Source organism: Lemur catta, chromosome 19 (genome assembly GCF_020740605.2).
Source record: "Lemur catta isolate mLemCat1 chromosome 19, mLemCat1.pri, whole genome shotgun sequence".
Taxonomy (NCBI): Eukaryota; Metazoa; Chordata; class Mammalia; order Primates; family Lemuridae; genus Lemur; species Lemur catta.
The window spans coordinates 32131294-32268573 of NC_059146.1; the positions used below are offsets into that span (position 1 = coordinate 32131294).

General features: G+C 53.2%; 9 protein-coding genes and 3 long non-coding RNA genes across 16 annotated transcripts; 5 read left to right on the forward strand and 7 right to left on the reverse strand.

Moving 5' to 3' along the window:
• The first annotated feature begins 390 nt into the window (after nt 1-390).
• ATP4A (ATPase H+/K+ transporting subunit alpha) lies at nt 391-12733 on the forward strand. Its single transcript, XM_045532321.1, has 22 exons — nt 391-412; nt 498-638; nt 761-820; nt 1139-1342; nt 2484-2597; nt 2793-3045; nt 3335-3603; nt 4220-4418; nt 4591-4700; nt 4781-4915; nt 5224-5416; nt 6121-6296; nt 7386-7522; nt 7609-7759; nt 7855-8023; nt 8114-8268; nt 9417-9540; nt 9920-10065; nt 11352-11485; nt 11861-11962; nt 12056-12147; nt 12317-12733. The coding sequence occupies exons 1-22, from the start codon at nt 401-403 to the stop codon at nt 12343-12345; spliced, it is 3105 nt and encodes a 1034-aa protein (XP_045388277.1). The 5' UTR covers nt 391-400; the 3' UTR covers nt 12346-12733.
• Nucleotides 6066-10531, reverse strand: LOC123624473. The gene is made up of 3 exons (XR_006730133.1): nt 10465-10531; nt 10124-10254; nt 6066-6548 (listed from the first exon to the last, which is right to left on the reverse strand). It is a non-coding gene; the product is annotated as an uncharacterized LOC123624473 (long non-coding RNA).
• A 2809-nt stretch (nt 12734-15542) lies between the features above and the next one.
• Nucleotides 15543-17435, reverse strand: TMEM147 (transmembrane protein 147). The gene is made up of 7 exons (XM_045532322.1): nt 17222-17435; nt 17080-17149; nt 16479-16538; nt 16257-16393; nt 16036-16120; nt 15824-15945; nt 15543-15740 (listed from the first exon to the last, which is right to left on the reverse strand). The coding sequence occupies exons 1-7, from the start codon at nt 17296-17298 to the stop codon at nt 15617-15619; spliced, it is 675 nt and encodes a 224-aa protein (XP_045388278.1). The 5' UTR covers nt 17299-17435; the 3' UTR covers nt 15543-15616.
• Nucleotides 17436-17495: 60 nt separating this feature from the next.
• LOC123624475 lies at nt 17496-21417 on the forward strand. Its single transcript, XR_006730134.1, has 3 exons — nt 17496-17716; nt 18016-18130; nt 18351-21417. It is a non-coding gene; the product is annotated as an uncharacterized LOC123624475 (long non-coding RNA).
• On the reverse strand, nt 17718-27660 carry GAPDHS (glyceraldehyde-3-phosphate dehydrogenase, spermatogenic). Its single transcript, XM_045532323.1, has 11 exons — nt 27493-27660; nt 24786-24933; nt 23864-23960; nt 23583-23689; nt 20629-20719; nt 20431-20549; nt 19936-20017; nt 19480-19631; nt 19188-19350; nt 18013-18110; nt 17718-17920 (listed from the first exon to the last, which is right to left on the reverse strand). Exons 1-11 carry the CDS (start codon nt 27557-27559, stop codon nt 17848-17850), a joined length of 1197 nt encoding a protein of 398 aa, XP_045388279.1. The 5' UTR covers nt 27560-27660; the 3' UTR covers nt 17718-17847.
• Nucleotides 27661-31817: 4157 nt separating this feature from the next.
• SBSN (suprabasin) lies at nt 31818-36369 on the forward strand. The gene is made up of 5 exons (XM_045532325.1): nt 31818-32624; nt 32949-33788; nt 35192-35257; nt 35376-35420; nt 36257-36369. Exons 1-5 carry the CDS (start codon nt 31827-31829, stop codon nt 36278-36280), a joined length of 1773 nt encoding a protein of 590 aa, XP_045388281.1. The 5' UTR covers nt 31818-31826; the 3' UTR covers nt 36281-36369.
• Nucleotides 36370-42486: 6117 nt separating this feature from the next.
• Nucleotides 42487-56203, forward strand: DMKN (dermokine). The gene is given in 21 exon segments (XM_045532326.1): nt 42487-42712; nt 42714-43010; nt 43226-43390; nt 43503-43559; nt 43846-43896; nt 44024-44173; nt 45257-45313; nt 45547-45597; nt 46983-47030; nt 47704-47757; nt 48577-48636; nt 48778-48825; nt 49012-49059; nt 51187-51243; nt 51547-51594; nt 53346-53396; nt 53521-53556; nt 54047-54118; nt 55138-55161; nt 55270-55317; nt 55883-56203. Coding segments are annotated over 20 exon segments (1503 nt in total). The 5' UTR covers nt 42487-42631; the 3' UTR covers nt 55883-56203.
• A 5407-nt stretch (nt 56204-61610) lies between these two features.
• LOC123624478 lies at nt 61611-63008 on the forward strand. Its single transcript, XR_006730135.1, has 3 exons — nt 61611-61698; nt 62862-62900; nt 62999-63008. It is a non-coding gene; the product is annotated as an uncharacterized LOC123624478 (long non-coding RNA).
• A 20524-nt stretch (nt 63009-83532) lies between these two features.
• Nucleotides 83533-86283, reverse strand: FFAR2 (free fatty acid receptor 2). 3 transcript variants are annotated; one of them, XM_045532327.1, is made up of 2 exons: nt 86068-86283; nt 83533-85275 (listed from the first exon to the last, which is right to left on the reverse strand). In XM_045532327.1, coding segments are annotated over exons 1-2 (996 nt in total). In that variant the 5' UTR covers nt 86070-86283; the 3' UTR covers nt 83533-84281. The 3 variants fall into 3 exon arrangements, with proteins under 3 accessions (XP_045388283.1, XP_045388285.1, XP_045388284.1); XM_045532329.1 differs by having other exon boundaries at nt 83533-85428; XM_045532328.1 differs by having other exon boundaries at nt 83533-85454.
• Nucleotides 86284-113773: 27490 nt separating this feature from the next.
• FFAR3 (free fatty acid receptor 3) lies at nt 113774-115799 on the reverse strand. The gene is made up of 2 exons (XM_045532330.1): nt 115571-115799; nt 113774-115331 (listed from the first exon to the last, which is right to left on the reverse strand). Exon 2 carries the CDS (start codon nt 115318-115320, stop codon nt 114346-114348), a length of 975 nt encoding a protein of 324 aa, XP_045388286.1. The 5' UTR covers nt 115321-115331; nt 115571-115799; the 3' UTR covers nt 113774-114345.
• A 4697-nt stretch (nt 115800-120496) lies between these two features.
• FFAR1 (free fatty acid receptor 1) lies at nt 120497-121426 on the reverse strand. Its single transcript, XM_045532331.1, has one exon. It carries the CDS (start codon nt 121424-121426, stop codon nt 120545-120547), a length of 882 nt encoding a protein of 293 aa, XP_045388287.1. The 3' UTR covers nt 120497-120544.
• Nucleotides 121427-125078: 3652 nt separating this feature from the next.
• CD22 (CD22 molecule) lies at nt 125079-135929 on the reverse strand. 3 transcript variants are annotated; one of them, XM_045532333.1, is made up of 14 exons: nt 135901-135929; nt 133772-133832; nt 133129-133503; nt 131900-132193; nt 130625-130891; nt 130226-130489; nt 129516-129773; nt 129046-129309; nt 128699-128962; nt 127495-127591; nt 127271-127346; nt 126983-127101; nt 126158-126242; nt 125079-125868 (listed from the first exon to the last, which is right to left on the reverse strand). In XM_045532333.1, exons 2-14 carry the CDS (start codon nt 133803-133805, stop codon nt 125737-125739), a joined length of 2529 nt encoding a protein of 842 aa, XP_045388289.1. In that variant the 5' UTR covers nt 133806-133832; nt 135901-135929; the 3' UTR covers nt 125079-125736. The 3 variants fall into 3 exon arrangements, with proteins under 3 accessions (XP_045388289.1, XP_045388290.1, XP_045388288.1); XM_045532334.1 differs by lacking the exon at nt 135901-135929 and having other exon boundaries at nt 133772-133897; XM_045532332.1 differs by lacking the exon at nt 135901-135929 and having other exon boundaries at nt 133129-133509; nt 133772-133805.
• Nucleotides 135930-137280: the final 1351 nt, after the last annotated feature.

A 137280-nucleotide genomic window follows, 5' to 3' on the forward strand; every position in this document is an offset into this window, starting at 1 on the left:
ACCATGGGCAAGTGACGTAATCCCTCCGTGCCTTGGTTTCCCATCTATAAAGGGAGTCCTTTCCTCAAAGCGTTGTTGTAAGGTTAAATAAGTTAATACTTGAAAGCTCTTAGCACCATTCCTGGCTCAGAATGAGCACCGTATGTTTTCTCTTCTGGTTGTTGCTGTGGCTATTGCCCGTGATCCCCTGATCAGGGGCAGGTTGAGATGGCATCTGGGCAGGTTGGGACAGCCCATTAGGGAATGCCCGAGCTGTCCAGGCCTGGAGGTCACCCCAAGGAGCCCGTAATCAGCTGTAATCGGGCCTGTTCTGCTCCACCCCCACCCTCCCTGAGTATATCAGGGCTGGTCCAGACCCCAGGCTCTGTCGGGGCAAAGGCGGGCAGTGCGACCAGGCACCATGGGGAAGGCAGTGAGTGGGGCACAGGGGTCGGGGATTGGAAGGTGGGGTCACGGATCCCAGTGGGATCTGAGGCCTCCCTCCACACCATCCCCAGGAGAATTACGAGCTCTACTCAGTGGAGCTGGGACCTGGTCCTGGTGGGGATATGGCAGCCAAGATGAAAAAGAAGAAGGAGGGCGGTGGGGGAGGCAAGAGGAAGGAGAAGCTGGAGAACATGAAGAAGGAGATGGAGATCGTGAGTGGGGGGCCGGGCCGGCTGGGGCTGGGCCAGGGTCAGGGCTGGGGCCGGGCACTAAGCAGCGGGCGGGGGTGGGGCCCGTGAGAGCCAGAGCAAGTGCCCTGCCCCCCACCACGCAGAATGACCACCAGCTGTCTGTGGCGGAGCTGGAACAGAAATACCAGACCAATGCCACCAAGGTGAGCTGGGGCAAGGGGGGTGGGTGCAGAGAGGGGAGGGAGGGGAGGGAGAAGGAGGCAGAGGGAGAGAAGCAGATGAAAAGAGGCAGAGAGACAGAGAGAGAGAGGCAGATAAGGGAGAGGGAAACAGGGCAGAGAAAGGTGAAGGAAGAGGAGAGAGATCAAGGGAGGACGAAGGAGGGAGGGAGGGGCCAGAACCACGAGACAAAGACAGACACGAAGCGGAGCAGACGGGAAAGAGAGACAGGGACAAGGAGCTATCCCTGGTGAGAGAAATGCCCTCCAGCCCTGCCCTGATGCCACCCCCTCGGTCCCCAGGGCCTGTCTGCGAGCCTGGCCGCTGACCTGCTGCTGCGGGATGGGCCCAATGCGCTGCGGCCTCCGCGGGGTACCCCCGAGTATGTCAAGTTTGCGCGGCAGCTGGCAGGAGGTCTGCAGTGCCTCATGTGGGTGGCTGCTGCCATCTGCCTCATCGCTTTTGCCATCCAGGCCAGTGAGGGTGATCTCACCACCGATGACAATGTGAGTGGTAGACATGGGACATTGGGAACTGGGGGACAGAGCATGTGACTCAGGACAAAAAGGACATAGGATGGGGATACAAAGACATAGAAATGCAGTCCCAAGATATGGGTCATGGGGGATGGAGGACATTTGGATATGGGACAGACCCAAGGACATGGGTCACAGGGAACACAGGGACATTGAGGATGCATCTCAGATATGGGGGACATAGGTGGGGATGTAGAGACATGGAAATGCAGTATGTAAGATATGGGATTTGGGAAACAGAGGACAGGAGGACACAGGACAAACCAAGGACACAAGGGACATTGGGACTCAGACATGGGACACTAGGGCATGGGACATGGGGACACAAGGCTCAGGACACAGCACATGGACAGAAATTAGACATTAGACATAGAAACACAGAAAGATGAAATGGAGATGAGGACAAGGGACATTGGAAATATGACACGGTCAGAACAAGGGACATGGGGACTTAGGGACATATGACATTGGACAGGTGCTTGAAGAGTCAGGACATGTGATCCAGGATGGGGACTCAGAGGTACATGGACATGGGGACACATGGACACAGGGACTGGGAATTTGGAACATGGGGACACTGGTCATGGAGGACACAGAATATGAAGCATGAGGTCTGCAGTCCACAAACAGGGAAATGGGGACATGAGGACACAGGAACTAGTGGGCACAGGGGACACAGAGGGTGGCACACAGGTTATGGAAAACACAGAATATGAAATGTGGGACGCAGGGAATACAGGCCATGGGAACATGAGGAGATTAGGACAGAGGACATGGGGAGCACAAGACTTGGGGGACCCCGGAAAAAGGAGCACATAAAACCAAGGTACATCGTGACAAGGGGCACAAATCACAGGAGACTGAGGAGTCAGGAGCCAGAGGATATGGGACATATACAGGGACTCAAGACACTGAGAATACAGGACAGGTGAATGTGGGCTATGAAGAACATAGGGACAGGGGACACAGGACATAGTGCACAAGGCTTCCTGGTAGGTGGGGAAGCCATGGAGGTGACCCCAACACCACCAGGGCACCAGGGAGCAGGCAGGTGGCCTCAGACAGGGAGCTTCCAGCCCCTTCACATAACCCCAGTCCCCCCTTCCCCAAGCTGTACCTGGCACTGGCCCTCATTGCCGTGGTTGTGGTCACCGGCTGCTTCGGCTACTACCAGGAGTTTAAGAGCACCAACATCATCGCCAGCTTCAAGAACCTCGTCCCCCAGGTGGGTTCCCCAGCCCCCAGCCACTTCAGATTCCAGAGACCCAAACCTGCTCAGGCAGGCTCCTCCCATCAGGTCCCTCCTGGCCCTCATCTGTGGCCTCCATCTCTCCCCAAAGGTCCCCGACTCTCCCCGCCTGTCGCCTCCACACATCCCCATTACACTCAGCACTTCAACTTTGGTGCCCCTGCCCCACAGCAAGCAACTGTGATCCGAGATGGGGACAAGTTCCAGATCAACGCAGATCAGCTTGTGGTGGGCGACCTGGTGGAGATGAAAGGCGGGGACCGCGTGCCAGCTGACATCCGCATCCTGGCGGCCCAGGGCTGCAAGGTGGACAACTCCTCGCTGACTGGAGAGTCCGAGCCCCAGACCCGGTCACCCGAGTGTACACACGAGAGCCCCCTGGAGACCCGCAACATTGCTTTCTTCTCCACCATGTGCCTCGAGGGTCTGTGAAGCCCCTGCCTGCCCGCCCCATAGCCACACTGCCTCCCCACTTCCTGGGACCACCTCCACTGGCCCCCCTTCTGCTACGTTCTGGGCCACACTGCCTCCCCCAATATGACTCCCACCTCTCGAGGGCACACTGCCTCTCTATCCCCCACTATTGCTGCCCTCTTCCCAGGTCACACTGTCTCCACTGCCTGCCGTGACTGCCCCTCCTCGAGTTCACAGCGCTGTGCACACCCCTACTCCTGCCCACCCAGCCCTGAGTCACCCTCTCGGCCCCACTGCAGGCACAGCGCAGGGCCTGGTGGTGAACACGGGCGATCGCACCATCATCGGGCGCATCGCATCACTGGCTTCAGGAGTGGAGAATGAGAAGACGCCCATCGCGATCGAGATTGAACATTTTGTGGACATCATTGCAGGCCTTGCCATCCTCTTTGGTGCCACATTTTTTGTGGTGGCCATGTGCATTGGCTACACCTTCCTGCGGGCCATGGTCTTCTTCATGGCCATTGTGGTGGCCTATGTGCCGGAGGGGCTGCTGGCCACTGTCACAGTGAGTGGGGTAGACAGGGTGCAGGGAGCTGAGAGCCTGTCCACCCATCTGCTCATTCACCCAGGCTTCCACCATTATCTCCCGACCTGTGCGTCTACCCACTCCTCTCCCCAGCCACCACCTACCTTCCCATCCATCCATTCAGCAAACATTCACCATGGCTACTCTGGGCCATGTCCTGTGCCATCGAGGGCTCAGAGATGAAGAGGCAGCGTCCTTGACGGGAGGAGACTGAGGCCTAGGGGGGCAGCCAGCTTGTAAGTCAGCACCCCACCCAAGGCCAGCTCCGGAGGAGGCTCAGGGATGCTCATTTTCTCATTTTGACTATGCTAAGAGAACTTACGGAACCTCAGCTGGGACAGTGCAGAGAGGGGCCTGGCTGCATGTATCTGGGCAGATAGGAGAAGGTGTCCCAAGTAGAAAGCACAGGCTGAACACAAGCTTGGAGGCAAGAAAAAACCTTTTTTTTTTTTGTTATTGTTTGTTTTTTTGCAGAAGAATGTTGCATATGCAGCACTGTGGCTGGGGTAAAGGATTCCCCAGTGCTGTGAGAGGAGGGATGTGGGGCAGGAAGCAAGGATTGGTCCCCAGCCTGCATTTCTCACCCTTCCCCCAGGTCTGCCTGTCCCTGACAGCCAAACGGCTCGCCAGTAAGAACTGTGTAGTCAAGAACCTGGAAGCAGTGGAGACATTGGGCTCCACCTCGGTGATCTGCTCTGACAAGACGGGGACCCTCACTCAGAACCGCATGACTGTGTCCCATCTGTGGTTTGACAACCACATCCATTCGGCTGACACTACGGAAGACCAGTCAGGTGTGGGGATGGGCGGGGATAGGCCGGGTCTGGTAGACGGTGGAGACCCGATGGGAGCCTAGAGAAGGCTTTTCATTAGTGGGGAGGGGGCGGTGTCCTGAGTTCCGGGAGGAGCTCAGCTTCAGGTCTGCCGAGCTCCCTCGCGGCCCCAGCCTGGACTCCTGGTCTCCAGGGCAGACGTTCGACCAGTCCTCGGAGACGTGGCGAGCGCTGTGCCGTGTGCTCACCCTGTGCAACCGTGCCGCCTTCAAGTCCGGCCAGGACGCAGTGCCGGTCCCCAAGGTGAGAGCCGGGGGAACTCCAGGCGATCCCGGGAGCTTCGCGCAGCCGGGTTCGCCCCTGACACCGGCCCCCGCTCCCAGCGCATCGTGATCGGAGACGCATCCGAGACGGCCCTGCTCAAGTTCTCGGAGCTGACGCTGGGCAACGCCATGGGCTATCGCGAGCGCTTCCCTAAAGTGTGCGAGATCCCCTTCAACTCCACCAACAAGTTCCAGGTGCGCACCGGCCCCGCCCACAGAAGGGCCTCGCCCACTGAGGCCCCGCCCACATCGGGGTCCGGGTACGGTAGCGCATGGTTCTGTCTTCGGCTCTCGGTAGCCAAACCCGTACCCGATGTCCGTCTGCCACAGCCCCTGCCCACCTAGGGCCAGGCCCGCCCACAGCCGTCCGCTGGGGGCTCTCCGCGCGCTCCGGTCATCTGGCCCCGGGTGGGAGGAAGCTCGCTAAACAAGTCCCGCCCCTCCCAAGCCCCGCCCCTGCCCTCCCTGGCCGCGCCCACAGCCCCGCCCCGCCCCGCCCCCAGCTGTCCATCCACACGCTGGAGGACCCACGGGACCCGCGGCACCTGCTGGTGATGAAGGGCGCCCCCGAGCGCGTGCTGGAGCGCTGCAGCTCCATCCTCATCAAGGGCCAGGAGCTGCCGCTGGACGAGCAGTGGCGCGAAGCCTTCCAGACTGCCTACCTGAGCCTGGGAGGCCTGGGCGAGCGCGTGCTCGGTAAGGCCGGCAGGGGTTGGGAGATAAACTGGAGTGAGGAGGAGGACACAGACCGTGCCCAGCCTCCCCCGCCCGCCGGCCGCTTCTCAGCCCTGGCTGACAGTTGACCCAGCCCAGTCCACACATTGACTTTCCCCGTCTTGGTCCTGACTCCTGACTCTCCTCAACTCCTACTTTGACCCCAGTCCCTTCCCACTTGTCCTCGCCTGGTCCTTTCCCGTCCTGACCTGACTGTGGCGATTTGACTTGTCCCAGCGCTTGCCCCAACTGATGACCTGCCCTTGCTGGGACCTCCACCTTTCAGTGTCCTCCCGTAGACCCTTTGACCTTTCCCAGTCTCTGCAAGACTTTCCCCAATCCTTATCCTGACCTCCCCAATTTTTGTCTTGACTCCTTAAACTTCCTTAACTTCCCTGGAAAGCAGATCTGCGGTCCAATTCTGGATCTTTCACCTTACTTTGCTGTGTGACCTCTGGCGAGAAATATCCCCTTTCTGTAAGCCTCAGTTTCCTCATCTGCAAGACAGGTTTGAGTCTCAAGCGTGGTTGTGAGGATGGATTCAGATAATGCGGATGCAGTTTTAGCACAGGATCAGGCATGCATCTGTGCCTGGTGCAACAGACCTGGTTATTTTCCTCATTTCCTGGCCCTGCTAGGGCAGGGTCTGCCCAGGACTCCTCTCTGACTTCCCTGTTTCTGGTCAGGCTTCTGCCAGCTCTATCTGAGTGAGAAGGACTACCCGCCTGGCTATGCCTTCGACGTGGAGGCCATGAACTTTCCATCTAGTGGCCTCTGCTTTGCCGGACTTGTATCCATGATCGACCCACCCCGGGCCACCGTCCCTGATGCTGTGCTCAAGTGCCGCACAGCAGGCATCCGGGTATGCCACTGGGGAGAGGAACAGGCAGGGGGTGATGGCAGAGGAAAGAAGGATTTGGGGTTGAGGAACCCTTTGACAGAAACTCACCTGAAACTGGTTTGAACCGGAATAGATTGGTTCATGATACTGAAAAATTCTGGGGAATGGAGCTTCATCGGATTCAGGAGCTCAGTGTCATTAGGAATCTGCCTTTCTCCGTGTCTCAATTCTGCTTTTCTCTCTACTGGCTTTATTCTCAAGCAGTCCCTCCATCTGGGTGGGCAAAGATGACACACCGCTGCCTCAGCAGCTCTTACAGCTCCCACCTGTCTAGCCGCCCCACAGAAAGAGAGTGCCTCCTTGCAGTAGCGCAAGACTGGGTCATGTGTTCATCCCTGCACCAGTCACTGTGGCTGGGGATGGGACACCTTCATGGGCCAGGTCGGGGCTTACTTGCCCAATCTTGGCCAGGGACTTCCCTTCAACATAGGGGATATGGGTGGTTTCCCAAAGACAAAAGGGGAGCCCATGCTGAGCAAGTGATGCCCAAGCCCTTCCCACAAGCCCTTCCCACGGTCTCTAAGGCCCTGTACATCTGGGCCTTGTTACCTCTGTACGCTCATTCCTTAGCCCACTACCCCTTGTTCATGCCTCTTTAGTCATGCGGTCCTCCCTGCTGCTCCTCCAACAGCCCAGGCATGTTCTCACCTCAGAGCCTTTGCGCTGGCTGTTCCCTCTGCCAGGAACACCCTTCCCCCAGATTTCCATGTGGCCAACTCCCTCTGCTCAAAAGTCACCTTCTCAATGAGGCCTTCCCTGGGCACACTTAAAATCAAGCCTCCACTTCCTCAACCAAGTTTAATTTTTTCCCCTCCTCTTAATGTGCTATGGAATCCATTTCTTTATTTCGTTTATGTTCTGTCTCCCTCACTAGAATGTCAGCTCCACAAAGACAGGGATCTTTGCTTTGTCCCTGCTCTGTCCCAGGCACACAGCAGGTGGTCACACTTGGTTGACTAAATGAACAAGTGTATCAGCAGACAGCTACCAGGGAGGACAAGTGGATTAGGCTGATCTGAAGGGGTCATGGGTCTGCTGGTCCCCCCACAGGTGATCATGGTGACGGGTGACCACCCCATCACAGCCAAGGCCATTGCAGCCAGTGTGGGGATCATCTCAGAAGGCAGCGAAACAGTGGAGGACATTGCTGCTCGCCTGCGTGTGCCCGTGGAGCAGGTTAATCGGAAGTAAGCCCCCCCAGCCCTCCCCAGGGTTCTCCCCACACCCCTCACAGACGGAGGCCCTAGTGAGGTCCCCCCACGTCCCTCCTCAGGGAGGCCCATGCCTGCGTGATCAATGGCATGCAGCTGAAGGACATGGACCCATCAGAGCTGGTCGAAGTGCTGCGCACCCACCCTGAGATGGTGTTTGCTCGCACCAGTCCCCAGCAGAAGTTGGTGATCGTAGAGAGCTGCCAGCGACTGGTAAGGCCCTGCCGATGAGGGTGGACGGATGGCCTGGGCTGGCCCTGAGCTGGCCTCTTGCTGACTGCCCACCCACCTGCACCCCCTGCCTGCAGGGCGCAATTGTGGCTGTCACAGGGGATGGTGTGAATGACTCCCCAGCCCTGAAGAAGGCAGACATCGGAGTGGCCATGGGCATTGCCGGCTCAGATGCTGCTAAAAATGCAGCCGACATGATCCTGCTGGACGACAACTTCGCCTCCATTGTGACAGGAGTGGAACAGGGTCCGGGCCAGGCCAGGGGATGGGCAGGCAGTGTGGGCACAGGAGGAAATGGGCTGCAAGGGGGCTGAGGTGCCTGCTGTACCCCCATAGGCCGACTGATCTTTGACAACCTGAAGAAGTCCATTGCCTACACACTGACCAAGAACATCCCTGAACTGACACCGTACCTCATTTACATCACTGTCAGTGTGCCCCTGCCACTTGGCTGCATCACCATCCTCTTCATAGAGCTCTGCACTGATATTGTGAGTCCACAGCCCCAATACCCCACCCACTAGTGCTCACAGACATATGCCTGCGTGCAGACAGGATGGACAGAGGTCACCACTGACACTCCCGGACATAGAGTGAAACAGACAAGACAGCCAGAGGTGAATGCACAGGTGGGCAGGCAGGCAGACGTGGACAGACCTACAGACCTGCACGCACAGGGGGATACTCAGGTAGGCATGGACAGACCCACGGACACAGAGGGACTCAGATATGGACACTCAGACAGAGATATTAAAAGACACATATCTGGCCAAACTTGGATCACAGACAGAGAGCCCTAAACAGACATGGGCAAATAAACACTCAGACCCCAAGGCAGACAGACGGCGAAAAGCCACAGATACAGCCATGAACGCAGCCAGACGCACGGCTGTGTTGGCAGATACTCATTCAACATTTGCATAGTGCTTACTCTGGGCCAGGCACGCGTTAATTTACTTAATTTTGTCCTCATACCTGTGAGATGGGTTTTATTATCATCACCCCTGTTTTACTGATGAGCTCACTGGGGCATAGGCAGGCTGAGTGGCTTGCCCCAGGTCACACGGCAAGTAAGTGGCACGGCTGTGATTTGAGCCCAGTCAGGTGCCCCAGAGCCTGTGCCCCTGATCAGCATGCCTCTGCTGCCACCCTGTAGTCACAAACAGATGGGGGCTGACACGGGGACACACAGAGTGACAGAGACACACATGAAAACAGAGACAGGGACACAGTCACAGAGAAAGAGACTAGAAACAGGGACAGAGAAACAGAATAAGGGGGGAGGGAGAGAGAACAGAGAGGCTGAGACCAGAGTGCCCCAGAGACCACGGTATAAAAATACAGAGTCAGAGAGAGGGGGAGCAGGAGGGAGGGACGGGGAGAGAGAGGATGGTGGAGATACGAGCAGACATTCTTGTGAAGATGGATACCAGAATGCTTGTGGCCTGGACATGCCAATCCTCCGACAGGGGCCATCGTGAGCCAGGCTGTCCAGGCAGGTGTGGCTGTGTGGTCACTGCAGGTCCTGCCTCCCAACCTCAGTCATTTTCCTGCCCATGGATGGGGCAAGGGGGGTCCAGAATGTGGGGAACAGGGGCCCAGGCAAACCCTCGTGCCTGGTTCCCTCCACTCCTGCCAGTTCCCGTCTGTGTCCCTGGCATATGAGAAGGCTGAGAGTGACATCATGCACCTGCGGCCACGGAATCCAAAGCGTGACAGATTGGTCAATGAGCCCCTGGCTGCCTATTCCTACTTCCAGATTGGTAGTGCCAAAGGGCCAGGGAGGCCAGCTGGTGGGGGGCTCTTCAGTGGGGCTGATTGCCTGCCTTGGGGTCCCTGACTTGGGCTCTGGCTTGCTCTGGATCTTGGCGTCTGCATTTGATCCTGGGACTCTGTTGTTCTCTGTGTCCCTCTCTGTCGGTGATGGTTTCTTTGGTCCCCCAGTGTCCCTGCTCTGTCTCTAGCCTTGTTCTCCATGACCCTGTCTCTTGGTCATTCCCGATTCCATATTTTTGAGGTTCTCTGGGTATGTCTCTGTTTCTGCTTCTGTCTCTGTCTTTCTCTGCCTGTGTCCCTGTCTATGTCTCCATCTCTGTCTCCCTGTGTCCCTGTCCCTCCCTGTGTCCCCTTGCCTCTCCCCAGGTGCCATCCAGTCATTTGCTGGCTTCACTGACTATTTCACGGCCATGGCCCAGGAGGGCTGGTTCCCGCTGCTGTGTGTGGGGCTGCGGCCACATTGGGAGAACCACCACCTACAGGATCTGCAGGACAGCTATGGCCAGGAGTGGGTGAGCGCCTCTCCCGCCCCACGCCATCCATGGCTCTCTCCTTCCCAGTGCCACCTACCTCATGTGGCTCACTCGCTCCTCCATATGTGACTGAGTTCAGCCAGAGTACCCCAGATACCCAGACTCTCTGCCAACTCTCTGCTCCAAACTCCTGCTTCTGAGGATCCCAGCTGCAGATGGGTCCTCTTCCTGCAGACAGGACACAGAGTCTCCAGTGTGGAACCAGCCCCTGCTGTTATGTTCCCTGCAGTATCACTGCACAGAGTACTGCGGTCCACTTTAATGACAGTTTGGAGCACAGTGAGGCTAGATCTGGCTAGCAGATGTGTTAGTTTGCCCATGGAGTTATAGATCAGGATATTCCTCTTAAACCTTTACTGTATGGTTGAGAATACAGACCTTAGAGCCAGACTGCCTGGATTCATGGTGTGGTGCTGCTCCTCACAAGCTGTGTGACCTGGGGTGAGTTGCTGTGCCTCTCTGTGCCTCAGTTTTCTCACCTGTAAAGTGGGGAGAATACTAAGGTCTACCTCAGTGGTTTTCACAGCTTGTTCCCAGACCGGCAACATCAGAGTCACCTGAGAACTTGTTTGAAATGCAGGTTCTTAAGCCCTATCCCAGACCTCTGGCCTTAGAAACTCTGGGGACAGGGCCTGGAAGACTGTGTTTAACCAGCCCTCGCAGGGATTGGGACGCATGCTAAACTTTGAGCACCGCTGATCTGCGTCATAGTGTTCTCAGGATTAAATGAGATAATACATGTGAAACATTTTATACCTGGAGTGTACCTAGTGTACCCTGCACAACCGGGATTAGAATTGGTTGTGGTGAAGAGACGGCCTGCACAGTGGCCGCCCCCATAAATGGCCCTTCTGTTCCCCAAAGGCCCGCTGAGCCCACTTCACTCCTTTTTGCCGTCTGCCTGGCCCCTGCAGTCACTGGCCTTTGCAAAGCCTGTCCAGGATCCCAGTTACCTTTTCCCAGGCCCCTTCTTTTCGGTGCCCAGGAAATCTACATCCCTCCTTTTGTTGTGGAAGCCGTCTGGCCCAGCCCACGGTTTGCCCAGGCACTGTCATCCAAGCCCTGCTGGGCTGAGGTTTCCGGGCCTCACACTCTGGGGTCCGACACACCTGGCAGATCCTGCCTCTGTCCTCTCCCCCAACCTTAGCCTCTGACGCAAGGGAAAGAGAGCACTTAGGTATCTGTGGTCCCAGGACCCTCGTGCCCGCTGGCTGCAGAGGCTCTCCGTGTGGGCTCAGGCTGCTTTCATTCCCTCCTGGCCACAGACATTCGGGCAGCGGCTGTACCAGCAGTACACCTGCTACACCGTGTTCTTCATCAGCATTGAGATGTGCCAGATCGCCGATGTCCTCATCCGCAAGACGCGCCGCCTCTCCGCCTTCCAGCAGGGCTTTTTCAGGTGTCCTCAGCCAGCCCCGGTCCTGCCCCACCCTGCCCTCCGCCCCCGGCCCCCGTTCTGCTCAGATCCTGACTACAGTGTGCTACGGCCGGCACACGCCAGCACGGGATAGTCCCACGCCAGATACTGAACATTTTCTTACATCCGCTGACCGATAGCTCCCACCACGTGCCTCCCGGCTGCCCCCCACCCCATATTTCATTAACTAAAGGGGTGATGCCGACAGGGCCAGCACCCACTGTTGGGGAGACCCAGGCCACTCCAGTGTTAGGTGTTCAGAACAGCTTGCTGATGACGGCATCTGGCCTAGTACCCTGATTTCCATCTGGTTCCCACCTCCTGACGGCTTCTCTCATCCCATCCGCCCCACCCCAGGAATAGGATCCTGGTGATCGCCATCGTGTTCCAGGTCTGCATCGGCTGCTTCCTGTGCTACTGCCCTGGAATGCCCAACATCTTCAACTTCATGCCCATTCGGTGAGGGCTTGTGAGGCGTGAGCGGAGGGATGGGGGATGCGGGACACAGACCTGGGGGTAGGCTTTACCTTGCCATCTCGCCTGTGCCTTCAGGTTCCAGTGGTGGCTGGTCCCCATGCCTTTTGGCCTCCTCATCTTCGTCTATGATGAGATCCGGAAACTTGGAGTTCGCTGTTGCCCAGGGAGTGAGTCTGGAGACTGGGCGCCTGGGGCTCGGGGGCTGAAACATTTTCAGAGCAGCTGCACCAAACTTTGATCCTCGACACTTGACCTCCAAGCTCTTGACCCTCCATATCAAACTGCCACTGAACCGCCCCCACCCCCAGCACTGAGTCTCCTTTCTCTCTCTCCCAGGCTGGTGGGACCAGGAGCTGTACTACTAGAGGGACAGCTGCCTTCAAGCCATCCCTGCATCTGCCACAGCCAGGTGGGGATGTGGCTCATGGGACCCTCTGGACAGCCAGCAAAACATTTGTGCAATCAAGAGTCCTGGACCCACCTGTGTCTGCTTCTGAAGCCCATGGCACCCCAACCTTGGAGGGACCCACTCTCCTTCCCCATCCACGAGGTCCCCACCCTCCGGGAGAAGCAGTCCCTGGACACAGTCCTCTGAAGTGGTGGGGCTTTGACAGAGAGTGGGAGCTCGCAGCTCCTGGTAAGGTGTGTCTGTCTTTAGGACTACAGTCCAGGCAGGAGGGCTGCCTGGGGGCTCTTTGTTAACAACGCACGTGTGTCCTGCACAATAGCAATAAAGCCAACTCGCACTGACTGCATTTATTCAGTACCAGGCACTGTCTTAAGCGTCTTTCTTAATCCCCTACAATCCTGCAAAACAGGGGCTGTTTGTCCAGGGCTGCAGCTCTAGGCTAGAACACAGCCTGGCATATGGTAGGTACTCAATAAACCTTCCTTGGTGAAATAATTCCCATTTCTTTGCCTAGCATTACAGCACCTAAAGGCAAGCTGGGATGTGACCACAGGTGCCCTCCAGAGTGGGTGCCTTTAACCGCTCCACTACCTGGACAGCCACCTCTGGGCCTTCTCTGTTCTCAGCACCCCTTTTCCTTCCTGGAGGCTCCTTGACGCAAGGGGGCCCAAATCGCTTCCACATCAAGCATCCCCTACCCCAACCTTCATAGCTGTCACCACTGATTATACTTGCTCAGTCCTTTGTCTCTGCAATGGTCAGTCCCTGACCAACTCCTGAAGGTCCCCTACTCATCCCTCCCATCTCAAAAGTTCACCCCTCCAACTGCTAGAAATGCCCCCTGCAACCTCTGGCCCCTCCTTTGCCCAGTGCCCTTTGCCTGCTTCTTTTTCCCTTCCCCTTTTCTTTGCTTTTCGGCATCAGAGGTCCCACACTGGATCTCTTCCCCTTCCTTGAGTTTCTCTGGCTGGGCCCTGGGCTTCTTTTCCTTCCTCTTCACCACAGCCCTCTACCCACCCCGTGCCCTCAGTTTTCTCTGCAGTGATGCCCACGTCTCCAGCCTCCCCCAGTGTATCTGAGGTGACTCATACTGGCCTCTGCATCATCCCCTAAACCTGTTTCCCCCCATTGCCCCATCAGTGTGCTTCCTTCTCCCTAGCAAACAGTGGGCCCCAAATTTGTATTATCCTGGACTTCTTTGCTCCTTCCTTACCTGTCATCTCGTCATTGTGCCCCCATCGATAAAAAAAGACAGCACACTGGTCCCCAACATCTATTTGGCTTCTAGCCAACTCTGCTCCTAACCCGGCCAGCCCCACTCTGATACAGCCCTGGCCTCACTCTCCCCCGCAACACAATGGTCATGAAGAGCTTCCTGAAGGCAAATCTGGCCTTGTCCTTCCCCTGCCTAGAACTCTCCAGGTTCCTCTCTCCCCTTGGTTACCCCCCAGCCAGCCTTCAAGAGCCTTCTGTGATGTGGCCCCTGCCAACTTCTGCAGTCTCACAAGCTTCTTGAACTCGTTCCAACTAGTTCTTATGTTCCCTGGAAAAGCCAAGCCCTCTCTCTGACTGCAAGACCCTGTGCCTGCCTTGATCCTTCCTTTTCTCTGTCTCATTCTTCAGGCCTCAGTTCACACACCCCTGCCGCGGGGCGGCCCACACTGCCTCCAGGCCAGGTCAGGAACTACTCTGGGTCCGCAGAACCCGTGTTTTCCCATCATGACCCTCATTGCCACAGCCTGGCTCATCACACCGCCACCATTGCCCATGCTTCACCGTCACGGCCCTGATCACTCTGGCCTGTGCTCTTCCCATCTCAGCCCTAACCACTGGCCCCATGTAAATTGGGATTATTTCAGACAGTTGGTCATTTCTGCAACCTTCACTTGTCCCAATGTGTAAAGGGATAGGCAGGGCAGGGGATGGATGTGTGGGAGAAAATGACCCAGTTACATATCTACCCAGATGGGCTGGAGAACACCCCATCTACTTCCTTTCCACGTCAAAGTCAAGGCAATCAATCACTTTCAACCCCCAAGAGACCTGTGGACCCTGTCCTTACTTAGGGCCATGAGGAATGGTGGGGCTAGATGCTGGCTTCTCAGCCTGAGGGTAAATGTTCCCTCTGAAAACATCAAGAGTGTCATGGCAGAGCTGTCCTTGGTGCTTTCGTAGGCCCAAGGCTAAATAACATCATGCAAGACCTCAACAGCCTGGTGGAGCAGGGAGGGGGCAATTGTCCCGTCCCATTTGGGAACCCCAGGCCAGGGAGCACCTTCCTGAGTGGGCAGGATTTGCATCAAGGTGGAGCTTAAACATGACTTTCCAAGCTCTGCTTCTGACACATCCCCCTCAGGGAGAGGCAGGGAGCTGCCCTTACTGGACCAAGAAAGGGCTGACAAGGGATGGCATCCAGGACAATATCAAGGACAATGGTGGGCTCAATTGCTCTGTTTGGTTGTAGTTGTCTCTGTATTCCAGCCTGAGAAGACACCCATGATTTGACATGAGAACTGAGCCAAAGCACTAAGAAACTCAGAATCAGAAGTCTGCCCCCCACCCCTGACTCCCCATACTGGCCCTGTGGCTGCAAGGATGTTAAGAATTTGGCTGGGCAAATAATTCCAAGGAGCAGCTCCAAAGAGGTCAAGGGCAAAATTTGACCTCAAGTGGTCAGACTGTCCAGTGTGTGATGAGGAATCACAAATGATTATGAGCAGGGGAGAATGATGGACTAGGATGGATTTCAGATAGGTCCCCCTGGCTGCCACAGAGAGGATGGATCAGAGCATGGAGACTGGGGCCAGGAACCTAGGAGGTAACCAGCCAGGCACTGTGGGAGAGGGCTAGGTTGAGGCTGTGAGGAGAGGAGGAGCCCCAGGAGCCCTCTCTTGGATTCTAGCCTCCCTCACCACTTGTCCCCTGAAGGCCCTGGCCTCTGCCATTGCTCAAAAATCATTTACTTTAAACTTTCAGTCTACTCTGGGAAAACAAGGAGCCTGAGGAACTGCTCCAGAAACACAGGACATGTTAGAGGACTGGTAGCTTCCCAGCTTGTCCACCTGGCTCCAAAACCAGAATGAGGGCATCTGGGACCCAGGTGGACATGGTATTGGAGACAGTTTCCAAGAGAAAGAGAAATGGAGGCAGAAACAACTTTCCAAATACTGTTTACTTCACTAAAACCTGGAGAGAGGCAGGGAACAGGTACGTCTGGGACACCAAGCCTAAGTGTGCACATTGACAACAGCGACATACAGGGCCAAGGTGCTGAGGGCTAGCAGCCCCGTCACCACTGCTCGGGCCAGCAGTGCTGTCCAGCTGCCCAGGGAGCAGAGGTGGACGAAGGTCCTGTGGGGAAACATCACAATGAGAGAAGGAGAAGAGACAACCCACCCCCATTGGGACCCAGCCTCAAACCCCACCCAGCTCACTCCATGACAAAGGCCTTGTAGACACTAAGGACCATCAGCAGGAGGACGGCTGGCCGGAAGGTGTGGTATAAGTCATAGCGTGTTATCATCCAGACCTGGGCAGACGCAACGATGTAATGGACCTGGAGGGAGCAGAAAGTCAGGGCCAGGCCTTGGAGAGGAGTATAGCCATCAGTAAAAAGCTGTATGGGGGGCAGAGAAGGACTGCGTACCAGACTGATGTTGGAGTCAATGCTCATCTGGATGTATTTCCAGTCAAACTCAATGCCCCGGGCTCCGACCCAGAGGGGGATGCAGCTGAGGAAGGCAAAGGGAGGAGTTCTCCAGTACCCAGACACCCTTAGCGCCCACACTCTGAGCCCCCACCCTCCAGCACCCCGTGGAACCCAGGTGTCCTTTCTCAGGAGTCTGGGCTCCAGGCTGCTGCACACACCGGGACATAATGAGCTCGGCGGTGGCCCAGCCTAGGGCAGCAACCATGATCTTGTACTCCCCCTTGCCGGCATTCCGGGACATGACAAGGTTTAGGCCTATCAGGTCTGCCACATCCACGCTGGCCTTCATGAACTCCTGTGGGTCAGGTTGAGGCTTAAGTGAGCACAGAGGCCAGGGGACCCTGCTCCTGCACTCCCTTCCCCTCCCTTGCCCCACTCACCCCAATGAAGTCATAGATGCCACCTTCCCAGGTGGGAAAGAAAGTGGCCAAGAACAGCATCTGAGAACAGAAAACAGAAAGAGGTCACCTCAAGGTGGGGGAATAATCCACATGGGTTTTATGGAAAGTTAATGTGTACGTGGAGGGCAAGACACTGAGGTTCTGGCGGCCCATGTGGGAGAGGGAGCATCAGATGGCGGCCAGATTATAGGTCTGGAGGAGATACAAGGGTAGGTGTCCTGGTCCCTGAGGAAGTTTGAGTTCTGTAATGATCACAGGGAATCTGAGTCAGGTCTGGAGGTGCAGGGGTGGCCACTTGGGCAGTGTTAGCAGCACTGTGCGACACCCTGGGGGTTGGCTATAATCACACCAAAAAACCTCTTAGTCAACCACACAACTGAGGTTTTTCCAATTTTACTAAGTGCTACGCAAAATTGCTTCTAGGTCTTTTCTCAGGTTCCGCCCCCTGTATAGTCCATCCTCTATAGGCATTCTGGAGCCGTCCCTATGCCGAGTCCCGGGGGCGGTCCCACCGTGGGGGACATGCGGCGAGGTCTGGAGAGCCTGGGGGCCAGACACATGGGGTCCGGGCGGCCCTCACCTTGCATAGCTGCACAAAGAGGTAGGTGACTCCAGCCTGGACGCATTTCCAGAAGGCGTTGTACTCGGACCTGGAGAAGCGGGCGGTGAGGGGTCGGCCCGGGTCCCGCTCCCTCTCCGCCCCGCGCCCGCCCCGCACTCACAGGCCGCTGCACTTGTACGTGATGAAGTAGGGGAAGTAGGCGAGGGCGAAGCAGTTCCCGAAGTGAAACAGGGTCATAATGCCAGCCGCCCGGTCCCGCCGGCGCGGGGGTCGCGAGGAGGCGTCTCCAGGCGCTGCTTTCTGCCTCCGCCGGCGCTCTTGCCCGGGCCGGGGCCTGGCGCCCACCTGACTGGCCGCGGCCCGCGCACGGCCTTCTGGGAAAGGTAGTCCCGCCCGGGGCGTCGCGCCCGTGACGTCAGAGCGCCGGCGTTACGGCCCTGGTTCCCTGTGCTCCCACGTCAGGTGCCTTAGGGACCGACTTCTGGCCACGCCAGGCTTCCGTGACCACGGCTCTCCTGGTTCCCCTGAAGTGGAACCGGGCTCCGAGTGGAGCGTGACCCCCTGCCCGTGGGCGCAGGCCGGTCGAGTAAGCGTGTGGCGGCCCTAAACCCGGATCTGAACCCGCAGTGATCGGCGCAGAGGCACGGGGCGCAACGTGAGCACTCGTTTTTATTTCATCCTTGACCCAGCGGCGCAGCGCCCTCAGGCCGGGCGGCCGAGCGCGGGAACGGGAGGGACGGGTTCCGGCCAGGGAGCACAGGGAAGCAAAGGAGGGACCCTCCCCTTTCACTTGTCCTTGCTGAACATGTAGCGGATGAGGTCGACCACCCGGTGACTGTAGCCATATTCGTTGTCGTACCTGTGAGGGGAGGGAAAGGAGGTTGGGGGGCGGGGTCCCTCCAGACCACCTCTTAGTTTCCTCCCACAATTCTCTGATCACTTCCCCCTTACCAGGAAATGAGCTTCACAAAATTGTCGTTAAGCGCGATGCTGGCTTTAGCATCGAAGATGGAGGAGTGGGTATCGCTGAGGAAGTCCGTGGAGACGACCTGGACGTCAGATTTAAAAGGTAAGTGTGAGTAGCAAAGCAAGAACCTCCAGGAGGTCAGGCTCGGACTCTTCGGCACACTGTCCATCCATTCATCTATAGTATTTGATGCTTCCCTACTGTGTCCCAGCTCTGGGGACAGGATATGACCTAGGGAGGTGGGGGTTCTGCCTGTGGGGGACTGGCCAAAGGACACAGACCCCAAACACCCTAATGCTGTACCAATGTATTTATTTCCTAGGAACAATGCATGTACTTGGAATGGGCCAGAATGGAAGCCCTCTCTGAGGGGTGGCCACGAGCCTGGGTCTGGCTGACTAGGAGGATCTGGCCAACTTGGGCCCTCAATCAATACATTGTCTGAGGTGGAAAGCGCTGCAGGCACAGAGGTCCTGAGGGTTTTAGCCCTAGTGTGGCTTCACACTAGGGGCCACAGGGGAGTTTTCAGCAGTGGAGTGATACCATCTGGTTCCATTAAAAGAAGAAGTCCTGGAGGCTGTGTGGGAGTGGACCTGCATAAGCTAAAGCAGGGAGACAGCACCAAGGTGGACAACATACAGAGATGGCACTTCTGATGGTGACATCAACTCCTCACACGGAAGGCACCAGCCATGGCCTGGCCCCAGGCAAATGCTAAAAAATAGGAGCTGTTGTCTTTTGTTCACTGAGCATGTTATGAGCACTTGTTGTGTGCCAGGCTGGAAGGAAATGAAAAGATACTCCCTAAATCTCTGCTTTCTTGGGGCATGCACACGCTATTGGGGCCAACAATGACTGTGGAATGAAATTCCAGTTGAAGAATGGGGCCACAAAAAGAACATCTTTTTGAGGGGGTACTTTGCCGAGGAGGGAGGTTGAAATAGAGACTTGGATGAAGTAAGAGCCGACTGTGTGGCCACCTGGGTGGTAGGTTTTCCAGACCAAAAGCACAGCAAGTGCAAAGGCCCTGAGGCAGGGAGATCTACCTTCCCAGCTCTGCAGTTTGTATCTTGGCACATTGAGGGCAGCTGTCTGGCAAGTGGAAATCACATGCCCTCCCCAGAGGGCTCCTCCCAGGGTCTTCCTCCTCAGTCCCTACCTCATCCTCAGTGTAGGCAAGGATGCCAGCCATGGGCCCCTTGGCTGCTGCTTTTACAGCCTCCTTGATGGCCGAGTAGGGGGTAGGCTTGGCCAAGCGGCAGGTCAGGTCCACGACAGACACGTCTGGTGTTGGTACCCGGAAGGCCATTCCTGTTAGCTTCCTGGAGAAACCCATGTCAAGGATGGGAGTCAGAACTTAGGAATGTCTCTCTCCATTCCCCCTTACCCCAAGGGTTGGCCAAGGCCCCTGCTTTACCCTTAAGGATTAAGGGCCAGTCCAGTCCTCATACCCTTTGAGCTCGGGGATGACTTTGCCCACAGCTTTGGCAGCCCCAGTGGAGGCTGGGATGATGTTCTGGTGGGCACCCCGTCCATCTCGCCAGGCCTTCTTTGATGGCCCATCCACTGTCTTCTGGGTGGCCGTGTAGGAATGGACTGTGGTCTTGGGGAAGAAGAAGGCCAAGGTAAGGCCTAAGCTCCCATGCCTCTTTCCCCAGGCCTGGGATGGTGGCCTGGGTGTGGAGGCTGGTGGGACCACCACCACAGACCACAGGAGGGGCTCATGCAGGCCATGGTCCAGCCTTGCCTGAGGGCTGTACAGTGTTTTAACAGACTTCTCCACTGGTGGGCCTTTCCTCCCAAAACCAGTCTCTTCCTGTTAATTCCATACACTAAGCAAGGCCTTTGAAGAAGAGGTTGGGTTTCCCTGCCATCCCTCCTGCCCAAGCCCCTTATTCCCAACTCACCATCAGCCCTTCCACGATCCCAAAACGCTCATGGATGACTTTGGCGAGTGGGGCCAAGCAGTTGGTGGTGCAGGATGCGTTGCTGAAACAGCCCGGGCGTGCAGCGGCACTGTGAGGTGAGCTGTAGAGCTACGCTCCACCCTTACCCCTTTTAGAGTCTACACACAGGCCCGATTTGGTGAATAGTTGGGAAGGGGGTGAGAGGGATCAGTGGGGCTGCCTCAAACCGAAGGAGCACGTGAGAGGCAGTTGGGGGAAGCTCCCTAAGCTTGTTTTCCAGAAGTCGTGTGTTTCTAACTGACAGTTTCAGGGTAGCGTTGACATGATAGCTATGGAGACTTTGGGAAGGAGACGCAGAAACAGATTGATGTGAAAGAAGCAACAGAGACCTGGTGGGGGTGGCAGTGGGGAGGACAAGTCTCTACCCTCCCCTCCACAGGCTGGCGTGTCCTCCAGGGACCGCTCACATTCTTAAGGATGTTGCTGCCCTGTTACCTGACAATGTTCATGGAACTAGGGTCATAGGTGTTTTCATTCACACCCATGACAAGCATTGGTGCATCTGGTGAGGGCGCGGAGATGACCACACGCTGGGCGCCTGACGAGATGTGGTCCTAGGGAGGAAGCGTGAGTGTCAGGTGCTTCAAGCACCACGGCCCCCCAGCCAGCCCTGGGCACCTGTTCCCCGCTTACCGAAGCTGCGTCTAGGGAGAGGTACACGCCTGTGGACTCTACCACATAGGGGTTCCCGACAGTCTTCCAGGGGATTTCCTTGGGCGCCTTGCTGCAGAGGGGTGGCAGGGCTGCGTCAGTCTCACCAGCGCAGGCTTTGCCACCCTAGTCCACAGCCTTCACCATTGAAAAGGCTGACCAGATGCATTCCTGTAGGTACCAGCCCGCCCAAGCCCACCTGTGCCCCAGCCCCACACACGCCCAGCTGCCCCAGGTGGCAGCAACCCTGCTGGACTTGCTTTTTATCACTGCCCCCCCCCTCGGGCCACTTTTCCTTTCTTGACTGCACCACTCCTGCTATGCCTGGGTGAGGCGGCCACCTCCCCAACTCAGGCCTCGATTCTCTCAGGGGGACCATCCCTGACTACCAACCAGGTCAGACCCTTTCTATGTAAGCTGCCCAGCATGTGGGCCCTGTGACAGTGAGGCCTGCCCAGCTGCGTTCTGGTCTCCAGCCCCGACCACCTCTCCATGAGCCCTCCCCTTGTGTCTTTACCCCTCAGCTCCTATGACAGGGGCCAGAGAGCAGCTCTCGGGGGAGGACGAGTCTGAGGCCGCCTTGGGGCCAGCAGTGGCTAGCGGCTTACATTAGAAAGATAAAGGAGGTTTTCAGTTTCCTCTTTTGTAAGTTTACATTTTTACTTAATATTTTGACAAACATTTGTATCTGGAACATTACGTATCTAATATTGCTGTTTTCTACTCGGCTTTAGCAAACAAGCATTAAATGAATAAACTGTATACAAATAACTGGGTTGTTTGCTTCTGTGATTATTTGTTAGTGTTGGTTTCCTTTGCCATTGTTCCCTCCGTGGGGGTTTGACCAATGTGTGAGGATTTCTTAATTAGCCATCCTACATGTTTACTGAACCCCTCCCATGTGCTCCTATTCTAAGTGCTTTACCTCTATTAAACTTGTTTAACCTTCTCAATCCAAGGGGTAAGTACTACTGTTGTCACATTTTGGAGCCAGCATCAGGGCAGAGGTGAAGGGAGTAAGAGGCAGAGCTGGCTTGGGTGCAGGCGGGTGGCCCTCAGATCTGTGTTCCGAGCTACACTGCCTGAATGAATGAATGAGCAGGCTTCCCCTCTTCTCCATGGCCCATAGCACATGGGTATTCTCTCTTCCTGGTCCACACTTTTCATTATCTGGCCCTACTAGCTCTTCTCTGATGCCCCCCGTTTCCTGCCTTCCACATTGGGGACACTTCAACAAATTCCACCGCAGCAATTGCTAAGTTGGCTTGAGGCAAACAGTCTGCCCCAGAAGACCCCAGCCCCTCCCCCAGGCTGTCATGGGCCCCACCCTCCTGCCCGCAGGGCTGTTTTGAGGATTCCATATCATTTATTCATTTTTAAGGGAAGTACTGAATGTCTACCAAGAGCCAGGGCCTGTACCTGCTAGTACCAAGCAACAGTGGTGAGCACAAACCAGTAGGGCCCTGCCTGCAAGGCTATGGCCTTGTGGGAAAATGCCCTTCGAATTGTTCCACAAGCACATGTTAACTCCAGTCAGGTTCCCAGCTACCACCATGGAGGGTACGACCCTGTCAGATATAGGAGGGGACTGAGGCTCAGGCAAGTTTGGTCCCTTGCCCAAGGTCACCCAACTAGGACGGGGTGGAGCAGGGTGGAGTACACACAACAACATGGCCTGTGCTAAGTGCCAGGACAACCCCAACAGTGCAGGGGGGAGGAGGACTACTGTGTAGTACAAGGGACCAGAGAAGGCAGTGCCCGAGTGGCGGTGTGGGTGGAGGGAGTGGGCATGGGGAGGGGAATGCCCCAAGTGGCAAGAATCATGGTGCCCAGGCTGAGGTGGGAGAGGACACTAGGTCTGCATCATGACTGCTCTACTGAGATTGTTTTTGTTGTCATGATTTCAAACTTGGGTCAAGCAGATTCCATTTTCACTGATTCTCCAGTCTCTGCCTCCTACCCCCCCACTTCCTGTACCCATCCCTGCCCAGCCCCTCACAAGCCCTCCATGCCCCTTTATCACTCACCCACCCCCAGCAAGTACAAGGGAAGGGCTGAGGGTGGAACTGCTGAGGGTTGCTCGGAAGGCTGCAGCTTGCCTGGGGTTGGAGAAGTCTCCCCGGCGCCTGCCCACGTGCACGAGCTTGTGTGTAAGAGTCTCGCAGCCATGGGGCCAGCAGTGGCTAAGAGTTTGCATTAGAAAGGTAAGGTAAGTTTAATATTTCACATTTTATACATTTTTAATTGCTTTTGGTATCTTGAAAATGTTCGTATTTGAAGCATATTACACATCTGCTTTTGACTTACAGAATCAGAACATTTCTTTAAATGGAAGATCAGTGTTAACACCAGCATGAACTGGGTAGTATCAGTGTGAAATGACTACTGAGAAGTCAGCGTTGTCTAGCTGTGACAGGTGCTGGCTTGGGTCCCGAGAGGTGGGTGGCCATGTGGCTGAGGTGACGAGAGGCTGTGAGGTGGGTGCATAGTGTTTGGGGGGCCTGTCAGGAGGGGAATTTTATCCGTGGGGACACAGAAAGCCTCTGGGGGGTTTTATAGGGGAGTAACCTGGCTGCTGTGTGGGGCCCGACTGGAAGGGGTCGGCTAGATGTCAAAGTCATTTTCTGGGAGGGAAGGTGGGCAAGTTTGGGGGTTGAAGGGGAATCAAGTGTTGAGTTGTGGACATGTTGAGTCAATATTCCAGTGAGGAACATGCAAGTGTGTTTTAAAGAAAAAATACTCATGATTACAGTGGGGCATCTTTCTAGATAAGTGCTTCTTAACCATTTTGGGGTTCAAGGACCTCTCTGAGACCCCCCTCTCCAAACTAGTACCCAGAGGCACGCGCACACAATGTGGGGGGCTTCTGAACCCCACATGAGAAGCTGGAATCCCATTTTAGTCACAGGCATACATCAGACAGATGCTGCCCTTACCACTGGAAGACAGTGATCTCTTGGTTGTCCACCACCAGCCGCCCATTCCTGTATTCCACACTCCCCTTGTATCGGCCGTGGGTGGAGTCATACTTAAACATGTACACCTGCAGAAGACAGAATGGCTGCTAGTCTTGGGGTGGCAGAGCGAGCCTCCCTCGAGCGTCCCCACCTTGGTGAAGAAAGTTCCACGTTGCAGCTGGAGCATCCACAGCGCTGCCCCAACCCCCTCCCGTCCCTAGTCCCACCCTTCCCGTTCCGGCTCTCTGCCTGCTGCTCACCATGTATTCTGGGTCGATGAACGGGTCATTCACTGCCACCACCTTAACACCCTTCTCCACGCAGGCGCGCAACACCAGGCGACCAATGCGTCCAAATCTGGCGGGGACCAGGCAGAGGAGAGGATGGGAGAGAAGGGGTAATGGGGAGGAGGACCACTCAAGGGGACCAGGCGGGAATCCTCTATCTGGGGGAAGAAGGCAGCCACCTCTGTGCAGGCCACTACCACCTCTTGCCCAGATGACCTTCACTGCTTTTTCTGCTTCCTGTCTCCGACGGTCCCCTAACCCCCATTTTTTTTTTTCTGCCCTATTCTTAACCTCATAGCTGGATGGATCTTTTAGAATTTCAAGTCAGATTATGTCTCTTGGCATGAAAATCTCCATATTTGTCCATCAGCAAAACAAGATCCAAACTCCTTACCATGGCGCCCCAGGCCCCTGCCAGGCTCCCCTCTCCCCTCCTTTCTGCCCCTGGCTTGCTCTACACCAGCCACACTGACCCCCCGGCTGGCCTTGAACACACTGAGCTTGCCTCCTGCACCCAGAGCCCTCGCTCGTCCTTCTGCCTGGAAGACTCTTTCGCCAGCAAGGGGCACAGTTGCCTGCCTTTTATCTCTCACACCTCACTCTGATGTCACCTTCTCCCAGAGGCCTTCCCTGACCACCTCAGCTAATGCTGCCCTCCCCAGCCTTACGGTACCACCGAGGTCTGTACTGCTCACAACACACACCACTGAGCCATCTTGTTTCTTTGATTATTGTCATAATAGCGCGGGACCCTGTCAGCCTAATGCCCTGCTGTTTCTCCAGGGCGGCAGAATGGAAGTGCCAAGGCGGAGCTGTGGACAGACCCAGTTAGCAGCCAGGGGAGGGGCTGGGCTCTGAGGCTCCAGGAACTGCTCAGGGGCCAGAGTAGACTCACCCATTGATGCCAACAGTCAACTCCCGGGCTGGAGGAATCTTCGGAGGAGAGGAAGGAGACGGTGGCTTTATTTCCTTCTTGACTGGCTCAGGCTGGGGCTGGGGCTCTGCTTCAACCTTGGGCTCAGGTGGAGGTGGTGCTCTGGTCACTGTGGGCCGGGGGAAGGAGAAGGAGGGGTGTGGGATGAGCTGCACCAGCACAGTGAGAGAGAATGAACCATCTTTGCCATCTGGAACCTGTTGCTGGCTCCTGGCCCCTGGGGCCTGACTGTCTAGCCCAGTGCTTCCCAGAATGAGCGAGGGGTGGACTTATTCGAAAATACCAGTGCCAGGACCTCTTCCCTGGAGAGTCCCAGTGAGGGGGTATATATTTTTAACAATTGCTGGGGGTGATATTCTCTGTGCCTCAGTTTCCTCTTCTGTAAAATGGAGGTAATAGTAGTACTTCTCTTAGATGGTCATTGTGAAGATTGAATGAGGTAATATACGTAGGGCCTAGGAAACATTCCCCACATTAGTATTTTTAAGATAATTTCCCAAACTTGTCTGATGATTGACCTATTCCAGTGGTACACAAACTGTTCTGATGGTAAGAATCACTCGAGGAGGCCTCCTCCTAGAAAAATCTAACTCTCTAGGTCTGTACTGAGGCCCCAGGAATCCTGTTTTTAACAAGCACTCCAGGTATTTCTTATCCTCAGGGGAGTTTAGGGAACACTGTGTCATACTGTATGAAACAAATGCAAACTCCTATCAGCTTCTGCCTGTCTGCACACGCTCCCACTCCCGCACTGCACTCAGAACTGCCCGTGCTTAGAGCGGTGCTTCTGCCTGAGCTACGGATGAAGGCTTGAGACGAGGAGGGGGGAAGTGGAGGCTTAGCGGTCCCGGGTGGCAGAGGGTTGTAAGCTGGGAAGTCAAGCCTGGTTACCAGCCCTGGCTCAGTCACCTGCTGCTGTGTGGTCTTGGGTAAGTTAATGAACCCCTCTGGCCCGTTTCCTAGGTGTCATAGCTGATCCTCCACCCGGAGGCTGCTATGAGGGCTCCCGGGGATCTCAAGTTCCACAAGTGGGAGCTGATTTTAACAGAGGAGGAGGAGAAGTCTGCTCCTAAGACTATCCATGAGGACAGGTAGAGAGCAGGGTTTGGAGAGGGGCGGGAGGGTGATGGTGGGAGTTGCTTTAGGCACCTGGGAGGAGGTGGGGCTAGGAGCAGGGCACCCCTAGGAGTTGGGGGTCCATTTCCCTCATCTCTCCCTGTTGCCACAGACCTTGTGGCCTGAGGCTGGACCGTGGGTGTTTCCAACAGCAGAACAAGTTCAGGAAGTAGTATCAGTCAGTGTTTCTGGGTGGCAGTGACCCTGTGGTTACTGGTGACCTTGAGGATGTTTGCATTCTTGGGGGTTCTCTTTCTGGTATCATGAAAGGGGGAGATTTGTCCACCTGGGTTAAGAGTGGGCATCTGAGCCCACTCAGTGACCTTCCAGAAGAAAACTCAGCTGGCCCTCCTTTCCCAGCTTCCCCAGCTTCCACTCTCCTCTCCCCTCCACTCTGGGAGTGGGGTGCCGGGCTAGGGAACAGCTGCCTGCCCAGGTAAGTGCTGTTCTGAGCTCTTCGCACACATCGTCTCTCTGAATCCTGTGAGGCGTGTGCTATAAACCCACTTTCCAGAGGAGAAAATGAAGCCTGAGGTCACAGGGCAATGATGAGCAGGGAAGGGTTCAAGTCCCGTGACTGTTAGATCTGTCTGTAGCTGTGTCTTCCAGGGTCTCCCGGCCAGAAGCCCTGCCAAAGCCACACCCCACCCCACCGCCACCTGCCCCTGCAGTGGCCGGGACCCCCAAGTAGGAAGTGAGGAAACAGCGTGGGAATGGGGGCTGCCTTCCCAGGAGATCGAGCTGGTTTAGCGTGTGTGTGTGTGTGTGTGTGTGTGTGTGTGTGTGTGTGTATGTGTGAGTGATGGGGCTCACGCACACCCCTCTGGCTGGGTGAGGCAGGACTGCCCAGCGTTTGCGAGCAGGGAGTCAGGAGTCCACAGCCCTGAGCGGAATCCCAACTATACCAGCTGTTTGTTGAGAGACGTCAGTGGTTTGCCCTCCCCAACAGCTCTGTAAAATGGGGACAGTGAACACCCTGGCCTCACCAGGGGAGGCTTCAGTGAGCCCACGCCTGTGAAGTGATTGCCAAGACCCTGGCAGGTCGCAAGCGTTCTTGCTTCCTGCACTACAGAAAGGACAAAGCCCACCAACCCCCCAAGGGGCCCCTTTCACACTGGTCGCCAGGAAAATCAATTTTATGTGGAAACACTGCCTGCCTGGGCTCTCCTCACAAATGCCCCTGGTAACCCCTCTTCTGGCCACCGCGGGGCTCGGGCCTCGTCTTGCCCCCTTTCCCTACACTTTCCACCCCGGGGGCGGAGTCCCCGTCCCTCCACCATAGCCATAGAAGCCACCAGCCAGCAAACCCGGGTAGGTAAGGGGTGGGGATGGGGGCGCGCTGGAGGGAGGGAAGCACGTGGCTCCCGAATGAAGGGACAGGGCAGGTGAGGAGCGGCCCCAGCCCTGCACCTCGGTCTCCCCGCGGGCCCTAGACGGGGCCCACGCGCCTGCAGGGAGGGCTCGGGAGTCAGTGAGCGCCCCGTGTGGGGGTGGAGGTGCTCCCGGACCACCCTTTCTTCCCCTCCCCGAGGTCGCCTGCCGCCTCCCTCACCCTGGCATGGCGGTCGCAGTAGCTGGACAACGGTGACATTGGTGAGGACGACGTCGCGTTTCGACATGGCCACCTAAGGTATCATTGCTTAGCCGTCCCGGGACCTGCCGCAATGTTACTGAAGTGCGGGACCCCCGGGGCTAGTGGGTCCGGAGCTTCTTGCCGTGACGTCACAGTACCCAGTGACGTCACAGGAGAGGCGCGCGCAGGCTGCCGAGCTGGGGGCCACCGCCGCCTGGCGCGTGTTGAGACGTGTGACGTCAGCGCGCTGTGCGTCGCCAGTTCCAAGGCCACCCACTGGCGTCTGGAATGGAATCCGACTTTTTCTTTTGGAGATAGTCTCACTCTGTCGCCCAGCTAGAGTGCGGTGGCATCATCTTAGCTCACTGCAACCCGAAACTCCCGGGCTCAGGCGATCCTCCTGCCTCAGCCTCTGGCGCAGCTGGGACTACAGACACGTGCCACTGCGCGCAGCTAATTTTTTTAATTTTTAGTGGCGACGCGGTCTGCCCCCTGCCCAGGCTGGCCTCAAACTCCTGGCCTCAATTGATCCTCCCGCCTCGGCCTCCCAGAGTGGTAGGATTACAGGCTTTTAGCACTGGTTCTTAAAGTCATTTTCTCTCTTGCCTCTGTCTCCCTCCGCACGCTGTTCCTTGACCTGTCCCCTGCAGTCACCCTGTTTCCTTACGCGTGCAAAGCCCCTCCCGCAGCCTCCCTTGGCTTCCCTGGGATGCCGACCTCTAAAAGAGGCCCTTCTGGACTCCCCGTCTGAAGTTTCCTGCCCTCTCAGTCACTATCTGCCCCTCAGCCGAGTCCGACTCCCTACCTGGGTTTTATGTTCCGGAGTGCAAAGCTCCTCCAGCGCCACACTTTCTATATCTTTACTTTCCTTATAGAATATTTTCCTAAAAATCATCTTATTTATCTTCTTGCAAATTGTCTCTGCCTACTAGACTGTGAGACCTGGGAGGGCAGGGACCTGGTCTATCTTTGTCACTTCTATATCCTATTGGCTAGAAGAATGTTTGGCACTTAGAAGGTGTTTGCTCAACAAATAATATCTGAATGAATAAATAAATGTTACCTCCTCAGGTCATCTGATCCCCAGTCTTTCAGCACCCTCCAGCTCGTATCCTCTCACGGCACCTGTTTTTGTTCTTGTAGCTTTTCACGTAGTTTGTCATGATCTAGCTATTGGTTTACTTGACCGTGTCTCCCGCTTGGGCTCTAAGCCCCCGCTGGGCATGTGTTCCTGTCCGTGTGTTCACCACCGTGTCTCCGCACCTAGAACAGTACCTGCCACACAGCAGGCTTTCAACAAACATCTGAGGAAGAACAAATGGACACATGGCCCCTCCTAAAGCACCAGGGTGGGGGGCTTGTTTGTACATCAGTGACTCACAGGCAGGCATCTTCACCCGCACAGCCGGTTGACACGCAGCTGTGACCAAGATTTAGGTGGCATAGGGGTTTGTGCCAGGAAGGAGTCACCATCCCAGAGAGGGAGGTGGATGCCAGAAGGGACAGAATGACATAACCTCTTCCTTCCCTAAACTTCCATGGGTACTTAGTTTGCCAAGCACCTGCCATGGAACCAAAGGGAGGGTGAGGCTGTCCTGTGTGGCTGGCCTGGGACAGGTGGGACTGAAAAATCAATGGAGTGTACAGATGAGGAGGTTGCAATGAACCAAGACCAAGAAATGGATGATTAATTAAATGGAGGGGGATAAACTTTGCTGTCCAATCAAGGAGGAAAAAAACCACAGCACTGACAAAACCAGGATTAAAAAGGGACCAATTTCGTGCAAATTTACAATAAGACTTGCAATTAAAATTTTTCTTAGCAAATATAAAGGATGAAAACGGGTGCAAGAAGAAATGGCAAATCTGACTAGGCCAATAATAAAAGAAGAAAAGAAAGATATGTCCTCCCAAAGGCTGATTTGGATCCAGACAATTTTATGGGCAAGATCTGCCGAAGCACTGGGGGACAAATATCTGCCATTCTGTACTGACTGTTGCAGACCCCAGCCGGGGCTGGGAAGCCCAGGGGCAGCTCGCGTGCAGAGGGCTCCGGGTAGCACCCTGGCTCTGAGCCTCTCCCTTCAGATGGGCCAGCGCTCTGTGGACTTGCACTGCATTCTTCTTTGTAGTGCTTTGGGGGAGATCCGGGATGGCTGAGCTACTTCCTTAATTCACTCTAGGAAACCCGCACGACCATGTTACCAACACCAGCAGAGGACGGCCTAAGAAAGGACAGCTCCAGGCCAGTTATGGAGACAGATGCCAAAGCCCTGAATCAAATAGTCCTAAATGCGAATTGAGAGACTGAGGAGAGGGATTGAGTCTGCAGGAGATGGAAGGATGGGCAGAGAGAGGGATGGGAAAGAAAAGATGGAGAAACGTAATGAAAGGAGAAGCCCCACCTCTCAGTCTTGGGGTGGGTTAGGACTCTGAAGCTCACCTTCCCCACCCAGCAACCTCCTGCCATGGGAAACTCCGTCACTTAGACACTGGACAAGGGCAAGTTGCCCAGGAATTTGGCTTTGTCCCTGGAGCATGAAACTGGGAAACAGATTTGATGAGCTCAAGCTTATAGAGGTGGCACAATTAGTCACCCTCTATAGACAGAGCCTAGAGAAGCTCCTGGGTTTCTGGCCTGGGATGCCTGGCTCTGGGTGTAGCCAAGTGTCCAGGGTCTGGGTGGAACCCTGGTCCTCTGAGGGGAGCGGGCCTTGGCGCCCTTGTTTGAGCAAAGCCTGAAAACACGTGCAGATTCTCACCACACCTGGGCACCCACACACATAACTCCGCCACCCCCACTGGCTCACACCCTGCACATTCCTTCCTGCCTGGACTTCCCACCAGCAATCCCACCTCCACCCCCTCTCTCAGTCTCTCCCCTTGGCACCAAAACCCAAATATCTTTCACCCCTGCACCCATCTGTACCCACCCACTGGTTCCCAGGCAGATACGCCGTTGCAGACCTACCAGCCACCTCCTGCCTTTCCTTCCAGTGTCCCTCTTTGCACCTTGGGCCAAACTCTCCACTGTTCCCCCTCCAGCCTGAGCCAATATGTCAACACTGGGGGCTCCAGGTTGGGGCTCAGGAGGCCCCCGGGGAGGAGGGCAGGAAGTTGAGTGTCTGGCTGCAGCCCAGGTCCTGGCTCAGTCTCTTGCTGCCCCGGGTCTTCAGCCCCTCCCCATGGCTGCCTCAACCGGCTTTTCAGGAGACACTGCGTCCTGTTCCAGCTCATGGCAATCAGCCCCCTGCCCTTGCCCAAGGGCTAGGAGACAGGAGGCCTGAGTTCTGTGACAAGAATGTGATCCTGACTCCAAAACCTGCAACACTCACTCCCCAAGGGATCCTATGCTGCTCTGAGACCCAGGAACCCTTCCCTCCAGCACCCGTGAGACTCAGGCTCAGGCTTGGACTCTCTCCCCTTGGCTTCTTCTAATCCATCTAATTGTTCAATCTATAAACATCTACTGAATCACGGGCAATGTTCTAGGAGCTGGGGATACAGCAGTGACCGACACAGACAATGGCCCTCTCCTCTAAATGTTTACAACCTAGTGAGACAGACAATAAAAAAATAAAGGTAATTTTGGATCATGGTATAAAACAAAAGGATGCTATTACGGGGTGTAACTATAATACCATGTTGTGTCTGAGTGGCCAGGGGAGGTCTTTTTGAGAAGCTGGCATTTGTGTTCTACATTCCAGGCAGAGAGAAGAACAAATGCAAAGGCCATGAGGCAGGAATGAGCTTGGTGTGTTTTGGAAGCAGGGAGAAGGCCTGTGTGGCTGGATGGAGTGAGGGGCCTGGGGGTGGCCCATAAGAACAAGGTCTGATGACTCCCTCAACTCCCCCAGAGCTCTCCCCTCTCCCAACTGTGCCTCTCATCTTTCTAGACCCTCACTGCTGTGGCGGCCGGATGCTTAGATCCCCGAGAGAAGTGAGGGGTTGAAGAATAAGCTGGGTCTCAGGGACGGAGGGTGACTGAAGGTGGGTTTGGGAGACAGGAGGCCTGGCTGGTGGGTGAGGATTGAAGGGGAGGTGGCCGGAAGGGCAGACACCTGTCTCTGGGGTGGAGGGCCTGTGCTGGGCAAGGAGCAGAGATGCCAGTTCCTCTCTGCTCATGACTCACCTCTGTTCCTCCTCTTCATTGCTCAACTCCCAATCTCCCTGGGAAATACCTCTTGACTGAGGACCAAGTCAGTGCCTCGCAGAGGCAACTGAGTCACAAGGGGTGGGGAAGAGGGAGGAGAGGATAAATAGCAGCCTTGCTTGCCCGGCTCCTCTCTGCGTCCTCCCACCGTCCCAGCAACATGCATCTTGCCGGTTTGGTCCGCTCCTGCTCCCTCCTCCTGCTGCTGGGGGCCCTGCCTGGCTGGGCAGCCAGCGATGACCCCATTGAGAAGGTCATTGAAGGGATCAACCGGGGGCTGAGCAATGCAGAGAGAGAGGTGGGCAAAGCCCTGGAAGGCATCAATAATGGAATCACCCATGCCGGAAGGGAAGTGGAGAAAGTTTTTAATGGACTCAGCAACATGGGGAGCCAGGCCGGCAAGGAGTTGGACAAGGGCGTCCAGGGGCTCAACAACGGCTTGGACAAGGTAGCGCATGACATCAATGGTGGAATTGGACAAGCAGGAAAGGAAGCAGAGAAGTTTGCTCATGGGGTCCACAACACTGCTGGACAGGTTGGGAAGGAAGCAGACAAAGTGATCCACCATGGGGTCAGCCAGGCGGGAAGTGAAGCAGGGAGGTTTGGGCAGGGGGCCCACCATGCTTTTGGGCAGGCTGGGAACGAGGCTGAGAAGTTTGGGCAGGGGGCCCACCATGCTGCTGGGCAGGCTGGGAAGGAGGCAGAGAAGTTTGGGCAGGGGGCCCACCATGCTGCTGGGCAGGCTGGGAAGGAGGCAGAGAAATTTGGGCAGGGGGCCCACAATGCTTTCGGGCAGGCTGGGAAGGAGGCAGAGAAGTTTGGGCAGGGGGCCCACCATGCTGCTGGGCAGGCTGGGAAGGAGGCAGAGAAGTTTGGGCAGGGGGCCCACCATGCTGCTGGGCAGGCTGGGAAGGAGGCAGAGAAGTTTGGGCAGGGGGCCCACCATGCTGCTGGGCAGGCTGGGAAGGAGGCAGAGAAGTTTGGGCAGGGGGCCCATAATGCTTTCGGGCAGGCTGGAAAGGAGGCAGAGAAGTTTGGGCAGGGGGCCCACCATGCTGCTGGGCAGGCTGGGAAGGAGGCAGAGAAGTTTGGGCAGGGGGCCCACCATGCTTTCGGGCAGGCTGGGAAGGAGGCAGAGAAGTTTGGGCAGGGGGCCCATAATGCTTTCGGGCAGGCTGGGAAGGAGGCAGAGAAGTTTGGGCAGGGGGCCCATAATGCTTTCGGGCAGGCTGGGAAGGAGGCAGAGAAGTTTGGGCAGGGGGCCCATAATGCTTTCGGGCAGGCTGGGAAGGAGGCAGAGAAGTTTGGGCAGGGGGCCCACCATGGTGCTGGGCAGGCTGGGAAGGAGGCAGAGAAGTTTGGGCAGGGGGGCCACCATGCTTTTGGGCAGGCTGGAAAGGAGGCAGAGAAATTTGGGCAGGGGGCCCACCATGCTTTTGGGCAGGCTGGGAAGGAGGCAGAGAAATTTGGGCAGGGGGCCCACCATGCTTTTGGGCAGGCTGGGAAGGAGGCAGAGAAATTTGGGCAGGGGGCCCACCATGCTTTTGGGCAGGCTGGGAAGGAGGCAGAGAAATTTGGGCAGGGGGCCCACCATGCTTTTGGGCAGGCTGGGAAGGAGGCAGAGAAGTTTGGGCAGGGGGCCCACCATGCTGCTGGGCAGGCTGGGAAAGAGGGAGACAAAGTAGTCCAAGGGGTCCATCATGGAGTCAACCAGGTTGGAAGGGAGGTGGATCAGTTTGGCAATGATGTCCATTATGCTGCAGGGCAGGCTGGGAATGAGGGAGACAAATTAGTCCCTGGTGTCCATCCTGGGGTCAACCAGGCTGGGAAGGAGGTGGAGCAGTTTGGCCAGGGAGTTCACCATACCGTTGAACAGGCTGGAAAGGAAGCAGACAAAGTGGTCCAAGGGGCCTACAGTGGGGTCAACCAGGCCGGGAAGGAGGCAGAGAAACTTGGCCAAGGCGTCCACCATGCTGCTGGCCAGGCCGGAAAGGAAGCGGAGAAACTTGGCCAAGGTGTCCACCATGCCGCTGGCCAGGCCGGGAAGGAGGTGGACAGGTTGCAGCAGGATGTTCATAATGGGGTCAACCAAGCCGGCAAGGAGGCCAACCAGCTGCCGAATGTAGGTGAACAGGGGTGGGGGAACGGGGAGAAGAGGGTTGGGGGGAGGTTGAACCCTTGGGATATTTGGGGAGTCTACGCAGGCTTTGTTTGGTGAAAGCTTGGGCGGCTATACAACTACTCTGCCCTTCTCCACCTCCCTTTCAAAGGAGCTGGTGGTCCGCCGGTCAGGTGGATAAGCCATCTTGTCTGCAAAGCCCATATCAGACAGTGGGGAAGGGACCCAGTCCCACCTTCAGGGAGCTGCTCTCCTGGTCAAGGGGGCCTCACGTGAGGAACAGGAAGCCTCTCCTGGGGAACAGGGAACAGTCACCGAGACCAACATCTGTTCCAGCGCAAATGGAACGAGTGTTCAGAAACCCAGAGTGTAAGCGTGAGCGTGAGGAGCAGCTTTTGGAGATAAGCCCTGTTCTGTTCGATCCTCATAAAACCCTCTGGGGTAGTCAGGACGCAGATGCTGACTCCCCGACTCTCAGATGAGGAAACCGAGGCTCAGAGAGGTTCAGGGGATTTGCCGAGGGCGTGCGGCTAGAGCCCGGCGTTGGCAAATTGCAGGTCAGGGTTCTTTCTCTCCCTCCACACTGCCCAATCAGGGAGGCCTTCGGGACGATTTCTCTTCCCCATTTCTGCAGAGGGGACAGATCGTGGGGGCCAGGCAACAGCGCCATTCACGGCAGAACAGGCACCAAGGGGGGAGCTTGGGGAACAGCAGGAGGCTGACTCCTGTATGCCTAGAATCCCCCATTCTCCAGCCTCCATGGGATCAGCAAGATGTGACACTGTCTTGGAGACTGGCCCAGGCCTCAAAGCCCAGAGCCATATCTGCTGCCAGGCAGAACGCCAAGGATGGGCGGGTGGGGAGGAGGGGACGGTGCGGAAGGAGTGCACAGCAGAGGAGAGGGCCCTGCCTTGAGCTGGCGACAGCAGCCAGGGGTGGGAGCGCTGCCGGGGAGGCATGCCTGAGTGTCTGGGGACAGGATTAGGGACAGGAATCGGCCCGAGTTAGGGATACAGCTAGACTGTGTGTACAAGGGCTAGGTTTGAGGTCAGCGCTGAGGTTAGACTGTGGTCCCAGGATTTGCGTGGGTCCCCTAAGTTCCCTTTCCAGTGAGACCCCTTCTCCGTGATTGAGAGCGTGTCCGTAACTGAAATAAAGGGAGTCTGGGAAGACCAGTGAGTGGGAGGCAGACACCCTTCCCGGGTTTTCTTCCCGTCTCTTGCAGAATTCCCACAGCAACATGGGCTTTGGGTTTTCTGTCTGGACAGTGACAAGGCAGCAGGTTGAGCCTGTGCCTCCCCCCACAGCCCCAGTCACCTAGAGGGGCGCAGGTCACTGGGGAAGAGGAACATGGCAGAGCCGCACGGCTTGAGGGGCTGTGTTGATGCTCTGGGCTCTGTCCACAGGCCAGTCATCAAGGCGGGTCTTCCGCCCAGCACGGAGGGGCCGCAACCACCACATTAACATCTGGAGTAAGTCTTCCAGGCGCGGCGTGGACTCGGGGGTGGAGGGAGTGGAGGCCCCATGGAGGTCCCCAGGGGTGGGGTGGGGCACAGGCTGGGCACTGACCTTCTTGTCCTTGCATTCCAGGCCTCGGTCAACAAGCCCTTCATCAGCTTTCCAGCTCTGTGGCGGGTGAGTGCCCGCGTGGTGTCTCCTCCCTGCTCTCTGCCCCGAGAGATGCTCTTACACCCCCTTCCCGGCACCTGTTCCCCGGCAGCTTCCCTCGCAGGGGCCTCCCGCTGGGCAGGCTGCCTTCATCTTTTGGGAGCTTTTCATTCCTGCTGAGGCAAACAGGCTGGCAGAAGAGACCTCCAGGGCCCTGGTGCATCCGGGAGCCAGGGAGGGAGGAGGGGCTGCTGAAACCACCCCCTCCACGTGCCACCCTGCTTCCTGTCATTGCTCCTGCCGTGCCCATTTGCTGGCTGGCTTCCCTTCCTTCCCCACCCTGCTGTGAATACCTCTGCCACCCTGCCCCTGCTGCCTGGGGCAGTATGCTGCGCAGTGGAGACTTGTGGCTTTGTTCTGTCCCTGGTTGAGACCCCCTCCCACCACCACCCCCCGGTGTAAAGGCTCCTGTGGGATCCTGCTCCTCACTCCCGGCCCAAGGCTGTCTCAGTGCATTTACTATGTCCGCTGCCTGCACTGGGGCACAGGGCAAGGGTGTGCGACAGACGCAAAAGCACATCCTTGTGTGTCCCCGGCTATAGGGGTGGCAGAGGGTCCTCCGAGGCAGTACAGACAAGGCTTCTTTGTTCCCACAGAGGCTCCTGGTGCCTTTGCCTGGGCGGCTGGCTTCCTGTTCTAACTAATCTAGATGCCACCTCCCTTAAGATAGCCCAGAGCATAGCCCATTCCTCGGCCGGAGTAGCCAATGTCCCTCCCACTTCTTGGGAGAGGACAGGGACAGAGGTCTCAGGCCCTCTCATGACTTTGTACCTTGCATTCACTTCCTCTCTCCTCTCTTCCAGAGCGTCGCCAACATCATGCCCTGAACTGACGCCCTGGCCTTGCTGGGCAGATTAATATTCCTGTTGTCATACCCACTGAAATGACCTGGAAGAGGTGGGGGTGGGGGGATAGGTTTCTGGAGTCCCTGCGATTTGTGAATAAATATTATACACTGTACTCGCTCATCGTGGTCCACTGCGCTCCCTAAGGGGGGTAGGGTGGTGGGAGGCAGAGGCTTGTCTTTCCTTGTTACTTTGCCGAAGGAGTTGGGGGTTCTGTGGCACAGGATGGGTCGAGCTGGAGAGGTCAGGCCGATCAGCTCGAGGAGGACAGTTAGCAGGGCCAAGCCACGCCTTGCTGGTGTGCAAGATTCGTGCTCGGCACTGGGCAGAGCACCTGTGCAGGGAAGTCCTGCACCGGCCAGCGGGGAGGACAGAGCACGGGGAGAGCATGGCGACAGCCCAGGTGGAGCCCACTCGGGGGGCGGGGCACCTGGGGCATAACAATAGTTACTTGTATTTATTGTGCAATTAAAACACGCCAGGCTCCCTGCTGGGCGCTTTACACCCATGACATCATCCAATCCTCCCAGCCACCCAGTTGGTAAAAGGTACTGTTATTGCCTCATTGCATAGAGAAGCACGTGGAGGCTTGAGCAGGTTAGGAAACACTACCAAGTTTACACAGTAAGTGGAGGGAGAGAAACGGCCCGAGAGCTACAGAGGACACTTTGGAAATATAGAGGTCTTTTCCTGGTCAGCATCAGCAGCGAGGAGGACTCTGGAAAGAGAGGACAGAGATACACGTGCGAGATCCTCCCAGGGAAGGAGAGGGCAGTACGGAAGGCTCAGGCGGAGGACACAGTGACAATAGCAGGAGGGCTCCTTATTAGCCACGTGAACAGAGACACACAAGGCCCAGTTTTCGGATCTGCGGCCACCCAAAGCCCGGAGGAGCAGCGATAACACCGGCAACTACTGTGCACTGAGCACTTACTAGGTCCCAGGTTCCATGTGAAGAGCTGCTCATAGTCTGTAGCCACTGAGGCCTCCCACAGCCCAGAGGAGAAGTCCTCTTATTATCCCCATTTTATGGATGAGAAAACTGAGGCTCAGTGGGGCAAGGACACTTGAAAGGTAACCCCTGAGAGAGCAGCAGGCCTGGATCCGGTTCCTGATCTGCTGCCAGAACCTGACCCCCGGCCCTTGCCGGTGAAGTCTCGGTAACTCTGCTAAGTGCTGGCGCAGGTGCGGGGAGACTTGCGTTCTAACAAGGAACAGGTACCTGAAGGCAGCTTGCTTCCCCTCTAGGGCCACAATTTCCTCCACTATAAAGGGGTGGGTGTCTTAAGTGGAGGACTTAAATCATTGCTTCCAGTTCCAAAATTCCATCAATGGAGCGACCAAAAGTAAAAGACAGCATTCTTGCCCTTGGGGAATTTACAGCTTTCCCGAGGAGGCCAGGCATATACACAGAACATGAGAGTGGACACACAGCGATGCCTCAATGGGAGCAAAGGACACACCTCGAGGGGAAGGACCTGGGTTTGCACAATAAACGTGATGTTCCGACACTTTACTCACTGCATTTTTCCTTATTTTCTGGAAGATCGTCATTTTATCATATATTCCTTCCCTCCTCCTGCAATATTTTAAGAACATTTCAATCATGCTGAAAGATGAAAGAATTTTACAGTGAATACCTACAGTCTTACCACTTGGGTTCTACCATTAACGTTTTACTAGGCTTGCTAGATCACACATCTATCCATCGAGCCACATATCAATATATTTTCGATGCATTTCATAGTAAACTGTAGCTATCTGTGAGCTGCATGGTAATAAACAGAACCATTCATTTGTGTCAGACGTTTGTTGAGGGTCTACTCTGTGCTGGGCGTCATTTCGTATGTACTGGAGGAGTCCCTACTTGAAGGAATCCTACAAAGCCTGCTTTTGAAAAGGTAATATTCAAGGGAACCCTTCTTTTAGAAAGTAAAAGGTTTCACTGACTTTGTTTTTATGCTCATTTGCTTGCTGGGTTACTTGGATGGGGGTTCTGAAAGTCCCAGAGAGATAATGGCATGACCCACACGTGCCAAGGGTCAGCTCTGGCTTCTGGGAAAGGAGAGCTTCGAGGTGGTTCTGAAGCCCGGAGGCTTGTCTGCCGTTCCCTCTGCTAGGACGATTCTCCATGTCACCCTGTCCCCCATGCTGACGCTTTCTCACTCTGCAGGTCTCAGCTACCTTGGCCACCCAACCGGAACAGCAGTCCACCCTTGTCATTATTTCTCATGGCACCTTGATCTTGTTCTTCCTGTTGCCTATGGCAATCTGTAGTTATATTACAAATACGATATCCATTTCCCTCCTAGACCGAGAGGTTCAAGAGGTGAGGTCGAAGCCAGGTGCAAACGTCCGGCAAGTAGCAGAGGGGAAGCCACTGGCTTGAGCGGACGTGGGAAGGGCCATAGAGTAAAAGTGTGAACAAGAACTAGGCTGCTTTGTCCGAGAGCGGTGGAGCCGGGCCAGGGAGTGACAAGGAGAGGAAGGGCCAGTTTCTGCAGATGTGGAAGGACAGGGAGAGGAGTTTGGGCGGGGCTCCCACAACCATCTTTTACTGGGTCTGTGCTAAGCACTTCCAGACGTGATTCATTCCATCCTCACGGCCACCCCAGGGGGCAGGTGCCATGATTATCCTCTTACAGATGATGAAGAGGAGGCTCGGGAACGCAGAGAGTTGCCTGGAGCCACCCAGCTTGTGAGTGGTGATGGTAGGACTCCAGTTCAAGGTCATCCCTACTGGTGAGGCAGCACGGTCCTCTTCGACCCTCGGGGAGGGGAAGGGGGCTACTTCCAAATGAGTTCTCCTTAAATATAAGTTTCTGCATTTGGCCCTTGCAGGACACATGTGTGCGTGGGGTGTGTGTGTGCGTGGGGTGTGTGTGTGTGTGTCTCAAGGTGAAACAACAGCCAAGAAAGCATTCTGACAGCACCAAAGTGACCAACGCTACCAGGAACTTGGGCTGCGTGCCTCTGTGAGCCAGGCACTTCTCCAAGCTCTTTACAGGTATTAATCCAGCTAATCTTCACATTCACCCCTCTTCATAGACAGGAAACGGTTACACAGATGAGTTAAGGTCACGGTCAGCAAGCGGTGGAGCCAGGATCTGAACTCAGGCTCCGCAGTAGGCGCTGTGGTGGAGGAGAGCCTCCTGACACCAGCTGGAGACTGGAGACCCCACAGAAGGGAGCAGACACATCACCCAGACCCAAGGGCTCACCTTCCCACCACACTTGAGTCCAGTGTCCATTCCCTCCCAGAAGGGTTGGTCTCTACTGCCCAACACCCCCAGTCTGTTCCCTAGGGGAACCCTGTTAGCTCCTGCCTCAGCTCAGAGCCCTCAACATATTCAAAGTCAAAGTCAAAGTCCTTTCATGATCTTTACCTCTTTGACTTCAACTCCTCCCATTCTCCCCCTGCTCCCGCCACAATGGCGCTGGAATACAGTGAGCAAGTTGCTGCCTCAGGGCCTTTGCACTGCTGTTCCATTGTTTGGGATACTCCAGCCCCAGATACCCTCATGGCTCACTCTCCCACTTCCTTCAGGTCTCATCTCAAACGGCCCTTTCCTGACTATCCTATTTAAAATACTTCCTCTGTTTTCTCCATTCCCTCACCCCACTGTATTTGTCTTTATAGAGTTCTGATGGTCTGATATGTTTATTGTCCAACTTCCCCCACAATGAATGAATGAATGAATGTAAGCTCTGCAAGAAGAAAGGTTTTGATGATCTTGTTCCATGCTGTATCCCCAGCACCTGGAATAGGTGAGGCACAGAGTAGCTACTCAATAAATATTTGTTAAATGATGTAGTGCATTAGAGAGAAAAGCCCAGAAGGTCTTGGGCATGATGTGGGCATATTGGATTTGTGGATGCTATTACATACAAGAACAAGGAAGGCCTGGTGGTGTAGGAAAAAAGCTGTTGGGAGTCGGACAGACCTGGATCGAATTTTGACAGCTCTGTTTTACCATGATCTTTGCACATACGATCTGGTGTGTGACGGCTAACCACTCTGGGCTTCTTTACCTCATCTGCAAAATGGGACTGAACTCTTGAGGTCATAGGATTAAATGAGCTCACATATGTGCAAGCACCCTATGTTCTATTTGGTTCACAGCAGGTGTGTACTAAGAGCCCTGAGTCTGACCTGAGGGGCTCCTCGGGTCCAGCAATGTCTGAGGGCATTTTTCCCAGAAGGTAGAAAGTGGGACTACTGGTGACATGGGAGACTTTAGCTGGTCGGTGGACAAGGCTTTGAATAACTCTGAATCACACAGTGAGAAACTTCCTCTGCTCTCCATTGTCTCCTAAGCTTTCTGATCATGTTAAAGAAAAAGACTCAACTTCTGCGCTCGTGTGCCCGAACACCTCTCTCATACTTGCTAATATTTCTTTTTAACAAAGACGGTATAGAAGCCGTGGCCAGTATAATGGAATGCCATTGTTTGCTACTCACTATGTTTTTCCAGTACTTTCTATTTATGGGCCAGTGATCCTGGCTTTGCCTTTATGGTAGTGATATAAAGTATTGACTTAAATATTCTTAAGTAAAAAAAGTAAGCTGGTTTAAAGAAACACATCAGTATTAGAGAAGGGAGAGGGCAGATACACAACGCTGCCAAGGTGCAGTCCGGTGAGAGAGTTCTGGAAGGAGCCTTTGAGTTGGCGAATGCACTACCCAGGAGCCCTCCTCCTGCCCTGTGGCATCTCCATTACCCATCCTGGGGACCCAGTTTTACCCCCGCACCCCGCTCTCCTTTGGCTCTTGTCCCTATGTCCTCTCTGAGCCCCAATTTCATGTCTCTGAACGGGGTGATAGGAAGACCTGTCTCTCAGGGCTCTGTGATCCCTACAATGCTTAGTGCAGTGCTGGGCACATGGAAAGCCTTGCTAAGCTGGAGCTGCAATTATTATTATTATTATCACCAGCACCATTATTATCCTCATTAAAGAGTCAGAGATGGAATAACAGGGAAGGAGGAGCTGGGGAGGACAGACAGGGATTGTGTTTACATGGTAAGAAGGGCTGGATGTTACAAGTCGGGGTGGAGAGGGAGGGAGGCAGAGACTGACTGAGAGACATTGAGAAAGGTGGATGGAAACTGGCCCCTCCCAACCCGGCGATGAGTCCCAGTGATATGGGACGGTGCCAAGTGGGAGGCCCCGTGGCCCCTGGGAACGGAGAAGCGGCTATATTAGTAGTTAAAAGCCGAGCAGGGATGAGGCTTGGGGAGGCTGAGTTCTGTGCCCCGAGCTGGGCTGGGAGAGGGCCCTGCTGCTCCTGGCCTTGTGCCACCCTGGCCCCTGGGGAGCCGGTGGTGGGTGAGCTGATGCAGTCCTGCTGTGAGCTCACATGCGTGCCCCCTCCAGGCCGGGTAAACAGGACGGGCGCCTGGGTCAGCTGCTCCCTCCCTTGGCCCTTCCCTCCCACTCGTTCCCTGGGGGTGGCTGGCCCGCCCAGCTCCCCTGCTCCACACCCAGCTTTCTCACCAAGACCGACACATCCTGCTGCTGCTCTCAGGGTCATGGCCACTTCCTTCCCTGACACCTCGGGTCCCCACTCAGGGCTTCCCCAGAACATCAGAGCCTCAACCGCAGCCCCACGGCCGACAGTCTCTCTCTGTGGCGGGAAGGGATGCAAGAGTGTGAGGGCTGTGGCCTTTAGGTGACAATGTGGGAGGGCGGAGGGGGACAGGAAGGCCGACTGAACAGCCAACAAGGGCAACTGTCTGTCACTCTGGTGCCCCTGAGCCAGGCTGGCTGATGCCTAGGTGGGTCCTGTCCGACTGGGCTTCCGCCGGGCCCTTGCTCCCCTGGTGGGGTCCTGGCTGTGACCCCTCCCGCCCAAGTCCCCCCACCCCACCACCTCCAGGAGGCTCCACCAACCTATCTCCTCAAATGCCCCTGCCCCCACCCTGTGCCCCAAATTCCTGGGGTTGGGAAACTGGAACGCTTTTGTATGGTCTCACCCCTCTGATGGTCGGGCTCCCTCTCTGTTTCGACACAGCCTCTCAGGCTCACAATTACAGCTCATTACCCTATCGGTGGCCCGGCCCTGAGTCACTGGGGGAGGCACCCAGGGCCGCCCAGCCCTGTCACCTTCTCCCAACCTACAGTATAAGGAGTAGTGACAGGGAGGAGGACTCTGGGAAGGCAGGGGCGTCTGGGGAAGAAGAGAGAAGGCTGCACACCCAGAGGGAGGGAAGGACAAGGCGTCAGGAGGGAGAAGGGAAGAGAGGAGGGCACACGGAGGAAGAGAAACGGCAACAAGAAGTAGACTTGGGCGGGAGGAAGGCACTCGGGAGAGACAGAGGGGGCTGAGCAGAGATGAAGTTGCAGGGGTCCCTGGCCTGCCTCCTGCTGGCCCTGTGCCTGGGCAGTGGGGAGGCTGGCCCGCTGCAGGGTGGAGGGGGGGGGCGCTGAAACAAGCGTTGGGGAGGCCATTGGGCACGGAGTGGGAGATGCCCTTAGCCAGGGGCTTGGACAGGCCATTGGCGAAAAGGCCGGAGGGGCAGTTGGCTCTGGAGTCAGGGAGGCCACAGGCAACGGTGCGGCAGATACTTTGGGCAATAAGCTCGGGGAAGCAGCCCATTCTCTTGCAAACAGTGGGAGTGAGGCTGGCAGGCAGGCTGGGAATGTCCTTGAACACGGAGCAGATGCTGCCCACAGCTCCTGGCAGGGGGTGCCAGGCAGTAACGGTGCTTGGGTGAGTGCTGGGAAGCTGGGTTGAGAATCTTGGGACAGGGTTGAAAGGATGATTGGGTCTCTTATTTGCGGCTGTCTGGGGCAGTTTCCTTCCACGTTACGCACCCTTCCTCTACGCCTTGGCCCTGTCTCTGTCTCTCTCTGTTTCACTCTGGCTCCTGTCTATTTCACGGTCACTTTGCCTGCCCTCCCCCATCAGGTGTTGTGTCCTTGCAGGGAACGTCTGGAGGCCATGGGATGGGCAATCCTGGAGGTTCAGGGACTCCCTGGGGACATGGGTACCCCGGAGGCCCAGCAGGCAACTTTGGAAACAATGTTCATGGAGGATCCTGGGGTCAAGGAGGCAACGGAGTGACACCAAAGTTTGGGACCAATGCTCAGGTAAAGTCACCACCCCAGCCCTGATCCCTGCCACTCCCTCCCTCCAAGCCCACACTCCCCACACACCTCCCTGGTCCTCTGAGTCCCACACTCAGTCTCACCCTCCCTGCAGGGAGCCGTGGCCCAGCCTGGTTATGATTCAACGAGAGGCAGCAGCTCAAATACTGGGGTAAGAGGGAGAGTCTGGGACGAAGACGTGCCTGGTGCCTGTGACGGAAAGTGGGGAGGGACAAAGAGAAAGAAGGATGGGAGGGGAGGGACTGGGGTGGGAGGAAGTCCAGCCAGGAAGAGATGGGCCTGGGAGGAGGCCAGGAAGACGGCAGGGGAATGGGAAGGGGAGGCGGGAGGGACAGCTTTGGGGAAAGGAGGCCAAGCCACAGGGGACAGGAGAGTCCTGGCTCCTGGGGACGGCTGTGACCGAAGTCTCTAAAGTCACCATTCCTGTCCCTCTGCAGTGCACCAACCCCCCACCGTCCGGATCAGGAGGAAGCTCCAGCAACTCTGGGGTAAGAGGAGAGGGGCAGCCTGGACATTCTGCCCCGGGAGGAAATGGGCAAGAGAGGAAGGGGAGGGGGGAAGAAGTCCTGGTGCTCCTGTCTTTGATCCTCGCTCTGGGCCCTTCCTGCCTCTCAGGGAAGCAGCAGCTCTCAGTCAGGCAGTGACAGTGGCAGTGGTGGCAGCAGCAGCAGTGGCAGTGGTGGCAGCAGCAGCAGTGGCAGTGGTGGCAGCAGCAGCAGTGGCAGGGGTGGCAGCAGCAGCAGTGGCAGTTCTGGGAGCAACTGGGTGAGTTCTGCCACCTCCACAGGAGGGAGAGATGGGGTGAGGCCCCTGGTGGTCCCTGCCGAGGAGATGGGCTCCAAGTTTTCCCTGAAAGCTGCCACCGCCCCTGGGTGGGTGGCCTCACTGGCAGTTGTCACCCTGGGGTTCCCGTAGCCTCTGTTCCCCACCTTCCCAGCCCCAGCCAAGCTGTGCTCCTTACATACAAGCTGTGGTTTTCCACAAGAGGTGACCCGCCGCTTCCCTTGTTTTCCACTCTGTGACCGTGTTGGGGGGTCTCCTGCCAGTCCAACCTCTATTCCTGCAGTCCCGTCCACTTGACAAGTCAGAGGAGAGTTGGGGGTGGTGGAGGAAAGAAGGGAGGTGGGCACAGGAAAATATGACACTTGTTTGGGAAGCTCCCAAGAGGACGGGGGACAGGACTGTGCATACGGAGACTCAAGGACCTTTCCAGAGCTGTGGTGTGGACGAAACTAGTAGCTGCAGGGCACACAGGGCCCCTACAGGATGGGTGAGGGGCCAGGAGGGAAGCCGTGTCCGGAGAGAGGGAGCCACACCTGGCTTCCCTGGGGGCCGCGAAAGGTCCCAGGAAAGAGGAGGGAAGTAGTTATAAGCTGAATAACATAAGGTGCTTTACCTTACTGCTCCTTGTACTACCCTCATTTCCTCCATCTAGGACAGACCCTTAGAAAACTCTAGGAATTTTGAGCAAAGCGGCTACTCAAATTCCCAGGTGAAGACTCCAGGGGTCCCTTCCGCTTCCTGCCCCCTGGTGGCAGGCTCCCGGCTCCTGGACTGCCGGCTCCGGAGGCTTTGCCACCCCTGGCTGCGGTGGGGGCCGGGGTTGTGGGCAGCAGCTCAGAGTCCCCACATCGTCGCACATTTCCAAATACCCTCGGCCACAGCTGGCCTTCCCCGTGCTCAGACGAACGTCTCAGCCACCAACTGGCTAGAGCCGGGGAAGGTCTGGAGGCTGGAGAGAGGGTCGGCCCTGGTCAGGGGATACAGCAAATCCATCATCCCGCTGGGAACCAGTGGTCCCTTTGCAAGTCCGTTTAGACAGATGCGAACTCTCGCCTTCCCACCTAGGGCTCCAGTAGCGGCTCCTCCTCCGGCAGCGGCAGCGGCGGTGGAAATAAAGCCGAGGTGAGTGGCTGGGGAGCGCACACGGGCACCCGTCTCCCTGGAGCTGCCGGGAGAGGAAGAAGAGGAACCAGGGGCCTCCGTGGGATGGGGGAGCAAGGGCTCCACGGAGAACAGGGCCAGAGTGCGGCCGAGTGGGGTGGATGTGGGCTCCCTGGGATGGAGATGCTGCTAGTCGTGGGTAGCACCTGGTGTCGGGGAGGGGACTGAGAGTCTTCCCTTTCTCTGTCCCACAGTGTGACAACCCTGGCAATGAAGTCCGCGGGGCCGGAGGGTCTGGGGGTCAGGTGAGCGCCAAACTCGCGTGGTGACTGCAGGTCATCATGGGCTGTCCCCAACACCCATAACTCAGCTCTGCTCAGCCCCATCCCGCCCCGCCCAGGGGAACGGACAATTCAGGCAGAAGAAACCAAACTCATAGTCCTAAAAATAGTAGAATCTCCCAAGTAATAATTAATTGCAAATCCTTACATGGTACTCCACAGATGGGCTGTGAGAAAGCCCACGTAAAGCCGTCCTTTTAGAAACATAATCATTTTGAATGCCCTGTACCCAGCCAGGGGACAGAATTCGGTGAACTTGGACAGGGAGAAGTGTTCGGGAAAGTACGTTCCCCCCCAGTTATTCTGGAAATCTGGGCTTTATGTCAGCAGCGTGGCGCTGACAGAATTAGTTACACTGGTATCCGCGTGAATCACCTCTGTCTTGTGAAAGTGCAGGTTGATTCAGCAGGTCCGGGGCAGGGCCGAGGTTCGGCATCTAACAAGCTCGGGTGAGGCTGGCACTGCCCGTCCCGGTCGCAGAACCAGGAGCGAGGCGGGGTGGGAGGAGAGGGCGGTGGGGTGGTGGGGCTAAGCGGACACGGCTCTCTGAAGAGCTCCTCATGCATTCAAGATACTGACATTTTATACAGGTTTTTAAGAAAATTTCTCCCAGTTTGTAAGTCTATTTCTAGTTTTTTACATACCAAAGTCTTAAGTATGAAAGTAGTCAAAAATATCATATTTTCCCCAGTTTCTGCTCTTGGTGTATTGCTTTAAAGGTCTTTATTTTCTTCTAGTGCTATGAATACTTCTACAATCTCATTTTTTCAATCTATGTCTAATCCGTCTGGACTTTATTTTGCAGTACACTGTCTAGTGCCCGCTCCTGCCCACCCCTGCTCCTGTCTGGTCCTACACTTTGGATCAGAGCTGTGTGTTCCTTTATGAGGGGCAAACTGGTCAAAAACAGAAAGGAAGAAACTGATGAGGTGTAATTTCCCCAAATGTGTAACTGATATTCCCAGTTCTATGCATCGAATCACTTCCACCACTGACTGAAAATGCCATTTGTAAATACCTTAATATTTGGGGGGGGCTCCTGGGAGCTCTGTTTGTGGAACTGGTTCATCCGTTCTGGGGCAGAGACCACACTGCTTTATTTATGGTAGTTTCATAGTATATTAACATCTGTCAGGACGAGCCCTCCCTTGCCACTTGTCTTTTCTGGTGTTTTCTTACCTATTCTTAGACCTTCAACCTCCTGAATGAATTGCAAAGTGATTCTGACAAGTTCCAAAAGAGAATACGTTGGGATTGTGAGAGGATTCATATAAAATCAATACATTAACTTTGGAGGATAATCTCAGGATCTAAAACAGGGATCTGCATTTTGCTGTCTTATCCCTCAGGACCTCAGAGGAGGACAGGGAGGCTCCGGTGGCTTCGGTGACACGAGGGTAAGGGGATAGCAGGCCCTGAGAGTAGAGACCGTGCCAGTAGTAAGTGGGACGGAGGCCCACACTGGGGTAGCGATTCTAGCGGGGAACAGTCCTACATCCCGGCCGGGTCCACCTGCCCGCTCTGGGCAGGAGGGAGAGACGAGGGGTCTGAGAGTCCCGTGTTCCACACAGCGATGAAAGAGGACTCGGGGGGAGCCACTTCTCACCTAGGAGGAGACTAGGCAGTCTGCCGTGCCACTCAGCTCCCGCTGGCTCTCTGGCTAGCGTCACCTTTCCGACCAACGCAAACATCAGTCCAGACAGGTCCTTCAGCTTGAATCAGTTCAGTCCAACAGCCAGGGGAGAATTCAGATACGTCGGTGGCAAAGGCCCTTCCGGCTGGATTTTGGGTAGCGTGCAGAAATGAGTGTAAACAGAGATGGTGAGATGTTCTCCATAGACGCCGTAGCTGAGCAGTAACTCCAGCCACAGGAGGTTGCAACAACATCTGCCAGGGAAGATGGAGCTACCCTGAGAGGGCGACCTCTTTCTCGGGGGCCTGGGAAGTCCTCCGTCATGCTCATGCCTCAGTCTCCTGACTCAGGAGTCCCTCGCCTACACTGCTACCCTGCCCTGTCACCCCCAGCCTGCCTGTGTCCCCACTGATTTTTCTCCATTTCTGTCTTCCTAGGGAATGAGCAGAGAGAGCAGTCACCTCCCGGGGGGCTCCCAAGGCGGTCAACAGGTGAGCCCTGGGGCGGGCAGGGTTGGCTTCAGAGGGACGGTGGAGTGTGCCAAGGGCCTGGGAAAAGAAATGTCAGTTTCCTCCCATAAGCGGCTCTGAATCTGTGTTGGTGACCATCAGCAGGCCATGTCTCCCTCCTCAATTCATTCCCTCCTTCCCTCCTTCCAACTGGGATCAGAGCGATGTTAACTGTGTGAGAGGAAAAATATGGGACAAGGAGATATTTCCAAACACCATACTTAAGGCGGCAGTGTCGAGAACTGGAAAGTCACTGAACTTTGAGTCAGAAGACGAGGGCCCCAACGCCAGCTCTCGCACGTGGCGTGTGTGTGCAAATCAGTTAAACCCTCAGCCCGGGCTTCCTCGGATAAAGCGGGGCAGGGAAGCCTGACTTGCTCATCTGCTACGGTCACTGCAGAGCTTTCTGGACCGGAACCACCCAAGGGGGTGCGGAGTCCAGGTGACGGAGGCAGATTGGACGCCTCTGAGTTCAGTTTCCTCGTTCCACGTAGGAGCGCGGCAGGAAGAGGCTCAGTGCTCAGCCTGCGGTGGGGCTGCACGTTAATGACTTTCATTGCTAGTGGTGTTTGGGGACAGGAGAGGGAGGAAGCAAGAGTATGAATATAATTCACAGGACTGGGTTACACGGTAGCAAGTCATTCTAGGAAGGCTTTCTGAGGCGGGATTTTAGGTGCCGTGTAAATAAAGAAGAGAAGGTGGCTTCTCAGAGAGAATACAGGGAGCTCGAGCAAAGGCGAGCAAAGGTGGCAGGTTGACAGGCGGCACGCATGATAGTCAGTCCTCCTTTTCCCCACCCAGGGGCAAGGGTCCCGTGGGGACAGTGTAAGAGGTGAAGCTGTCAATGGAGTCAATACTGTGGTGAGTGAAGGCAACACTCCACCTTGGGCTGGGGCCGTGGTGTCAAGAATCCTTGCCTCCCTCCTGACACTTAATATTTCCTGCCCCATGCTCACAAAGTGGCTTCTCAATCTCATCTAGTTTTTCTCATTGATTCCTTAGAACTCTGAGATGTCTTCTGGGCCCTTCAACTTCGACACTTTCTGGAAGGTGAGGTCTGCAAGATAGCTCTGCTCACTCTGGTTTAGAAAACCAACCCCTGACCCTTGACCCCCCAGGCTGAAGTCCTCTTTCTACACCAACAGTCAGCAGTGGCCCTTGACCTCTCCTGGCCTGAAGCCCTAAGCCAATGACATTATGACCCAATTTGGTTTTTCTCCTTTTTTTTCTCTGCAGAATTTTAAATCCAAGCTGGGTTTCATTAACTGGGATGCCATAAGCAAGGTAAGGGCTGGAAGGCCATGCAATCTTGGTCCTTGCGGGAGAGGGATACAGAGAAGTATTTAGGCCAGTGCTAAAAACAAAAGCAACATAAACAAAACAAACTGAGAGGAAAGGACAGCAGAGACCTGGAAAGGGGGAGGATTTGGAAACAGGAGCTGAGAATGTGCAGAGGGGGTGGGTGTCTTTACTGCTCAGCATATAGACCTGAGCAGGTTACGAGCCTCTGTTTCCCCTTCAAGACCCGGAAGGTTAAGGGGAGAGTGAGTTGGCGTAATCACAGGGAGTAGACTGAGTGAGGAGCTCGGGGAGCTAAAAGGCCACACGAGGACTGACACCCGGAGAAGGGAAAAGGAAACCCATGTTGGCCGAGTGCCTGACTGGTGACAAGCGTTAGTCTGGGCCCTGCACATGCACAACCTTAGAGGACGGCTGGGGCCCAGAACCCCTCTCTCCTTGCTCCCTTCCCGCTCCTTCCTGCAGGGGAACCCCTGGCCAGGCTGACTGGACCTCAGAACACCAGAGGTACCCCCCGAGTGGAGGGGGCTGCACAGGGAGGGAGGGGATGAGGGCAGACGAACGATTTAAACGCCAAAGGCAGAAGCTGCAATTGGTGGCTCACAGATATGTCCTGAGCCACCCTTTTTTTTTTCTTAATATGAATTAGTTGCCAAAGTTTGGAAATTGAGAGCCTTCACATAACGATTGGGATTTCTGGCTTCTCTTGAAACATCGGGCAACAGTGGCTCCCTTCCCGGGGGCAGCGATTGGCTAGAGCTGAGGAGCCGCCATTCTGCCATGGGGCACTCCCTGGCCGCCAAACTGCCCTGCCCGACATGGTCATCTCGGCCACCTGCCCGGCCCCTGTGAGCAGTGCAGTCTCTGGCCTTTAACGTAAAAGAATGGAGACCTGGATCCCTGCCTTCATAAAACTTGTGCTTAGGCAAATCAAAGTCTGACCTTTGGGGAATGAGGCGGGGAGAGAAAGACAGGAGACGTTTTCAGCTGCGGTGGGTTTCAGTTTGCACGCACAAAATATGTTCTCTGTTTTCTAGAGAATAGTTTCCGGTAGGAGCAGGGCTGTAGGTTCTGGTGAGAGAACCAGGGCACGTGCAGACGCTTCCCAGAGAGCCGGGACAGATGGCCGACGTTTCTGCCACTCTAGGTGGCAGTAAAGGGAGCGATCGCAGTCGTCGGGCAGGATTCACCCGCGCCAGCTTCCTCGGGGACAGATCCCTTAGCGACAGGACAGGGAGGGCAGAGAAGAGAATGGAACCCAGTTTTCCTTCACGGGGTGGGGGGTGAAGGAGCTCAGGACCTCAGCCAGAGCGAGGAGTGAATAGAGGGGGGCTCTGTGTAACATTCCTGGTGAGGTAGGGGGTTCTCAAGCCCAGGCTGGGATATCTGGATTTTTATGGGTGGACAGTTTTGGGCAAAAAGGTCCCTGCAGACTGTGGAGCAGATGCCCATCTACCCCTGCCCTGGCCCACTGCTCCCCTGAATTCCTGTCCCTCAAGCTCCCTCTTAGAACCCATTTCTTTGCCCAGGACCAGAGGAGCTCTCGCATCCCGTGACCTCCAGACAAGGAGCTACCAGATGGAGGGGAGCCCCCCACTCCCTCCTTAAAAACACCACTATCTCATCACTAATCTCATCCCCTGCCCTTGAAATAAACCTTAGCTGGCCCACACTGCTGGTGTCTGCTCCTTTCTTATGTCTCCACCGTTGTTCTGGGGTGGAGGGGTGAGGGTTGGAAGGGGCGGCTTCAGCCCCACAGCTTTGGGAAATGGGCTCGAGGTTTCGTGGCAGGTGGACAGGGGAGCTCCGGGCCAGGTCCTGCTCCTGAGATTTTGCTACAGTTAAGTTCTGCCAGAGGCCGACAGAGTCGGGTAGAGAACACTGTATGTGCATGCATGGAGAGGGAAGCCGGGCTGGCTAAGCCTCCAGAGATCCTGCTTCTTCCTCCTGTTTCCAAAATCAGTTTTCTGAGGTCCCTAAAGACTCCCAGCTCCCCTCTCCCCCCACCTTAGTCACGAGGGAATTCTGCAGGCTGAGAAGAGGCAGCAGCAGGAGTCGGGCAAGATGAGTGGCTCAGGCCCCTGCTAACCTGCTGCCCCCTTTCCTCCGCAGCACCAAATCCCGCCCCCCAGCACGCGAGCCCTCCTCTACTTCCGCCGGCTCTGGGAGGTAGGAGAATCCTCTTTTGAAGAACTGGGGATCCTGGTCATCCTGTCTCTTCCCACCCTCCCCCAAGGCAGCCCCCTTTCCATTTCTGAGCCAGGCATCATCTTGCCCGAGTCTTAGCACCAACACCATCTCAGACTCTAACGCGCTCAGTCTCCCGCGCCCGCTCATCTTCCTCCCACCCCGAACCGCACCCGGGCTCTCAGCCCGCTCCTCCTCCCGATCTGGAAACCTCCCCAGTGGGCTGCCACACACCAGCCCAGTTCTGCCTCCCCCGGGCCCACTCAACTCTCCTTCTCCCTCCAGGATTTCAAAAGCAACACTCCTTTCTTCAACTGGAAAACAATTATTGAGGTAAGGGGGGCAGACCTTCTCCCTGCGTAGTGAGGACCCCCAGCTCTGGGACACGGGGTTCGGGGCCCTTGGCGAGCGGCTTGCCCAGGTCTCTGTCCCAGTTTCTTACCCTCCCTGCTGAGGACGGCGCCTCCCTCCCTTCCCACTTTCCTCACTTTACGGGATCTTGAGTGCAGGGTGGGGTGGGAGAGAGAAGCTATGAGTCACAGAGGAGTAGGATGGGAGGTCCTCCCTGGGATAAAAGCGGAGGCCCGAGGGTTGGGGCCTCCACAGGTGCAGAAACATGAAGCTGGCCACAGCCTCCGCTCTGCTGCTGCTTCTGCTGGGCTTGGTCTGGCTCGGGGTGGGTACTGCAGGGGGAGCGGGTGGACGGAGACCAGGGGGAGGGACTTGGGCTGGGGTCCACCTCTGCTGCTGGGAGGGGTGCAGTGGGGAGGAAAGCTGAAAGGAAACAGGGGGGCAGTATGTGGGGGGGGTCAGTGGCCTTTGGGAAACAAGACCCCTGGGCTCACGTGCCTGTGTGTGCCAAGAACACAAGGCTGGACGGGTGGGGCCATGCAATGGGGGAGGTCAAGGCCCCCAGCTCAGTGGCGCCATGCACCCATATAGAACCCAGGTGGCTGTGCTGGATGACTTTTCAAGAAAAGCTAGAAATCTGATTTTTAATTGTTTATAACTAATTTAATTTTTTAAAAATGCACACCGAGGCTGAGCACTGTGGCTTGTGCTTGTAATCCTAGCACTCTGGGAGGTCTAGGTGGGAGGATGGCTTGAGCCCAGGAGTTTGAGGTTGCCGTGAGCTATGATGATGGCGTGGCACTCTAGCCAGGGTGACAGAGAGAGACTCTGTCTTAAAAAAAAAAACAAGCAAAAAATGTCTGGAGGCCTCAGGACAACCAGTTTGTGACGTTACTATTAGGGCTAATAGTGGGGTTTAGGTTCAGTGTCAGGTGTGGGTAAGGCAGAGAGTTCAGTCAGAGTTAGGATTTAACTCTGTGTGTGTGTGTGTGTGTGTGTGTGTGTGTGTGTGTGTGTGTGTGTGTGTGGAGTCCTAGCATCCTAGCAGAGCAGCCATGATGGCCTGAACTAGACTCCTTTCCAAATGCTTAGAATGTCTCTCCTTGCCCTGGGGGGAGGGGAGCCGTGCGCATAGGACTGCCAAGTGCCAGAAGTGGCTTCATCTGCTTTCTTGTGCTTCTTCCCTTCCTTTCCTTCCTTCAACCCAGGGCTAACCTAACCACTTAGCTTCTGGTAATCACCCCTCCTTCCAAGGAGCCTGTGGGACGCAGCATTTACATACAGGGGTTCAGGGGGCCTGGGACAGAGGCAGAAGGGTTTGGTGTGGGTGAAAGGTGGGCGGGGGCTGCCCACAGACCCAGTGCCTGGGTCTGCCCCCCGCCCCTAGCCGTGCGGCTCCGACTCCCCTGTTGCTCCAGCTTAGTCTCAGGCCACAGCTGCCAGCGCTCCAGGGGCATGGGTGGGGATGGCGTTGCCAAACCTGGTTCTCTCCCCTGGCTCCCCAGTCCGGGGTGTGGAAATCTGTGTTCTGTATCTATCTGGGCCGTCGGTTTCCTCCGGGCTCACTGCCCTCTCCGGAGGCAGCGCTTATCCCGGGCCGGGAGCGGCGGGGTCGGGGAGACACTGGGGCTGCACAGGGAGGGCGGGGCCCAGGCAGCGGACGCCGGAGCTCGGGAAGTCTGGCGAGGCCTGAACCAAAGAGACACCAACCCTGGCTCCTGTCTCCCTTTCAGGGTGCAGACGCGTCGTCGTCGCTACAGAAGAGGGCGGGCGGCGCTGATCAGGTGAGTCTTTTTGCCCTCAGCATCCCCTGGAAGGGCCCTGGTCCCTCTCAGCCTTGTTCCTGGGTCTGGCCAATCTGAAATTCTCTTTCACTCTTTCAACAATTCTCTTTCAATAATTTGTCAGCCTGGCGGAGGATGGCAAGATGCGTCAGCTTCTAAGGTAAGAAATCTGCCACCTGACCACCTGGTTTAGGTCCTGGTCCCTCTTTCGTTGGTCTCCTACCCTCACCTCCCAAGTAACACTTGGGAGCTGGGAGAGGTACCAAGGCAAGGAGGAGGCTGGCCGTCTGGGCTCGGATGATACAGTGATGTGAGGATGTGGGCTCTGGCCGGCTGGAGGAGATTCTAGAAAAGAAAACACATGGTTCAGTGGCTCACACCTGTAGTCCCAGCCCTCGGAAGGCCGAGGCAGGAGGATCTCTTGAGGCCAGGAGTTTGAGACCAGCCTGGGCAACACAGTGAACCACCATCTGCAATAAAATTTTTTAAAACAGAAAGAAATGAAAACCTGACACAAGGAGGGGAGAAGGCTGGGGCTTTAAGAAAGTTCCAGTTGGGGCAGGAAGGGGGGGTGTTTATTCCAGAGCAAAATGATTTCATCCCTTCTCCTCCTCCCTTCCACGGCCCCCTGCCCACTCTTCCTTCCACAGAACTACAATTATAACCAGCAGGTGTACCCTACTGGCTACGGGTGGCAGTACACACCCAAGGCCCCTGCTAAGGTAAGATGTGCAACTGCCCTGTTTCCCACCAGGGTCCCCTCAGAGGGGAGAGGGAGAGGCTTTTACAGGCAGGGTCCTCTATGTCAGTGGGCTGAGGCTGAATCCGCTCACTCTGAAAGTCAGGCCTCCCCGTGCCTTCGAAAGGGAGGCTCAGGATCCCCGAGAGCAGCCTGAGCGGAGGCTGGAGGGCTCGATGCTCTGCACGCTGGCTGGCTCTCTCAGAGAGGGCTGCCAGGGGGCGGCAGCTGCCATCCCATACAAGAGGGAAGACTGGACACCAGCACCCTCCAAAGAGGAAAATGTGGCTCTAAAAAATCCCGTGACACAAGGCAAAACACACCAACAGCTCTTCTTTGTAGTGTTTGCTCTCTGCTGGCCTTTTTTGGGAGGTGGGGTTAGGGGGAGGAAAGCAAGCTAGGACTTAGGAGAAGCCAGGCTTGGTGGGAAAATGAATGCTTCATTCCACAAAGGACATAAATGGAAAAACATACTTAAGAATTTTGTTTCACTCACTTGCAAAGAAAGCAATCTCATAACGGCAGTAAATGAACATGCTAAATACCAAGTAAGCTGTCGAAGAAAAAGTAGGCGGGTATTTCCCCCCATCAGAGTAACAAAGCCCCCGCCCTTGGGGAGAGGACCTTCTACTGAGAGCCCAGAAACTCTAAGCTGCCTGAAAGGAGGTGCAGATGCAGTTAGTTAATCCTACTGGTGGGTGTCCACTTCGCCAGCCACTGTGGCCAGTCTGTCCACCTAGTAGGCAGGAGGGACACCTATTCTCCTTTGACTTCTCTGGATCAGTGTGCTCGGGGACCACATTCGATATCATCTTGGATAAAATGCACGAAGGATGATAAATCTGCTATTATGCAACACATCCCATAGACTGAATGACCTTGGCAATAATCCTGGCTTGAGCCTGCCCCTGCCACTGGGCCCTTTCTGAGCCCCGAGGCCACAGCAGAGTGCAGGGAGGCCACTAGAACCCCGCGTCACCTCCTCTGATCTTCTCTTTCCAGGGAGGAGTCACGGCTACTTCCTCGGTGAGTATGGGGGCCTAGAAAGTCTGGCTCTGGAATGAAGGGGCCTGAGGCCAGAGGGTGTGGAAGGGACAGTGTGATGTCCACTCAGACACTCTCCTTGTCCTGCAGGCTTCCCGGGCCCAACCCAGCCTGCTGCACTGGTTGAAGTTTTGGTAGGTGAGTGTCACAGTGAGCAGCACAAGGCCAGGTCCCAGGAGCTGGGACGTAGCGACCCCTCGGGGCAGGGTCTGGATCTTGGCATTTCCTCAGACCTCAGTCAGCAGCATCGGGAAGTCAGGTTTGCTCTGGGAAGTAAGGAGGAGGAGACCCCATGGTGGGGTGTGGAGAAAGACTCGTAAGATCACTTGGAAAACACCCTGTGCGTTCCCAGCGCAGGGCTGAACGGGGTGGGGCACCGGGCACGCTCTGAGAGCGAGACGGTGGCAGTCTAGGTTAGGGACGGGAACCGGATAAGATTATACGGGAGCAACCTGGAGAGGCGAGCCTTTCGGGCGGAAAGGTTCGGAGGCCGGACAAAGCCAGGCTCCGAGGGCGAGAGGGAAGAGATTGGCAGAATCCCACAGCTGGTTTGGGCAGAAGCACGGGTGAGGGTGAACAGGGCAGGTGGACAGGCGGGACAGCAAAGGACCAGAGAAGCCCGGAGGCTGAGCGAAAGCACATTTGGTTTCAGCAGCTCCAGCCGTGGCCACATTCTATCATTTGATCTTGTCCTTTCTTCTAGAAAACTATTCCCCATCGTGACTGAGGCCTGGAAACACAGGTCGTCAGGAGCCTGACGGCCCCCCCAACCCCCAGCGCTCCCACCCCGTGCCAGCCCTGGTCTGGGTGCTGACACCTCCACGTTCTAGGCTGGGGACCGGGTCTGTCTGCTCCTTGTTTCCTCCCACTGCACTGTGGTGTCCCGCGACCACCAGCCTCTGGGTAAACCAGCCACTTCCTACCCACTCCGTCTTGTGACCCGAAGTCACTGACGGTTCTTCGGGTGGAGCTGCCTGCTTTTGAGTTTCTCTGTGGAAATAAAACATGACTCTTGTTTCCCTAAGACTTTCTCGAATTCTATTCTTGAATGCTACATGGATGGGCTGGATCAGGGAGGATGGAAGAGTGATTTAGGGGCAGATAATTTATCTTCCTCCTGGGAGTCGTATAAAACATGGTAGGCTGAGGGAGACCAGACCTGGGTTTTATTCTGGACAAGAAGCAGCTAGCTCATCTCACTGTGCCTCAGTTTCCTCATCTGTAAAAAGCAATCTTTGCCCAACCTACTTCTGAATACCCTGCGCACTGCACTTGAAGCAATCACAGGTGTTCTGGTCGTCTGAAAAAGTGGTAGCGAAACTGTGCAGACGAGGAGGTGGGAGTGAAGAGGCTGTTCAAAGCGGGGAGCCCCGTCCCAGAGGGTCGGGGAGAGGGCAGCACCGGGAGCAGGGGCCGGTGCAGACTGCGCCCCGCCACGTGAGCAGACTGAAGTGGGGGTGAGAGGAGCTGCTGGGCTGACGTGCTCAGGAAGTGGGGCACTGGGTCAGACCCAGTACCTTCTCCTATGCAGCTCCTCTGAGCTTCTAGAACGCAGACGGAGGAAGGCAGAAAACTTCGCCCCCTCAGTGCCAGTGAAGCAGGCAGAGGCCACAGGTGGAGGCTGAGGAGCCCCTGGGACAGGGCTGGAGGCTGCAGTGGGAGTCTCTAAGTCCTATCAGGCTGGCACAGTGTGCTCAGATCAAGGAGCCCCCCACTCCCGCTGTGTCCCCCTGACACCCCTGCAGAGGACCAGGAAGTAAAAGGAGGACGTGAAGCACCCTGCCAGCCTGAGTGACTTCTGCCCAGGTTGCAAGTTCTCTGAGGTCATGGCCCCTGGCTGCCTTGGTCATTGCTCCGTCCCTGGGCTGGGCACAGGGCCTGGCACAGGGCTTCAAACAGCTGGTGAATAAATGAAAGGAACCAGACCCCAGACTGGCCCCGAGGAGCCAACCTGATAGAAACACCGGCTGGGAGAAAGGGCGGGGCTACCCCTTGGCTCTGCCCCCGCCCGCTCGCTTTGGCCCTTGCAGGGCGGTGCTGGTCTGCATCCCCTTCCCCGCCCAGCGCCGCACGAGGGCCTTGCAGTACCCCTGGTGGCCACAGGGAGGAGAACACGGGGCTGTTCCCAAGAGGATGCTCCGTCCACACTGTGACGAGCCTTCCTGGCGCGCGGTGAGGGACGGGACAGAGCCGGGAACCGGGCTCTCCTCGCGCCAGTCCCCAGGGGCTGAGGGAGACGTGGATGTGATCAGCAGGGTTCTGAGTTCTTGGGGCGTTTCTGGTCCGAAGGCCGAAAGCAGCCCCTTAAAGTTTAAAGTAACACCTGACGCAGGCTAAGGTCCTCTGGCACAAGGGACCCTCCCATCAAGGGCAGGCCACCCACCTCTCCTGCTGGGGCCTCTCCAGGGACCTCCTGGAGTCCTGGCTTTCATTCCCTTTCCTCATAGCGCCTTCCTCATAGCGCCTTCTCCCACAAGGCCAGGGAGGACTCCCTGCTCGGAACAAACTCTGCGTCAGCTCTGGAATAAAATCCCCGCTCTGCACCGTGGTGGTCTGGCTCTGACCCCCCTCCCCAGAGTCACCCTGGGCCACACGGCTGTTGTTACCTGCCCCTGGGCCCCAAGATCTGCGGAAGGCCAGAGCTCCAGCTGCTTCAGGTCTACCTTCAAATGTCCCTTCCCAGGCCATCTTAGCCAAGGATGCCCAGTCATTAGCACGTCACCTCGTTTTCTTCATGGCACTGTCATTCTCAGAAGTTATCTCGTTTGCTTATTTATTTTTCATTAGATTGTGATCTGTCTCCCCCACCGGAACATAAACTCCTTAGGGCAGGTACTTTGTCCATCCTGAATTCCCAACACTGAGAGCCAAAGTGGTCACTCGACAGATATTTCCGCATTAGTGAATGGAAAAAGGGATCGGAATTCAGTGGGCCCAATCCAGGAAGTCTTCCTGGGAGAGGTGTAAGCAAAGGGCGCGCAGGGTGGGCGGCCAAGGAAGAACCAGACCCGCTGGTCTATGAGGCTGTTTTGTTGGGTGTGGTGATAACATTGGCAGAGGGAGGAAGGGACGGGATGCGGATGCCCTGAGCTCTGCCTCCTAATATGGCACACGCCAGCCCCCTTCCTCTCCAAGGATTCCAGGCTTTTCACCTAGGTGCTCACGTGGCCCTGAGGAACCAGGGTCTCTCCCTTCAAATCCCCCATTCCCTCCTGGAACCCAGCAGGCTGGCTCCCAGCGCCTAGGTGTGTCCTGTAATATAGTAATCAGGGGTGTGCCTCAGCTCCTACCCACACTCCACTCAAGTTCCGGCACATCTGGGGTGGGGGGGGCAGCCTGTGGGAAAACAGGGGTTTACTGGTATTCTCTAGCGGGAACTAGGAACTCACCCAGACCCGGGGATGGGACGCTGCAGAGTCAGACTCTGTGACACTGCCCGACTCCACTAACCCCATGTGATTCCTCCAAAGCGGAGCTGAATCCCGGGTGGGTTTTCCTGCCACCCATGATCTGAGCTGCTGGAACCCTCTCCCAGAGAGAGCCCCTCTACCCCTCCCTGCCCCCACGTGCCCAGCCCCCGAACCTCAGACACTCAGGGAACACAAACTCGCTGAGGCAGAGACTGGGGAGATGGGAGGAGCTTGGAGAGAGACACCGGATTCTAAAGCTAGCACTTACAGCAAAATCACGTAAAGATGAAATTACCCTGGAAATTTCTATCAGGAAGCTGCCAAATGGAAACAAATTGCAAGCCCAACACAGCCAGTTTTTTCTTCAGCTTAGGAACAGAATTTCTGTGGTAGAGCACATGACATAGTTGGAGCATCGTGTTTGGAGGCATTAGACAAAAGTACCTATCTTTAAAATCTAGAACTTTAAACACCAGAACAGAACTAGAACACTATTCTTTAAACACATACTTGGTGTGTCAAGATGTTCACACTATTAGAGGCATCTGGAAACTGAGGCAATTGCAGGCTCATTCTGGGGCACACATTCATTGAGTGCCAGCAGCCTCTTAGTTCTCCGTTTTCATTCCGCCCAAGAATGTGAAGTTCAGTTCACTGAAATCAGTGCACAAATGCTCAGAGCTGCCACGTACAGCTGTGCAGGCTGCGCACCACAAAAGGACACCCGGTAAAGGGCGCTAGGGGGCTTCAATGCACCCTGCCCGACTCTCTGGGCATAGGTCTAACTCACACAAGGTTACACAGGCTGGCCGCGCCCTTTGTAGGACACTACTCCGCAGTATGGCAACGGAGCAATCAGGCTCCGGATTTGGAAGCCCGGGGTTCTAATGCCGGCTCTGTCACACACTGGCCGTATGACCTGGGATAAGTTATTTAACATCTATATGCTGTGGTTCCCCTGCCTATAGAATGTGGATAATTACAGTACCTACTTCACAGAATCACTGTGACATTTCAACGACATCACGTATTCGGAGCACTTAGCACAAGGCCTGCCACATAGTAAGCCCTCAATAAATGGCTAACATTATTAGCACCATTAGGTGGAGAGGAAAACACAGGGAGGTCAATTTGTTGCCACAGAACAATCACAGACTAGATTCTAGAGCCAAACAGAAGATGGCATTTGGACCGCCCGCTGCTTTGGATTACCCGTGGCAAAACTGACTCGGGGTCCCTCCATCAGCACGTCTGATTGTAGCTGATCGCACAAAAAAGAGCCGATCAGCTCTTTTTTGTCTCATTCTTCCTTCCTTCCACTCCTGGAGTTGACCGCGTGCCGACAGAGTGGTGGTCAAGGAGCTTTTTCAGTCACTGTTCGCTAATTAGTAAGAATTCATTGCACACAAAAACTTGTGTCCTCCAGAAAACCTTTTGGGAGGAGCTCCACCCACCTGCGTCATTCTCGAACTCATTCTCTCCAGTAGCACCAACCGTACGTGACATCCACTGCCACATGGCCACCTGTGCCAGGCCAGTGTTCCTCAAGCACTGTCTCCTTGGGCGGCTCTGCAAAGGGGAATGGGGGGGGGCTTCCTGCGGCCAAGGAGGGGCAGGATGTCTGGGTCTGGGGCGCGGAGGCAGGGTGAGGACTGAGTTCTGGGTTCGAAAAGACTGTCCGTGTCATCTGGTTCTCCCGCCCTCAGCCTGCCGTGGCTTTGTGTTGCATCAGGCCCGGGTGAGCAGCCCACTCGCAGATAAGGACTTGCTTTGCCCTGACAGGGCCACTCGTGTCCGGCACCTCCCTGTTACACCTGGAACCGGTCAGACCACCTGAACTTCATTGTGGAGAAGGCTGCTTGATTAGGATGTTTTGTCACTTTGAGATGATCCAACTTCCAAGCTGGGGGTAGGGTGGGGTGAGCGCAACAAAACAGGTAGGCACCCCAAGTTCAGGACACCTGGATCCCATCTGCAGTTGGGTGTCCCTCAGACCTGCTTTTTGCTTTTCTGTGCTTCTCTCTTCCCTGTCTTCTTAGTTCAAGACAGTCACCTCTCCGAAGACCCAAGAGTAAAAGATGGGCAGGTGGATAAGGGGTGGGGGCCGTCCCCGAGGGAGGAAAGTGTATAACTTGGCAGAAGGCTGCTTGAATATCAGTTCCAACAATGCAACCTAATAAATGCTGACTTCACGTGTGTTCTGTGGAAGACACCGTGCTGGGGGACACAGAGCTGATCATGATAAAGTTCCTGACCTCAAGGAATTTAATATTCTCAAAGGGAAACAAGAGAAGAGCACAAATTGCTCCAGGTGCAATGCCAGAGAGATACAAACAAATTGATATTGCAGTTTCAAGAAGGGAAGGGAGTGTGTGTGTTGGGAGGGGATCGGGGATGGTGGGACAAGTCAGGGAAGCTTCACCAAGAGAGACTGGGTTCTCAGAACTGGAGGAGAAAATAGGACATTTTAGGAATAAGGAACAGCATGGCTGGAGGCTTGGAGGACGGAAAAAGAAGGGTCTATTTGGAAAGGAGTTCAGTTTGGCTAGAATGTGAGGTACGTATAAAGGTAGTAAAGGATGAAAAGTTAAAAAGGCAGGTTGAGTACAGGCCACGGAAGGCCTTCAATGGCAGTCTAAGGAGTTCAGACAGAATTTGGCAGAAAAAAAAAAAGCCTTAATTGTAAGAGAGGAATGAGGGATGTAGGGGAAGAGACAAAGACAAAAGGAGAGGTTGCCTGAGTCCCACTGCCAATCCCTCGGAGGGACAGGTCCAACCTGTCTCCGTCCCAGCCATTGGCATGAAGAGACCCATTGCAGCCTCACCTTCCAACTGCCTGGGGCAGGATGTGAATTGAGAAATCCCAGGTAGATGGGGAACAGGCCCTGCCTCCCCCTCCCAGAGCCCCGGGGGTGGGCGACAGATCTGGGGGTGAGTCAGTGGGGTGGGGACCCCATTTCTTCTTGGGAATATAAAGAGCAAGCAGGGAGGCTCCGCCTCAGAGCACCCTAAACCTGACACCATGAAGGTCCCAGTTCTTCCTGCTGTGGCTCTCCTCTCTCTTCTGGCTCTGCACTCTGCCCAGGGGGCTGCCCTGGGGGGTTCCGAGGTGAGCACAGCACCTGCGGGGTTTTCTTATACCTATTACCCACCCACCCCTCAATTTCTTTACCTGCTGTCCATTACTGGGCAAGTGGCTCTGATTTCTGGATGTTGGCAGGGGCTGTATGGGAAGCCGGGACTCTGAGGCAGGGAGCGGAGCATCCCTGGGGAGACGTCGAGGAACAGAGATGCTTATGTTTCTGGACGGGATGGAAGCATGGGGTGGTCAGTTTACTGAATCCCAGGAGACAGGGGCTGAGATGGGTCATCTGGGCTCAGCCCAATCTATGATCCAGAATCCTTATGACCCAGCCCCAGCTGGAGAGGAACACTGCTGTCCATTCTGGATTTAAAAGTCCAAGGCGGAGGTCACAGACTCATCTGCTGAGGGTCCAAGCTAGTGGTGTCGGGGAGCAGGGGGGCCCCAATCTAAAAGGGGGCAGTCTCCACTCCTCTCACTGCTGCAGAGGGGGAAATGTGCCCAGTGTTCCGTCTTAAAATTTTCAGGAGAAACTAGAAATCTGGATTTATTTATGAATTCTTACTAATTGAAAATGTTTAACTCAAATTCAAAAACAGGTAAGCCACACTGCTGTGAGATCCGGACATTTGGGTCTAGGCTGTGGGCTGGAGTTTGAGGCCTCTGTTGGGGGAGGAAGGAAGAAGGGAGCCGACAAGGTGGGATGCTCTGTGGCCTGGGGGCTTCGCCAAAGGGAGGAGGGAAAAGGAGACGCCAACGCTGGTGGCAGTAAAGGGACAAAGCAAACCAGGTCGCCTCAGCAGCATGGCTCCCCTCTGCCTGCCGACCTTCCCCACCCAGCAATGAGGTCCGAGCATGGGTGTCTCCGCAACACCCCGACTCAGCCGCAGAACAACGCCAGCTAGTTTCTCCTGGGAGGAGCCCTCTTTGCTCTGCCCTTTCCACCTGCTGCCCCCGTGGACGCAGGTCTGGGCTTTGAACTTCTGTCTTACACCTGCCTTTTTCCACACCTGCTCCTCACCTCGTGTGTCTGCCAAGCACGTGCTCGACTGGAACAGAGTGTGTTAACGCTCCGAGGCCCCGCGGTGGAGAACAGGCTGTATTCTCTCAGGGACTGGCAAGGAGGGGCGGGAGGGAGGGACCTGTCATCATGTGACCATTTGCTTCCTATTTGCCCTCTTACTTTCCAGGAAGAAAGCACCATCGGGAACTACGTGGCGGGGTCCGAGGTGAGCCATCTGTCCCCCCACGCACTCCAGCCATGAGTGCGTCCCCTGTCTCCTCGTGCCCCTTAGCAACTTTCTTAACAACGTGCTTTTTCACCTAGGCCTTTAACCCTCAGTTCTTGAACATTGACAAGTTGCGATCTGTAAGTACAATTCTGATGTCCACATTGTAGAGGAGATAAACGCCCTGGTAGAGCTTGCAGAGCTGCCACGGTCCCCTCAGCTTTTCTGGAGGGCCAAGGGGGGTGAGCTCCGTCCCCCCCACCCCCCACCTGTTTCTGGTCTCTCTCCACAGGCTTTTAAGACTGAGGAATTCCTGAACTGGCACGCGCTCTTTGAGGTGAGTGCTTGCGTGCCCCTACTCTCCGGGCCGTCTGTCCAGGGTGGTGGCAGCTCATTCTGGTTTTAAGCCTTTTGGCTCCTCCCTGAGTTCCAGGAGGGAGTAACTGCCCTGCCCTGCCTGGATGCTGCCCAGTGTGTTGTCAACCAAAGAAAGCTTCCCCGGAGCCTGGTGTGGCTACACCCCATTTTCCTCAGATAGCAGTGGAAGAGCAGGGCCGCAAAGACAGTTCCAGAAGAGGAAGAACTTAATCAGTGAAGATTTTATTTGAATTCCCTCACCCTCGATGAAGAAACTCATCCTCTGGGAAAAACCCCGAGGCCCACCCACACGTGGAAGGCTGCGTCAGTGACAGAGCTGGGACAGAGCTTGTATCTCATGACTCTGCTCTACCTTCCATGTGGCTTCATGCAAATGTCTGCAGTTGTCTGAGCCTCAGTTTCCTCATCTGTAATGTGCGGATGATGACGGCACCTACCTCAAAAGGTTGCTGTAGAGACCAAATGGAATCACGCCTATAGAGCAGTTAGGACAAGGCAGACACAGACAGAATAAGGCTTTGGGGAATATTAGCTCTTACTGTAATTATGGAACAATAACACCACAGTCACCAGGGGCGCTCATTTAGCAAGTGCTTCCTGATCCACGCTCCCCCGCCCTGCGACGTATCACTCTCTTTCTCTCTTTTTCTTTTTAGACTATCAAAAAGAAACTTCCTTTCCTCAACTGGGATGCTTTTCCTAAGGTAAGAGGCGTTAGGAGGGTACAGAGGGTGGGGTGAGGGAAGAAACAGAGGATCGGGAGGAGGGTAGGGACACTAAAAGGAAGATAAACCTTCTTCTCACGAAAGCAAAGGGAATCTCAGCTGCTAAAGTTAGAGGAGAATGGGCACTTACACTAGGGCAGAAATTCCTTTCCATCAGCACCCCATCCTATACCGGGCTTCCTTATGGGGACTCCAGCACCCAGGGGTCTCCAATCTAGCCATAACCTCTCTCCCTCCAGCTGAAAGGATTGAGGAGTGCGACTCCTGATGCCCAGTGACATGTCCTCCAAGAGCCAGCAGTGCCGACCCCACTGGAAGAGGGGGCTGACGTGGGATCTGACTCCCATCATACAATAATGCTTTCATGGTTCAATAACTCCAATAAAATGTTTTCCATCTGTATAGCTCCTGTATCTGCATCTCTGTCTTTATCCTGTTGGGCTCTAGAAAGGAACTGAGATGGAATGAGCTCCAAGGTTGGTAGGCAGAAATCTTGAACTCTGAGAGGAGAATACGTAGGAAGAAAGGAGGACACACCAAGGTGGCAAGAGATTTCCTTGTGTCCTAGCTCCTTGGTATTGGCTGGCATCCTTGAGGAGCATGAAGCTATGAGGTGCTTAGTAAGATGCCCGAGAAATCAAACGTGCTCCCTGACCTATTGGTATCCTGCCCACCCCTGCCTTCTGAAAACCTGATGCCTTTTGTGGTGGCAATTTTATATAACAGAGCTGTCCTGGAATTCCAGGTTCAGGATCCAGCTTAAATCATGTGAGCTCATATGAAATCCTAGTTTTGGAATTAGGGTAGGTTATAAATAAAGAAAAACAGTAGTGTGACCTCAGGCCTTTCTAAGCCTCTGTTTCTTCCTGTGAAATGAGTGTGGAAATAAATAAGAATGATAATAACTACCTTGTGTTGTTGTTATGAAGGTCAAATGAGATAAATATGCAAAGCCCCTTGCACAGGGCCAGGCATATAGTAGACACTATATTGCAACTTCCCCAGTTTCAACCAGAGAGCTGCCACAATGACCCAGATTCACTCACTCACCTACTCACTCATCCATGCATCCATCCACCCATTAACTGCAAAGATCTTGCAACATGGAATGGATTCAGTTTTGCTCCCAGCAGATTAGTCTGTATGACCTTCATGCACTTAAAATCATGAATTAGTTGGCATTACTTCTTGTTTCTCTTGAAAAATAGGAAAACCGGAGAACACTGGATCTGCGATTGGTTTAAAGCCAAGTAGCAGCTGCCCTCTTTACTCAGAACGTGACTTCCAGATAAATTTCCACGTGGCGAGTTTCACTTATTCCCGCTGCCTTTTGGCCTTTACAAGCAACTGGGTTTGCAAGCCATGGATTGCAGCTTAATTAAGGAAGTGGACTGAAAGGGAAATTAAACTTAGTTCCTCCTTTCAAGGAATTTACAGACTAGATGAATAAGACATGTAAATGCTCTTATAGTCTTGCTTCTAATTAACTAACAATATGCACAAAGGTGAGGAAACTCATAAATGAGATGACCTACAGAGAAGAAAATAATGGACACTGGTCAAATGCCACAGTCCATTAAAATGCTTAGCAAAGACTGAGCACCCACAAGTTGGATGTCAGGAAATGGAGTAGGGGAAGAAAAGGTACAGGTCCTTAAGGGACATTTATTGAGTGGGTAGGTTTTAGGGGAAGACTAAAGAGTCCTAAGAGGACTAAGAGTCAATGTACAAAAGGTAAGAGTATCTCTGAGAGAAAGCAGTGGTTCTCAAAGTGTGGTCCTGGGACTGGCAGCATCAGGATCACCTGGGAACTCAGAAGAAATGCAAATTCTTGGTCCCCACCCCAGAACTACTATATCAGAGGTGGGGCCCAGCCATCGTGTTTAAACAAGCACTCTAGGTGAGTCTGATGCACTAAAGCTTCAGAACCACTTCAAAAAGGAAAGTTAGAAAATGCTTAATCCAAACTCTATAAACTAATTTGTGTGACTATGGCCTAGAGAGCTACACCCAAGAAGACTTAAACAAGTGATCTCGCCATTGTTGGAGTTATAGTTTGGTTTTATACATTTTGGGGAGAAACGAATTACACACAAAGTCATAAATCAATACATGAAAGGTGAACATTGGTTTGGCCAAAAAGGCAGGGCATCTCAAAGCAGGGACTTACAGATTACAGGAGGGTTTAACAATTCTTTGACTTGTAATTGGTTAAAGAAATGAAGCTTTGTCTAAATGTTACCAAAAGTTCGGTACTTGTCCCAGAGGCCAAATTGGTGAGAACATAGAACAAGCACAAGTGGTTTGAAGAAAACGAAACAGATGTTTATTAATTTGCCAGCAAATGAGGAGGATGGCAGAGTAGCATCTCAAAAGACCACCACCTCGCCTTTAAACAGAAAAACAGGGCTTTTTAAAGGGGGGGGGGTTGGGGGTTGGGTTCGGGTCTATGTGACTGGTATCATGGCTATTGTTGTTCAACTATAATTGGTAGTTTCAGTGAACCTTATCTCTGTTGACTCCAATCTTGTGACAATTATGTTGAGCCATTTGTGGTGGAAGATATTAGAAAACAAACAGCAAAGAACATTTTTGTGCCCCTTTGATTACTGGCCTCAGGAGAGTATGGAGGTTTTAATTCTCAAAAAGGGTGGAGGGTTTTAAAGAGGCAACTGGTAAAACATTTCATTGCCTTTTTTCAGAGCTTTACCTCTGTTACATAAAGGCTTGAAATGTTTTAAGTTAAGATAAGGAAGTCTGGTAAACAAAGATAAGCCACTGAACACATACCCAGACTCAAGTGATCTGTTAAGTAAATTGATGACCTGCAGGTGTGGTTTAAGTTTTGTCTTGTATAGCCTTAAGCCTGTTAATGAGTTACAAAGGATATTTCCAAGAAGGGTGGAGGGTGTGACAAGGCATGTCCTTCCTTCCCATGGGTAGCAACTCAGCTTTAGGGTATTTTTGGGGTCCCCTTGGCCAAGAGGGGGTCTGTTCAGTCAGCTGAAGGGCTTAATATTTTATTTTAGTTCACAATACTTAGAGACCTATTATTTGCAACTGTACTAATTTGCTCCAGTGAAACAGACGAGGCTCAGAAAGGTAAAGTGAATTTCCCAAAGGACCCAGAGAAGAAGTAGCAGAGGCAGGTTTTAAAACCAGGTTCTGTCAGACTTCAAAGACCCAGAATTTTTAACTATTTTAATTTCCTGTGTCTATAAGACATAAAAAGTTCCCAGGTATTGAACACCTACAATGTGTAAGATACTGTCTTAAGTACTTTACAATCATGATCTCATTTAATTCTTGTGACTTTAAGAAGTAGGTACCATTATCCACTTCACAGAAAAGAAAACAAAACTCAGAAGGGCAAAGTATGGCTGGATTTAACTTCCTGTCACTGAAGTTTCTCATCAGATTCTTGAATGACGAAACCAAGATTAAAGTACAAAGTTGTGGATAAGCAACTGCCAGCAACCACCATGCCAGGGATACACTAGACAGAAACTCTTGCATATAAAATAGGGTATACCATACAATGGAATGAGAGTGTTACATATATCAGCGTGGCTGTGTTGGGGTGGAAATGGGGTGATCTCTTTCCTCCCCATCATAAACGGTCACTCCTATAACAAAAGATGGGTTAACAAGGGAAAAACCTAACAAATTTAATATGTGATCATGTGTGCATGGGAGTCATACAAAACAGGAAATCTCCAAGATGGCAGAAGTTTTTATACCATCCAGAGGTAACAGAAAGAATAGGGCCTTGAAGAATGGCAAGGCAGGTTATGGGAGAGAAACAGAAGGAAAGGCCTGGCTAGCGAAGGTGGTCTTGTTATGCAAATGAAACCTCACAGGCAGCAGCCTTCAGAAAGAATAGATGGTAGTGTATGGTAAAAGTTTCTCTGTCAGACCTTCCAAAGGTGTCAGACAATTAGTCTTTTTCCTTTCAGTTCATCTTTCTTGGGTCTAGACAAGGGTGGGAAGGGGCTCAGCGAAAGCTTGGCTGTCTATTTTGCTAACGTACATTTTCTCTACAGATGCAAATCTCCTCCATGAAAGGCAGCTTTTCAGGCCTATTCCTGTCTGCAGTTACTCTGAATAACCACCACAAAGTATGCCAAAGAGGCATATTTTTGGGTGAGATATTTTGGTTTCCTTTAGTGCAGTCTGAAAAACATAATGTTAAGTTAAAAAAAACAAGTTGCAAAATGATACCTACAGTGTGAAACCTTTTATGTAAAGCTTGCCTGGTTTACTTGATTACAAACCCCCACAAAGATGGCGCTCTAGAAGCAGCCCAAGAACTCTGACAAGGTGAACTGTCCTCAGATGCTCCTGACAGGTGAATACAGCACACTGCCCTGGATGACTGTCCTGCCATTGAGACCTCCCACTGCATTTTCTGACACCCAACAGACAAACCTACAACAACATTCCTGGGTGCTCCTCCCCTACACCAATGACAACCCAAACAAACAAAAAGCCCCCTGCCTTCTCCCACTAATAGACTCCTCACTTTGCTCACGTGAACCCGAGTCTCCCTCCCAGGCTGGTCTCCTGGGCTAATGCTCCTCAGTGCCCACTAAACAATTGAGCTTTCACATCGACCCTCCTACCAACCCCCCAATACCCATCGGATACATCGTCACTTCCTAGGATCCCTGAAAACCCCTTTTATGTTAAATCAGACCATGCCATCTCGGGACCTTCCCATATTTCCCATTACTTTCAGATAAAACCCCATAGACTTTACCATGCGCCTCATCTCCTACCGCCCCCTACCCTCATGAACACTTTTCTCAGGCCCCTCTCCTCCTCTGGGCTCCTCAAACAGGCTAAGCTTGCTCCCTTTGCCTATGGGATGCATGACTCATCCCCTCCTTCCCTTGCTCCCTTGCTTCATTCAGGTCTCTGTGGTGATGACACCTCCCCAGCAAGGCCTTGCCAGTCTGATTGCCCAACCTAAGGTATCACCTGCCCTTCTGATCTTCTAACCTTGCTTTATATTTTGTTATAGCCAGAAACCCTTTCTCACTATAACAAACCTCACTCGTCATACACAGCGCCCTCATCACTCATTCCCAACATAGCAGCAAGGATCCTGGATGTCCCTCCAGCACTGGTGCCCTAATGAGAATAGCCCTCAGGACCTCCAATTGCCACAGACCCCCTGTGCAGCTTATTCCCAGGGTAGCCCTCTTTACTAATTCCTAACAGCACATCTGGGGCCTCTCCCCTGTAGAGGTAGGAGCTAGGAAGACTCAAAATTTGCACTCTTTAAGTTATCTCCAAATGAGATTGTTCAGGGAGTCACAGAGGTAGGCTAACTGGATGGAGACCGAATTCACTCATTCACTGTACAACTTAAACTTTGTGTCCCATCACCAGACCAGCTCCTTATTGCTTACAAATCAAATCGTCTGCACAGCCATATAGCTCTGGGCATATTTTTGTATAATTCATTTCATGTAAACATTTACAACGTGGCACAATTTTTGTAACAAATTTTTCTTTGGCGTCTATTCATTTTCTCAGTATATGTCAATGAAACCTCCCAAGGCCTCGCCTGACCTCGGAGAAGGCTTGTTCAGCCCCCTCCCCACAGAGACCCTACTTGGAAATAACCCTTCCTCCCCTTGAGGCCCAAACTCCTACTAGTGAAGTCAATTTCCAGTTCCAACTTAATGATAACTCCTCCTCCAGCCCCCCTGGCTCGACAGCCTGAGACCCAGGTCCGTCCTCCTGCTCAGGAGCCCCGCCTGAGCCCCAAGATGGCGCTTCCCGCCTTGCCCCATGCACTTCCGGTGGCCGCCGGCCTGCGCATGCGCCCTTCTGGCCGTCCTGCCGGTCTTTACTCAGTTGCTTCCTGTTAAGGCCGTCCCAGGGCAGCTCGGCCTCTGCGGGTTTTCCGTTTGTCACACCTGTTTTGGTTGAGCCCCTTGCGCACCGACCCCTTCTCTCTATGCAGTCCCTGAAAGGCGCAGGCACAGGGAGACACTGGGCGGCACCGAGGCTCCTGCGAATCCCCAAACTTTGAGGCAGCCGCTGAGCTCCAGAGAACCCAGAGAAGGTGTAGCGGAGTGCGGGCGCCTACACACACGCACACGCACGCACACGCACGCACACGCACGCACGCACACACACACGCACGCACACACACGTGCGCGCACACACACACGCACACGCACGCACACACACACTCTTCAAAATAGCTCTTTATTAATCAATTACATGTTGCGCTGATAATTCTTTGAACATGTTGGGTTGAATAAAATATGTTATGAATTTCATCTGTTTCTTTTGACTTCTTGCATGTGACTATCAGACAATGAAAAATTTTAAAAATAGCTTACATTATATTTCGTTGAACAGCACTGGAGTTGATAGAAGGACACTTTGCAAACCTCTTAACCCAGTCACTGGCACGTAATAAATGTCTGATAAATTCTCTAAACGTGTTTTTACTGATTGCTGCCCTGTGAAAAGCTTTCTTCCCTATGGAGCTCAGCTATAATTGGGGAGACACACAATAGATAAGTGGACACAAGAAGGAAGGCACTTGCAGATCATGATAAATAAATGCTGTAAAGGAAATAAAACAGGGGCACTGGAAGAGCAGTAATTGGCAATGCGTTTTTAATTAAGGTATCAGAGAAGGCCTCTCTGAGCTGATAGGCTTTGAGCTGAGACTGACAGAAGGAGCTGGCTCTGGACGGCCTGGGCAGGCGTTCCAAGACATGGGAGCAGCCCCTGCAAAAGCCTTGAGGCAGGGCTGGACGCAGTGGCTCTTTCCTGTAATCCTAGCACTTTGGGAAGCCAAGGCAGGAGGATTGCTTGATCTCAGGACTTAGAGACCAGCCTGAGGAAGAGTGAGACCCCGTCTTTTTCTAAAAATAGAAAAAATTAGCTGGGCATGGTGGTGTGCATCTATAGTCCCAGATGGTTGGGAGGCTGAGGTAAGAGGATCACTTGAGCCCAGGAGTTTGAGGTTGCAGTGAGCTGTGATGATGCCACTACACTCTAGCCAGGATGGTGACTACGGAGTGAGACTCTGTCTCAAAAAAGAAAAAAAAAAAGGCTTGAGGCAGGAATGAAGTTTCTATGATTGAGGAAGGGAAAAGAGCACCATTGCTCAGGAAAAGGGTAGTAGGAAATGAGCCTATAGAGGTGAAGGTGCGGTGGATGGCAGGTCACAGGGGCAGTGTAGGCCATGGTCACTGGTATGTGAAGTGTGAGAGGAAACTCTTGCAGGTGTCTGCACTCAGTTCTCAGTAGAATCAAGCCCTAAGACTCTAAGGCATCCATTGCATGTAATGAATTAGGTTATCTCCTATTGTGTTAGGGAATGGTATTAGCTAGCAGCATGCTTGGGAAAATTGAGAAAACAGTCACTCAAACCATTCTCTGCATGGCTTAATTCTCTCCCAAGACCCTGAGAAAGGCTGTGGGAAAGGATATTTAGCAAGAGATTTGAAAGAGATCACTCTACAGTGTAGAGAGTGGGTGGGATGGGGGCAAGAGGCAGGGATAGAGGAAGGGAGCTCAGTGAGAAGTCATAGTGGTCCAGATCAGAGATGACAGTGGCTTCCACTGGGGCTCCAGTAGCCAGGTAGTGAGAAGTGGCTGTGTATTTTGGAAGCTAGAACCAACTGGAACCAATGGATTAGACATGGGGAGGAAAAACAAAGAGGAAGAAGTAGAGGATGACTACTGAGTTTTTGGTCTGAGCAACTGGGTGGATGGTGATTTTGATGTAAGTCCCAATTCTGATGTGTGACTCTGGGCAAATAAGTGACTTCTCTCTTCTGAGCCTCGGTTTCCTTATCTGATGAGATTGGGCACATTCAGGGTGGTATGGCCATAGACAGTTTCCTTATCTGTAAAATGGGACTTGCCATGGAAATTTGATGAGGTTATACATGAAAAGCACAGGTCTGACGCATGGTAAGCACTTAAACTACTATCATTATCATCATAGTCATGTCTGCCCCACTAACATACCGACGCACGTAAAAGCGTGGGCTCAGAAACCCGTCAGACCTGAGCTGAGTTCCTGAATTGTTAGGTGACATTGGGGAGGTCAGCTTACATAGCTGAGCCTCAGATTCCTCCTCTGTGAAGGGAGTAAATGACACTACCTTTGCTCCAGACACAGTTGTGAGGATTCACTGACATCTTGGATGTGAAGTGCTTACTTAGCACTAGGTGTAGTGCACAGTAATTGCTCAGTTAACAGGGCCTAAATGCTAGAGTACTCCAAGTTTTCTTCTGTGTGTGTGTGTTTGGTGAATCAGAATCAACTTAAAAGAAGTCTTTGTATTATGAAATAATGTATGCTCATTGGAAAGATGTAAACTGCAGAATTATATAAAGTAGAAAATGAAAGGTGACCCACCCCCTACTTCCTAAGTAATCACTGTTGACTGTCACGCAGGCTTTAGAATACACATGTGTGCACGTACATGTTGATGCTCTGCTGTGAGACAGAGGGCAAGTTATTTAACAATCACTGTAAGTCTCAATTGCCCTTTTTATAAAAGAAAAAGTCATGGCAATACCTACGCTTTTGTAATAAGTCACTGAATGGTGCCTGCAGAGGGATTAGCTCTGTGCTCACATATATGAAGTTCTACAAAGCACTCAGCTGCTATTATTACATGTACAGTTATGCGGTACAAACGATGTTTCGGTCAACAACAGACCACATATACCATGGTGGTCTCTTAAGATTATAGTGGAGCTGAAAAATTCCTATTTTCCAGTCACTGTCTGACTTATTAAAAGGATCTGTTCTATAAAATTTGGATTCAGTCAAAAGGTCACACTCAAGGATCCAGAAGGCCACATGTGGCCCAAGGCCGCAGGCTCCCCACCCTGGGTGCAGAGCCTTACCTTTTCCGTGTTTAGACATGTTTACATACACAAATACTTAATATTGCACTACAGTTGCTACAGTATTCAGTATAGTAACAATCTGTACAAGTTTGTAGCCTAGGAACAGCAGACCATACCACGTAGCCTAGGCGTGTTGTAGACTATCCCATCTAGATTTGTGTACGTACACTCCATGATGCTCGTTCGACAAAATTGCCTAATGACACATTTCTCAGAATGTATCCCCATTGTTAAGTGACACATGACTGTAGTTAAAGATTATAGATATTACTATTTTCTTTATTCTCTTCTGCAACTGCTTTTGTAACTTAAAAAGATGTCTTTGACCTCTTTCCATACCAAGACTTATCTTGACTTTGTGCAGGGTTAAAAGACCCCTTGCCAACTCCTCATCCCTAAGTTTCTGCTTCTGAGCCACTTTCCGTGTAAACAATAGAGGCCACAGCCTGTGTGGAGCCTGGACCTCCCAGGCTTTGGAGGCAGGTAATAGCCTTATTTGCCCAGGAGGTGGCAGGCAGAATCCAAGGTAGGATGCAAGTAGTACAAGAAAAGTGTGGAGTCCTTTACAACCTTTCATCTCTGTGACCCATGCCCTTGGGACCTGGTGTGAATTCTGAGGTCACTTTTTTTCTTTTTTTTTGCAACAGAGTCTCACTCTGTTGCCCAGGTTAGAGTGCTGTGGCATCACCCTAGCTCATAGCAACCTCTAGCCTCCCAAGTAGCTGGGACTACAGGCACGCACCACCATGCCTGGCTAACTTTTTCAATTTTTTAGTAGAGATGGGGTCTCTCTATTGCTCAGGCTTGTCTCGAACTCCTGACCTCAAGCAATCCTCCTGGCTCAGCCTCCCAGAGTGCTAGGATTACAGTTGTGAGGCACCACGCCAGGCTGAGATTACATCTTTTTTCTTTCAAGGGGGCCGTGTACCCTACTTTGACCTTTCATTGGGGGCCTAGAGCAGAATTCAGGCTCTCCGGACACCAAGCCAACCAGATCCCAAGAGCCTAATGTCTGTTTTACAGAACTTGCTCTCTAGAATATTTTTAAACTGGCTTTATGATTATATTATAGGGTTTTTTTCTCATTTTTTTTAAATAGAAGTCTTCTGGTTGTTTTCATCCTGCCGCTCTCCTCAGCATATGCATACCGCTCTTTAGTTCTGAGACTTATTCTCTCTCCTTCCAGGACCTCAGCCCTCTCCCCTCCTCTCCCAACACAAGCCTCTATGGCCTACGGATCAAAGAGTTTCACTTTTCTCCTTTTTCTGCTCTGGTCATGCTACACAACTCAGATGTCCTCTTTGCTCAGAGGCCCTTGGATTAGTTAGCCTTGTCTGTACCTGTTTCCCTCTTTATCCATGAGCTGGTCCTGGATTTTTGAAGGACCATTTCCTTGAGCGGTGACAAGCTTTAAGTGTCATCTGCAGAGCAAGTGATGGGAGGGCCAAAGGACAGGGGGTGTGGGATGAAAGGTGAGGAACAGGGGTGGTGATGTCTTTGGCACAGCATAGCTCTTGGCAGAGATACTATATTAGGGCCAGTAATAATCTTTTTTCTATCTGGCCCGTGGGCTGTTGTCAAGATCAAATGAGATAAGATTTCTGAAACCACTTTGTAAACAGGTAAAGCACTTTATAACCTCAGGGATCACTAATTAGCAAATTCACCCGTCCCTTCCAAGCAGTGGCAGGAAAGACACTGCCTGGAAAGTCAGGAGAGAGATCTGGGTCTGCCACCAACCCACTGACAGTGAGTAGCAGGTTTCCTTCTCCAGCCAATGGATTCACTTGTTTGACACAGACTCGTGTCAGGCATGGTTCTGAATAGTGGGGACACATAGGTGAAAAAAACAGATAAATTATCCTAGAACCTTCATTCAAGAGGGCAAGACAAACAATAAACAGGCAAACAAACAATAATGATAAAGAGGAAATACTTGGGCTAATAATGGTGGATTAAATACACGAATCTCCTTTTGCTGCCTCCTGAAATCACACTATAATGATAGTAAAGAGATCTTTTACAAAGGAGTACCCATCAGCACCGGGACGATAGAAGAGGATGCAGTACCACCAGCATTTTGCAAGCTGGAAAGCAGCTGAATGAGTGGTGGCTGGTAACTGATTTAGCAGACCTGTGAAACTTGCATCCTAAGTCAATAGTGGGAAAAGCCAAGGTTGAACCAAGTTTCTGTGGCTGAATACACATAAAGTTTATGAACTGGTGGCAACAGGTGTCCCTGGAGATGAGGGCAGAGGGCAAGCTACGATAACATAAGGAAGAGAGGCTAAAAGTTTATTTAGAAAGAATCCCCAGATCTCTTCCTCAATTCTCTGACGCTGGGCAACTGCCTTTCATCCACGAAAAGATTGGAGTTTTATTCCCTGGAGAGGAGAACACGGCAGGTTTTTAGGATATGGGACACCAGACACCCCCGGAGAAGGAGCAACATTGTGTAGATAGGAGATTGAGGGAATATTGGATGTTGGGACTCCCAAACTTCCTTTCTATTTGGCTCCTAAATTGCTGGCAGTCCCACTTTCACCCTCTGGGCAGGAGATTAGAGGAGTATTTTCTGGGAGATTTGATCAGCCAAAGAAGAAAAACCCTAAGTACCGACATTGGAGGTTCCCCAACTAAATGGTCTGATTGAATCACCCTGCAGTGAAGTCTGATTCGTGTGCTTACAGCTTCCATGCACTGTGTTGCACTGTGGGAGGCAGCCTCTAAGATGGCCCCAGTGACCCACCTCCTGGTGTCTACACCCTTGTGAAATCCTCCCTCCCTTTGAGAATAGATTGGGCTAAAATGATGGAAGGTCACTTTTAAGATTAGGCTTAGAAAAAGGCTCTATCTTCTGTCTTGCCCTCTCCTTCTCTCCCGCTGGCTCTGTGGAAGTCGGCTGTCCCCAGGCTGTGAACTGCCTGGTGGAGACATCCCCACTCGAGGGAGGCCTCCGGCCCCCGGCCAGCGAGGAATAGAGGCCTCGGTCCAGTAGCCCTCAAGGAACTGAATGCTGCCAGTACCCACATTTCCATTAAAAGTATTTTCAAACATAATCAAAAGTGGAGGGAACGGTACAATAGAACCTCATTCATTCAATGCCCAGATTCAAAAGTTATCGAGATTTTGCCACATTTGCTTCTTCCATTCCCTTCCTTTTTCTTTTCTGTGTTTAGAGCAAGCCCTAGACAGCATGTCGTATCATCTTTACATGTATCCTCTCCCTTCTCCTCAGTATGAGCAGATGACCAACCATTTCCAAGCATGTGGTGACAGCTTCTAACGTAAAGGACAGAGACTGATACCAAAAAGGGCTACTGGGAGCGGCGAGGTGAAAATTCCTCAAAGAGATCAGAGTGGACGTCACAACCACGAAACAAGAGCAATATGCCACAGAAGGAATACAAAAGAGTGCTCAGAAGTTAAAAATCATAGCAAAGAGTGAAACATTAAACAGAAGAGCTGGAAAATAAACTTGAGGAAATCTCACAGACAGTAAAGCAAAATGACAGAGGGTTGGAAAATGGGAGAGAAAGGAAAGTTAGAGGGACGATAACCCCCAAATAATAAGGAGATCCAGAAAGAGAGAAAATGAAGGCAAGGAAATCATTACAAAGTGTCCCAAAAGAATCTCCCCAAACCAAAGGATATTGTTTTCTGGATTGAAAGAGTCCTTCAAGCGCCTAGCGCAACGGAGGACATTTTGGAATACTTATGAGAAAGGTAAGGATCCTACAGGATTCCAGAGAGAAAAAGACAGTCCTTGTACAAAGGAGAGGACTTGGAATGTCTTGGGAATTTTCAACAAGATTAGAGGCTAGAAGGCAACATGGCAATGCCTTTAAGGTTCTGAAGAGAAAGGATCACCAATCTAGAATTCTGTACATCACCCAATATCAATTAAGCACGAGGGTCAGGGTAAAGACATTTTCTGATGTGCAGAGCTTCAAAACATTTACTTTCTAAAGAAGCTACGTGAGGATGAAAACCAAGGAAGACAAAGACAAGGGCAGGGGGCAATGAGGCTGTCCACTGCAGAGCTGCCAGGTACGAGCTGTGCACCTGGCAAATGCCACCGCCGGTCCAGACGGGAGCGGGTCAGGAAGTTCTGAGGGAGATTTCTTCAGGACGATGAAATCTGTATCCTTACCCAAACCTCTGGAGGTCTTGAGAGGAGACCAGAAAATTGGCATTGAGTGTGGGCTTGAATTAGTGCTAAGTATGTGGAAAACTAAGCAAATGAAAAAATAAGGCAATGATCAACTCCAGGGGATGGGGGAGGAAAGTTGTGCAGGATAGAAAAGGTAATTGTAGTTTACTGCGGAATTCCACGGTGAATGACATTTACGCGGTCACAGTAACGTAAACACTGAACATGGCTCCAACATAGTTATGGATGCAGGAACACCAGGAAGGGTGCACGCGTGCTGTGTGTACCAAGGAAGGAAAGAGAGTTAAATCTCCGTCTGCTTAGGGAAGTTAACAGAAAAGACCTGCTATTGGAATGTAGTAAAATAAGCAAGTTCCCTCAAGGCATGAAGGGATAAATATTTTGTTGAAAACAGGTGGAAGCAGCTGCCTCCAGGAAGGGGTACGTGACCTCGGTAAAGGGAGAGGGTGAATGAAGGATGCTATTTTTCACAGCAAACCATCTGACTCATGAAACTATGTGCACGGATAACTTATAAAAATAACAAGCAGAACAAAAGTAGATGATATCAGCTGGTGACAAATGTGGTGAAGTCAGTAACTCAGGAAAATGTGGGTGAGCATATGAGAGCGAGGTGACTTTGGAGTGGGTAGAGGGGAAAGTCCTTAGAGCAAATGAAGTTTGAGTCACAGGCTTCCCGAAAGATGAGGAATCAGCTGCGTGAGAATCCGGGGAAAGCGGGCTCCAGGAAAAGGGAATGGCAAGTGCAAAGGATCTCAGGCCAGAAGGAGCTTAGCAAGTGAGAGGTGAGCTTGGTTGGGCAGAGGGACAGATGCCAGGTCCTGCAGGGCCTTGCTGGCCTTGGGGAAGGCTTGCGATTTTATTCTGAGGGCCATGAGAAATGTTTGGAGGTCTTTAAGCAGAAGAATGGAATTGCATTTTTAAAACATTTCCATGATAAATGTGTGTATAGCATTTCCAGGTTGCCAGACACTGTTCTAAGTTCTTTGTAGGTACAATATTAAACTCATTTAATCCTTGTAATAACATGATGATGGAGGTACTGTTAGACCTTTTTTTTTTTTTTTTTTTGGCAAGAAAACAAGCACAGCAAAGTCAAGTCACACGGTGCTAAGCCAGAATTCAAACCCTGTCCTCCCTGCTGCCTCCCTGGAGATGCTTTGGCTGATCCAATGGAGGATCAGGACTAGGCACAGTGGTTCTTACCCCTCGCCATAGTTCACGAGCACCCACAGGGCTTTAGAGAAATAAAACGCACAGATGTTCTGGCATTTTTAGAAACTCCTCGGGTGACTGTGAAGTTCAGCCAGGGTTGAGACTCAGATTCAGGCTAGGGGTTTTCCAGCATCCTCTGAGCTCTGGGATTCTGTCCTCACACCTTCATTGCTATTGCACGCCAGTGGACCCTGGGGCAGTGTGGGACAGCTCTGGGTTACTCCCTGGCCTCCCTTCCCTTTCTTGGAGCCCAGACAGCCTGCCTCTCCCCGGCCAGAACTCCTCCTGGAACCCCGGTTTCTCACTGGTCTCCACTCTACTCTCAGCACCAGACGTCTCGTCCCATCTCAGAACCTCGGCGGTCAGTCTCCACCCCCCTCCCTGACTTTTGATACTGAACAACTGCACACCGCATGAGTCACATTTCCTGCCCTCCTTTCTCCTCCTCAGTGAGCTGACAGATTGAGAGGGAGAGAGACAGAGCATGTGCATCTTGTTTGGAGAGGAAGCTGGGAGTCCTGGACCAGGCGCCAGAAGACCGTCTTACTGAGGACTTGTGTGTGTCACGTCATGTATCTGAGCCTCCGCTGTTCTTGTTAAGTACAGAGAAGATGACTGTTGTGCTTCTTATAAGCCTTTCAGAGCCCCTCTTCCAGCTGTCACCGAGCCCCAGCTAGTGGCCTTTCTTTTCCTGACACAAACTTAGCTTGTTCAGACCTTGTGTTGGCCTTGAACCCTTTGCTTGGGACATTCTTCCTCCAGTTGTTAGCACGCACAGTTCCTTCTTGTCCTTCCAGTTACAGCTCACATGCCACCTTAGCATGGCCTTCCCAAGCCACCTACTCCCCTCCTCAAAGTCATTCTCTGCGCTTGATGCTTGATCCGTTTTTACTGTCTTCAAAGCACTTAGCACCACCCCACCTCCCCCCCCCTGGAATGGGAGCGCTGAGAGCAGACGTCTGGTCCTTCTCGTTCCCGGCTGTGTCTTTCGCACCTGGAACAGGGCCTGACAGAGAGTCAGGGAGTCCCCAGTAAGTGTGGCTGAATGGATGTCTATACCTGGGGAAACTCAAACGGCGTAATGTTTGCTACGGCACTTTAGAAACTCGATGGCTACACACGTGGATGGGCTTTTTATTTAAAACATCTAGATTTGGGAGCAGTATATTTACATTCCTAACTGTTTCCTTGAGGCTGGTCGTTGCTCAGGCTGACAGATGTCAGGGAGCGATGTCTGGGGAGAGGGAGCTTGAGATTATCAGAGAGGCGTGGATGGACCCTCCTTGGGTAAGCTGCCAGGGGACAGCTGACCGTGGTCTGCATTTGCAGAGTCGGCTCCCACGCCCACCGCTTGACCTTACATCTCCAGCCTTACGAGACCGCTGAACCTTGGCCAAGTGGGTTACCGGACTACTGCTTCTGAGAGCTCAGAGATCTTTGGCCCAATTTCCTGGATGGATGTGCAATTTGTAGATGAGAAATGTCCTCATTTCCTGTGACTAGAGAAATATAATGAAAAGAAAAAAAAAATGGGGCAAAAGTATTTATCCACAGGAGGTAGAGCAAGGTGAAAAGAAGAACTAGCAGAGACCTGGCGCTGAGAGGCAGGGAAGTTTGGGGGAGCGGGGTTGGAACCCGGGTGGCGTGTTTTCCTCCAGACGCTCTGCAGACCCGTCCGCCCCAGCCCTCTCTGACCACAGCGATCACCACAAAACCGCACTGCACGTGAGCGCTGGCCATGTGGGCCGATGAGAAGTTTTGAGGAAGGGGGACAATAGCATCTTCTCCAGAAAGGGGAAGTGAACTAGTCAGTGCAGGTTCCCCTTTCCTGCTTATCAGGCCCTCGGGTCAGGCCAAGCGAGCTCCCTCCACCCATTTCCTGGTAGCGGCTCTGGCTGCCAACTGTTACTCATTAACTAGGCACTAATATTTCTGTTTACCCATCTGTCATCCTGCTTCGGGGCGGGGGATTCAGAGGAGCCCTGCAATCATGCAGCCACCCGGATGCTCTCAGACCAGGCCCAGCCAGCCACATTTAACTAGTGTTTAGTGTGTCCGAAGCCCTGTGTAAGAGCCTTGTGCTGTATGTAGCCGGGGAAAGATAAAGTTTTCTCAAGGAGCACGTGGTCTGTCTGCCACTTGAGCATATGCGCTGTGAGATGCATCCAGGGATGTGCTCGAGCCGGCTTAGGAGGGTGGATTATTAATATCTCTTGCCAATCCCACGTTCAGTGTCTTCACAGAGGTAGAAAGTAACGCTGGTGGGAGTGTGTATGGCACAGAAATTGGCAAGTGTTGCAAATTAGAGCCTTTCTAACCTCCGCTCCCAGCCCCTCCCCTGCGACCAAGAGCTAGTTGTTAAACATTTTCCAATACACCATTGGAGACATCTGTTTACCAAGTAGATGCATGATAACTTGTGAGGCCTCCTCCTGGCTATTTTGTTCTTGAAAATCCAATTCCAGTGGAAGAGGAGACAGCCTCCCCCACAGGGAGCCGCTAGCCCTGCATGTTTGCATAGTGCTCTATGGTTTGTTAACTCTTTCATGCACAGTATCTCCTTGATCCTAACAACCATCTCCCTTCCGTGGGAGGCACAGCCACCAGGGCGATCTTCTTAAAATGGAAATCAGATCCTTTTCCTCTCTTGCTACAAATGCTCAAATGGCTTCCAGAAGCTCCTAGAATACATTCAGACCCCTTTCTGTGGCCTAAAGGACTTTGCATGGTCTGGTCCCTGCTCACCTCCTTGACCTCATCTTCTGTCACTCTCTCCCCAGTTCACAGTATTCCAGCCCAATTGGTTCTCAGTGTGGTCCCTGAGCCAGCAGCAGGGCATTGCCAGGAACCCGTTAGAAATGCACAGCAGGCCTGCTGTCATGGTGTGTCTATTTCACTGGATGATGGAGTGCCTAGATATTTGGCTAAATCTTATTTCTAAGTGTGTGTGTGAGGGTGTTTCTGGATGAGATTAGCGTCTGAACGAGTAGACTGAAGCAGACTGCCCTCCCCTTGCGCGTGAGCCTCGTCTGATTCACCGAGGGCCCTCATCGAACAAGGCGGAGGACGAGGGCGTTTGCTCTCTTTGCCTGGCAGCTTGACTCTCGCTCTGGGTGAAGAAATGGGCTGATATACCAAGAGACCTGATGAAGGTCAAACACTTTAAGTAAGTAAGCAGCTAACACTTCACCCTGAAAGTCTCAGACCAGGTCCAGTGATTTTCTTATAAACCCATTACGGCAAAATGACTTCATTTTATACTTTCCTGGTTAGCAAGAGCAGCCACATCCCTGAAGAAGCTGAGAAGCTCAGCATTGGAAGGGCTTTGGCAGTTCACTGGTTCAGCCCTTAACAGAAGTATGAGTTTCCTCTGGATGGGTGTTTGCTATCTTCTGCTTGAATATTATTGGAAAATGGGAGAAACTGTCTTGCTGAGATAGTGAGTTCTGTTTAAACAGTTCAAATTACTTGAAATGTATCTGCCTTCTTCGTCTGCAGTCTTTCCTCTTCCCTGTGGAGCTACAGAAATGCATCTTCCATAAAATGGACCTTATCTTGTCACAGCGACAGACCCAGCATTCTCTTACTTCCTTCCCTTTTAAAAAATTTTTATTTCTTTTTATTATTAAAAATGTTATGGATCCACAATGATTGTATATGTTTATGGGGTGCATGTGATACTGTGCTCATGGGCCGGTGAGAAAAGCAGGCACTTTGAAGTCAGGAAGACCTGGATTCAAACCCCTCCCACTGTTCAACCTTGGAAAGTCACCTCAACTCTCTCAGGTCCTTTCTCTGGCGTAGTGCCTGGCATTTCATATGCTCTGTGATTGTCATTATTACTACTATTATATATTTTTTTTAAGGCTAATCAGGTGAAGCAATGGGAGTGGAGAAGGAATACAGGTATTATATAGTTTTATACGTCCAAAACATTTTTGGTTAAATTTTCTGGGCTTGATTCCCTGAGTTAGTGGCCTTTTTCAAAATGTGTTGTCTCAGCACTGAACGTGCTACTGACTGGGTGTAAGTGGAATGGGGTTATTATCATCTTGTCTACACTCTTTCTTTTCATGTCACCCAAATCAAATGAGCTTTTTTGGAAGCTGGAATACATCACAGACTCATTAGTATGTCTACAGTCAGCTGAAAATCCCAGAGTTTTTCTCACATATGACTACCAAACCATTCTATAGTTGACTACCTGGTACATTATTTCCATCATTTTAATGTTTACTTATTATATTTCCAAGGGTACATCTGTGTTACACATGGTTTGATATCTTAGAGCTAAATGACATTCTATAATTTTTCAGCAATTTTACACACGCAGTCTCATTTTAACCCTCAGAATAAGCCTGGGAGAGACACGTTATGGTCACTGTGATGGTTCAGAAATGGAGGCTGGAGGCTGTGACTTGCTTCCGGTCCTCTAGCTACTAAGCCAAACCAACATGGAAGACGGGAGGCTTATGACATCCATCCAGCCTTCTCTTGAAGAAGGGAAACAGAAATGAGCTTTCATTTGGGTGGGAATAAGGACAGGCTTTCTGGAGAAAGTGAGTGTTGAGTGGGGTTTGGTAAGAGGGGAGGAAGGAAGTCATCAGAAGACGGGGGAGCACGGGGTTGAGCTGGGGGGACATGTGAGCAGGAAGGGTCTCCCCGAAGAAGGATTTCCTGGACAGATTGGGGTCCCGACCCAAGACCTGGATTCCCCGCGCTCAGGGGCTCTGTGTGTAGGTTTGCGGTGGCCGTCTGTATTATTTTCTCGTGTCCCCATGTGATTCCAACATACAGCCTGGGTTGCAGACTACTGGGCGAGGGGCCGGCAGTCAGTTAACGAGAGAGAGAATGTTCTAGCTGTCCTTATTGTGGCGGAATGCATTAGGCAGGTGAAATGGGGAAGGTAGAGAGGCACAAAGCTGGTAAAGGAATGGTGTGACATGAATTCCTACGAGGAAAAATTCTGACAATAGGGAAATTGCAGGTTTCTGAGTAGGAGGGTAACATGTTTCAAGACCCCGTGGAAGGCCCCATGAGTCAGGACTCAGCCGGCACCCGCTTTCTGAGGCCGCCCTCTCTATTCATGGACCTAAATGGGATTCCATCAGTGCGCTGGTGCTTCCCGCATACATCTGCGAATCAGAACGTTTCTGCGGATTCAAATGGTCGCCTTCCCCTTCCCCACAGCTCTCTCTCCTGTGCTTGCAGAAGTGTCCCAAAGATTGCGGACACTCACTTCAGAGTTTCATAACCTTTATTTTCAACCTGCCAGACCAGGCTGTTTTTCCCTGTGCGAGCCAGTGTCGGTGTCTGATTGCTGCACGCCAAGCCACATCCTGGCCCGTGCGGGGTGCAGGAGGAAGGTGAGACCCAGACCTCAGGCAGCTCCCAGTTTACGGGGGAGACAAGATAACACATGACATCGAATGGTGCACACTTTAGAAGCAACTGGTCAAACGGCTGCAGTGACCCCCAGATCATTAGAGGTTTAAGCCCTGACTGAGTCCTCCCTGCTAGTCTCCCAGGCTCAGAACCTTTTGAGTTTTCTCTGACCTCATTTAGCATTTCTCTCCCATCTCTTTCCCATTGGTTTCTTTCTGGCATCAACAGCTAGACCAGCATCTAGGTGCTGTTTTGAAGCTGGTAGCAGGAGTAATTTAGGACTATCTGCTGCAGCCTTGTCACCACCAGATCCCAGCCACCTTGCAAGGGCTGAATCCCCGTTAGCTATGCTGCTTCTGAAACTCTAGCCTCACGGTGCTTCTATGCTTAGCCATTTCTTCCTGTGTCGTGGAGTTGTGCTCCTGTGGGAAGGAAAACCAGTCAGGAAGGGAGACCAAGCTGGTGAGAGAGGGTTCTTCAAAGTCCCAGGCCTGGATTGGATTTGGGGATTCCCGAGTCAGGACAGGAGCCCTCATGCTCCGCCTCTCCCGGCCGCCCAGCTCCTGGGCAACCCAGGGCGCCTGCAAAGGTCCGGGGAGACCGCTAGTCCGTGGTGAAGTCCGAACTCGGTGCTCCCTCTGTCTGACTCACGCCCCTGTCCGCGTGGGTCACCTCTGCCGTCTCTTTGCCTCGGCGTCTCAGCAGGGAGGAGCCCTGGCGGCGCAGCACCTGCAGCCCTTGCCCAAAGGCCCTGCGCACCACGGAAGAGGAGAAATAGAACAGCATGGGGTCCAGGCTGGCGTTGAGGGAACTGAACACCACCGTGACCACCCGCCACGGGGGGCTTTCTTTCCTGTAGAACCCCACCAGGTGAGACACGTTGTAGGGCCCGAAGCACACCAGGAAGTTGAGGAGCGTCACGACGGCCAGCCCCACGGCCCGCCGCCGCCTCTGGGCCCCCACGTGGGGCTGGGTGAGCATGATCCACACAAAGCGCCAGTAGCAGAAGACGGTGACCGCCAGGGGGATGAGGAAGAGCACCAGGCACAGCTCCAGCCGCACAGGGAGCACCACATCCAGCTGATCTTGGGTGAAGTTCTCGTAGCAGGTGATGTCGTTGGGATTTCTGACCCGCTGGGTTGAGTTCAAGTACTGAACGACGATCACGACGGTGCAGTGACCAAACGACATGATCCAGGCCACCAGAGCAGCGATCACTCCGTACAGGGGCCGCCGGGAGAGCTTGTACTGCACGGGGAAGGCCACCCCCAGGTAGCGCTCGATGCTGATGCCCGCCAGGAGCCACGTGCTGCAGTAGATGCTGCTGTAGAAGCCGAAACCCGTGAGGACACAGACGACCTCAGGCAGATACCAGTGGAAGTTCGAGGCCGTCTCGATGATCCTGAAGGGCAGCAGCAGCAGCAGCAGCAGGTCCGCCAGCGTCAGGCTGAGCAGGAGGATGTGCACAGGCGCCGGCTGGGGCTGGCGGACCCGCCCCAGGAACGCCCGCAGGGCCAGCAGGTTGGCAGGGAGACCCGTGAGGAAGATGATGATGTAGGCTGTGAGGATCAAGGAGCTTTGCCACTGAGCGAACATCCTGGAGCAGGTGACAGAGGGCAGCGTCAGGAGGCCCCACTCACAGCCTGCAGACCCCTCCCGGGTCAGGATACGAACATTCTCCCTTGAAGTTTCCCCTGTCCGGCCGATGCTTTCTGCTGCTACCGCTGCTTGCTCGCACCACCTGCTAGAACTGCCCAGAGCAATTATTGACTTTGCCTGGGGCGGGATATGAGGCAGTGGTTATTACGTTTGCCATCCTGTGTCTCCGAGGGAGACCAAGCCTTAGCTTCCCAAGGGAGTTCCCCCTCCACTGTCCCTAGCCTTTCTCCTTCATCCTCACAGAGACAGGAAGTTCCTGTTATCAGCTTCTAACTTTGCCGAAGTCCTTTCTGAGACAGCACCGCGGCAGGGAGAGAGCTGCCAGGTGTGTCTCAGGATAGTCAGGCTGTGAGAAGCCAAGTGCCCAGCCCCCAGCCCATCTGCCCACCTCTGTCTGACACCAGATTCTGGGGCTCTACTGAAAAGGGGAAGCTGGGGCAGCCTGGAGAGGAGCGGGGGGTGGGGGTGGGGGGCCGCCAGCACTAGCTGAGGAGGATTGTCCCCAGGAGACTTCAGAGAGACAGTCAGAAAACCCCACAGGCCTTAACTGACTCCTGGGCTTGGTGTGTTGACCGTAAGCCTCTTCTTAATGGGGTGACTCAGTTTCCACTTGGTGTGTAGCCCTGGCTGGCCCCCACCGTCTCGCCCCCCATCCTCTCTCCAGCCTTGATTCCCGGGGACACGTTTCCTTGCCCCCCACACCAACTCCTTCTCTGAGCATGATCCTTACATTTCAGTGTCTGGCAGACTCCTTCCAGCCTCCCGACACCGTGCCCTCAAGTTCTGCTCCCCGCGTCGCTTCCCAGAGCGCGAGCACTAAGGCAGCTGCCTGGCCTCGTCCTCATTCCAGAGAGATGGCTCCTTGGGGTCCGTCCTGAGGAAGAGTCCGCAAGCTTCTAGGAAAGCGGAACAGAGCTTTAGCCACTGCTGCCTCCGGTCTTGCACAGGAAGAGATGGTAGGGAACCGGGCTGGCAGGAGGCTTATAGCCAGCGCGGGTCACGTGGGCAGAGGGAGGAAGATCAGTAATTGAGCAGTTTCCTCTCAAACCCAAAGTGAAGGCCTCGGCGTCTGTTATCTCCATGGAGACCCTCACTCTGACTTCCAAACACAGATTTTTCTGTCCTTAATTCCTGAATTTTTTTTTTTAATCCCAGGCATTTTTTTTTCACTGCCCAAATCAGATTATTTTATCTTCCCTTTCCTAGGCAATTTCTTCTATGATTCCACTCATTCTCAGAAAAGAGCTTCCTACTTGATCTCCTGCCCTCTGTTCCTAACAAGCGTCTTTCACCTTTCTCAGCTGAAACACATTGGTCTCTCCAAGCCTGCGTCCCGTTACGGTGGGACTTATGTGGGATTCAGAGTCATGCAGATATGGGCTCAGATCCAAGTCTCTTCACTGTGACCTGGAAGCAGACTCATGCTGTGAACTTTAGCGTCCTTTTCAGGAGGTGAGCGCGGGGACACGTACATCCCGGGATGTCTGCGAGGGTCCAGTGAGCTGGCAGACGCAGAGCACGCGGCTGCAGCTCAGCACTCAGCAGGTGCCACACGCAGCCCCTGCTCTCAGCTGGACAGCTTCGTAGAGAGTGAGCCGCCTGGTGAAATATCCGGAGGCTCAGGGCATAGACGTGCCATCTTACCTGGAAAGAAAGCGTCAGTTATTCGGGAGGCTTGAGTCCAAGTGCCCGAGTGGCTCTCCGTAGGGGAGTGATGCTCAGGTTCCGTTCCTTTCCGCCATGTATTCTCTCTCCCAGGGGCTGGGCCCAACCTCTGAGCCACCCTTGTTTTTTTCCCACTACTTCTTCTCTCTGAGCTGGGTAGCTCCAGGTTGGAAGCTTCTCAAAGTCCTTTTGAAATATCTACCCAAGGAAATAAGGATAGTCAGAACACGTTTTCCTCCAGAGCTAGGGAATGGCTCTCTGTTTGCCCTCTGTAGTCTGATCCACGCTCATGTAATCCCCATTCTTTACCTAGGGCATGCCTCGTTCCTATTATATTTTATTCATTCATTCACTCATTCATTCACTCACTCACTCATTCGTTCATTCATTCTTTCTTTCTTTCTATGGTCTAGAACCCCAGATCCACATATCTTGGTATTTACCTTTTCTTTCTCTTCAGCTCTACAAAGGAGTTCTACCTCTTTATTTCCTCCCCGTCTCACGCATATACGCTTTCCAGATAAACAGAGGAACTAAGAAAGCCCATTATCTGTTGCTTGCTACCAAATTCATTTGTGTCCTTTTGCTTTTATGCTTTTCTATAAATATTCACAAGGGTCTGGATTTAACTGCAAACCGGAACCTCACTGGGAAGCAAGTGTTGCGGAGTAGGACTGCCTTTTTATCTCTGCCTGTCCTTCCTTCCCCGCCTGTGCCTTTCTCCATCACTGTAATGTGACACCAGTGTTGAAGGCACCTCAATTAAACCCGCTCCTTCGTGTTCATGGTAGTTATGAAAATAACATAATAGGCCAGGTGCGGTGGCTCACGCCTGTAATCCTAGCACTCTGGGAGACCGAGGAGGGTGGATCATTTGAGCTCAGGAGTTCGAGACCAGCTACTAAAAATGGAAAGAAATTATCTGGACAACTAAAACATATATAGAAAAAAATAGCTGGTCATGGTGGTGCATGCCTGTAGTCCCAGCTACTTGGGAGGCTGAGGCAGGAGGATCGCTTGAGCAGAGGAGTCTGAGGTTGCTGTGAGCTAGGCTGACGCCATGGCATTCTAGCCCAGGCAACAGAGTGAGACTTTGTCTCAAAATAAATAAATAAATAAATAAATAAATATAAAATTAAAAAAAAGAAGATAACATAATAAAGGAAAATTTTGAACTCATGCATGAGTCATCATGCCCACCTACATCACAGGAACAGATATGTAACCTCTCGGGCTGAATTTAAAGGGGTAAGCTTTTACAAAAGTGGTATCTTTCACAATTTCTTCCAAGTTCAGTTTTCTCTCATCCTTGTTATAACCCAGCTTGTTATAGGAAGTTGGACCCATTATCCGAAATGAGATATTATCGCATTCTCCACTTCCTTATTTCTCAGTCGCTCCTCAGTCTACTCTAATCTGGGTTCTGCCTGTGTTACTAAATTCAGTGGGCTTTTTTTTTCTTTTTTAATTAGCATTCAAACAATTTCCACACCCTTCCTGAAACATCCTCTTTCCATGAATTCTGCTACGTTTTGCTCTTCTGGTTTCCCTCCCTTTCCTTTGGTCCCTTCTCAACTTCCTTTGCTAGTTCATCTCCCCCAGTCCCCTAGGCTGGCGTGCAGTGGCATGATAGAAGCTCACTGCAGCCTCAAACTCCCGGGCTCAAGCGTTTCTCCTGCCTCAGCCTCCAGAGTAGTTGGGACTACAGGTGCAGGCTGTCATGCCCGGCTAATTTTTCTATTTTTTGTAGAGATGGAGTCCCACTAGGTTGCTCAGGCTGCCTTCGAATTCCCGGACTCAAGTGTTTCCCTTGCCTTGGCCTCCCAGAGTACTGGGATTACAGGCTTGAGTTACCACGCCTGGCCTGTTTCCATATTAGCGAGTTTTGAGAGTTCTTTATTATATGCTGGGTAGTCATCCTTTGTCATATGTGCATATTATAAATATTTCATCTCATTCAATGACTTGCGTTTTCATTTTCATTTTCTTTCTTTCTTTCTTTTTTTTTTTTTCGGAGATAGAGTCTCGCTCTGTTGCCTGGGCTAGAGTGCCATGGCATCAGCCTAGCTCACAGCAACCTCAAACTCCTGGGCTTGAGCAATCCTCCTGCCTCGGCCTCCCAAGTAGCTGGGACTACAGGCATGCGCCACCATGCCCAGCTAATTTTTTTTGTATCTTTGTAGTTGTCCAGATAATTTCTTTCCATTTTTAGTAGCTGGTCTCGAACTCCTGAGCTCAAACGATCCTCCCGCCTCGGCCTCCCAGAGTGCTAGGATTATAGGCGTGAGCCACCGCACCTGGCCTGTATTTTCATTTTCTTAATTGTCTTTTCAAGAACAAAAATTTTAAATTTTGATAAAGTCGAATTTATCTGTTTTTTTCTTTTACGGTTTTGTACTTTTATGTCCTAAGAAGGCTTTACCTACCTGTCCAATTGCTCTAGACTTTTCTTTCCCTGTTGAATTGCCTCAACGCCTTTACTGAGAATCAGTTGGTTACTTGTGTCTGGGCCTATTTCTGGACTTTTCCTCTCTAGTGGTTGCTATATCTCACCTTTCACCATGTCCATGTAGTCTTGATTACTGTCATTTTATAATAAGTCTTGAAATCAGAGAAGGCAAATCCTCCAACTTTGTTCTTCTTTTCTAAAGTTGCCTTGGTTATTCTAGGCCATTTGTATTTCCATATAAATGTTAAAATCAATTTCTACAAAAAAAAAAAACCTGCTGGAATTTTGGTTGGGATCACATCGACTCCATACATCAATTTGGGATCATTTAATCAATTGGGACCATTGACATCGGAGCAATATTGAACCTTCCAATCCGTGAATACGACATGTCTCTTCATTTCTTTAGCTCTTCAGTTTCCCTCAGCAGGCCTTTTCCGTTTTCAGCATAGAGGTTTTGCAATGTCTTTTCTTAAGTTGATTATGAAGTATTTTGGAGGCTATGGCAAATTTAATTTTTTTTTAATTTTATTTTCCCATTTTTTGTTGCTCTCATAGCATCTTTTATTGCTCCTTCCTCTGCCGCACATCTCAGTTTATTCCATTTATTGGTGCGAGGATTTGCATTAAGATAGACACGAAGTCCGCCTCCCCTTATGAAGTCAGGGACTTGGCTCTTTGGCTCACCGTGGTATACCCAGGGCTTGGCACGGAGCCTGGCACATATTGGGCACTCGATAACCATTTCCCGGAGGATGAGTGGACAGGGAAATGGACAAATTAGAATGGAAAGAAGTCAGTTTTTGAAAGCTCAGAGATATTCGTCCTCAGATGCCTCATTTATCTTTTTCCAGAAGCTGATAAGAAATCCCATTCAGTGATCACTTGAGAACTCTCCTGTGGATTAAGGCACTCCTGGCAAAAGCCACAGGGGTTTTTCCTCATGCTCAGGATTGATACTTCAAAGTATCAAAGGTTTGTTGGATAGACCCTCCTTGGCTAATATGAGGAAGGAAAAGATATAAAATAAATATTCTAATATGAAGAGGAATGAAAGATTTCATCAATAGTGGCACTAACAATAAACAAAGAGCTATTGTTGCTTTCAAATATGTATCTATGCCCTAGGAAGGGCCAGGGTCTGGGCCAAGCATTGGAGATATCAGGGTCAAAAGATGGAGCTATGATCTCACACTTGTAGATAGAGGTTACATTCTAGTGGAGGGAGGTAGACAATAAACAAGTAAATCTGAATATGGGAGTGATTATTCCGTAGCAAACACTGTGGAGCAAATGAAGCCAGTGACGGGATTTGGGGGAGAGTGACCAGGGTGTGGTGGGGGCTTCTGAGATGACCACAGGGCTGTGACCTGAGTTGAGCTGAGTTCTGAGAAGGGGCGGTGCGGGATTTCAGCAGAAGAGCGGCCAAGGCGGAGGAACTGGCAAGCGCAAGGCAGGAAGCATCTCTGTGTGGGAGGAACCGAAAGGCCAGTGCGGCCGGAGCGTGGCGGCCACAGCGGCCACAGGAGGAGACGGGGCTCTCCAGTGCCTCACTGGTCACGGTAAAGAGCTGGGATCCCACTGTTAAGCAGTAGGAAGTCACTTAGGGCCCAGGTGTGTCTGCCACGAAGCGTTCAGGCTACGGAGTTTATAGGAGGGTTTAAGGACTTTGGCTCAGGGCCGGGGCTAGTTTCTTTCAGTGTTGCGGACAACGGCCTAGACCCTTTCCTCAGTGCCTGGGAACGTTCAAGGCCCCAGCTTGGGTTCACGCCTGCGGGGAAACATGCAGCTGGCCGGGTCGCAGAGCCGTCAAGGCCCTCTGGGTTTCTCAGTGGGACAGAGACAAAAGCGGGAGAAATCGGGAGACCCTCCCCCTTGATCTCAGCCCAGCGATGCTGATTTTAGACTTCTGGTCTTCAGTACTGTGGGAGGATAAATTTCTGTTGTTCTAAGCCACCGGGTTTGTGGCAATTTGTTACAGCAGACATAGGAAATGAATATACTAGACAACACTTACTGCCCATCCATTCTGTGACACTGTGGGTCAGGTACCGTGTGAAGAGCTTTACGAAGATGAACTCATTTAACCTGTAGAACATTCTCAGAGGCTAGCACTTTCATCCCCGTTTACAGATGAGGAAGCTGAGAGGTAGAGACATTAAGGAATTTGCCTGAAGTCACACATCTGGTAAACGGAGGAACCCAGGCCGCCTGGCTGTAGAGTTCATGGTCTTCGCCACCTTGCTATGCTCCGCATTCTACTGTGAGGGTCTGGGTTAGACCCGGCTCCCCTGGCAGCCCTGGAAGTCCTGCTGATCCCACAGAGGAAGACACAAGGGACCAGGCACGAGTGTGAGAGCATGTCAACAACTTCCCACGGCGAGTGTCTGTGTGGTCCCCAGCCTTCTTGCCGCTGGCCTTCACTCTTTCCTTGAAACCAGGAAGGAATGACCCTCAAGCCCAGACTCCTAGGAACCAAGCCACTCTCAGCCCTTCACATATTCCTGTTCCCACTCTAACCCCAGACCCCAGATGATGTGATCTTTCACCAGTCCTTCCCCTGTCTCTAAACATTTGGATACACGGGGAATACAGGGCAGATGCCATGTACTGTTTCTCTCTACCAAATTTACTATGTTGCATAGTTTTTATGGCTGAATATTTATAAGGATCTGGATTTGATTGTGAAACAGAAATAAGAGCTTGGGAGAAGGACTGTTCCTTTATTCCTAGAATTCGGGAGAGGTTGCCTGACCTTTTCCTTCCTCCCCGACTTTCTCCATCTGCTGTCCCTGCAGAGATGACCCTCAGACCAGGGAAAGGACTGAGGAGCCCTCCCCCCAAGCTTTCAGTCAGGCCCACTGGGTAGCTTTCATGGGCTCATGCTGCCCTTGGAAAAGTCCAGAAGGCAGCTGGTCATTTCCTTGGGCCGCCTTTCGGTGTTGACTGAGCGGAGGAGGAAAGGCACAGCGTTTCTGGAAGTGGACGTGGTGCAGATTTCCGTGGGAGAGCAGGATGCGCTTGCAGTCAGGTGCCGGCTGGTCCTGCAAAAGCCGTGCCAAGTCGAGGGTGAAACTGGCTGTGCCGCCTCCCTTTCCCGGGCCCGGCCTTCCCTCCATTGTCCTCCCCTCACTGCTTCTGCCACCTATATGACCGATCTTCCCCTAGGGCTCGTGGCATTGCTGACATTTCCAGGGTTTCTGTCCAGTTTGCAGAACTTAGGAAACTTCAGTCTTAGACTGCTGATTCTTAAGAGGTGTGGGGAGGGTATCAGAGACTCTTGGGTCGGGGTGGGGGAAGACGGTAGAACACGTGGTTTGAAGATGCTTAGAAGTTTTCCAGGAGAGGGAAAAGGCCTGGTTTTCGTAATACAAACTAGACAATAAAAGTTTATGTTTATCAGAAGCAGCAACTGGTTAAAAATAGATTGGGAAACAGTGATGCAGTTGACGTAATACTTTAAGACTAGCTCTCAGGAAAGGTTACATGAACCAATACCCTCTTCGTGTTGCGTCATCTTCCCTAAGCCCTGTCCACCCTAGCAGAATTCTGGCCCCGTAGGAAACAGTGAAGACTGTTAGCAGGAAAAGGCGGGATGGGGCATGCGCTCTTAATTTTGGAGGCATTTTGGGAGTTTCCCTTTTTTTGTGTGTGTGTGTCTTGAACCCTTGCTACTCCACGATACGAAGCCACAGTGAATTAGCACACAAAAGCCCCCTCCTGTCTGTGGAAGTCTTTGCCATATATAAGGCTAAAAGCTTCATATCTCAATTGAGGATTGTCAAATGTGCCTGGAAACCCCAATAATCGGGGCTTCAACACATAGTGATTGATTTTTCTCATGTAACATGGAAGAAACGGAGAGCCCGGTATTAGCAGAGCCGCTCGGGGTCAGTCGTCCCCAGCCCAGCCTCCTCTGGCCCCCGCGCCCCACCCCTCAAGCGTGGCTTTCGCTTCCTGATCATAAGAAGAATCTGCATTCTGAGCAGAGAAAAGGGGCAGGGAGGACAGAGAGCAAAAGATGTGTAAGACCTGGCTCTGTCCCTTTTTTAATCAAGAAAATTACAGCTTTTCTAGAAGCCCTACTCCCCGGCCTCTTGCTCGCTTCTCCGTGGCGAGGGCTGCATCTCCTGCCACCGCCGGCTGCGAGGCAGGCTGGGGAAGTCGGTGCTTTCCCAGCCTGACACAACCCGCGTTCTCTGGGTGAGGAAAAAGAGGACAGTACCAAAATTATGCAAATCTTGAGTAGCAAATATGGGGAGAAAAATGCCTCTGAGACTAAAATGTCCATGGTAGCCGTAAAAAGGCGTGGGATCGCAGCGAGGGCTTTTATACATCGTTGTTATTAACGTGTGACATTCCTACAGGGAAGTGCATTCACCGTCGGGATGCAGCCTGATGAATAGCAACATGTCTGTCATTTGTGTGTCACCAAGCGGGTGGAGATAGAGGCCATTTTCAGCACCTAGAGGCCCCTTTGTGCCCCTCTCAGTCAGCAAACTCCCCACCCCCAGAATAAGCACCATCTTGACTTCTCCCACTTAGAGGGGTATTGACCATCGGAAATGCTAGAGGGAAAACGAGGGATGGGTGGAGTGGAACCGAAGGGAAGAAGACTAAGACCAAATTAACGGTTCCCTTTGGGGTACTGCTGCTCTTCTTTGTCCCTTGTTTTTCTAATTCCATTGCAACGCCCTCGTTTTAAAATGTCACCAAAAACTGAAGATAGAAATTTTAGTTTGCCAACTCTCTCGGGCAGCCCCAGGGAGATTTCAGGGAGCCGTCCTCCTTCTAGCTGTCTGCCCTGCAGTCCTAGGGTGGCCCCTGTCCTCGTGGTCAGCTCAGTAGGGAAGCTGGAGCTCTGGCCGTCACATCTGTGTTCCTGGCAGCAGAATGGAGGGAGAGAAGCAGCATTTACCCCTTCTCTGTTTAAGAGACTTCTCAGAAGTTCCACAGAACACTTCTGCAAGTAACTCATTAGCCAAAACTTAGTCAAATGGTTACACTTGGCTGCAAAGAAGTCTGCATGCATCGTGCTGTAAAGCAGACTTTTTGACTAAGCAGAGAAACCGGTCGTATCTTCCAAAGTGTACTTCTGAAACTTTTGCAGATACCCCTTCCCTGATCCTGCAGCCCTGGCATTGCGTCCCCAAGGCCCGGCGTGCACCTAAGGAAGAGCACGTTCTAGCTTGCAACCTCCAGTCTGGCCTTCTCAGAAAAAGAATGTACCACGCAAAGCAGTGCCACCAGCCACACTGGTTCTATCGTCTGATTCTATGACCCCTGGAGTCTCTCCTTGGGTTGGGTAAACATAACTCAAGCCAAGTTCCAATAGCAGCCGTCAGTTTTGTCTTAGAAACACAAAACCAGCTCTGAGCATCCTGTGAGGCAGCACCCCAGCCAGCTAACACTGGACAAAATTTAGATTACTTTTATTTGTATTTTCTTTGACCTGATGCCATTTATTTTCCAGTTTTAAAACTCAATCAACCATGGAGCTGTGGGATAGTAGCCAGGAGTCCAGCCGCCGAGGCAGCGGCCACCCCACACGGTGCATGGAGGAGAGCGACGCCGCCGTGCAGCTGTGTGTGGCCTGCCGTGTCCAGGAAGCCCACCGTGCTGCGTCCCGCAGTGCCGGTCCAGGCAGGACCACAGAGGATGCTGCTGTGGACGAAGAGGCGGGACTAGCAACGCTTTCCTTTGCCCAAAGGCATCAGAGAGGGGCCAGGGCCTGCAGCCCTTGGAAGGGCAGTGGTGGCCGCTCCGGCAGCGTTCAGCTGAGGACGTGGATGAGGCCGCCCGGCTTGGCAGAGAGGAAGAGAAATGTGGAGGAGAGAAGGCGGGGCTCTCTGAAAATGTTCTGCTTGCGTTGAGAAAAATTAGGGAGAGATACCTCCCTAATTTTATCTGCCTTTTCCCCAGCTTTAACCTGCTTAGCATCTATCATTTGCTTCTTTGAAACACCAGTTAGTGTCTCCTTTCCACTCCCTAGTGGAATATTAGTGCAGTTCCCGGATCAGGGTAAAGATTCTATGTGTCAGATTTCCCAGCCTGTGGCTTTCTGACTCCTGCTCCGACTCTCCCCCCGACGCCCTCCCCCAATTCCTCTCCTATCCACGGCAGACTTTCCACTCTGCCCTCCCTGGACAGGAAATGCTCTTGCAGCCTCTTGAAGCTTCAAAGTGCCCCCCCCAGCCACACGAAGATGAGGCCACAGCAGGGAAAACCCCAGGCACCCACTCACAGCTTGGGGACTGTCACGTCGTAGGCCAGTTGGGCACCAGGGCATTTCTCTCCTCTGATGAGGATGACCAGTTCCGCTCGGTGCCTCACCACCTCAACTGGCATAATCCCCCTGCCAGTTTCTCTCTTAGTCCCCATTCAGTTTTCTTGATCTTTTACTATACAGACTTCATTCCTCCATTGGAAATAAGGGCGAGAACACCTTTTCCCAGCTGGGTGAACCTGTGGCCACTTGGGCCTCTCATCCTTTTCCTTTTCCTGGGTGAGATTTTAGGGTGCCTGCTCCCAGGACTTGCTGGGAGTGTTTTAGGGATCCAGCTTCGTCCCATTCCTAAGCAGACAGCTCTTGGCCATCAGCCCTCAATGGACGTTCACCAACTTGCAGGGTAAGGGGCAGAGATTCACGCAGCTCTGCTGTCTCAGGTCTCTCGGGAGCAAAGAACGTTCACACTTGAGCTTGCTGTGTCTTTGGAAGCGGAAGGTCAAAAGTTGAGCTCTTTCTCAGGCTACTCAGCCCTCAGTGTTTCTCCCAAAAGTCTGTTGCCACAAATCTAATTGATCTCTTCTAGATCTCAAGCCCTGATTATTTTCGGACTTTGCTCTGCTCTCATAATTCAGGCATCCTGTTTTATGTCCTCCTCTTGGCTGACGATTGCAAATGAGACTGCATACTGCTGGTTTTCTCGTGTACTCCCGTCCCCGCCCCAGCCGCTCTCCTTGTTTGGTCAGTTTGCCCTTCTGGGGGTGCAACTAGAATTGGTTATTCTTCAGCTGTGCCTCACAAAACCTGCCTGGAGTCCCTAGACACAAGAGCAGCCGAGAGGGAAGTGGGGCCACTTGTTCAAATGCCCACAGAGGGCCAGGGGTCCTCGCACAGCCCGATGCTGCCTGCAGGCAGGGGCTCTGGTTCTGTCCCCCATGCCAGCCTCACCTCCAGTGCCCTCCCCTGCCTCTGCACGACCTCTGCCTTCTTCTCTCCTGTGCTTTCCTTCAACCACGTAGACCTAAGGTGACTGCAGTTCCCTTGGAAGCCATTTGACACAGACACGTGAGTACACGACAGACCCAGCGTGCCCCAGCTCTCTGCAGAAACTGCATCTTGTCCCGGCCTGTGTCACATGACCCAGAGCCGAGAGAGGCTTCACTCTGATCCCCCTGAACCAGGAAGCTTGACCACCACCCAGATGCGCCCTCAGGACCCCAGCGTCTCATTCTCCTCTCCACTCCTGTTACCTGAGCTCTCCTCCGGGATCAAGATTTCCTAGCCCTCCGTTCACCGCGTCTCTCCGGCGCACGTACACTTTCTACATATAAATGGTGGGGCTGGGGGAGAAATCCTTCTCTGCCAAATTTAATTGCATCATTTTACCTTTAGACCTTTCTTGAATGTTCTCTACAATCTAGATTTGCTTGAGAAAGGCAGGGAGCAGGGAGGTGGACCACTCCTGTACCCCTGGGGTCCTGGAGAGGTTGTCTGCCGCACCCTGCCCCACCGTGGTCCCTGTGTGTGTCCGGCACATATGCCGACTCCCTTGAGGGTGTCAGGCCTTGTGTGAGCTCCTTGCCTGTTGGCAGGGGGTGCACACCTGCCTCGCTCCCCACCTCCCGTCACCGAGGCTCGGCTGCAGGACTGGGGTGGGAGAAGAGCTGGTGGGAAGGCTGGCTGCTTCCGCACCGGTGAGCCCTTCTGCAGAAAGTGCTGGATTTATGCCATCGCTATGGAGAGCACCTTGGTAACTTCTGCTGAAACCGAAAATGCTTATGCCGTTGCCGCCCAGTAGAACCCTCCCACATGTGTACAGAGAGACACGCACAGGGATGCTCAAAGCAGCGCTGTTGTGCTGGTGAGAGATGGGAAATTATCTAAATGGCTATCAATAGTAGAATGGAAAAAACATTTGGCTTATTAACATGATATAAGATTACAGCAGACAAAAGAAATCAATGAGCTCTGTAAGCTTCAGTGATGGGGTAGATATCAAAGACTGGGGTGGAAGATTCAGGGTGGGAAATAGCTAGTTACAGAATGACTTGTGCTGTATGGTATTTATGGACATTTGAAAAAACACAAAAGAATACTAAACAGTGTTTAGGGACTCCAGTGCAAAGTACATTTAAAAAACATGGACAAGAAGGATGCACTTAAATCCCAAAATGTTGTTGCCTCTGAACATTATTCAGAAGAAGGTAGGAATGTGAGAGAGAAGCATAACCAGAGCATCAACTCTAAAAATCTGAAGAAATATGGCTAAATGTTAATACATATTCATTCTGCATAATGGGTATATGCATATTTGATATGTTTTTAAGTTTCCACACTTAAATATTTAATCTGAATTTAAAAACGAGGAAGGCTTGGCTGCAGCTATGATAGCTTGCGTATTGACTTATCTTTTGGTTGCAAGAGACTGAAAACTCAATTCAAACTGGCTTAAGCTAAGGAAGGAGAGTTTTTGGCTTTCAACTCTAAAAAGCCCCAGAGTAGACCTGCTTTAGCACATCAAATGCGTAGACGTATGGTTTCTCTCTGTTGTGGTTTCCTTCAAGTTAACTTGAGGCTTAGGCAGCCTCTCTCCTCAAAATGGCCCCCAGAAGAGATGGGCCAGCATTCAAGTTCAAGTTCAGTAGAAGAGAGGTTCTTTCTCCTACTGGTTCAAAGAGAAGGGCTGGGTTCAGCTTTTCCTGGCCTGGATCGAGTCACGTGCCCACGCGTGAACTATCACTGCGGTCAGAGGATGAAGGTCAGAGGATGAACCAGGTGGATGGTGCTGATCTGGGTTTCACACCTGCCCCTGGAGCAGGAGGTGGGGCATGAAGTCAGCTCCACCCAATCGCATGGCAGAGGGCAGGGGAGGGATGCTGCTGCCAAAGGGGAAGGGAGACTTCCAGGAAGGGCCAACAAGCAAATGCCCGCCTCTGATGGCCTCCAGCTGAGCACTGTTCTGCTACCTGCGTGTCGTGAGGCCTCCCTGCTTCCCCACCACACTACTTCTTCAGCAACCTCCTCCACGTCCACCCTGAGAGAGAGAGAGAGAGAGAGAGAGAGAGGGAGGGAGCACCCTGGGAATTTTTTTTTTTCCCTAGAAGTGCAAGGTCAAGGTTAAAGGAATTTTTGATGTCTCGGAAGCTCCCACAGGCAAGTTCTGAGGTGTCCCAGTCCCCACTAGAAAAAGCACTTCATGAGGTCAGCGACCCCACCTGTCTTGTTCACCATTGTGTCCCTAGTACCTAGAACTATGCGTGACACTCCGCGGGTGCTCCACAAATATCTCCTGATGAATGGCCGTGCGAAGGGGGCAAGGAAGCAGCCCTGTCATCGCGAAGAGGGAGTGAGCTGAGACTGTCTCTGAGCTTCTCCAAATCCTACTTGAAGTCCAAATTCTACCCAGCCTGACTGTGACTTTATTCTCTCTTTATCTTTGCCTCTTTCCTTTTTCTTTTCTCTCCCCAAGTCACTGGGCTTGAACGCACGACTCTGTACTGCATCCCTGAAGATGGGAATTTGTCTCGGCCTGAGGGAAAAGCAGGGTAAGGGCAAGGTGAGCCTCGGGTGCTCAGATTCTCTGAGCGCATCTTCTGTTTCTGCCCACTGCCCTCCCCTCAGGCCCTCCCCACCGCCCCACTGATTTGTCCTGGCCCCTTTCCGCTTTCAGTGGCCTGTCCCCTCCCCTCCTTGGGGAGCAGACCCCATACTCTCCTCCCCCTTCATGCTTCTAGCCATGTGCACGCCTTCCACCCCATCTCTTCCAGCAGCCTCTTCCCCGAGCACCAGCGAAGGCGGGTCCTTTGCCTTTTCCCGGAGGCAGGTGGGTGACTTTGCAAAGATGTCTGGTCTCGGGAGCAGGTGGAATCTTGTCTAACTAGACCACCTGTTTCTTCTCCACTAATAACGGGGCTTTTATACCTGGAGGAGTCATGTGGTCATAAAGAGGAAGGTCAATAGTTGGGCTCTTTCCAAGGCAGCTTGACCTCCTGGGGCCCCCGCTAAATTCTGGCCCCAGCAGACTCGTTTCTCCCGGAATCCAAATCGCAACTGTTGTCTCGGGCTTGCTCCTGCCTGGTGTTCCAGGAGGTGGCATTCTGTCTCCTTTCCGGGGACAGTTACTCCGCACGCTGTGCACACACGTCCACATCCCGCCCCGTCTTTTCTTCTTACTGCAGACTCAGACCTCCCTAAATCGAAGCTGCTGCCAGGACGAGCCGGGTTCTGGGTCTTTCTCCCCAGTCATGCCCTGTCCCATGGGCTGAACCTTGCTTAGCCCCCCTCTCTTCCTGCTGTTTCTCTCCCCGATCATGTGGGGTCCACATTGCTCCAGGGGGGCTCAAGGCAGACACATGAAGACACGGACACAGGAGGCTTTGTCTCTCCCGGGGGAACGTGTCTGTCTTGCTGGGGGTTGCCTGACGCTCTCGACAGAGGCTGGTCTTTCTCTTGGACCCAGGAGTGGCCTGCAGCCAAGTTCCTCCCCAGAAACCGTCTCCTGTCCTTTAGCTCCCAACTGTCCTGTCCCCTCTCTTCATCCCAGTGCACGTGGTCCCCCCACAGCCCCCCACTAACCACACGGTGCCTGTCCCAGCGTGGGCACTCAGAACGTGGCTTGGACTGCTCGACGCACATCGGAAGAAGGCAGTGTAGTTACCCTTCGGTCTCTACCAGGTTAATCTGTGCCATTTTACTATCTGTTTTTGACGTAACAACAGAGACTTACCAGAAGGGTGACGATTGCTAGATACGGCTGCTCTTAGAATCCTAAAATGCTGGAGGCAGGGCCTCTTTCCCCGGTCCCCATCCCCATCCTTCACGCAGAGCTGATTCCAGGGTCAGGAAAAGAGCTGCAGAATCCTCCCTTCCAGCAGGTTCCAGGGCAATTTCCGAGACCTCGGGAGTCTCCCCGTAGGTCCCCTTTCACCCCTGGTAAGGGGCAGAGCTGCCGAAGGTAACCCCCCCTCCTCATCTGTCAGTTTGAGCCTAGGTGGGACGGACTCTTCTGGTGGTGGCTATTTTGAAGTTTGTCCACAGAAAAAACCTAGCACTGACCCTTGCCTGAGACAGACACTCGAATACTCAGGGCGTGTAAGGATGGAAGTTGGATGAGTCCACAAAGAGCTTGTGAGCTGGTGACACAAGCAAAGAACATGCCAGAACCTCTGCCTTTCGCCTTTGTCCCCATTCGGTCACCCGCGTTATGGGTATTGGGACATGCTTGGTGCTGAGGTGCTAGGGTCACTGAGGTTGAGGGGGATTCAGACAAAGCTGTCTTGCAGGGTCTCGAGGCTGTGTTGCCCTCCCGCACGGCTGCATTGCAGGAGTGGCAGTGTGACACCTCAAGTCCCACTCGACTGAGTGCAGCTGAGACTGAGCCACGCGCATTTGTGGGGGGGCCCTCTCCGCAGAGCCACACCGTCCGCGGCATGCTGCTCCCACCCACCAAGGCTTGCAGCCCTCGCTCTGCCTGGGGACTGCTCTAGGCACTGGGGACAGGAGTGAGCAAGACACACAGCAAACAAGTGGGCAGACCAGCCAGGCAGGGGGAGCTACACAGAGTCCAGCGCAAGGCTTTTCAAAAAGAGGGCTGTCAGAAAGGCCTGGGCTGAGAAGGGACATTTGAAGTGGTGAGAAGGAGCCCTGTCCTCCTGTGAAGAGCACTCCAGGTAGGGGCACATAGGAGCCAGAGCCGCGCCGCCGACAAGCTCTCCGTGTCGGAGGGACAGAAAGGACGCCAGTGGGGGACAGGGCGGGCTGCTCAGCCCGTGGGCTGTGCAGGGAGGGCACGGGGCCAGCTTGCAAGTGCTGACTTCAGTCGGGAGTTGTTTGCTCTCGGGTGACGGCTGCCTCAGCCTCTGATCTTATCTTCCTCTCTTGGTCTTTGCTAGGTTGTGATAAGCCGCTGCAGCCGGTCTGAATGTGGTCCAGCACCCTCCTGTTGTCTTGGCAACAGACACCCACACAGAGCCACGCCATCCTCATCAGCATCCCGCAACAGATAAGGCAAAGGTCAGATACGGGGCACCAAAAACAGAATGACGGGGAATTCGTTTTCAGACGAAAGAGAGCACAGAGGTCTCTGGGTGTGCGTGCAGCAGCTCACACCGACAGGGGCGGGAGGAGAAAGGAGGAACGTGGGCCCAGCGGGGGCTGGGTTGGAGGCAGCCACTGCTCTCACTTGCCTCTGAGCCGGCCCTTCCACACACCTGTGCCCCGTCGGAAACCACCCGACAGTTTGAGATTGGGAAACTCTGTTGGGAAAGTGGGGTTTGCCAAACACCTCCCCAACACCAGCTGCTGCCTCCCAGGCCCCAGATTACACAGACTGTGCCACCCATCCTTCCGGTTGCTTGGGCCAAAACCCCAAGAGACATCTCTGACTCTTCTCTGACAATGACTCCATCAGCAAATCCTTTCCCTTTTGTCCTCGAAGTATGTCCCAAACCCAACCACTTCTCACCACAGAGAGCCAGGGCAGCCCAGGAGGGCTTCTCGGAGGAGGTGGTATTGAGGAGCAGCCTCACAGCAGTTGGATCTCTGAGCCACATCCCCACCCACCCTCGGCCTTAGCCAGCCTCCAGGTCTTTGCCAGTGAAATGGATATCAAGTAATGTCTCTTTGCTGGTTTAACACGGTCTCATTTTGCTGGTTGCTAACAGATTGCGCATCTCCCAGCAGAACACAGGCTTTCTTAGCTCGTAATCACTGCTCTGGACTAGCGTCTTAGTGATGGCTCTTAATTGCAGCAACAGAGGCCAAGCCTGGCTCCATTAGGGATTTAATGATAAGATATTGGGTAGCTCAGAGATTTGCCAGGAAGGCTGGAGAACCAGGCCTTGAGAATAAAGGAAGCTGTGCGGCCAGGACCACATTAAAAGTCATGACACCAACGCAGTCCACTGAGGATGCAGGGGTCCCTCCCCACCCCTGAGCACGGGGCCTGGAGCCACAGTCTGTTCACCACCGCCACTGCCACCGCCAGAAATAGCTCCCCACTCTTCCCTCTTTGTCCCAGCAGCCTCAGGTTCAGACTTTGGGGCAAGTGCGCCTGATTGGCTAAATGTAGCCTCAGGAATGCTCAGAGAATAAGGTCCCAGAATTATCATTCGGTAGTGGGGGCTGGACTCTGCCTCCCACCAACATTTGTATATGGACAGTTCCCTAAAACGGAAGAGGTTCAGATGCCTGGCAGCTCAAAGACGACCGGTGTCATCAGGGCCGCTCAGAGTCAGGACAGCACAAACCATTTCTTGAGGTTCCCAGTATATGAAAAAAAAAATGAAATGCCAGAGCCGTGAGATGAACGTATTTGCATGTTCATTTGAGGTCACCAGAACCGTGATGTCTTTTACATGTGTGTAATAGCAGAGCCGCTTTCGTAACATGAAATAAGAAATGGGTTGTATGGTTCGCAAAATAGCTTTAGGATTTGTTTGCATGCTGACAGAATTCATTACGGTGCAGAGCCAGAAGTGGGCCACAGGCTGAAAGTTGGGTGCGGCCACGATCTCTCCAGGGCTGTGTGTTTAACTTCATTCAGTGATCACGTCAGAAGAGGAATTACGGGCCTGGGCCAGATGCCCTCCAGGCTGCTGCGGCGGCTCCTGGCGTGGGCACATGGGCCGGGGCTGCGATTCGGCGAGGCTCCGAGTACGGGGTCTGCCCGGGGCAGCAGCCCCTCCCAACACGAGCAGTCTGGAGTTTCAGCCGCCCCAGGCGTCGTGCAGATGCGGGGTGCCAGAGAGGCCAGTTACTGCACAGCACCCTCCTTCTTAGGGAAGCAGTCCTGTTTTCAGCGCCTGAGGTTGGGGGGGCTTAACTACCTCGCTCCCCCCCAGCTCCAGGGATGGGCGCTCCAAGGCCTGAGCGTGTCAGCCGATTTGCCCCGTTATCCCAGCTAACCTCACAGCGACCCTGCAGATTTTCAGGCCACTTGAAATGTATCTGCTCTAGCTTGGTCAGAATCAAGATGGGGAATCTGTTTCCATCATTTCTTTAGTTTAACAGTCTAACAGTGCAGAAGGAAAATGCGAAATGCCATTTCACTTCTCCCTTCCTAGAGGAAAGCTCTATTTTGTTTATACACATGGGTGTGTGTGTATATATATATATACACACACTATATATATATATTATTCTGAAGCTTCGTTTTTCTATTTGTTTTGTTTTGTTTTTGTTCGTTTTTTGGTTTTTGGTTTTCTTTTTTAGAGACGGGGTCTTGCTCTGTCACCTAGGCTGGAATGCAGTGGTGTGATCACAGCTCTCTGCAACCTCAAACTCCTGGGCTCAAGTGATCCTCCCACCTCAGCCTCCCAAATAGCTAGAACTGCTGATGCACACCACCACACCTAGCTAAGTTTTAATTTTTTTCTGGGGATGAGATCTTGAACTCCTGGCCTCAGGCAGTCCTCTCACCCCCGGCTCCAGTCCCCGTCTCCATAAGTGCTGAAACTTCATTTTCCACCTTACAATATGCCTTGGCAATCTTTTTTTGTGTCAGTACATACAGATCTAGATTCTTTCTAATGGCTACAAGATATTTTACTTTTGGACTGTCTTAAAATTTATGTAACCATTTAGGATCAATTTTCATAGTTCCCGGTTCTTTTGCTGCCACAAACAGTGCTTCAGTGCATATCTATCGATCTATCATCTACCTATCTATCTGAACAGGTGTGAGTATTTTGGTTAGATGGAGTTTTGGGTGTATAATTGATGTAATTGTGAAATCAAGAGATGTGCTTTAAAATTTGTGACAGGTATTCCCATATTGCCTTCCTGAAAGTGTTCGGTAATTTACATTCCCACCGACTGCACATGAGTGTACCCCTTCCCATGTATTTTCTCAGCACTGGGTATTTGAATCTTTAACATTCGTGCTAATGAGGATGGTAAAAATGCTGATGTATTATTTTAGGTTACATTTTGAGGATTCTTGCTACTTAATGACCCAAGTCCATTTCACATCAGTGTAGGGAAGGATCATCTACTATTCAGGAAATAATGTTGGGAGTTGACTATCCATTTGGAAGAATTGCAGCTAGACAACAAGAGTAAAACCCAGGTGTATTAAAGATCAAATACTTTTCTAAAACTTGAAAAATTGCCTAGGTATTATATAATTTTTTAAAGTCTTATAAATGAAAAGACATTTTCCTAGCCTCACATCAATGTGGCAGTCATCCAAAAAAAATGACAAATTTGAACACGTGAAAATATAAAACTTCTGGAAAAAATTATCATCAACCAATTAAAAGACCATAATCTTTCTGTGTATTTAACTGATAAACAGTTTGCATGCCATTATTCAAAGGACTCCTGCAAGTCAAAGAAGAACAAGGCAGGTATTGGAAGAAACACAAATGACTATATACAATATGCAAATATTTTCTACCTCACTTTTTATCTGGGAGATTAAAATTAAAATAGTTCAGAGTGTGATGATTAATTTTATGTGTGTCAGCTTGGCTGAGCCACAGTGCCCAGATATTTGGTCAGACATTATTCTGGATGTTTCTGTAAGGATATTTTTGGCTTTACATTTAAATCAGTGAACTTTGAGTAAAGCAGTTTGCCCTGCATAATGTGGGTGGGCCTTGTCCAATCAGTCAAAGGCCTGCATGGAACAAGATACTGACCTCCCTGTGCAAAAGAGAATTCTCCCGTAGACTGCTTTTGGACTTTACCTATAACATTGGACTTCATCCGCAATATCGGCTCTCCCTGGTTTGCCAGCAAACTACCTTTGGACTTGAACTTGAACTCTTCCCTGAATCTCTAGTCTACTGGCCTCGTCCAGCAGATTTTAGACTCACCAAGCAACCACAATCAGGTGAGCCAATTCCTTAAATAAATCTCTCTCTATGTATAGATATATAGATACACACACCCACCCTATCGGTTTGGTTTCTCTGGAGAACCTGACTAATACAGAGTTGCCAAATTTTAAATATCGACTTTTCAAAAAATTAAAAAACAGTATTTGCTCTGGTTGGCAGTTATGAGGTCCCATATAGACTGTTGGGGGAGAAGGGGCTGGTTCAGCTGGGGAAGGTGATTTGTCAATATTTGTCAAAACTTCAAACGTGTTTACCATTTGTTCGGCGGGACCACTTTTGGGAAATGCGCATGTGCGCGAGCATTTATGTGAGAGGATGTTTCTTGTAGCATTATTTATAATAGTGGAAAATTGAAGATCATTTTTTAAAATGATTCATTCATGTATCCAATCCCCAATGCCTACTCTGTGTTGGGCACAGTTTTAGGCACTCACTTGGGTATATAGTCATAAGCAAAACAGACGTGGTGACTGCCGTCTCGGGCTTCCCAGCCCAGCAGGGGGAGTGACATTAAGCAAATGAACGCACAAATAGGTAAGTCAAACTGTCCGAGTGCAGTATGAGAGGGGGCTGCTTGAGATTGGGTGATCAGGGAAAGCCCCTCTCACGTGTGACGCTGGAGAGAAACCTGAGAGAAGGGGGGAGCCAGCCAGGTAGGGCGTGGAGAAAACAGTGTGCGCACAAGTCGAGCGTTTGCCTTTTCGAGGAGCAGAGAGAAGGCCGGACCAGCAAAGCGATGTCAGTGAAGACGGGATGGCCCCACACAAGCTTGGAGAGAGAAGAGGGACTGGGTGGTGTAGGGCCTCGAAGACCACGAGCAGGGCTTAGAATGGGAAGCCACTGAAAGGTTTTATGCAGGGCAGTGACATGATCCACTTTAGGTTCCTCAAAGGACCCTCTGGCTGTGGTATGAATTAATGGGTTTGGGGACGAGAGAAAGGACAAGGTTAGAAGTAGACTCATACGAGGTATCTTCTGGACATAGAAGCAGGAGGACTTAATGGTGAATTGAATGTGGGTAGCAAAGGAGAAAATCAAGAAGGGCTTCTAGACCAATACACATGTATTGGAATGGCTAAAATGAAAATATGGACAACACCAAGTGCTGACAAGGATGTGGAGCAACTGGAGCTCTCATTTATTGCTGGAGGGAATACAAAATGGCACGGCCACTTTGGCAAACAGTTTGAAGGTATCTTAAAAAGTTAAACATACAATTACCGTATATCTCAGGCATCTGTCTCCTGGGTATTTGACCTAGAGAAATGAAAACCATGTCTACACAAAAGCCTGTACATAAATGTATAGAGCAGCTCTATTCATAATTGCTCTAGGCTGCAAACAACCCAAATGTCCTTCAGTGGGTGTTTGGACGAACAAATAGTGCTGTGTGCACATGATGGAACACTGCTCAGCAACAAAAGGAAACAAACTATCAATACTCACAATAATGTGGAGAAATCTCAAAGACATTATGCTGAGCAAAAGGAGCCAGCTCAAAACATTACAAACCATATGAGTCCATTTATGTGACAAGATGTTGAAAAGATAAAACTCCAGCGCTGGAGAGCAGATCTGTGTTTAGTGGTTAGGGTGGGGGGAAGGTGTGCCCATAATCGCCCTAATTATGATTGTGGTGGTAGTTACAGGAATTGACGTGTGTTAAAAGTCACAGAACTGTACACTTCTTCCCAAAAACTTTCATTTTATTGTATGATCATTTAAAAAATTAGGCAACAACAACAAAAAGAATTAAATCTTTAAAGAAAAGAATGACACCTGGACTTCTGGCAGGGGCAGGTGGACTTGCCGTTTACGGAGATGGAGCAGGCTGGGTCGGGCGGCTCAATTTGGGGGAGGGATGAAGAGTTAGGTTTGGAGTCAGGAAGTTGAGATGTCTCTGTACACAGCCCGAAACACAAGAGTCTGGGGCTGCAGGTGGAAATTTGGGTGTCGTCCCTGTTCACAGCCTTGGGGATGAATGAGGACACCTGGGGATGGGGTGAAGTGAGGGCGAGAGAACAGCAGCCTTCATAGCCCCGGGGACAGGAGGAGGGTCCCCTCCCTGCCTGGCACGAGTGTGGGACCTCTGTGGGTGACCCAAACGGCTTTCAGAGAAGGGCTGCAGGGGCGGCCGGGGACCTTAGAATGAGAACGAGGGGCCAGGAAGAATGTTTTAAGAAAGCCAGCGGATCTCTGCAACGGTCTGTCTTCAGTTCTGGGAGCCAGTGTCTGTGAGCTGCGCTCGTGGCGGAATCTCACTTCCTCGTGCTGCTCCTCCACCCATCCTCGGCGTCCGAGCTGCTGCCCAGGGCACGCCGGAGCCTAGAAGCCGATCCACACCCTCGGGCCTGTTTTGCTTTCACCACACATCGCACTTTAACATTTTGAATCTGTTATCTGCTTAAAAGGGTGTAAGAGTTCAAAAACAGCAGTCACCACTGGATTTTTAGCTTGAAAAATTGGGAGGTCAGCAGCATTGAGCCCCCAGGCCCGTGGGGTGACAAGGCAGGAACTGAGCTTAGATGCCCTCTCCAGGTGGCCATGGTCCCCACCACTCCCTGCAGACCTCCAGCACCAAGGGAAGAGCTGGTGACCATTAGCACTCGTCTGCACCACGGTTTCTGCCCTTGCTGTGTAGCTTGGGTTATCATGCAGCAGCCACGACCTCTGCGGAGCAAAAGTAGGAAGCTGCTTGGCCCTAGGAAACTTAGCAGGATGGAAAATGCCATGTACACATATTCCATGGGCTTGGCGGCGAGGTGACACCGTTTTTGAAAATCAAACTTGCTGAGATATAATTTATGTATTAATAAAATATACTCATTTTAAGCATATAGTTCAATATGTTTTGACTATTATGTGATCCTCCCCCCCTCCGCCACCACATCAAGTTCTAGAACATTTCCATCACTCTAAAATGTCCCTCTGATATCTTCCCAATCAATACCCTACTCCCCTCTCCCCTCCCCAGCACCCGGCAACCACTGATTTGCTGTCTGTCAGAGGCTATGTGTCAATCAAAAGAAGTCTTCCTGGGACAGCTCCCTACAGAGCAAACTGAACAAACAGAGTGGCGAATGTGGGCTGGGCACACTGGTTGGGGGTGCTTGGTAGAGTTCCTGCAGATCATTTGGTTGTTTTCCAAATGCAAAGAGTTATTTTAGTGGAGACTCTAAAGGAGACGTCTGGGCTGTAAGAAAGCTGAGGGTGGTGCTCTAAGCACAGAGAACCACGAGAAAACAGCTATTAGAAAGAGGGAGGGGAGGAACAGGGGAGCCACCTAACTGTGTATATTAATTGCAAGTAGCAAATGAGGCATCCAGGAACACATGTTCTCATCTTTACGTGGGCATCATGTGTGTTCCAGTGACTCCACGGACACGAGCACTGGGTCGCTGTCCTGTGTCCAAGAACACTGAACAGGGACGGCTGCTCTTTTGTAGGACAGCATTGCTCACAGTCCCCACCCCACTCGTTCAGCCTCTCTTATTGCCATGGTATCCGATATTCCATAGTAAGTATGGGTATTTTTATTGATATAATCAAAGTGCAAGCTTGCAATTGAGACCATCAGTCAGCTGATATTTGACCTTAAAAGGGTCCCATCCAGCGTGTTTGCTTTTTGTTTTGGAATGCTGCGTCCACGCAGCCCCAGCCAGGCAGCTCTCAAAAGCCCCCTTGTAGAATGAGGAGGGTCCTGACATCTTAGTGCCAGAACTAATGACCAGACCCATGAGAAATCTCCCCTGAGTCTGTCTGTAACAGGTAAGGGAAACACTAAGGTAACATAGCTCCTACAAATCAAAGAGGCAGAGTTTAAAAATTCCCGGATGATAAAATAGTTTAAGATAAGAGAAGATGTCATTGGGTGGGTTCTAGTAGGATATAGGCTGATCTACTGCATTGGGCTGCAAGTTAGAGCATATCTGGCCAATAGGGAGTCAACCATAGGAAGGTTTTTAACAATGAGCTTGGAGGTAGGTGGTCCCAGTTCAACAGGGTCAAAGGACAAGGCCCTTTCCATCCTTCTTCTCTGTCACCCTTAGCTTGTTAGCTTTCTTCCGCAAGTGTGTAGCCTCATGGCTCCAGTGTGGCTGCTGTAGCTCCAAGTATCACATCCTTCCATAAAAGCTTCCAGAACAGGAAGGGAGATAGCATATCTACCTCTTTTATGAGATAGACGCAGAAATCGCCCCAGCAGGCTTCTTCCCTTTGCTGGCTAGATTTGGGTCACACGTTCATCCTGAGATCAGTCACCCATCAAGGGGATCAAGAGTGTCATCATAAGTGACACTCATGATTTGACCCCTGGGGCTGGGGGCATCCTCAACAGGGGATGATTGCTTTGGTTGTGTCCCTATATCCTTCTAGTCTAAATCCAGTAAAATCCGCCCCCTTCAAAAAATATTTCTGTATCCCATTTCCTCTTTTCAACACTTTCTCTCCCTGGCTCCACGCTTCCGCGGGAGGGGAACTCTGTGTCCTTCCCCACTTCCACCGGTGTTTATTGCTTTCGTTCCTTCTATGCCATTCTTTCTCTGGAATGTGATCCCACCATCCTTTCCCAGAACACAGGCTGCCACCTCGATGATTCGATCAGCTGCCACATGGATAGTTTTTCAGAACTGACCTCAAAGGCAGGTCAGCATGCTTCTCACAGATTTCATAAAGTGTCAGGGACCACAACTATCTGTATCTCTTCTCCTTTTTTTTTTTTATTGATGTGGTGGTTTTTTAAACCGGGGGAGTCATGTTGTCAGAGAGGAAGGTCAAAAGTTGAGCACCTTCTCACACTACTTTATTCTGTCTGTCCCTGTACCCCAAGCTCTATCTCCCACTTCTGATTCCTGGCATCTGTGGCCCAACTTCCAGAAGTCCTTCTACTGTTACTGATGTGCTGCTGCCTCGTTTTGGATGATTTTTTGCAGCTGATTTTGCAGACCCCCAGGCTCCTCGCGCCCTCCAGCTGTTCCCTGCCTCCTTCCTCGTCCTGGGCCCTGACCTGGTCTAGTTCTCGAGCCGGGCGAGCCGGGTTGGCCGCTCCTGTTCCGCACCCAGCTTCCCTTGCCGCCAGGCACACCTGCAGGCTGAGCGGCCACTCGCTGAACACGCCAGGGGTTTTGGTCCCAGGTGATACATTTACCTCGGGAAAAGGCATCAGGCCAGCCTGTCTCCCAGCAGGTAGTTCCTGCTGCGCCTGCCGCCAACACTGGTTTATCGAGTAGTCCGACCTCAAGCCTGCGGTGGTCTCACCACTCGCTCCAGCGTGCACTGAACGGTTGTTGCCAGTGTCTCAGTGTTTCGTGGGTAGCTTCCCTGGGTTTCCCGTCACACTTGGTGAAGTTAAAGCTTCTAGTCCCCTCCCCGTTCTCCTGTAAGCTGACACTTGACCGTGGCCCAGAGAGCCCGTGGCAGAAACGGGTCGAGTCCGCCCTTCCTCCCGTCCTTCCGGATTGCACTGCCCTCCGTTTTCGGTGAAGGAGAATCTTTCCTTCTAGGAAAGTTCCTCTTGTAAACTTTTAAGAACTTGTTTTGCTAATTACCACAATTATATTGCTGGGAAACCTAGTTCTCTAAAATCAAAGACTGTCAGCAACTTGGCTGTTTGACATCCTGTCACTAAGAATAGAACATCCCACTCCTGCCTGGCGGAGCCGAGTCTCTCTGATGCAGAGAAGCAGCCTCGATTTTCAACCCACCAGAGCTTCAGAGGAGGAGTTTGCAGATGCAAGATTCTACCTTTATCTTTACTTTGTATTTTCCAAAGGAATGGGACCTTAAGTGGCCTTCCCAGCTCAGGCCTGATGTTGACCCCTTAACACACATCCCTGCTCTGTCTGAGCCTATCAAACACTGCTTCATTTAAATTTTACTCCACCTTGACCTCAAATGCTATGATAACCACGTCTTGTCTTTTGTCACATGCCCCACACTTCTGGAGGGTCGTCTCCCTTGCTGCAGCAAGGTCATGAACCTAACTCTGTTGGGCTACAGTTATGCAAGGTGGCCCTTATCACTGTTTTGGATGAGATCATTTCTCTAGCTCATGTGTTCTCAGCAGGATCAATGTTGTCCCCCAAAAGGTGAAAGTTAGTTCTTGGGGAGTAAAAAAAAATTCTTACAGTGGTTTGTGATCTGCCAAAGGGCCAAAACCCAGAAACAGATAGTGTACTTGTTGCACTGAAATTTCATAAACAGGGAGAGGAAAGTGCTGAGTAGGAAAAAATATGTCCAAAAAGGCTCCTTAAAGGGACAATGATGCAGAAAGTTTGGGGAGCTTTGCTCCAGCTGCTATGCAGCTGCTTTCGGTATCCGCCGCGCGTCAGCCGCCCAATCGCTGGCTCCCTTGTGCCGCTGGAATGTGAGTTCTTCTAGCTTCTGTCTTGGGGGGTCCTACCTGGTTTGACCCCTCCAGCATCCCCCGAACTTTCACCCTTGCCTATGATTCCCTCACCTGTGAGACTCACATCTGCTTCCTCTGCCAACCAGGGAGAGCGCTGGATGCTCCCTCACCCCTGCGTGTGCTCCCACCGCCAGCTCTCCGCCACTCTCCCTTCCCCGCCTAGATGGCAAAGGGCTGGGGTCCCAGGGTACGTCCCCTGTTCTCCAAGAGCGCCTTTCCCTTGGCTCCTGACGTTCCCTGCTTCCCACCCCTCTCTGCTTTGCTCATGCAGGGCGGGCTGGGGGCTGCTGGGTGATGGCGGGGGCAGCAACGCCAGGCAAACCGCCTCCCATTCTTCCTTCAAACCCTGGGGAGGAGTCAGACCCCTGCTCCCCATGGCTCTCCTTAGAATGCAGGGTTTCCAGCCCCTCTTTGTTCCCAGGCTTGGGTCCGTGGTTCCAATTCTGGAGTGGCAGGGTTTCACACCTTTGTACCTCTCTGGACCATGCAGACCCATGTTTACGCCACCTTCTTAGCAGCCACCACACTGAGTGCCTCGAGACAGACAGATGAGCCGTGGGACAGAGAGACGGCTCGTGCCTTCATCTCTCCAGAGACAATGTCTCTCTGCTTCCTCCTGAAGCCCAATCCCCCACCCGGAGCCAGCCCTCGTTCTCCCAGAAGCCTTACCCCGGGGAAGAAAGTAGATGTTGAAAGACATCAGTATTGAACTCCCTGAAGTTCCAAGCCCTGGCATCTGCATGTCGTAGGTGCTCAATGCATGTTTTGGAAACAGACTCTGGTTGCCTTGCTAGGAGAGGAGCCCCCGACCAGCTGTCTGTCATGTACCGCCCCTCAGGGGAAAATGGAAACGTACTAAACAACCACATTTCAGTGGCAATGGCTCCTGAGAACATCTATCCTTCTGTGTAGTAACTTGAAGTCAACGTGCTAATTGTTTTATTTTTTTTCGAGAGGGTTTCTCTACTGGGAAGAGGATGAGCCCGTACAGATGGGCAATCTGCTTTGCATCTTGTGCTGTCTCTCACAGCGGCCTATTTACCTTTGTCCTGCTCGGACTGCTTCGTCTGACGTGGGACTGGGCCAGTCACTGCGGCTGACACACAGCTAAAGGCAGAACAGCCAAGTGGGTTAGGGGCACAGGCCTTGGAGTCAACTAATTCCAGCTGCCAGTCCTGTTGCAATCACTTACTAGCTGTGGGATCTCAGGGAAGAGACTTGACCTCTCTGAGCCATTGTCCCATCTGTAATGTGGGGATAGTAACAGTACCTTCCACATGGTTATTGAGAGGACAGAAGAAGATAATGTGTTGGACCCCATTCTTTTTTTTTTTTTTTTTTGAGACAAGGTCTCACTCTGTCACCTGGGCTAGAGTGCATTGGTGTCATCATAGTTCACTGCAGCCTCAAACTGCTGGGCTCAAGCTATCCTCCTGCCTCAGCCTCCTGAGTAGCGGGGACTACAGTTGTGCACCATCATGCCCAGCTAATTTATCTATTTTTAGTAGATATGGGGTCTCACTATGTTGCCCAGGCTGGTCTCAAACTCCTGGCCTCACGTGATCCTCCTGCCTCAGCCTCCCAAAATGTTGGGATTACAGGCGTGAGCCATCGCTCCCGGCCTAGGCCATAGTCTTAAGGCAGATTAGCTATTGTTTTTACCCCTGCAACCCAGATCCTCTCCCAGCTCCTAGATATTGTGTTCTTTAGCCCGTGTCCTGAAGAGTTCGGCTGTTTTGTGCTCCATCCACTGGTTCCAGCAGAACCGCCTGACCCCCACACACCGTGAGAATAAAACACAGAAGGAAAGACCATTCTTTTTCACTCACTTCCAAATTTATTTGGGTAATTTTTCTTCTGTCATTGTTCATAAATGTCTCTGAGGATCTGAATTTATTGAGCGATGGGAAATTTCTGGAAAAGCCTACGGGAGAGCAGAATGAGCCCTCATCCCTGGAGCCCTGTCTCTTCCACTGCTGGCCTGCCAAGAGGACCAGCTCCGAAGGGTGGACTTCTCGCTCCTGTCCTGAGCCACGGGGCAGCTCACTCAGACTTGGGGCACCACTCTTCACTCCCCCTGACCCCCAGGAAAGCACAGGAGCTGGCCTGCGGCTGCGGGGACCTCATTTTTCTCTGTAGCATCCTTTGCACTGACTCCTTCCCAGAGCTGAATCCACGGCATGTGGGGGGAAGGGGAGGGAAGTGAGATCAAGGGTTGGGCTTTAGTGCATGCACCCTCAGGAAGGCGGGCCACCTGCTCCGACCCTGGGCCACATCAGTCCCCAGCCCTCCACGCCAAAGTCCTGCCTGTCTCGAGTGAGGAACTGCCCTGGGGATGCTATCCCAGTGACACCTTTGTGCCCAGAGGACCTAGCTTTCAGCCCAGGCCACTTGCCCTGCGAGAGCCCACTACCCTTTCTCTACGCGGGACAGCCCTGCACCTGCCTCCCGCCTTCCTCCTGGACCTTCAGCTCCACGCTGCCCTCCTGCCGCCAACGGCCCCAGAGCCCACCCAGCTTCCCCAGGAGCTCCTGAAAGTCTGCTTGGAACCCGGACGAGGAGAAGTAAAAGACAAGGGGGTCGACGCAGGAATTCAGGGTGCTGAGGAGCAGCACATAACTCCTCCACGCCGGGCTCTCACCCTGGATGTAGCCCACGACATGCGACACGTTGTAGGGCCCGAAGCAGACGAGGAAGTTGAGCAGCGTGGCCGCCACGAGCCCCGCCACCCTCCTCCGCCGGTGCTGGCTGGCCCCCCTGCCGAGGATCCACACCAGGCGGCTGTAGCAGTAGCTGGTGATGAGGAGGGGCACCCCAAAAAGGACCACAGCCATCTCCAGCCGGACGGGCAAGAGAATGGCCAGCTGGTCCTCCCGGAATTCCAGGTAGCAGGTGCCATTGGTACCCTGGCTGTGGGGGGAGGATCCCGAGAATTCTATGACGTAGACCACGCTGCAGTGGGCAGAGGCCAGGAGCCAGCAGGCGCCGCTGACCAGCCCCGCCTGTCCCGGCCTCGGCCGCGCCGTGTACCACAGAGGGTAGGCCACGCTCAGGAAGCGCTCGACGCTCACAGCCATCAGGAAGAGGGAGGTGAGATAGATGGTGGTGAAGAAGAGGAAGCCGGACAGGGGGCAGAGGATGAAGGGCAGCGACCAGCGCATGCCGTGGGCGGCCTCCACCATGCGGAACGGCAGGAAGAGCAGCAGGAGCAGGTCGGAGAGCGTCAGGTTGAGCAGGAGCACGTCCACCGCCACCGGGCGGCGTCGCAGCTTGCCCACGAAGATCGCCAGGGCCACCAGGTTGAGGGGGAGCCCCACCAGGAAGGTGAAGAGGTACACAGAGAAGTAGAGCCAGTGGTTGCCGGGGAAGAAGGACCCGTCCGAGCTTGCACCCATGGCCGTGGCCCCTGTGGGAGGGAAAGCGAGACAGACGGGGATGGTAGCGGGGCGGGGTCTTGCTGCCCCTCACCAGCAGCATGTCACCCATCAGCAGGGCAGCTGTCACCCCCCCCACCCCCACGCCTGCAGATGCTTTCCCCAGTGGACTCAGCCTGCCTGTCTTCCGGATCGTGCCCTGTCTCCTGTCCCTTCCCCCAGCAGAGCAGGCACCGAGGGGCTCCACGCAGCCCCCTGGGCCCACGCTCACCTGCGTATCTGAGGCCCCAAGTGCTCTGCCACACAGCACCTTGCCGTCTGCTCCGGAACAAGTGTGGCTAGCTATTTATCTGACAGAACTGATAAAGACCTGGCAGTGCCCATGACGTCACTCACTGTTGGACAACGGCACAAAAGATGCCTTGAGCTCCGTTACCAGGGCTGCGTCAGTATGCAAAGAGAGGAGCAAATTCCACAACTGTGTGCCTCGCTCCTCAGGCAGCCCGGGATGGGGTGCCCCCACCAGGCCCCAGCCGCATTCGCCCTCCCCTCCCCTCCCCTGCACTTGAATTTTGTCTGTTTTTCTAGAATGGCACTTGGCCAATTTGCCTTGTAAGGGCAGGCAGCGTGACACAGTGACGGAGAGCTGGGCTCTGGACCCAGAGGCCTGGGCCCCATGAGACTCTGATTCTTACTGACTTGTGATTTGGGGCAAGTGACTTAAACTCTCTCTGTCTCTGCTTTCTCACCTACAAACCCGGGCCGATCATAGCAGCAGCCTCATAGATTAAAACGTTAATGCACGCAGGTTAGAACATATACAGGGGATCAAAACCTTACTAATATTTGTCAAGTGCTTTGAACAAAGTCTGGCATGAGTAGTGCTCAGCAGATGTGAGCTGCCATCATCCCCATCACTGGGGCGGGCTTGCCTCTGGGGTGAGGGTATTCATAATAATAATAACAATGATTGTGGTGGTGATGATAGCAGCTGCCTTTTAGGGCATGCACTATCCATAGCAGGGACACTGCTTCTCAGGGCATCACCATCATGTCATGAAATCCTTTTGCCTCGCCATGGGGAAGTGACTTGCCCCAGGTGATACGGCTTGCTAATATCACCACGAGGGCCCAAACCCAAGCTCTGTCCAGCTTCAGAGATGATTTATTTGTTCATTCAAATATTTATGAAGCTCAATGAGATACCATTTCATACCCACTAGAATGACTGTAAGCAAAACGTCAGACAATACCAAGTGTTGGCGAGGACGTGGAGAAAGGGGAGCCCTCATTTATTGCTGGTGAGAATGTGAAATGGTGCAGCCGCGTTGGAAAGCGGTTTGGCAATTTCTTAGAAAGTTAAATGTCACTTTAGCACATGACACAGAAATTCTGCTATAAGTATTTACTTAAGAGAAATGAAAACGTGTCCACACAAAGACCTGCTAGTAAGTGTTCATGGCAGCAGTAGTCCTAACAGCCAAAAGCGGGAACATTACCAGGTGGTCCACCAGTTAGTGACTGGATAAACAAATGTGGCGCATCCAGACAGTGGAATTCCGTTTGGCAACAAAAAGGAGTGAACTACCCAGATACACTACGACACGGATGAACCTCAAAACCATTATGCGAAGAGAAACGAGCCAGGCATAGAAGACCATATGTTACATGATTCCCTTTATATGAAATGTCCAGAAGAGGCAAATTTACAGAGACGGCAGATTAGTGGTTGTCTGGGGGTCGGGGGTGGAAATAGAGATTGAGTGTACGAGGGATCTTACTGGGATATTGAAAATGTTCTAGAACTAGATTATAGTAATGGAGGCACATCTAGTAAATTTACTAAAAAAAGACTGAATTGTACATTTAACATGGGTGGATTTTATGATATGAAAATTAAATCTCAATTAAGTTGTTAAAAGTAGAGCAATGAGCAAAACGTTTTTGCCGTCATGGTGGAGGTGGAGCTGGAGGCGTGGAGTAGGGGAAGGGAACGAAGACATCCATAGGAAACTGGCCAAGAGCTGCTGGAGACAACACTGCAGGTGCATGGGCTGCTTCACCCACTGGGGTAACGCTGGCCTCATGGGCCCCGGGGAGGAACTGGATTCTCCCCTAAATGGGAGGAGGCACGAGTAACCAGGCAAGGTGGCCCAGCACCCACAGGTGCTCCGGAGCTGTGGGAAGACAGAGTAGTCCCTGGCACTATGGTGTAGGGGAGGAGAAGTAGAGGGAGCCACTGAGGCCCCCTGGGCTTGGAGTTCGGGCTTTTACTGAAATGCTCTGGTGTTAGCACTGCGCAGGGGCCGAGCTTATTGTGGCTTCCACAGAAAGTTACTTAACTTCTCTGGACTGTCTGTTTCCATATTTATAAAACAGGAGTAACAGAACTTTCTTTGGAGGGCTATTAGGAGCATTCATTCAGTCAGTCTGCAAACATTTACTGAGCACCTACTATGTGCCAGACTCTCTTCTAGGTGCTGGGAATGCATCATCAAATAAAACCAAGATCCTTGCCCTTGTAGACATTTAAGCATGAAAAGAGACCATCTGGATGCACCAGTTCGTGCGCACCAGCAACACAGCTACCACTTGCCGTGCTCCTACACGTATATCCATGGTATCATTGTCATTAGAGAAAAAGGTCTGATTCCTGCACCTCGCCTCATCAGCGCGCATGCCCGGGTGTCTGCTCCTTCACCACCCTGTCGTCTGCCCTCCCTCTCATGGATTTGGGGTGCTACTCTTCACCTTTGCAAAGTGGACCACAAATACAGGCATTAACTCCAGTACCCCAAGTTTCCCAGATGTTCCCCGGCCCCTGTGGGTCCTGTTTGGAAGGATCACATCCTCCATCTACCTCCTCCTTGCTGTAGGGCCTCAGGCAAGCTTCTTAACCCCACTGGAGGACCGTAGCTACTTCACGCAGCACCTTTTTGCAAGTTAGGAAAAGGCAGCCCTTTCCAGGGGAGCATGCCCTACGTCAAGGTGCACTGCCTAAGGATGGGTGGTGTCTTCGCTCAAGTCAGAATAAGATGCTCCTTCCCTTGAATGGAAGCAAGCCAGGCATGCAGTCTGGTGAGCAAAGCACAGGCTAGAATTGAGTCAGCATTTGCCTCTCTGCCTGGCACCCTCAGGTAGTGACCCCCCTGCCCATTTGCACAGCAGTTGCATGGCTAAGTCACAGCATTGTGCAAGGATGAAATGAATCAGCACTCACTGTAAAGTGCTCGGTATGATGCCTGTGTGTGTCAGAGGCTATACCCTTGACCCTTGAACGGCACAGGTTTGAATTGTGTGAGTCCATTTACACGTGGATTTTTTTTTTTTCAATAAATATACCAGAAAATTTTTTGGAGATTTTTGACAATTTAAAAAAATTCACAGTCAAAAGCTTAGAAATATTTAAAAAAATCAAGAAACAGGTATGTCATGAATGCATAAAACATGTAGATACTAGTTTATTTTATCATTTACTACCATAACATACAAATCTACTATAAAAAATTAATATTTATCAAAAAATGCACTCAAACACAGACTATGCATAGTGCCATTCACAGTCAAAAGAAGTGTAAACCAACATAAAAATGCAGTATTAAATCATAACTGCATAAAATTACTGTAGTACATAATGTACCACTGTAATAATTTCATGGCCACCTCTTGTTGCTATCTTAGTGAGATCAGTCATTTTAGGCGTCTGCTTAAAATGCCATATGACACTAGTCATCTCCCTGTGAGCAATTTTTCTCTCTAGTATATTGCGTATTGAAGTAAAAAGTGATCTCCCACAGTTCCTGTATATTTTTCATAGTGTTTAGTGCAATACCACAAACCTCGAACAACCCCATGGGACCCATATGAAGTGCCACTAGTTATACTGTAAGGGCTCCCAAAAAGCAGAGAAATCACTACATTACAAGAAAAGGTTGAACTGCTTGATGTATACGATAGACTGAGGCCTGCAGCTACAAGCGCCCGCCATTTCAGACAGGCAATTCATCTTGCAAATAGACGATACTGTAAACTTACAGTATCAATATATACATTACAGTATTGTAAATGTATTTTCTTTTCCTTATGATTTTCTTAATAACATTTTCCTTTCTCAGCCAGGTGCGGTGGCTCACGCCTATAATCCTAGCACTCTGGGAGGCCGAGGCGGGAGGATCGCTCGAGGTCAGGAGTTCGAGACCAGCCTGAGCAAGAGCGAGACCTTGTCTCTACAAAAATAGAAAGAAATTAGCTGGACAGCTAAAAATATGTATAGAAAAATTAGCCGGGCATGGTGGCGCATGCCTGTAGTCCCAGCTACTCAGAAGGCTGAGGCAGTAGGATCGCTTGAGCCCAGGAGTTTGAGGTTGCTGTGAGCTAGGCTGACGCCACGGCATTCTAGCCCGGGCAACAGAGCAAGATTCTGTCTCCAAAAAAACCCCCAAAAACCATTTTCTCTTCTCTAGCTTACTTTATTGTAAGAAAATGGCATATAGTACATAAAACATACAAAATACGTGTTAATTGACTTTATGTTAATCAGTAAGGCTTCCAGCCAACAGAAGTCTATTAGTAGTTAAAAAATTTTGGGGAGAGTCAAAAGTTATACATATCATTATGGGTGCTCTTTGAAAAAAAAGTTATGCACAGATTTTCCACTGTGTGGGCATCGGTGCCCCTACCCGCCCCCGCCCCCGCCCGCGCTATTCAAGGGTCAACTGCACATTTCCGCAGCTACTGCTGGTTTTGCCTGTACTTGCCCTCCGCCTGGAGAAGCATCTTTTCCTACCAACTCCCGGTGCACAGCTCTAATGCTGCCCCCTTGTGAGTGCAAAATAGTATGACAGCGTCATTATCTTGCCTTCTGCCTTAGGTTTTTCCCTCAAATGACTTCTGAGCAGCATCTACTAAAGTGCATCACTGTAGCGGCAGTACCTCTAGATGCGAAACCCACTTCTCTCCTTCCTCCGAGCACAGAGCCTCTGCCCAGAGGCAGGTAAGGACATGTGGAGGGGAGAGGCCGAGGCCAGGAGGAGAGCTTACCTTCCCCCTGCGGCAGGGCTCCCGGCCTCCCTTCTTCTCCCCAGCTGGGGACGCTGCCTCGCCAGGCTGAGCTCCTTCCATGAGTGGCTCCACGGGTGCCCCAGGGCGAGGCTGCCCTGCAGTTTCTCTGCAGCAGCCCCCACCAGGGGCCCGGAGAAGCGACCAGCCTCTCCCGCTCTATGCTCCTTCCCCGCAGCAGGGCCTGCTACTTCTGGGACATTCCTCCTTGCATTCTTGCTGCACATACTGTCCCCACGCCGGGACCCCTTCCCAAGTAACCGGTCACCAGTGGATTGAGCACGACACTCCAGGCACCTGTGATGAGCCCCAGCTTCCGCCAGTGGCCGCCCATGTCGGGGTTCAGGAAGCCGGCCACGTTGGAGGCATTGTAGGGACCTAAGCAGAACAGCAGCGTGAGCAGGGCCCCGCCGGCCACCCAGGCGGCCCTCAGCTTCCTTCTGTGGCTCAGGCCTGAGTGAGCCAGTGCCCGGAGGCAGCCCACGTAGGAGAAGGCCGTGATGGTCAAGGGCAGAAAAAAGAGCAGGAGCGAGAGGCTGAGGCGGGCCGGGCCGGCGGAGGCTGGATCCCAGGCCTCCAGGCAGACGGGAGAGCCGTTGACTGGTGTGCTGATGCCCAGCCAGCCTCCCGGCGCCTCCAAGCCAAAGACCAGGCCCAGGTGACAGAGCACGAGGGCCCATATGGCCACACACACCCCCCAGGAGTAGCGCGGCCTCCGGATGGCCTGGTAGCCCAGCGGGAAGGCCGCGCCCAGGTAGCGGCCGGCGCTGAGCGCGGCCAGGAAGCCCCCGCCCGCGTAGAGCGGCGCGAAGTGGGCCACCGCGAAGGCGGGACACAGCGGGGCGGGCAGCGGCCAGGCTCCCGAGGCCAGGGCCTCCGCCGCCTTCAGCGGCAGCGAGACGGCCAGCAGCAGGTCCGAGCAGCCCAGGTGCAGCGCGTAGACCAGGCTGGGCGTGAGGCGCAGCCGCGCGTGGGCCGCGGCGCCGCGGATGGCCAGGGCGTTGAGCGGGACGCCCAGCGCGAAGGCCGCCGCGTACAGCGCGAAGGCGAGCGGCGGCGGCAGCTGCATGGGGCCCGCGCTGGCCTTCCGGCTCCCGGCCCAGCGGGCTTCTGTGCTCGGATCTCCGCCCGAGCCGAGGGGCTCCTGGGCTCACACGCGGATCTCAGCACCGCTCTGGGTAGCAGGAGCCATGGAGTGAGTCAGCTGGAACAGACGTGCATGGGAGGACCAGCCCCGGGCAGCAGTAGAGCCTGCATGGGAGGCGAGGACTGCTGGCCCTCGGTCCCCTGCGGTCTGTCCACCAGGTCCCCTGCCAAGAGGAAGAGAGCACCTGCGGGATAATAATGGAGAAGGCAAAACTTAGCCACGAAGGTCCCAGAAGAGGAGAGGCCTCCCGATTTCTGAGACCCTGCAGGGAGAAGGGGTGGAGGGAACGGAGAACAGGGCTGAGCCCGACAGTCCGTGTTTCTCCTGGGAATGGTAGTTAGACCCCCGAGTTCAATCCCCTGCCCCCAGTTCCCTGGCAAGAGAAGGAGCCGCTCCCCATGGAGGAAAGCCTGCAGGGCAGGGAGGAGCAGTTGGGGTTTGAATGTGATGGGGGCTGCGGCAAGGAGCAGGCAAAAGGAGTCCCCCAGGGGAGAGCACAAGGGTAAGCTGGGTGCCCTCAGGGTCGTGGACATGACCTTGGCAGCCCCAGGGGACACCCAGACAGGGGCTCTGGGGCCTGGGGAGTCGTCATCAGTGTGGAGAGGAGCCGCAGAAAGAGGGACTCACCTCTTGGCGCTGCCAGATGTCTCTGAGGCTCAGAAGTGCCCCTCGCTGGGCTGCTGGAGGATGCCCGGGTTGAGCAGTGAGCCGGAAGGGAGAGAAGGGGGCAGGGCCATTAGCCTGAGGCTCACAGCTCGGGTGAGCAGCTAATGGGGTGTCCGGGCTGGAGCTGAGGCTGCATGGGAGGAGGTGAGGGGCTAAGAAGGTGACAGGGACACAGAAGGGGGCAAGGAGAGAAGTCTGGGTTGGGTCTGGGCAGAGTGAGCCGTGTATAGAGCCAGTACCAGAAGGAGCAGGGTTTGTGGGGTACAGCCAGGCCGTGGCTTTGTCCCCTCCCCACTGCACTCTCTGCTGGGGACCAGGCCTTCCCTACTGCGGGATCAAGTCCGGGGCAGGCAGTGCCTTACCGGCGGACTCCTGGACACGAAGAGTACCCCAGTGACTGTGGTCACCCCAGCCATCCCCGCATGGCAGTCACTCCGAGGTGCAGCTCGCACAGGCCGCAGGCACATTTTGGCGGGAGGGGGCCCCTCTAATCTCCCACTCTTCTCCTGTCTAGCTCCATGATGGTGGTTTCCGGCCTTTTCAGTGTTGGCAGTAGGAGAGGGGACGAGGACAGGCAAGGGACAAGCAAAGTCTCGTTTGGCCCACACTGGAGTGACCAGGCTACTACTCCCCTCTGTCTCTCTCGGGCGGCACAGATGTCTGGGCCATTCCTCCCCGCGTGGGGATGCAGGGCAGCACTCCCTGAGGCACAGGTAACCTGTGCCCCAAGCCGGCTGCTCAGCTTCCTTCTCTTGGCCCTGGGCATCCAGCCGGCCATTCGCCTCCCTGTCAGGGTCACCTGGCCCTTCCAGGAGACCTCCTAAGCCAGATTTGAGATAGCTCCTAGCTGGCCCTCTCTCAGATGCGGCCCACATCTGCCAGTGGGAAAGAAACTCCCTGTCTCTGTGATGCTCCATCTCTGTGCCTGTGTCTGTCTGTCTGTCTGTCTCTCTGCAACCTCAGATGTGTGCGTCTGTCACCAGACTGCGATGCCCCTTCGTAATTCCAAGTCACCCATGAGAAGCTCCTGGAAGCTCCTGGAAGCTGTTTCCAGGTGGAAACAACACGGGATTCCCAGCATATCAACAACCCCTCCAACAAAAGGATCTCATTCCTTTTCCTGCCTGGAGGAAAAGTCACTAAATGGCTTCTCGTTTGCCTGCTTTCCAAGGCCTGCACGAGTGGCACAGCGCCTCTCTGTGAATGCACAAGAACTTGCTGCCTGTTGTTGCGTGTTTTGTCTTTGGAAAACACTGAGAAAGTGACGGAACTGAGAATGAATGGAAAGGAAGGCCACTCCGGGGAGACATCGGTCTTCAAGGCTCCCTGCTGTGGCACCTTCCCAGCAGATCAGGTCTCTGCCCAGCGTCACCTGTCACCTTCCTTGATCCCTCCATCCAAACTAACCCTTCCCTCCTCTGTATTTACTCAGAACACCTGTGATTCTGTGACGTCGTGTTTGCCAGCTCTTCTGCTAGAGCGCTGGCCTTAGGTGGCAAAGATTTCAGTCTGTGTCGTCCACTGCCTGTTGCGTAGTAGGTACTCAGGCAGCCCAGTGAAGGGCAGATTGCTTGGGCCCTGGGAGGACAGTGAGATCTGGGGTGGGGGGAAGTGCCTCTGTGCTTCCTGGCCATCTGCTCATCACGCCTCAGCAATGTGCCTGCTGGCAGCCCCGTCTCGTGGTCAATCGGTCATGAAGTGGGTTTATGTCAGCAGCTGGGCGCAGGGAGGGACAGGATGAGAAGGCACTTGACGATTGCCAGGAAACTGCGCCACGCCCATCAGGCTCAGGGCTGCCTTCAGCTCCCTGGAGGGGACCCTGCCCTGAAAACCCCCAGACAGGACTAGAGATCCCCAAGATCGGAACTGCGTCTTATCTTTTTTCTGCCCCAACAACTGGCCGTGTGTGGATGCACCAGCAGGTGCTTAGTAAATGTTTGCGCAATGAACGGAGGAATGGCTGAAAGACAGTGAACCTCGTTTTGGGTACAGAAACCACAAAACTCTCCCCATCTATCTCATAAACCATTCTCGAAGTTTCAGCTTCCTCCAGAAAAGTTAATGGTGCTCACAAGAAATCAAATTGGGGACCAAGTAGATTGGCGGGTAAATTGGTGCCTCACTCTGCCACAGTTGCAGGAGTTGCCATTCTTGTATTGAGCAGACATGACAAAGGAAGGTGGTACTTTGGGGGCACCTGCCGTGTGCCAGGAACTGTACGTTCCTCACCTTGGCGCAGGTTTCTGCCCTAGAAGGACAGCGACTTAGCCCTTGGCAGAAGCAGGTGGCTGGGTGAGAAATCAAACTAACCGGAAAGTCTGAATCAGTGAAGGTAACAGGCAACTGGCCGGGCAGGCAGCAAAAGACAGAAAAGCTGTGAGGTTTCTCATGGCCGTTGGCCTTCGAGATATTTTTTAAGCAGCTTTGGGTTGTGAAAGAGCTTGTTAGGTTCATTCTTGAGAATAGCTGTGAGTACTGAATTGCCTTCCCCTTTTACATAAAAGGTGGTGGGAATTTGTTTTTTTAGGGACTTTTGGCTTCTGTGCTAGGCTTCTTATAATATAGCCCCAGCATAGATAAAATCATTCCACACCTCTTATCCTGAACCACCTGCATGGTAGGTAGTGGTGTCTCTATTTCACAGGTCAAGAAACTGAGGCTTGGTGGAGTTGGCGAACTCTGCCCAAGGTCACTTGGCTAGTTGAATAGAAGGGCCAAGGTCAAACGCATGCTTGTCTGCCTGCGGAGCTCGCGCACTTTTCCTAACAAGACAGCAGACCCTCCGATCTGCTGAGTTAATCACAAGATTGCTGGGACTCCTTTTCTTCCTCCCCGGGCCCCCACGCTGCCTTCCCCATCTTCCCCTCTGCGCTCTGACTCACAGACCGGAAGCAGCTCTTTGGTCCTTTGAAGTGGCATCTGAGCCATTTTTATTGTGCAGTCCTCGGGCCGGTACACGTGTATCACACCACTGCCAGTCTCAGGCCCCGGGAGCCCTGGGGGTGGGGGCCGCGGCAGTGCCATCCTTCCCACAGAATGCCTCGCTGACACGGCGACATGTTTCTAGAGCAGTAGCCAGCTCGGGACAGTGCCTCTGTCTACCCCATTTCTGTCCTCTCCCGGGCTTTTCTCCAGATGCAGAAATTGGGCTTGAAATTAGGGAGTGGGGATGTCAGAGCAGGGGAGGGGCCACAGGGATAGGGACGGGAAGAAGGAAAAATGAGGACAAGTTGATTCCGGCAGGGACACGGCCAGCTGGGGTGGGGCTGGAGAGGGGTGGATGGTGGCAGATGGCTGGGTGGGGGCAGGTGTTTGCGTGAGTTCCTGGGCAGGAAGGACAGTGGGAAAAGACCAGGGACAGGCCCTTGGAAGGGCTGGGGTCACCAGCGCTGAACAGATTGTCTCTGGGCCAGGAACAAGGTCCTCCACAGTGAGCATGGGGGGAGAGGACGGGGTGGGGGTGCAGAGGAGGTCACGTGGCAGCAGCTGAGCAGTGGTGGCCGGGGAGGCCCTGGGGTTTCCCTGGCCCCTGCTGCCCCGGGCGCCTCCACCACAGCCGGCAGCCGTCAGTGCTTGAGGGTCACATACTCCACATCCTCCTGGACCCGAGGCCGCTCCCCAGTCCCGAACTGAATCAGCTCCGAGTAGTGAATCCCCTCGTCCTCTGGAGAATCCGGAGCCACGTTCTCGTAGTCGCCCTGAGGAAGCCGCGTGGTGGGGAGCTTGGCCTCAGGTCCCAGCCTCCCCTCCCTCTCCTTGGCTCCACTCGTAGCCCAAAAGCCCACGTGGGCGTCCTCCTGTCCAGAACCTGGTCGTGGCGGCATCCAAGACTCGGAGGTACCTGCCCTGGCTCCGCCCACCTCTGCCTGAGCAACCGTCCCGGCCACCGCCCAGCCTTTCCACACCAGTGTACCCAAGCCCTTCCCGTGGGCAGGACCGAGGCTCCCCCCACCACTCCCCCCACCGCCCACAGCTCCGCCCTCTTACCACTCGGCGCTTCTGCACCACGGAGTAAGTGACCATGTCACTGCTGTCTTGGCGAAGCCCCTGCATCCCTGAGGTCTCTGCATCTCTGGGAGGGGGCAGGGCGCGGATGGATGACCACAAAGAAGCATTTCCTGTGAACTCTCCTCTTCCGCCCGACTCCCTCAGCCCCTCAACAGCACCCCAACCTCCATGCCTTACGTAAGAGCAACCTGCTGGGTCCAGAGTGCCCAGTGCTCACTAAAAACGGGAGCCGCGGCCAGGCGCAGTGGCTCACGCCTGTAATCCTAGCACTCCGGGAGGCCGAGGCGGGCGGATTGTTTGAGCTCAGGAGTTCGAGACCAGTCTGAGCAAGAGCGAGACCCTGTCTCTACTAAAAATGGAAAGAAATTATATGGACAGCTAAAAATATATATAGAAAAAATTAGCTGCGCATGGTGGCGCATGCCTGTAGTCCCAGCTACTCGGGAGGCTGAGGCAGGAGGATCGCTTGAGCCCAGGAGTTTGAGGTTGCTGTGAGCTAGGCTGACGCCACAGCACTCTAGCCCGGGCAGCAGAGTGAGACTCTGTCTCAAAAAAAAAAAAACAAAAGCAAAGAAAAACCCTGGGAGCCGAGTGCATGAGCAGAGGCCTCTATCCCAAGTTCTTGATCTTTGTGATAAAGACCAGCTCTGGGTATACACGCCCCTGACTTGGAAAAGCACGTTCAATTTCAGAGACTGTCATCCACCCAGAGGGTTGTCACGGAGCAGGAATGAGGTAATGAGTATACGGTGGTGCCTGGCACCGGGTAGGGCAGGCGGGTCACCCTCCCAGGACCCTCAGTACCCAGTTCCTGGTGTGTCGGTCTCGGGAAAGCGCAAGGCAGCATAGCTGATGCCGTCTTCCATTACCGGGTTGCAGCATCCCATGGCGTGGGAGCCTTCAGAGAGGGGGGCCCTTCTCATCTGGGGGGGAGAACAGGTTGGAGCTCTGAGCACTCTTTCCCCAGCCCAAGTCCGTTCCCCCGGCCTCTGGCAGCCCCGATCTCCCCAGAGGCCTCTGCAGCACCCTCCTTCACCTCGGTTCTCCTCCTGACATCACCGTCTGCCCTGCATTCGATCTTCTCCATCCTACCTTTTTATTCCTCACAAAGAAACTCTGACCACTGGAGTTTTCCTGAAGCCCCTGCTGGCTGCGGGTCCTCTTCCAGCTAAGAAAGAAAGGCACGTCAGTGAGGGTCCAGGGAACGGGAACGGGACCCCGTGGATTCCGCAGGCTGCAGGCTTCAGAATCGAGCACCCAGAAACGCGCGTTCAGCTGAGGGAGAGTGCGGGGGCCGGGTGGCATGAGGAGCTCACTTCTGCCAAAACTTGACCCCGAAGATGACCAGGATGAGGACAGCCAGGCAGAGCCCGAGGACCACGGCCGCCCGCCTGCCGATGGTCTCCGGGCTGTCTGGTGGAGAAAGGAGAGACTTGATCAGTTAAGGGGCAGCTCTGGCTGGAAGGCACCTCGACTTCTCTCTGCATCCAGCCCCTTCTCGCCCGCACGTCTTTGTCTCCATCCGTGGGAGAGGGGGGCAGGAAGGAGGGAGAAGCCGGCCCCTGCCCCCTAGGGCTTGCTCTGTCCCCTGAGCAGCTCCTACCTTCCCACGGCTGCGGCCTGTGACCCACACCCTCGTACATGAGCGCAACTTTCCGGGCCGTTTGGCCACACTGTGGGGACTGGCTTTGACCCAGCAGTTCCGCATGGGAACTGATCTCGCCACGGTCCTTGCAGGCGTGCCCAGAGCACGCCTCGGCCTTGAAGCGCCCCAGGCAGAAGGCATTCGACATTCACACAAGGGGGCACAGTGCGGCCCTGAGAAAAAGCGACATTTTTCAGGGTGTCTGAAAAGTGGAGACTCGGGGAACAGGGATTCTGTACAGTGTGTCTGTTACATTTCCATATAACACATTCAGGACATTTTCCTGTCGCCCCTGGCTTCGCGGGTGATGATTCTCTAAATTTAAAGCCACAGCTCCGATCATTAATCTCAAACAGTACAACAAATAAATTAAATATCTCCCCTACGTTTCCAGACTCTTTAGATACTCTGTATACATACAGCCAGAACAATCTCCAAGTGGTATCATTACCCGAAAAAAAGAAAAGTCCGGGGCAGAGTGTGAGCTCTGCTGCCATCGGGGTCAGAGAAGGGTGTGGGACGTGGACCCGTCTATGGGCACTGCGCATGCGCCGCAGGCCCCGGAAGGAGCTGGCTTGACTGCCCGCATGACTGCGTCCCCTCTAGGGAGGGGACGAGGGTTCTCACAGATCAAGGGTGACAGGCGTCTGTTTCCACTGGTTACCCTTTTGTGCTTTAAAATATCGTTCTACCATGTGCTTGTATTATCTTTTTAAAAAACCACTGAAATCTCAAAAGATAAGAATAAGGAGGCTGTCAAGGGTGAGACAGAGAGAGAGAGACCCAGCCTGCGAGGGAGCCCTAGAGGGTCGGGAGGGACGGAGGGGAGGTAGGAAGAGGGAGCCCGGTGGGCCGGGGAGAGGGCAGGGCCTTACAGTAGACAGTGAGGGTGCTGGGAGGCGACTCGCCCACGCCCAGCCGGCTGGAGCCGCGGCACCTGTAGGCGCCCGAGTGCTGGACCTTCACAGGGTCCAGCCTCAGCGTCCGGCCGTCATGGCGAAGGTTCTGGTTATTCCAGTCAAACCAGGCATACTGGGAGACGGGAGGGTTGGCATCGCTCTCGCATGTCAGGGCTGCCTTCTCCCCCTCCATCACGCTGTCTCCTGGGGTCACGGACACCCACAGCCTCCTGGGCGCATCTGCAAGGGGAAACAAAGTCAGGACCAGGCAGCCAGTCCCCTGCCCTTTTCTGCCCCCCCAGCCTCCAGCACCGGCCACTCACACAGCACTTGGAGCCTCCACGCCTCAGACGCGGTCTGTCCTATGGAGTTGCTGACCGAGCAGCTGTAATTCCCAGCATCTTCCGGGGAGACGGAGTTAAAGCTGAGTTCTCTTTCTTCCCCCAGAAAGCTTCCATTTTTCTTCCAGATGAAGTGGACTTCTCCGGGGCGACTGCTTGAGAAGTCACATTGGAGAACGACCCGGTGTCCAGAGTGAATCTCGGGACGGGGGTTGGTCTGCAGGACCCTCACATCTCTGGGGGCATCTGGAGGGCAAGGGCCTCAGGCTGACCTCCCAGCTCCCTGTCCCTCTTGCTGTCCCCAGGGCTTCCTCTCCCCTTGGCCCTGAGGCCTGGCTCTCATCCCTCAGTTCTGTCAAAGAAGCTGGTCCAGGCTCCATTCTCCTCGCCCTTTAACCCCCTGTCCCAGCTGGGCCACTCCCCAGATCCGCCTGCCCAGTCGGGGAACTCACAGTGGACGTTCAGGTCGACAGGGGGCGCCCACGAGCACCAGCTGTTGCAGGCTGCGCAGGTGATGGTCTTGTCATCCCAGGCGACTTTCTGAATCACCAGCAGCCCAGGTGACTGCTGGGCCCAGGAGCCCTGGGGACTCCATTTGTACCGGGTGACTCTAGGGTTACTGGAATTGTAGTTACAGGAAAGGGTCACGCGGTCGCCTTCTCGAATCGGTGTGGAGTTTTGAATCGCTGCGGTCACATTCTTGGGGGCATCTAGGAGAAAACCAGACAGGTGAGTGAAGAAAAGCCAGCTTGTCCAGTATACCCTTCCCTTCCTGCTTCCTGCCTCCCCCACCGCCCCCTGCATTCTCAGAGTTCCCGAATTCATCAAAGGAGGCTGGTGCCTCCCTCCCGCATCAGTGTGAGGGTGGATGCCCTGCCCTGGCTGTGGTTTGAGGCAGGATGGCACAGCAGCTCAAAGAGCAGCGCTGGGGACAGACTGCCAGACCCAGCCACTAAGACCCACAAGGCCACGGGCTGCAGGCCGGGAATACACCTGTGAACAGCAACGAAGCCCCTGCCCCAGGAAGCTTTCATCTCAGGAGACCCTGGCTTCTGCCTGCGCTTCATTCCTGGCCAAAGAACTCCCTGCGCCCCTGTCTGCCTTCCTCCTTCCCCCGCTTCCATCTCCTCTCCCTGGAACCGGAGGCTCTGTGGCTACTCACACTGGACATCCAGCTCAGCTCCCCGGCCAGTCTGGCCAAGGCCAAGGATGTTTTCTGCCAAGCAGGAGTAAGTCCCGGAGTGCGAGAGGAGGACTTCTAGGATCTGCAATGTCTTTTCTGTTTTTCCCAGCACTTCTTTCCCATCGTGATACCAGGTGTAATTTGTCGGAGGAGGATTGGCCAGTGATGTACACATCAGCTCTACTGTTTTTCCCTCAATAACTGGTGACTGGAGGATCTGAACTATGGAAGGTTCTGGAGCATCTGGAAGAAGGGGCAGAGGCAAGTGGGGAGGTGAGGCGAGTGCTCCGACCATGAGAGCCCCCACTGCTCACTTTTTGGGGCCCTGGATCCACCCCCACGAACTCCCTGCCCCTCCCCAGCTCCGAGGAGGCTCACACTGCACTTCGAGGGCCACTTCCTTTGACGTGTTTGTGCCCATGTCACTGGAGGCCTGACACATGTACTTCCCACTCATGTTTCTGGTCACTGCATGCAGATTTAGCATGATTGTGTCCTGCATGCTCAGCGGAGCCCCGTCCTTGAGCCAGGATATGGTCTGGTGCTCTGGGTTGCTGCTGATGACCTTGCATGTCATGCTCACGGACTCCCCCTCCTTGACAGTGGCTTCACGGGGACTGACGTTGATCTCCAACTTCGGGAGGTCTGGGGGAACAGAGGGACCATGGGGAGGGGACAAGGAGTCCTCAGAGGGTGGGCAGTGTGAGAGGTGGCAGTGCTTCTGTTCTGACACAGCAGTGGCCTGCTGGTCCCTTCACCCAGGTGGCTGTCACAGCCTCCTAACTCAGCTCTCTGCTTCCCCCTTCCCACTTCCCTAGTGGCAGGATGCCCAATACTGTCAACCAGACCTTTCAGTCCTTGCTTGGAGCCATGCAGTGGATTCCGCACTTACAGTCAAATCCCAAACCCCTTCCGCAGCCCCCGGGCGCCGGCGTCCCTGCCACCTCGCCTGCTTCCTCTCACGCTCTCCCAGTTCCACCTCCAGGCCTTGTCTTGCTCTTTTCCACTCCCGGAACCTTCTTCCCATTTCTTCTCTCCCCAAGTCAGCCTAAATGCCCCCCTTCCACGGAGAGGTGTCCTCCCGTCATGCCCCTGCCCTCACCTGCCTTATTTTCTTAGTCACGCATCACTGCCTCCAGTCGTGCCCTAGGTTCCCTCTGCTAATCCATTCACTGTCGTCTCCCTCACTGCCGTGCCCGCTCCGCGTGGGCAAGCACTTTGCTCACTGCTGTTTCCCAGCCCCCCTGCCCCCAGCTGGCAGCCAGAACGAGGCCTGGCCCCTAGTAGGCTCACAGCAGATATTTATTGAATGCATGAATGAGGCACAAAATAATAGTGTGAAAAAAGTTTCCCTGCAAGGCAGAACAAAGAAACCTAACCAGATAATCCCAAATCATGCCCTGGCTTGAGGATAAGATTATTATTGTGTTTGGCCAAAGGAGAGGCTAAAATGACCCAAACACAGGGCTGACAAGAGGGACAGTGGCGGAGGGAAGAGGCTGTGTGTGGGCCACTCCCTGCTGCGGGTGACCACAGATTGATTACCCGGCCTTCTGGGTGGGCTCCTCTTACCCGCGGCTCATGCCCACTGCGGGGTTGGGGAGAAGGCGACAGGGACTTCATCCTTCCCATGGGTACAACCGGGAGACTCACGCTTCACGTCCAGCTGCACCGTTTCCTGGGAGAGCACCCGCTGTTCCCTGTCACTCCAGAGCTGGCAGGTCACGTTCTTCCCGTGGTGATGCCACTGTGGCTGGAACTTGAGCTCACTCTGGATTAAGTCAGTCATGGGGGAAATGGAAGTCGAGGAGTCAGCAGGTCCCTCCAGGGACCACTGCCATTGGGTCCGGTACCCAAAGCAGGTGAAATTCAGCCAGCAGGACAGAGTGGCTTCCTGGGACTCTCGAATTTCTGGAGGGAGCCGGATGTGAGGTACAAGAGGCCTTTCTGCAGAAAGAGTGGAAGCCTTGCCTGAGGCCTGGGGGGCAAGGATGGGTGCAGACACCGGGCTTTAGACGTCCCATCCCAAATAACCCTCAGGAAGCCCTTGCCGGTCCATTCCTCCTCTCTCCAGTCCTGCTTTTCTCCACTACGAATCACCCTTGTTCAGCCGAAATACTCTCTGAAAGGCCTTGGCGACACCCGACCTCCTTGGGAATTGTACTATATACTCATGTCATTCTCATTTCCGGATATTTGCTTTCTGAATGTTTGCAAGATCATTCCTCCCACTAGCCCTAAGTGAATTTGACCAGTTCAGTTCAACACGTATTTTTGAGCTCGGATGACAAAACTGTGTTTGTTTATGGCCTCAGTGTTGGAGACATCCGAGCACAGCATTCCCGTAGCAGGATGGGCCTGTGTCAGCTCTCCCCCGGCCTGGACCCCCTTCAGACTGCAGGGTCTGAAACAGCATCCCTCACCCCAAACGCAGGGCTGCTCTAGAACTGTCCACCAAAGAAACGGGCTGTGGAGCGGAGTGACCACACTCCCTAGGGTGCAGGTCTCAGACCTGTGTTTCACGGGCCACGTCCACATGTGTGTCACCTAGCCTTGAAGGGTCCATGGTAATCTGTCACCAACATGAACACATTGGGAGATTTCACTTGCAAATCCAGATTTCCATTTTCTTATGAAAAATCAGAAAATCTGGCAATGTGGCACCCAGATTCCAGCATGGGCAGGAGAGGAGGGCAGGAGGGACGAGTGGCCCAGGCTGCCGTTTGCCACAGCCTCTTCTCGTGCTGCCCGCGTTCCCCGCTCACGTCCCCTGCCTGACCTCAGCGGGCAACGTGGTTTCTGACCCCTGTTCCAGGACCTGGGTTTCTGCCACCTCCTCCTCACCCCTGCCAGGGCAGAGGGACCCTCCCCTGAGGCCTTACCAGAGACGTTGAGGTGTATTTCCTCCATCCATCTGTCCGTCTTCAACATCATCCTCAGCCCCAGCTTCCCGCTGTCGTTAACGTGCACCCGGTTGATGCTCAGGGTGCAGTTGTCTCTTTTGCCTCCCAGGAATCGGACCCTTTCCTGCTGAGAAGGAGACTCTTCGAACTTCGTGGTCTTATAGAGGATGGTCCCGTTGTAGCTCTTGGTGATGCTGCTGTACTGGGCATTGTGGTACACGGTGATGTTTTCCAGGTCCTCGGACTTCGGGTTCATGTACTTGCAGGGGATCCAGACGCAGGCCCCCTCCCAGGCGTAGACGGTGTTGGGGTGACTAAAACTCCATTTGTGTGAGTCAGAGAAAGCCAAGTATTCTGAAACTCACCGCAGTGATGAGAAAGCATTATTGGCGGGGGGCGTGAGAGCTTGCAAAGGAATCAAGAAATCCCTGCGAGGGTAGAGGAGCGAGAGGGAGGCACACAGAGAGAGCGAGAAGCACATCCGCGCCCGTGTCTATGCCCGCACTGCGCACGGCCTGCCCACCGCCCCACGTTTGCTCTTCTCCGCCCCAGGCCCCTCGTCCTCCTCCAGTGCCCGCTGACATCCCGGAACCCCAGTACCAGCTTAGGCCACGGTCCTTACCCAGGAGCAGGAGCCAGGGGCCAAGGAGATGCATGATGTCGTGCCTGGGCGGAAGCCTGGGCTGGGAAGAGTTTGCCTTTGAGCCACCTGGGTGCTCACTTCTCCCGATGGGTTTCCTTCTCGCCCACTAACCGAGCCCCCACCCTTCCCCCCATCCCAGGAGGGCTGGGCCTGGTTGCATCGTGGGGATGGGGACTTCTGGAAGCTCACGGAGCCTTTTCCTTCAGCCCGAGAGCCCCGTGGCGGCATCCTCTCTCTCTCCCCAGCATTCTTTCCTTCCTTTCCTCCTTCCTCCCTCCCTGCCTCCCTTCCTCTCATCTATTCATCCATCAATAATTTTATAAACTTCCTGCCCAGCTCTCAGGCTTTCAGTGGCACCAGACCACCGAGTGCCTCCCATGCCAGGCACGGAGTCACTTGGAGCTCTCCCTGCAGCTTTTATACAGGGGAGAGACACGGTCAAACTTTGATTTGAAAGACCAGCAAAAAAATAATTCTAAAACCATAGTAAAGCATGATGCCAGGAGAGCATTTAGAGGGGTCTGGAGGGTCTTAGGAGAATATGGTCCAAGGGTCCCACCCAGATGCCCCTAAGGGACAGGTGGTAAACGTAAATCATCCAAGTGGGGACAAAGGCCATGCCTTGCCTACAGGTGGCTTCTGTCTCAGTTCCAGCCAGTTGTTGCCAAGTGGAACACGAGCTCAGCACTGTCTGATCTTCCACTGTTTGAAGAAAACTAAGAAGCCCAATTTTTATGTGAAATGTTCTGCTTTAAAAAAATTAATCCAGGGAGCTGGTCAAACAAGACCTATCTGTGGGTCAGGCTTTGCATCCGCTTCGCATCTCTCCCTCTCTCCATGCCATGAGCTTGCCCTCCGCCATCCCTGACTTTTGCACAGAGTTACATTTACATAGAGTTAAATTTAAGTCCCAATTTACATAGTTGCGGCCCTCCGTGCTGGTCCCTGGGGAGCTTGCAGGATGTGACCGCAGAGTGTGTCTCCGGTGTCAGCACAGACCTGAGCCCCTCCCACCCACACACCAGCGTTTCCCACGCATCGACACCCCCTCTCGGTCTGTTTATGTCCCCAGGCTGCGCGGCTCATGCCGAGGGCTGCTGGGTGTCCAGCATCGCGTGTCGGGGACTCCAGGCTGCTGGCCCAGAGCAGGAAGGGGATCTGTCCCCAGGCATAGAGTGAGGGGCTGAAGCTGCCGCCTACTCTCCAGGCAGAGCCGACAGCTCTACCAGTCAGCTCGGTGGGCGCTAACAGTGTCACACACACGGTCTTCAGGGTCACATCCACCTGAGAAAAGCTGTGTTGAAAAGTTAAGGAACGTTCTTTCATGCAGAACTTTTCAAACCTTTTAATGAGCTGTATCTGCATCATAGATCTACAAACGTGGGGATCAGAATACAGTCCTACAATATCTAGCACGTATTTCTTTGGCCCTGGGATCTATTGTACATTTCCCATAGAAAACTTCGTAGGGTTGCAGGGCCAGTGTCCTGAGAGCACTTTGAGATCCCTGTAAGGTTTCCTAAGGGGAAACAAGGGTTGTGGCAAGGACTAGATCCCGTTGCCTGGGGCAAAGATTCGCAGCTCCAGCGGCTGGGCCACTGTGCCCCTCTGCCGGCACCCCCCAAGCACACCGTCATCTGAGCGGGAAAGGGCTGCCCCTCTGGAGCAGGGCTGCCCAGTTCTCGCCCCAGGGAGCTCCAGGCAGTCTCTGGAGCATGGAAATTGGGGTCCCAGGCCTGGGAGTTGGAAGGCTGAGGAGGCAGGGTGTGGTGTGAAGGCTAGGGACCACAGTCATTAGGTACAAAGCCAGGACAAGGCCACACTGTCCACACCTGTAGCCTGCTCGCTACAGGCCTGCTTAGGGCCGCGCAGGACCTCAAAGCCTACCTCCCTGACTCCTCTCTTCCCTCCTGGGCATCCATCCTGCCCTCACCGAGCCTGGAAAGGGCGATGCTCAAAGACAGGGGTCTGTCTACCACCTGTCGCAACACAGGCGGGAGAGGCAATGGGAGGCCCTTGCTGTGTTCCCAGCCCTGGGAATTACACGGCACCTAACAGCTGCTCCACGCTCGCTTGTTGAATGCCAAAAAGAACAAAATGATTTTTACCTGTTTCCTCGTGTCTTCCCTCTTCAGGGACCCTGGCAGCGTCTGAGAGTGAAAGGGGAAGTACGTTAGTCTGCAGTAACTGCTTGTCACCTCCTTGGCCACGCCCCCTGCCTGTCTGCAGCTCTGAAGATGACCAAGGGGCATCACGGTCTGGGGGGTGGGGGAGAGAGACAACGGGGGCGTGTGGACTTGGAGTCACATCGGGACACCGGAATATCCACAGTCAGATCTCAGTTTCAGGCTATGGGTTTTCTGTGTCTGGTCGGTTTCAGAGCCGGCTTCTCCACTACTCCCCGGCTCCCCAGCTCTCAGGAAAGGCTAATGCCTCCAGCCACACAGAAGACCAGGCAGCGTGTAGGAAAAGACCCCGGTCAACTTGAAAGTATTGGGAGTTTAGTGCCACTATCCGGTTATTTCCACTCCCACTACCCTGTGTCACAGGCATGAATGGTGGGGACCCCGACAGCTCACACCAACGCTACGCCAGCCCCAGGGGTCGAGGGAAGAGCACAGATACCAGGAAAGAAGAAGACGTCTCGTGGGAAGTATCACTGAGTGGGAAAGTTTTGAGACTGAAACCTCTGCACTTGTATCGGGCTTCTACTCAGTGAGTGTCTCGGGAGCAAAACCAGGCAGCAGTTAAGGCCATGCAAATCCTACAGGTGACAATGGAAGCTTCCGAGAACTCTTTGCTCTGATACCACTGCACTCCACGGGCAGCTGGCCATAGGATGGAAACAGAAAGAGGGAAGAACAGCTTCTTCAAAAAGCAGTGCTGTTCTTGAAATACGGAGTGATACACGTTTCCCTATTTCTTCTGCTAAGTACCACTGAAAGCTCTGTTTTATAAAACAAGCATAAAAAGACACAAAGGTGGAGAGAAGGCAGACGAGTTAGGGACCTTGGTGCCCAGGGAGTGACACGGTGGTGACTTCCCTGAGTTTTCTCTTTGCCTTGCGTAGCCCAGATCAGACACCAGAGAAGCCCACAACTGGAAATGCCAATGAGCACAAACGACAAAGAAAGTTCCAGCAGAACTCTGCTTTTCTAGCCCAAGAACCAAGAAAGGGGCACGGTGGAAGGATAGAACTCTTTCCCTCAGTAACTGCTCTACTCCAAACAAATACCACAGAAAAAACTGCAGCCTCATCCTCACTCCATTGGCAAAGGCTGAGTGGGGAGCCCAGGCTTCCACCCTGGCTGGGGTGTAACAAAGAACCCTGAGCCACTCCGCATACTTGGTCGGACTGGTGCCAGAGAAGGCAGAGTGTGGCGCTGGGACCTTCCTGCCCCCTGGGCTCACCCTCCCTGCAGCGTCATGGAGACCACATGGGCAGCTTGGACATCCTCCTCCACCCGACATAGTCATGAGACATTCCT

What these genes read in the sequence shown, in the direction of transcription:
- ATP4A (XM_045532321.1), top strand. An exon ending in TCAAGAACCTCGTCCCCCAG is followed by an intron (nt 2,598 to 2,792) that starts GTGGGTTCCCCA and finishes CCTGCCCCACAG; the next exon opens with CAAGCAACTGTGATCCGAGA. An exon ending in CTCCACCATGTGCCTCGAGG is followed by an intron (nt 3,046 to 3,334) that starts GTCTGTGAAGCC and finishes GCCCCACTGCAG; the next exon opens with GCACAGCGCAGGGCCTGGTG.
- TMEM147 (XM_045532322.1), bottom strand. Translation starts at nt 17,298, where the DNA reads ATGACCCTGTTTCACTTCGGGAACTGCTTCGCCCTCGCCTACTTCCCC. An exon ending in TCTTTGTGCAGCTATGCAAG is followed by an intron (nt 16,539 to 17,079) that starts GTGAGGGCCGCC and finishes TTCTGTTCTCAG; the next exon opens with ATGCTGTTCTTGGCCACTTT. An exon ending in TTGACTCCAACATCAGTCTG is followed by an intron (nt 15,946 to 16,035) that starts GTACGCAGTCCT and finishes TGCTCCCTCCAG; the next exon opens with GTCCATTACATCGTTGCGTC.
- GAPDHS (XM_045532323.1), bottom strand. Translation starts at nt 27,559, where the DNA reads ATGTCGAAACGCGACGTCGTCCTCACCAATGTCACCGTTGTCCAGCTA. An exon ending in TTGACTGTTGGCATCAATGG is followed by an intron (nt 23,961 to 24,785) that starts GTGAGTCTACTC and finishes GGTCCCCGCCAG; the next exon opens with ATTTGGACGCATTGGTCGCC. An exon ending in TCATCGACCCAGAATACATG is followed by an intron (nt 23,690 to 23,863) that starts GTGAGCAGCAGG and finishes TGTCTTCTGCAG; the next exon opens with GTGTACATGTTTAAGTATGA.
- SBSN (XM_045532325.1), top strand. Translation starts at nt 31,827, where the DNA reads ATGCATCTTGCCGGTTTGGTCCGCTCCTGCTCCCTCCTCCTGCTGCTG. An exon ending in AGGCCAACCAGCTGCCGAAT is followed by an intron (nt 33,789 to 35,191) that starts GTAGGTGAACAG and finishes CTCTGTCCACAG; the next exon opens with GCCAGTCATCAAGGCGGGTC. An exon ending in CCACCACATTAACATCTGGA is followed by an intron (nt 35,258 to 35,375) that starts GTAAGTCTTCCA and finishes CTTGCATTCCAG; the next exon opens with GCCTCGGTCAACAAGCCCTT.
- FFAR3 (XM_045532330.1), bottom strand. Translation starts at nt 115,320, where the DNA reads ATGGGTGCAAGCTCGGACGGGTCCTTCTTCCCCGGCAACCACTGGCTC.
- FFAR1 (XM_045532331.1), bottom strand. Translation starts at nt 121,426, where the DNA reads ATGCAGCTGCCGCCGCCGCTCGCCTTCGCGCTGTACGCGGCGGCCTTC.
- CD22 (XM_045532332.1), bottom strand. Translation starts at nt 133,805, where the DNA reads ATGCATCTCCTTGGCCCCTGGCTCCTGCTCCTGG. An exon ending in AGCTGAGCTGGATGTCCAGT is followed by an intron (nt 129,774 to 130,225) that starts GTGAGTAGCCAC and finishes GTTTTCTCCTAG; the next exon opens with ATGCCCCCAAGAATGTGACC. An exon ending in CAGCACCCTCACTGTCTACT is followed by an intron (nt 127,592 to 128,698) that starts GTAAGGCCCTGC and finishes TTTCTCCACCAG; the next exon opens with ACAGCCCGGAGACCATCGGC.